At 37.9% G+C, this 115,968-nt stretch overlaps 16 protein-coding genes, 3 long non-coding RNA genes, 1 other non-coding gene and 3 pseudogenes across 27 annotated transcripts; 11 read left to right on the plus strand and 12 right to left on the minus strand.

The window, feature by feature from the left end:
- Positions 1-6,612: 6,612 nt before the first annotated feature.
- On the minus strand, positions 6,613-8,142 carry LOC147942191 (uncharacterized). Its single transcript, XR_015559581.1, has 4 exons — positions 8,009-8,142; positions 7,610-7,664; positions 7,253-7,297; positions 6,613-7,023 (listed from the first exon to the last, which is right to left on the minus strand). It is a non-coding gene; the product is annotated as an uncharacterized LOC147942191 (long non-coding RNA).
- A 9,575-nt stretch (positions 8,143-17,717) lies between these two features.
- On the minus strand, positions 17,718-18,257 carry LOC104793911 (glutathione S-transferase T3 pseudogene; annotated as a pseudogene).
- Positions 18,258-28,590: 10,333 nt separating this feature from the next.
- On the plus strand, positions 28,591-32,074 carry LOC147942192 (uncharacterized). Its single transcript, XR_015559076.1, has 3 exons — positions 28,591-29,983; positions 30,339-30,399; positions 31,566-32,074. It is a non-coding gene; the product is annotated as an uncharacterized LOC147942192 (long non-coding RNA).
- A 737-nt stretch (positions 32,075-32,811) lies between these two features.
- On the plus strand, positions 32,812-34,322 carry LOC104790262 (MLP-like protein 328). The gene is made up of 2 exons (XM_010515971.3): positions 32,812-33,199; positions 33,903-34,322. Exons 1-2 carry the CDS (start codon positions 33,013-33,015, stop codon positions 34,169-34,171), a joined length of 456 nt encoding a protein of 151 aa, XP_010514273.1. The 5' UTR covers positions 32,812-33,012; the 3' UTR covers positions 34,172-34,322.
- Positions 34,323-43,910: 9,588 nt separating this feature from the next.
- LOC104790263 (uncharacterized) lies at positions 43,911-47,373 on the minus strand. 3 transcript variants are annotated; one of them, XM_010515972.3, is made up of 14 exons: positions 47,101-47,373; positions 46,462-46,540; positions 46,257-46,368; positions 46,036-46,161; positions 45,828-45,932; positions 45,649-45,735; positions 45,430-45,545; positions 45,208-45,309; positions 45,006-45,119; positions 44,847-44,903; positions 44,636-44,756; positions 44,468-44,542; positions 44,334-44,369; positions 43,911-44,249 (listed from the first exon to the last, which is right to left on the minus strand). In XM_010515972.3, exons 2-14 carry the CDS (start codon positions 46,482-46,484, stop codon positions 44,136-44,138), a joined length of 1,188 nt encoding a protein of 395 aa, XP_010514274.1. In that variant the 5' UTR covers positions 46,485-46,540; positions 47,101-47,373; the 3' UTR covers positions 43,911-44,135. The 3 variants fall into 3 exon arrangements, with proteins under 3 accessions (XP_010514274.1, XP_010514276.1, XP_010514275.1); XM_010515974.3 differs by having other exon boundaries at positions 47,067-47,274; XM_010515973.3 differs by lacking the exon at positions 47,101-47,373 and adding an exon at positions 46,691-46,989.
- A 1,255-nt stretch (positions 47,374-48,628) lies between these two features.
- LOC104790266 (GDSL esterase/lipase At3g26430) lies at positions 48,629-51,052 on the minus strand. 2 transcript variants are annotated; one of them, XM_087455793.1, is made up of 6 exons: positions 50,896-51,052; positions 50,065-50,262; positions 49,746-49,955; positions 49,473-49,642; positions 49,106-49,376; positions 48,629-49,019 (listed from the first exon to the last, which is right to left on the minus strand). In XM_087455793.1, the coding sequence occupies exons 3-6, from the start codon at positions 49,909-49,911 to the stop codon at positions 48,760-48,762; spliced, it is 867 nt and encodes a 288-aa protein (XP_087311919.1). In that variant the 5' UTR covers positions 49,912-49,955; positions 50,065-50,262; positions 50,896-51,052; the 3' UTR covers positions 48,629-48,759. The 2 variants fall into 2 exon arrangements, with proteins under 2 accessions (XP_087311919.1, XP_010514280.1); XM_010515978.3 differs by lacking the exon at positions 50,896-51,052 and having other exon boundaries at positions 50,065-50,397.
- A 358-nt stretch (positions 51,053-51,410) lies between these two features.
- LOC147942193 (glycine-rich RNA-binding protein RZ1A-like) lies at positions 51,411-53,486 on the minus strand. Its single transcript, XM_087455794.1, has 4 exons — positions 53,225-53,486; positions 52,734-52,847; positions 51,792-52,410; positions 51,411-51,689 (listed from the first exon to the last, which is right to left on the minus strand). Exons 2-3 carry the CDS (start codon positions 52,842-52,844, stop codon positions 51,808-51,810), a joined length of 714 nt encoding a protein of 237 aa, XP_087311920.1. The 5' UTR covers positions 52,845-52,847; positions 53,225-53,486; the 3' UTR covers positions 51,411-51,689; positions 51,792-51,807.
- Positions 53,447-55,428, plus strand: LOC104710428 (uncharacterized). Its single transcript, XM_010427036.3, has 5 exons — positions 53,447-53,956; positions 54,048-54,365; positions 54,444-54,518; positions 54,607-54,681; positions 54,780-55,428. Exons 1-5 carry the CDS (start codon positions 53,543-53,545, stop codon positions 55,329-55,331), a joined length of 1,434 nt encoding a protein of 477 aa, XP_010425338.2. The 5' UTR covers positions 53,447-53,542; the 3' UTR covers positions 55,332-55,428.
- LOC147942194 (eukaryotic translation initiation factor 4B1-like) lies at positions 55,388-58,228 on the minus strand. Its single transcript, XM_087455791.1, has 3 exons — positions 56,786-58,228; positions 55,869-56,294; positions 55,388-55,775 (listed from the first exon to the last, which is right to left on the minus strand). The coding sequence occupies exons 1-3, from the start codon at positions 57,952-57,954 to the stop codon at positions 55,751-55,753; spliced, it is 1,620 nt and encodes a 539-aa protein (XP_087311917.1). The 5' UTR covers positions 57,955-58,228; the 3' UTR covers positions 55,388-55,750.
- A 277-nt stretch (positions 58,229-58,505) lies between these two features.
- On the plus strand, positions 58,506-59,396 carry LOC147942195 (uncharacterized). The gene is made up of 2 exons (XM_087455962.1): positions 58,506-58,612; positions 58,733-59,396. The coding sequence occupies exons 1-2, from the start codon at positions 58,506-58,508 to the stop codon at positions 59,394-59,396; spliced, it is 771 nt and encodes a 256-aa protein (XP_087312088.1).
- Positions 59,397-65,597: 6,201 nt separating this feature from the next.
- On the minus strand, positions 65,598-66,041 carry LOC147942196 (uncharacterized). Its single transcript, XM_087455963.1, has one exon. The coding sequence runs from the start codon at positions 66,039-66,041 to the stop codon at positions 65,598-65,600; it is 444 nt and encodes a 147-aa protein (XP_087312089.1).
- Positions 66,042-68,293: 2,252 nt separating this feature from the next.
- On the minus strand, positions 68,294-69,849 carry LOC104790269 (uncharacterized). 4 transcript variants are annotated; one of them, XR_015560341.1, is made up of 4 exons: positions 69,715-69,849; positions 68,727-68,935; positions 68,548-68,624; positions 68,294-68,462 (listed from the first exon to the last, which is right to left on the minus strand). It is a non-coding gene; the product is annotated as an uncharacterized LOC104790269 (long non-coding RNA). The 4 variants fall into 4 exon arrangements; XR_015560343.1 differs by having other exon boundaries at positions 68,548-68,613; positions 68,727-69,008; XR_015560344.1 differs by having other exon boundaries at positions 68,548-68,613; positions 69,715-69,844.
- Positions 69,850-71,385: 1,536 nt separating this feature from the next.
- On the minus strand, positions 71,386-72,612 carry LOC104793913 (F-box protein At2g16450 pseudogene; annotated as a pseudogene).
- A 2,899-nt stretch (positions 72,613-75,511) lies between these two features.
- On the plus strand, positions 75,512-76,003 carry LOC147942197 (uncharacterized). Its single transcript, XM_087455965.1, has one exon. It carries the CDS (start codon positions 75,512-75,514, stop codon positions 76,001-76,003), a length of 492 nt encoding a protein of 163 aa, XP_087312091.1.
- Positions 76,004-76,118: 115 nt separating this feature from the next.
- LOC104790270 (uncharacterized) lies at positions 76,119-79,768 on the minus strand. The gene is made up of 13 exons (XM_010515981.3): positions 79,439-79,768; positions 79,179-79,335; positions 78,621-78,878; positions 78,365-78,539; positions 78,210-78,271; positions 77,965-78,128; positions 77,785-77,882; positions 77,648-77,706; positions 77,424-77,558; positions 77,093-77,331; positions 76,844-77,003; positions 76,675-76,750; positions 76,119-76,580 (listed from the first exon to the last, which is right to left on the minus strand). The coding sequence occupies exons 1-13, from the start codon at positions 79,507-79,509 to the stop codon at positions 76,300-76,302; spliced, it is 1,935 nt and encodes a 644-aa protein (XP_010514283.2). The 5' UTR covers positions 79,510-79,768; the 3' UTR covers positions 76,119-76,299.
- A 31-nt stretch (positions 79,769-79,799) lies between these two features.
- Positions 79,800-83,094, minus strand: LOC104790271 (protein PECTIC ARABINOGALACTAN SYNTHESIS-RELATED). Its single transcript, XM_010515982.3, has 11 exons — positions 82,432-83,094; positions 82,238-82,288; positions 82,067-82,157; positions 81,881-81,957; positions 81,708-81,796; positions 81,495-81,614; positions 81,192-81,308; positions 80,953-81,096; positions 80,741-80,864; positions 80,459-80,650; positions 79,800-80,369 (listed from the first exon to the last, which is right to left on the minus strand). Exons 1-11 carry the CDS (start codon positions 82,744-82,746, stop codon positions 80,010-80,012), a joined length of 1,680 nt encoding a protein of 559 aa, XP_010514284.1. The 5' UTR covers positions 82,747-83,094; the 3' UTR covers positions 79,800-80,009.
- A 158-nt stretch (positions 83,095-83,252) lies between these two features.
- LOC104790272 (uncharacterized) lies at positions 83,253-83,892 on the plus strand. The gene is made up of 2 exons (XM_010515984.3): positions 83,253-83,542; positions 83,671-83,892. The coding sequence occupies exons 1-2, from the start codon at positions 83,253-83,255 to the stop codon at positions 83,678-83,680; spliced, it is 300 nt and encodes a 99-aa protein (XP_010514286.1). The 3' UTR covers positions 83,681-83,892.
- Positions 83,893-85,200: 1,308 nt separating this feature from the next.
- Positions 85,201-86,521, plus strand: LOC104790273 (uncharacterized). The gene has a single exon (XM_010515986.2). It carries the CDS (start codon positions 85,295-85,297, stop codon positions 86,393-86,395), a length of 1,101 nt encoding a protein of 366 aa, XP_010514288.1. The 5' UTR covers positions 85,201-85,294; the 3' UTR covers positions 86,396-86,521.
- Positions 86,522-88,559: 2,038 nt separating this feature from the next.
- On the plus strand, positions 88,560-91,073 carry LOC104790274 (proteasome subunit beta type-5-B). Of its 2 annotated transcripts, none has more exons than XM_087455796.1 (8): positions 88,560-88,857; positions 89,072-89,202; positions 89,316-89,430; positions 89,691-89,797; positions 90,085-90,219; positions 90,331-90,434; positions 90,536-90,636; positions 90,737-91,073. In XM_087455796.1, exons 1-8 carry the CDS (start codon positions 88,629-88,631, stop codon positions 90,856-90,858), a joined length of 1,044 nt encoding a protein of 347 aa, XP_087311922.1. In that variant the 5' UTR covers positions 88,560-88,628; the 3' UTR covers positions 90,859-91,073. The 2 variants fall into 2 exon arrangements, with proteins under 2 accessions (XP_087311922.1, XP_010514289.1); XM_010515987.3 differs by having other exon boundaries at positions 88,729-88,857; positions 89,301-89,430.
- Positions 91,074-92,008: 935 nt separating this feature from the next.
- Positions 92,009-93,897, plus strand: LOC104790275 (cytochrome P450 71B37). Its single transcript, XM_010515988.3, has 3 exons — positions 92,009-92,425; positions 92,503-93,083; positions 93,158-93,897. The coding sequence occupies exons 1-3, from the start codon at positions 92,116-92,118 to the stop codon at positions 93,770-93,772; spliced, it is 1,506 nt and encodes a 501-aa protein (XP_010514290.2). The 5' UTR covers positions 92,009-92,115; the 3' UTR covers positions 93,773-93,897.
- Positions 93,898-94,904: 1,007 nt separating this feature from the next.
- On the plus strand, positions 94,905-101,724 carry LOC104793914 (UDP-glycosyltransferase 91A1-like; annotated as a pseudogene).
- A 3,331-nt stretch (positions 101,725-105,055) lies between these two features.
- On the minus strand, positions 105,056-105,162 carry LOC147942198 (small nucleolar RNA R71). Its single transcript, XR_015560575.1, has one exon. It is a non-coding gene; the product is annotated as a small nucleolar RNA R71 (small nucleolar RNA).
- A 655-nt stretch (positions 105,163-105,817) lies between these two features.
- Positions 105,818-109,325, plus strand: LOC147942199 (uncharacterized). The gene is made up of 2 exons (XM_087455966.1): positions 105,818-108,433; positions 109,158-109,325. Exons 1-2 carry the CDS (start codon positions 105,818-105,820, stop codon positions 109,323-109,325), a joined length of 2,784 nt encoding a protein of 927 aa, XP_087312092.1.
- The last annotated feature ends 6,643 nt before the right edge of the window (positions 109,326-115,968 follow it).

Raw genomic sequence — 115,968 nt, forward strand, 5'->3', positions numbered from 1 at the left:
TTTGTTTTTGTTTTGTTGAATTATGTGCTTAGCCTTCTCTTCATGGTAGTGCAGATGGTTAGAGAGGTGATGTTCATATATTTTACCCTGTTTTCCCTTAGTATTTTCACCTCTTTTGCATCATTTGCTATCTAGTTTCACCATATTTGCATAGCTTTTAGGACTGTTCATGCATTAGAGTATAGTTGCATTGCATTTGCATATTTTCTTGCATAAACAGGTGATTTTGGAGCCTAAGGAGCATGGAAGCAATGCTGAAGAGGAGTGAAGCTATCAAGAGAAGAAAGCAAGGGAGTTAGAGGTGAAGAATCAAGGTCCGGAGTTCCACTCGACCGCCCACTCGACCAGACACTCGACCGTGTGCAGAGAAGGACTCGACCGAGTGGAAGGAGCACAAGAAGAGCCAACTCGACCGGTCACTCGACCGAGCACCAGGTCGAGTTGACCGAGCCGCCTAGCTATTTTGTCTTTTAGCATTTTTAGGGCTTCCACTACTTTTTCTATAAAAGGGCCTTGTACCCTTCAGCCACCAAGAGAGCCACCTTGGAGAAAATCTAAAAACTTAGTTTTTACCCTTTTGGGAATTTATGCTTTTTGTTTTTTACATTTCTTAGATTTTGTTCTACTTTTAAAGGAGAAAACAAGAGATTTCTTCATACTTGTTTGTTCAATAACTCTCAAAGTATAAAGAATTCGAGTTTGATTCCTTCTTCAATATTGTAGATCTCTGCTTTATCTTTCTAATGATGCAAGTTTCGTTATTTTCTAGGTTTATGAATTTGTTCATCATGTTTAGCATTTGTGAGTAGTTGCTTAGGATCTTGAGGATGGGTTAGGCTGGATTGTGGTTAAGGTTTGTTTAGCTAGTTCAAGCTTGATTGTTATAGATCTCTTCTAGGCTAGATGTACTCTATGCTGATCCTATAACTGAGAGGGTAGGATTTGATTTTAAGCTTCTTAGCATCACACCAATGTCTAGGTTGCAAGATAAGGCTAGATCTAGAGATTATCATTAGGCATGCTAAGAGATTAGATATCTTGTTTGATTTTTGACATAAATGATATATTGCTTAATGCTTGCTTGTATAAGTTCTTTGCTTTGTGAGAACAAGGCTAGAAATATATGAGCTTGATTGTTTTTGCCATGAGAGTGGATTAACATGTTCTAGGAGATCATTGTCTAGAGATTAGCTCAAGTTGATTGAGATTTGTTGACCAAGTTAGATGACCTTAATCATTAGTCCAGCCCATGAATCCCTCCTCAAGACCTTCCTTGTCTATTGATTTCTTAGTCTAAATCATGTTGTTTGGTAGTTGTTTGATTTACTTTTGTCTTGCTCTGTTTTGTTTGCATTGCTCTGTTTCTCGCATTTGTCTGACTCGACCCTGTACTCGATCGCACACTCGATTGAGTGCTTGCTCGAGCTCATCCCCAGAATTCTTGTTTATGCTTTGTGTTTGTCCTGTTTCAATTCCTATTTCATTTTAGTTGCTTTTCTGTTACATTCATTTAGTTCCCTGTTCATCACTTGCCTTGCATTAGTTTATTACTTGCATTACTATAGTTTCTATTTCTGTTTCATTGCATTGTTGTTTAGATCATCCTGTTCTCTTTACTTTTAGCATCTAGTTTTATAAGCTTTTACATTCTGGATTTTACATTCATCATAAGGTTGTTAGTGACAAACATCCTACATATTTGGCTTGACTTCGACAAATATTCATAACCTGATTGCTTGCATAACACTCATTTAGGATTGACATCTCGTATACTACAACAACATAAGGGAAATTGAAACTCCTTGCATTCCACCTGTTCATCATCACATCATATCATCTCATTCATCATCACCCACCATAAAATGTCAAGTTTCAAAAGGGTGCTGTTGCTGTTCATGGTCGAGGACACGGACGTGGTCGTGGACGCGGACGTGGTCGTGGTAGAGGCAGATCCCCAATGGTTAGTGATGTTGTGGAGCAGAGTATGGCAGCTGAGGGTGTTGGCGAGTTGCAGGGCCTTCAGGAGGGGTCCATGAGTCGCTGGTGATGCTTGGGTTCCAGGTGCGGGAGTCCCAGCAGATGGAGCCCCTGGAGGAGGCGTTGATCTTGCGGGCTTGTTGACACAACTATTACAGTAGATACCGGAAGTGGTACCGGCTCAGGCACAGGCAGTGCCGCCAGTGGTGGCGGAGGCGCATCAGCCAGTGGCTCTGGGTGTAGGAGGTCATTCCCAATATGTCAGTATGCTGAGGAAGATGAACTACATTGGTACCAAGCGTTTTTTGGGAGGTACTGATCCTACTGTTGCTGATGCGTGGAGGACGAGAGTGGAACGTAACTTCCAAGTCTCTCAGATGTCCTTAGGAGTTCTAGGTGGATATAGCAGTCCACAACCTTTCTGGTGATGCTCAGTTGTGGTGGAGATCTATGGCTGCTAGGAGAGTGCATAGGGAGATATCATGGGCTGACTTCGTCTTGGAGTTCAACCGCAAGTATTTTCCTCGGGAGGCACTAGATCTGTTGGAGGTGCAGTTCCTTTAGCTATCTCAGGGGACCCGTACAGTGTGCGAGTTAGACTTGGAGTTCAATCGACTTCTGATGTATGGGGGTCGGGCTATGGAGTCTAAGGATGCTCAGATTAAGAGGTTTATGAGGGCCATACGTGATGACTTGAGGATTCACTATAGAGGTCGGGGTTATGCTACGCGTGCAAAGCTGGTTGAGACTGCGGCTGAGATCAAGGGGGACATCCGGGCACAGTCAGTGGCGGTTAGTCCAGCAGTCCAGCTTGAGAAGGCTCAACATCATGGGGGTTCTAGCAAGGGCGGCAAGCCTGCACAGAGAACCAAGAGGAATTGGGAAGCTACGCAGAGACTGAGTGGTGTAGGGTGCTACAGTGTGGTAACTTGGAGCACAGGGTAGCTAGATGTCCCCAAAGGAGTGCAACACTGGCGGCTAAGGCAGCGGTTCGTGTATGTTATCATTGTAGGGAGCCAGGGCACATCAAGCCCCAATGCCCCAAGTTGCAGCCGATGGCAGTGGCAGCCTTGCAGCCGATGGCAGTGGCAGCCTTGCAGCAGATGGTGCAGCAGGGAGTGCAACAGGTGAAACGGATCGAACAGGCGCCACGTGTTTACACGACTGTAGAGACTGGTGGAACCAATGTTAAGGCGATCACATGTATAATTTCTGGTACTTTGTCTTTGTGAATTTTTAGTAGTTTTAGATTTTATGTTTGCATGTGATAAAGTGTTAGGTTCTCAACACATGAGGTTTGTGTAGGGACCTTGTTGGTGGGCGGGTTTAAGTCCAATGTCATGTTTGATTCTAGAGCTACTCATAGCTTCATTACCCCGGAGTGTGCAGAGAGTGCGGGTATTAAGGGAGATCCCGGAGAGAGTGCGGGAGTTGTCAAAGTTGTTGGAGGAAAGTTTCTAAGAGTCATTGGTCGAGCAAGGGGTATTGATATTCAGATCGCGGGAGAGTCGTGGCCTGCGGATTTTCTTATCAGCCCAGTGGAGTTGTATGACGTTATCTTGGGGATGGACTGGTTGCATTGGCATATGGTCCATCTTGATTGTCATCAGGGTAGAGTGGAGTTTGAACGTCCAGGAGGGTTGTTAGTTTTTCAGGGGATTAGACCGACTTCGGGGAGTCTCCTGATCTCGGCTATTCAGGCTGGGAAGATGATCGAAAGGGCCGTGAGGCTTATTTGGTTACTATATATATGCCAGAGTCGGTGGGGCAATCTACGGTTAGCGGTATCCAGGTTGTGGAGGAGTTTGAGGATGTGTTCCAGTCGTTGCAAGGGTTACCACCATCTTGGTCTGATCCTTTTACTATTGAACTGGTACCCGAGACGACACTGTTATCCAAGGCTCCTTACAGGATGGCTCAAGCAGAGATGACAGAGCTAAAGAAGCAATTGGAAGATCTGTTGAACAAGGGATTAATTCGTCCTAGTGTATCACCGTGGGGAGCGCCGGTGTTATTCGTCAAGAAAAAGGATGAAAGTTTCCGCTTGTGTATTGACTATAGGGGTCTGAACCAGGTCACTGTGAAGAACAAGTACCCTCTTCCCAGGATCAATGAGTTGTTGGATCAGTTGAGAGGTGCTACTTGGTTCTCCAAGATAGATCTGGCGTCGAGTTATCATCAGATTCCGATAGATGAGACAGATGTTGGAGGATTTGCTGAGGATGTGTGTGCTGGATTGGGGTGGCCACTGGGCAGATCAGCTGAGCTTGGTAGAGTTTGCTTATAACAACAGTTATCAGACGAGTATTGGCATGGCTCCTTATGAGGCTTTGTATGATAGCTTGTGTCGTACACCGTTATGCTGGACTCATGTGGGGGAGAGGAGCATGTACGGGGCAGATTTTGTTCAAGAGACCTCAGAGAAGATTTGAGTTCTCAAGCTGAACATGAAGGAAGCTCATGATAGGCAGAGGAGTTATGCCGATAGGAGGAGGAGAGATCTTGAGTTTCAGGTGGGAGATAGAGTGTACCTCAAGATGGCCATGTTGCGGGGTCCGGACAGGTCATTGACATAGACTAAGTTGAGTCCGAGGAATATGGGCCCGTTCAGAGTGATTAAGCGGGTGGGACCGGTAGCATGTGTCTATGTTGCGGAAGTGTCTCCGCGAGGATGATCAGTTGTTGGCTAAGATTCGTGAGGATCTACAGCCTAACATGACTTAGGAGGCAAGACCAGTGAGGGTTCTCGAGAAGAGGATCAAGGAACTTCGGAAGAAGAAGATTCCTTTGATGAGAGTCCTATGGGACTGTGATGGTGTTGAGGAGCAGACTTGGGAGCCAGAGGCGAGGATGAAGGCAAGTTTCAAGAAGTGGTTTGAGAAGCAGGTAGCGACTTGAACTTGTCTAGTTTGGTCCTAGTTGTAGTCTGTGGCTGGAGCGGGAATGGAGTATTCCAGCCCATCTCTCTTGTTTACTTGGTCGCTTAGGAGTGGTTGGTTCTGCCACACAAATAACATTATTCCAAACTTCTATGCGGTCCCGATTTGTGTGGAATACCTGGAATGTGAGTTTATTACCTAGAGGTGACCTTCTGTAGATCGGTCGGAGGAGTGCGGGCCATGGAGACGATTGCACAGGAGTCCTTCGCTGATCGTTATTCGAGATTCGAGGACGAATCTATGTTGGTGGGGGAGAATTGTAACATCCGCAAACCGGAATCCCGATTTAGGAGATACATCGGTCGATGCAAGGTCGGTTTGTGCGGACGAGTTTAAGTTAAACGCTGCGTTTTGGGTGAGGAAAACCCTTAGGTACTGTATAAAAGGGATTTGTCGTGTTGTGGCCGAGGTTTGGCCGTTTCTGCAGAGAAAGAAAGAGAGAAAGTGTTCTTGGGAGATTCTTGGAGTTTGAGGCCGTTCCTGTAGAGATCTGTACCTGGGATCGTTGTAGGAGCTTCCTAGGAGCGTTTTCTTGCTTATATAAGGTTCAGATTCGTCTTGGCAAAGGTAAGTGCATGACCATGGCTTATCTAAGCTAGAGATTCTCTGATCTGCGTGTTTATGTGTTGTGTTGCTTGTTAGAATATAATTTGAGGCTTTGTGAGGCTTTCTTGTGGCTTGGGATCGAGTTTGACGTTTGTAGGAACGAAGATCCGGCGAGAAGCTTTGGGAAAAACGATGCTCGGTATGTGCGTCGGTCGATGCACTTTGTGCGTCGGTCGATGCAATGCGAGGACCACGCAAATTGACCTAGGAGCATCGGTTGATGCCAGGTGGAGGTGTCGGTCGATGAAATTAGGGATTTTGTGTTATGTCGAGCATGCGTTGGTCGATGCAATGTGCGTGTCGGTCGATGCAAGTGAACTTTGTATCGGTCAATGCAAGCTTGTGTCGGTCGGTACAACCCTAGTTGGTGTCGGTTGATGCATGGTTGGTGTCGGTCGATGCAGAGTCCTTGTTTGTTATTGTTTGGTTATTGGTTGTTAGTTGACTGTTAGAGTTATCTCTATTGCTTGTGTGTATAGCCCAGTAGATGGGAGGATTGCCTTACTAAGGTTTTATAAAATACTCATGCATTGCAATTTGTGTTTGTGATGCAGGTAAAGGCAAAGTGTGATTGTGGAATCAAGGCAATGGAGGATGTTCTAGGGACTCGATTGGTTGTTGTCTGGCATTGTTAGGTTGCTAGAGTTGGGTCAACATTGCTAGGTTGCTGGTTCATTGTTCTATGTTGTTTGGTTTATTAGTTTATGGTTTGGAATTAACACTGGTTATTTATTATTGGTTATTTATTGGTATTGTTATTTCCGCTGTTTGGTTTGATTGTGGTTAGGCGGCTAGTGGGTATGAGACCACCAGTTAAGTGTATTTACTATTATTATTTATTATTTATTATTTAGTACTTATTAATAATAAACGGGTCGGTCGTTTCAAGAAATCTACTAATATTTGACAAATTGAAGCAAAAGACACAAAAATATAGAGTTAGAAACACATTTCTATGAATTTAGGGAGGTTCAATAAAATTGAGGAACAACTCTTTGAAATTCTGGATGATTTTCATAAACATAATGGTTTAAAGATTACATGAAGCTTCTTATTCCAATCATTATCTACAACAAGAGAATCAAGCTGATACATAAGGCAAAATATAAATAAAACATTCAAAAACTCATTTCTTCAAATTTATGAAGAATTTCATAATGTTTAGGAAGTGTTTCATCATATTTAGGAAGACGTTCTTCAATTTTAGGAAGCCTTTCCTAAATATTCAGAAATCCAAAAAAAAAGGTATGTCTTGTTTACATTTCATCCTCAGATCTGGCCAATCACCTTCGGTCATAGGTGTAAACTGAGACCCATCTTCTTGATTCCTTCCCCACAAACCACCTTCCTCGTTCTCGTCCTTTTCTCCTCCACCACCACCGCCTAACCAAACCTCACCACCCTTGTTTCCGTCAAGAACATCGCCAAAGTCTATCTTGTACCGTTTAGGAAGGTCTTCCTAATATTTACGGATCCCTTCCTAAATTTTCAACAATGCTTCCTGAATTTTAGACAAGGCTTAATTCAATTAATTTTCCTAGTACAATGTCATGTAATGTGAATATATATGTGTCATTGGTGAATCTCAACCACAACTAGTAAGGTAAAGCATTCTTCACTCAATCCAATCTATATACTAAGTAGCGATAGAGTGACACAGATCAAAACACAATCTACTTAAATCAGAAACCAAACTTTGTTAGATAGAGATTGGAACCTATTCAACATACCTCGTGTAGCAACAGCCATCTCTTTCTTACTGGTACAAAGAGTATCTGCTGAATCAGAAAATAAAAAATCATAACTTAAAGCAGGATTACAAACTTCACAAGCTAACATAAATTAAGACAACTTACTATTTTTCTACATCTAATAAAGAAATCAAGACAACCCTTTTATGGATAACAAAAACCCACACATCAAGATCCAATTTTGAACACAACAAACACTTGAAGCTCTCATTTTTATCCATATTGAGTTTGTCCTACCAACAAGATTTCATACCATTAATCGCAATTTCATAGATGAAGAAGATAAAACACACAAAAAACTAACAATGGTAAAAAAATTATCAACTTTTTGTTTACCTTTGGGAGTGGTCTTCTTCTTAAAGATGTTCATGGCGTCTCTTCTTCTCTCTTCCTAAATCGAAATAGTGTACAATCAAGAAAAAAAAACTTTGTTTCTTTGTGTTTATGAAGAATCCTAAATCAGAAGACAAAGTTATCTGAGTGAGGATGATGAGAAGAGGCAAAAGTTGTGTGCTTTTTTTTTTAGCTTCTCTCTCCCTCTATCTTTGTGAGAGTGTGAATGTGTGTGTATATGGAATTAAATTGATGGATCCTCCCGAGAACTTTAATTCATCAACAAATTGTGCCATGGATTCAAAAAAAGTCTAAACCAACACGATTCACCAACCATAAATGTTCGATTCAATCTCAAGCCAATTGTAAAATCATGGCTGGAATAATTAACTGTAAGGGTACCTGAAGAAGGTTTTGGCTGAGAATGGAGTAACAGAGTGAAATCATGGCTGCAATAATTTAACGGCGTAGCTCTTCCTTCTTCTTTTTCTATCTGAGATTGGAATTGATACGCGTCACTGGAGCTTTCCCGCAACCATCGCCAAAATATTCAGTGAAGCTATCAAAATCGCAAGTATTATAATTAATTTTATTATTTAAAATAAAAAGAATAATGCTAATTTTGGAACATTTGAGCTTATACGCTAACTTTGAAAGAAAAACTTAGATTAATGTTATTCTATGGTATTTCTCTAATTATAATATCCTAATTGTGAGCAAATAAAAATTTATTAATTTATCAACTACATTAATTTAGATTTACCAATACAGCAATGGGGAACATTAAAATAGACATTTCTTCTTCATAGATTGAGTAATATATCTTCGTTTTAAAAAATTCAAATCATAACATATGCAAGAAAAATTCTCTCTAATTAATTATGTATTAGATAATAATTCAAAAAAAATTGTAAATGAAATAAAAGAAATATGAGAGGAGAATCATAATGTAACATATAAATAAAATCTTCCAAATATAGTTAGTAAAATAATAATTTGGATACTTAGATATAAAATCTTACTTTTTAAAATTCTGATTGGTTTAAAATTTTTAAAAATTAATTAGTAATTTTCGTCCATAATTAATTAGAGAGAAACTTTTTTTTGGGGAAATTAAGAATTATTTAAAAGATTTTATTTGTAATATTAAAATTATATGTTTACCCTTACGGACAATTTAAATATTTGTCTTAAGTCTTAAGACCAATGACATGACAATGTAATTTCTTACATTTTTTTCTTGTAACATCTGATTTTATTTATAAATAATAGCTTGCAATTTATCTATAATAGTTTGCAGTACAATAATCCTCATGGAAGAAAGGTAATAATAAGCTACATAGTAATGATAGGCAAATAAATTATTAGGTTGGGGAGATTTTGCTAAGTAGTTGGCTGCTTTGTTTGAATCTTTGCTGATCCATGTGAACTTAACATCCTCAAACTTTTCTTTCTAGTGTAATACTTCCCTTATCCAATTATGCATCCTAAAGTTGGTGGGTTGTCTCTGTAGTAGGCTTGTTAACTCAAGGCAATCACCTTCAAAAATAATTATGCGTAATCCTTTTTTCCAGCAGTGTTGCATTGCTTTTATAAGGCTTTGACATTCGCTCTCTATAGGTTGCTGAACATTTACTCCTTTTGCTTCTGCGGCACCCATATATGATCTATTGTCGTCTCTGATGATCCATCCAGCCTGTGGGGCAATATTTGTGTTAGTAAAAGAGGCATTCTAATTGCATTTGATCCATGAACTCTCTGGTTTGGTCCATCTCTTCCTTCTGGATGGTGTGTGTGTTTCTTTTTTATTTCCCAGGGATATGAGATACGCCTCTGCATTAATCCTTTCTTCAGTGTCATTCCAAGCTGCTTTGATGGTTTGATTCCATGACTGATTACGTTGTTGGAAGACTAGCAGGTTTCAAATTTTCCACATCCGTCATAATAACCAAATTGGTTACTGATTCGTGAAAGCGGCATTGTCATTCAGACTGCATTGCAACACTTTGTCAATATTTACCTCAATGGTTGCTGTAGTTTCAATTAATCCTACAATGGGGTGTCTTGAGGCTCTCCATAATGATTGTGCATAAAAATACGTAATTTCTTACACTTTATAAGGTTAGTTTTATATTTGTACTTCCCAATTAATATAGTAGGATTTCTGTAACTGGGCTTATTTAAGTCAAACTCAAATCTAGGAATAAGCCCAAAAAGTTAGGATGCAACTCAAATAGTAACATATTCAAAAGGTTAACAAGAATCTTGGGATCAATGGGAATGGAGAAATAGGCAAGAAAAGTGTTTTTTACCACTTGTTTGATTAGGTACACTCACATGTATCGCCCGCTTATGTCATTCCAATTCATGATATTCCAAGGCTATTCCATTGTAATGAAACTGGAAAATATAGTAATGAAGTTATATGAGAGCTGTTGAAAGAATAAAACATGTCACTCGCCTTTCTCGGCTTTTTATCGTCCTTTGTATCTATGGACAATGCTGGTAAGTACGTGGTTTTTCCAAAGTAATTGCACAAGAGAAAGCTGATGGGTTGTCTTGTAACATTTTTGACCATCTCAACACATTCTTGTGAAGCAACTTAACACCGTTGATTTCTTTCCGATGAATATTTGATTGGCTAGAAACGTAGAAAAATCTTGGGATACATGAATTTCCTATAGCTTGTATGAAATCAATTTTGTTATGAATTTTGTAAAAAAAAAGTGGAAGAGAGTTTTTGACAAGTTTGTAAATTTCGTTCACTTTTCTACCCATGTTCTATAAAAAATATGAGAATTTTTTAGTACTATGCATGTTCTAGGCAATATAATAATTTTTTAATTTATTATAATAATTTTAATCTATAAATTATTGAAATAGTCATTCAAAATTATACATATTTTCATACTAACTTGTCGTGACTATTAATGTGTTTGGCCCTTTGGGGCATGCTTTGCATGTAGATCTTGTGAAATCTGAATAGATTGGATAAAAGTAGCCCATTTTGGATAAATATCATCATTAAGATAGTAAGCCAAATGATATGCGCGGCCGTTAACAATGTAATTGATTTTTGGAGCATGACCTTGTAATATATCATCAAAAACTATAGAGCGATCAAAAACATTGATATCATTTAATGTATCTAGAGGGCCAAAACAATGTGTGTCATATCAAGAGATCTTGTGATGCTACAGCCTCTAAAACGATGGTTGGCTTTCCAGATCCACGTGTATATTGACTTTTCCATGCGGTCGAGTAATTCTTCCACTCTCAATTTTTACAATCGATGCTTCCTATCTTCCGAGGAAATCCTCATAGCTCTCCAATATTGAGTAAATGTTGAAGAACCTCTGGTATGGGTCTCCATAGATACTCATCTCCAAATAAATTTATGATTCTTTCAACAAAATTTTTCAAGCTTGAAATCGCAGTGATTTCAGCAAGCAGAGGTATTTATCTACCGCATCAGCTCACAACCATATGCCATCATACAAATTACTGTTGTACACTTCTGTATTGCAAAGAGACCGAACTTTCTGGTAGCATCTCTTCTTTGTTGAAAGAATGGAATTTCATTGGAGAGTTGATCAATAATACGCATGAACAAAAACTTGTTCATTCTAAAACGACGACAAAATAATGGAGGAGGTTATATTGCATTTTCACAAAAAATAATTGTTCCACAAGCGGATGTGTCCATCTTCACGATTTCTTGTAATATAGACTCTTTTTTCCTTGGCTTTCTTGCTTGTTGGTGATCAGCACGGGTAGAAACAATATGATCGAACGCTTGAACGTACACTTGATCAAATTTCTCATCAAACATTTTGTCAAAATTCTTGAAATTATTACTAGAAGAAGATGCCATTTATTTCTTAAATATGGCGAAGATGAAAATAAAAAAGAAGACATGGAGTTATGGAGTGATAAAAGAAAAAGATATGGAGCTATTGAGTTGTACAAGAAGAAGTAATAAACATTTTTGAATCGTAGTAGGAGGAGAGGAGATGGATCACAAGCAACAATCACAAGCATCAAGTCCCTTTTTCTTGTTTCTTCTTGTCACGAGGACCAATTTTTCTTGTGTTTTCATGTCACGAGCAGTCTTGTTTCTTCCTGTCACAAACATGTGTTTACTTGTCTCTTCATGTCACAAGAATACTTATCTCTTCATGTCACGAGCCACAAAAACACAATCAATTTCAGTTTTACTTTGCAAGAACACATAAAGGTTGGTAATCGAAAGCACATAAACACAATCTAATACACACAAACTGAAAAATTAGATTAAACATCACGTCAAAACTTCAATAACATAAACATATGACATTAAAACACCAAGAACCGAAAAAGATTACAATAAAACATCAAGAACATAAATAGATTACATGAAACATCAAAAAAACAAACCGATTACAATGACTGACTTCAATAGAACAGAAACTAATTAGCTTGAAAAATTGTCAATAATTAGCTTGTCCTTTAAAGCTATATCAAGATCAGTTAGTTGCTCTGTTTTTGCAAGTATCATTTCAAGGAGGTTACGATTGCTAATATTCTCTTTCAAAGAAAAATCTTTTTCCTTTAGCTACCACATCGCCTCTAACTCCAACAAATACTTGCTATCTTCATCATCAGTGGTTGTCTTCTTCATATTCTTGTTTTTTCTCTTTGAAGCCTTAACACCAGGTGGACATGTGATAACCCGTCCCGTGGATCCCACTAGCCCCCCGCTAGCCGCCCCGACGGACCCCAAGCTGGCCCTGCAGGGCATCGATCCTAACCCCTCACTGTGGATATCCAAATCCACCAGTAGGTTATTGGTGCGCGAGGCGTTCCTCGAACCCTGGTCCCCACCCTTTAACTTAGTTTGAAAATGATTTGGTTTGTGTGGTTATTAGCAATCAATGTCAAAGAAAGAGAAACGTTTTGGTGGTTTTTGTTAATAGCAATCAATGTCAAAGTAAACATTTACCTAATATAACACAACCAAACATTGAACTCAAAGACCATAAACACTAAGCATAGAACAATAAGTATGATGTAGAAATTCATAATCAACACGTAACAAGAATTTCTTCTATACACCAAACACAATGCAATCAATAAAAATTATCTACCTATATCAAAGCTTACCCATAAAGCAGAAGGTAGGTATAGACAATTCAAAGTTTATAGAGCCACAATAACTATGCAATGTGAAATGGTAAAAGTGATTTCAAAAGGACGAGAGACACAATAACCAGAAATTGTATATTTGACTAATCTCCAGATAAAGCATATAAAAATGCTCACATTTAAGTGAAACAAGTTTAAATTACATGTGATGAGGACCAAAATAATCACTGCAAATGCAATACTTCTTCCATCATACCATCCTTCTTTGATACCGTGTCCAAAAATCGAATCAATCTACTCCACTTCCAACAGATCATTGAGAAAAATCTCAATCAATTTTGCAACCTCCGTTGCGAGAGAGAAGAAAAACAAATAAGTGAGTACAATTTTTTTTTTTATCAAAAATTATACCCAACATTTTTTGAGCACGTCGATGCTTTTTAGGGATTCTTGAACGTGTTAATTAGAAGCTCTTCTTAGTAATATTGTCATTTCTAATTTATTTTTAATCATATTAAAGCCAAGAAATAAAATTAAAAAGTCTCATTGGAGATGATCTTAGTTACGCAGAAGATGATGTTAGGGATAATGTGTTTGATATTTCCATTATCATTTGTTTCATTTATTATTATCCTTCTCACGTTTTTGTCTTTTCATTTTGTATGCACAATTTAGTTTTCTTGTTTCTTACAATTTTTAATTGGTAATCATTTACATCTGTTTTTTCCTTTTTTTTTTACTTATATAACAAAATGCATTTGTTTATTTCGTTATTTGATATTTTACATTAACTACATTCTAAAATATTAATGAATATATCTAGTAAATTCATTAGATTATTCAATTTATATTTCAAAAATAAAAATCAATGAAAATGATATTCTTCATAAAAAATTTTGAATTTGTAAACTTTCTTAGAAACTTGTATTTTACTATATTAGGGCAACCCCAATGGGGGATATATTTTAGGGCCTCTTAAGATTGTTTATTAATAGATTTTGTGTTTTGAGTAGATTAAGAACTTTGTGATTGTTAATTAACACTACAGGAAAATTGGGCATTGATAGCGTCCAATAAACGCTATCTATGTTTATAGTAGCGAAGTTAGAAACGCTATGTAATTGACCGCGACTATAGGTTCACGATATATTGTATCGTTTTTTTTGTTATGCTACTGTATAGTTCTTTACGATAGCGCTTTATAATATGCAATTGTAGATTTTATAATAGCTTTTTATAAGCGTTATCTTTTCTTTAATTATACGTTATAATTGATATGTATATTGTAGCAGTTTAGCTTTGCAATAAATTGGACTGCTATCTTTTGTTTGCAATGAGAACCTGATTAATAATTTCTTTTTGGCTATATTGCATTACCCATCATTTTGGATCAAACCAAATTTTCATAAATGATTATTGATTAAATCATCAAACGTACATGTGTGAAACAAACAACAAGTACCCTCACACAAAATAAAAGCACAAGATCGATCAGAGTTTTAAATGTAAACAAGTTTGTCATTTGGCCAAGCTATTATACTACCCAAAGCATCAACAATGATTTTAATTTCTGAATTTGCTCTCCAAACTGGAGCATCATCAATCGTAGGAACATCAACTCAAACCTTACTTGCATTGGGACACAAAGCGACAAAATGAACTCTATCTTCTAGATTTGTTGAGAAAACTCGACCTTCTGCAACATTTTCCCCATATCCATTGCAATCTAAAAGAATGCACCTTTTCTTCTCATTTGTGTTGGTGTTAGAGCTGTTACCTACACTCTACAAAGAAAATTCTAGACAATTAATCACCAGTCCAGTCAAACAACAAATCATTCAATTGAAGTAGAAAATTTCAGAAATGATTAAGAAGATTTAAAGTTTTACCCCATGTGATCTACTTTTTGAAATCATTTCATCTTTGCTTGCTTGTACACTCTACAAAGAAAATTGAAGACAATCTTATCACAAGTCCATCACAACATCAATACAACATATATTTTTAAGACTAAGAAAGTGTAGAGTTTTACCCCAGGTGATTTACTTTTTGACATCCTTTCATCCATGCTTGCTTGTACACTATAAGCCATTTGAATATTATGGATAGGCCATGGGATGTTCTCACCAAGTGCATCACCAATCACCAACATTTCAGCAGTTGGCCTCCACAGATATTCATCTTTTTTAAATACCCTATCAACTGTGACAATAGCAGCATTCGGACCCAATGGAATGTCGTTTACCAATTCTTTTGGGTCAGTTGACCGTAGACGACCCTCAGCAATTAATTCATCATCCTTATTCCAAGTATAGATGTGGATTTTATTATCTTCTGCATCTGTATCATGTGGAACGATGTTTTAAAAAAAGATAATCTACAAATATCAACATGATTTAGCTACATCTTAATAGTATTTATAACAATAGACTATTAAAAGTTTTACCGATGACCCAGTGGTCTTTTTGTATGTTGGATAGGCCATTTCATTGTCCAAAATGAGCTTATCAAGTTGCCATGCAATCTTCACTTCATCAAATTGCTTGTTTCCCTTTAACTTTACAACCAGCCAAGGTCCCCAAACCTGGATAATCGCTGATACTCCACAACAGTATTGCTCTTAGTTTGAAATTCTCCTGGGATAATGAGTCAAATACTTGGATACCTTCATTTCACAAATCATTCAGATCATCAATCAGAGGAGCCAGATAGACATCGATGTTGTTACTCGGTGCAGTTAGTCCAGGAATCAGAAGGGTTACCATTATGTTCTCTGACTTCATACACATAGTTGGAGGCATATTGTAATTGACCAAAAATACTGGTCATGTGCTATACTTGGTGTTCTGGATAGCAAAAGGATTCACCCCATCTGTACATATACTAAGTCGAAGGTTTCTCGGGTCAGCAGCGAATTGTGGCCATTTAGCATTGACTTGTGCCCAAGTCAATGAGTCCACTGGGTGTCTATTGTTCCATCTTCAGAACCATTTCCAAAATGCCATTGCAAATTCTTAGCCATTATCTTCGATCTGAACATCCTCTTGAATTTTTCTTTTATTGGGAAGTACCTAAGTACCTTTGCTGGAATCCCATTCTTTTGTCTCACTAGAATGCTTATCAATTTCCCATCTTGAAGCACCACATCTTGGGCAGCTACTCATCTCCTCATACTGCTTCCGGTATAGAATACAGTCATTCTTACAAGCATGAATAACATCATAACCAAAACCAAATATCTTCAAGAATTTCTTAATCTCATATGTGGATCTTGGAAGCACATTATCTTCAGGAAGCATGTCGTGAACCATAAGCAAAATCTGATCAAAGAAATTCTCTGAAATCCCACTCTTAACTTTGATGTGGTAGAGTCCCATAATTGCAGCAACTTTGGTGTAGTTTTGGCAGCCCGAGTATAAAGGAGTTTCTGCATCCTCCAACTTCTTCTTAAACTCGAATTCTTCTTCGCCTTTAACTACTACAGGTTGTTCTCCATTCGTATTTGAAGACTGTAAATTGTCTTCATTTTCAAAGAAGGCAGATCTAAACAACTCATAGGCTTCTAAGTCAGCACTTTGATCATCAACTGTATTCTCAACCCTTATGTCTCCATGAATGCTCCAACAAGTATTCATCTTGTACTTCTGATCCATACCTCTAATTACCAAATGATCCAGTACCGTGTTTATATCTTGATGACATAAATTCCGACAATCGATACATGGACACAACATTTGCAGAGGATTACCCAACCTCTTTACCGATTCAAACACAAAAGCATGTGTGAACCTTCCTCATACTCAACGCTTGCTCTGTAATTTACAAAAATATTAAAAGTTTGATTAGCATCAGATTAGCATTATAAACTGTGTTGAATTTTTTGACAATAGTAAAATACTTGTCAGTACCTCGGAAGCCAAACCCAAAACTTGTCCATATTGCAACACCGCAACAGCTCCCAGACCAAAGTTGTACGAATACAGATTTGTGAAATCAGACACAGTAATAGTGAAACAAAAACATTAAACTAAATTGAAATCCTTAATTGAAACGAACCCCTAATAAATTTGACCAAATTCAAACCTAAACCCTATAATATTAGCCCCAAATTGAAAGAATAATCCTAAAAATTTCAAAAACCCTTTTCTCAAAAATCAGTATGTAAACCCTAAACTGTATATTTCAATCTAAAACTTGAATAACCAAAACTAACCTTTAATCGAAAACTTTTACTCTATCTTTGGAAATCGATGTCGATGGGAGACTGAGAGACGGACAGCTTTGTAAATCGATTTGGATATAGAATCGAGATTAGAAAGCGAAACAAGAGGGAAGAGAGAATGAAAACGAGAGGGAGAGAGATTAAAATCGATGACGATGCGAAATTAGAAAGTGAAAACAGAGGGAGACAGAGAGACGAGCTGAAATTAAACGAGAGGGAGAGTGAAAACGAGAGTGGAGGGATAATGGAAACAAGAGTGGAGGGAGAGTGAAATTTCACTAAGTGTTAAGCAGGACAAAATAATCTTATAATTAAACTTTCTCCTTTCTATTTAGATAGCGTTTTTTAATTTAATTTATGCTATTTATACTAAGTGTCACCGTTTTTGATATATCTATAGCATTTACCTAAATTCAAACGCTATTAAAACCTTAACCATAGCAAAACATCAATAAACGCTATAACCCACTGCTATCAGTGCCCAATTTTCCGGTAGTGTAAAAGTTTTCCCCCCAATGGTGGGTTCTTATTTTGAGTCTCTTAATTTTTTTAATTTTTTTTTTGAAAAATAAAAATTTAAATTAGAATATGGATTTATTGCATTTGAGATATATGTTTATAAAATTATTTCATTTCATAAAATTTTAAACATAGGAAACATTAAAACATAATAAAAGAGAAGTAAAATTCATAAAAAGAGCAAATGCTTAAGGGTATTCTCCAAATTTTGCCCAAATATTCTCAACCAAATCATCTTGTAACTGTTTAGGAGATGTGGAAGCACACCACTTCTGATCGCCATGCATGCTCCAAGGTGAATTTGACATTGTGATCATTGAAGAAGATCTGGTGTGCTAGCTTCATAACGTCATCTTCATTCTGCCCACTAGATTTCTCCCTTGTCGCAGCTTCATAGCATCCAACGAACTTGCAAACATTGTCGTTGATCTTACCCCACCGCTGCTTACAATGACTTGAATCTTTAAATGGTCGACCTACAACATTCAGACATTTAGATACGTAGGTCGCAATCCTTCCCCAAAAGGCTCCAAGTCTCTGCTCGTTTGATGTTATCGGGTCCTTGCTTGTGTTTAGCCAAGCAGACACAAGCATCACATCATCTGCTGGTAACCAAGTATGCCTTGCTCGTCGGTTACCAACAGGTGATGGAGCTGCAGGTGGGACATCAGAACATTGACTCTCATTAGGAGAGTCAATGTGGTTGCAGGTATCATGTTGACTTTGCAGGAGATCGTAGAAGCTAGCAGAGAAACGATATGGATTCAACGAGTCCTCTGAATCCATAGCTGTTGCTTCGTGTGTGTATTAGAAGGAGAAGGAAAGCTTGTTGAGGTTTCGTTTTTTGTGTTTGGTGTTTATGTTTTGTGTTTTGTGTTTTACTTATCAATTATCCCTTTATTTACAATCTGAGTTAGTAGTTTACTTTTTAAACTAGTGTGTTAAAGTTTTCAATTTAAGTTTCTACCCGTTCCCACAACAACCAACAAACCCTGAACCATCACACAATAAGTTTGATGTCGACTTCCCTAGACCCTAATCAAGTACTAATGGTATTTATCACAACCAACAAACAACAAGCATCCATCATGACTGACTCGACACTTAACTACACTCAAACCAAATAAATGAATAACACCAATAAAAAAAAAAGAGAAAAGATCATATGAATACTAAAACAAATCTTAGATTAAGATCATTTGAAAACAGAACTAAAACAAAAACAAAATAAAAACAAATAAAACCGGTAATAAAAAAAGTTGAAAATTCTAACCTTGTGTTATGCTTGGTGATGATCTGTGTCGCTTGAGAACACTAAAGGATGATCAGTGAAAGCCATCACTGATTGTTAAAAGCATCATCGGAAACCTGAAATAACAAAAAAGACAAGTAAACATCAATGGTGTCATCAAGAATGAAGTGTTATAGGAATAGAGTTAAAAACTGCAAGAAACAAAGCATCAATAGACACAGCAAGCATCAATAGACACAGCAAGCGCCTCACCTTGTCGGATTAAGATAACACAACATGATAGTAAACCAAGACAGTTTTAAACTGCAAGAAACACATTCAAAAAAGCAACTTTTTATATACAACTACAAGAGTAACGTGATTACCCTGGCAATAGCCTAGCGGGAGCAAGATATGCAGCCATGGCTTGGCTTGAAACGTAGATGCTAGCTCACTAGGAAGATCAGGGACATTACTGTTAACCTGCAAAATTCAAAAACATAGCAAAAACTCAATAACATGGCAAAAAGGCACTATCACAAATACGATGGAACATGAGAAACCAACAGAGATATAGGGCAAGAGACCAGTTAGTAACCTAATGTTTCTCTCTTCAAACCCTCCCACACATTAATCCTTGTACCTTGACTGCCTACATCAAAGAGACAAAGGTATTTAATTACTCAGGGAACCAAAAAAAACATCAGAGACGCATTATTAAGAAGAAGAATAACAGACAGTGCGAGAGATGCGTTGAGAGCAAGTAACCTGTGGCCTGAAGACATATCAAGTAGAACAGGTTGTAGGTGTGAACAAACCTTAGTAACAGTTAGCATTCTGCAAATTTGGAACCGAGAGAGAGTAGTGATCTGCTGCCTTGTCCCCAATGCCATATTTTAACCTGAAATATATTAACATGTACTTAGAAGAAGGTAAAAAGAACACAGAACCAAAGTACAAATTCAGAAACAAAGAAATGAGAACAACCAGCCCTAATCCCAAATTTACGAACAAAATCGAATAAACCCTAATCCCTCCTAACTATTCGCGAATTCAACCTACTAAACAGAGAAACTTACCCTTGCTTCCAATTGCTTCAACCTCATCTGAATGACTCGACTCCAAACTCAAATCAATATCCTCCGATTCGCCTCCGAGATTAAATCCCTTCCGCTTCCCCTTTCTTCTCCACAATCGCCTCTGCTTCCATAGCTGTAACATATCCTTCTCCTCCTTTTATTAAGAATGGACTTCGATCGAGAGAGAAACAGCGAGAGATAGATCAAGAGAGAAAGAGATCGAGAGTGAAAAAAATTTAATCGTCGAAACAAATGTTTTTTTGGTTCTTCTATTTTTTTGTCCAGCCAACAAACAATCGACACGTACGAGCTCTTAAACCATAATCGAGTATGCAATATTAGAGCCTCTCTTACATTTTTTTGTTTAATCTGATTTTTTTTTTCCACTAAAACGTTTCTTAGAACCCTGCGTTGAGGATAACCTTAGTTGCAAAAAAAAATCATAATTATTATATTATAAAAAAAGTTATATGTGTCCCATGTTAATTTTAGTTCTGGATCCGCCACTACTATGTAATAATTATAATTTAAATTTATTCTAACAAGTTTTATCTATAAACGATTAAAATTGTCATTTAAAATAATGCATATTTGCATATATATAGTTATATATCTGATGAGCTAGTAAACAACCAGATCGATATATGAATGGCACAAAGCAGTCTGGTTCTCTTTCTCTACTGTACTCAACGGCACTTATTCCCAACTTGGCTAGTTTATCATGATTATTTAGCAACTGGAGACAGACTTTTTGAGGAAAAAAAATAAAATTTAGCAACTGGAGACAGACTAATTAGAAACTAAGACGTGGGAGTTCGAGTAAGCTGCGTTTTTTGTGGAGAAAGAGTGGAGACAAGAGAATAGATCATCTCTTTTTTGTGTTGTCCTTACTCTTCTCAGGTTTGGCTATCCCTAACTAGAAGCATTATTTAAACCCGTTAGTTATACAGCAAAATGGAGCTTAATCACTTCTCTATTACTTGATGCCACTCAGACATGAGCCAACAATACATTATAAATACATTCACGTTATATAAGGTATGTATAATGTACTCCAAGCAACTGTTCATAGTTTGTGAAGAGAGCGTAATGCAACTAATATATTAAAAATTATATAACACTCGGGCACGGTGAATGGAGAGGGCCAACGCTATTGGTTTACCCCTCATATCCGTTATATAGAGATTTATTACACTTTTTTCTAATAAACTAAGATTTCATTTTCAGTCCAAAAACTTCAACTCTCAAGATTCATATTTATTATAGTTGTCAAACAATCTTTAGTGAATAACTTTTACATTCCATGAAAAAAATAAAAGATTGTGTTTGGGCCTTGGGGCATGATTTATCTTGGAAAAATTTCATATAAATTCTCCAACTAAATAATTATAAGCTTTTTAATACCTCAATTAATTTTGTACCCAAAAAAATACTTTAATTATTTTTTATGCCCAATTTAAATCACCAACTATGATTCCTATACTTATTTAACATTGTATATGAGACGAAGGTTAACGAAATCATAATGGTGTTAGTACTCTGTCTTCTAATTAAATACAGTTAAATATTAACTATACATCGCTTAAGAACTTAAAACCCAAACCTTGTAATCTAGAAAAACACCCTAAATCGAAATCAGAGAGGAACCCTATGTGCAAGTGAGATCCAGAAAAATCAAGAAATATGAGGTACGATTCAAGGCAGATAATTTGTTTTTGTGGTTTTTTTGGTAGCTTATTAAGGTGTAATAGATCTAATGCTCCGATCTTCACATGGATTCATTTTCTTTTTCTTATCATCTCTGAATCATGTATTTTTTGGGTTTATCTCTGTTTTTATTTTTCTTATGGGTTCTGAAAGTTACTTTTTGTTTTATGTGTAGTTACGATAACGAGAAACTCACCCTGTACATTCACTACGGAGGTTTATTGTCGAAGAAAGGGAAGAATATATGTTATAAAGGTGGTTCGACTGCACCAAATATGCTGGTAGATCCAGATTCGCTTACATTCTCAATTTTTGAAGATTTCACAAATAATCCAGAAACTGTTAGCAATGTGGAGAAGGTATGGTATAGAACCTAATGAGGATATGTCAGCGTTAAGATTGATATGGCAGGATAAGGATAACGAGATTATGAAGATGGCTGTAGAGGCAAAAGATTGTGGAGAGGTTTACATCTACGTTGAACATAGTGTTTCTCCACCAAATGTAATTAATGATGCGAATTTGGTGACTGGAGCATGTTTGGATGATGGTGAAAAGGCTGATGATGAAGGCGATAGTGAGGAAGATGACATAGATGAAGAAGAAAGTGGTGGTGAAAACAGAGAGGAAGAAAATGATGAAGAAGAGAGAGATGAAGAATGTCAAAAAGAAGACCTAGAGGAAGAAGGAGCTGAGGATGAGAATCAGATATTACTTGAAGGAGCTGCTGATCCACGGTTTGCAGATTTGTTTGCAGAAGCTGAACAACAGACTACTACAGTTCATGGTGTGGCTACTCAGCCTAATGTAGATGATGAAAATGGATATGATAGTTAAATTGAGGCTGAGGTACACCTTCCTCCTGGTGAGTATCCAGATTCTGCAGAAGACACTGATGAAGAATGGACAAATTGGCATAAGAAGGATGACTATGGAAGGTCATTGATAGGAAAGAGTAAAGGAGATTATGGAAAACCTCCATACTTATGGTTGATGCAGACATTTAGCAATCGGGATGAGTTCAAGGATCAGCTATTAATGTATGTTTTGAAAACACAGTTTGATGTGAAGTTGAATAAGTGGCATCCTCAGAGGCTTGCAGCTATATGCACACACGAGAAATGTAAATGGAGGATCTATTGCTCCATAGAGAAACCGATACGGAAGTGGATGGTCAAAGTTTATGAAGAGAAACACAACCATTTGCCCACAGGAAGAGCTAGGATGCTGATACTAGGATTTTTGTTTGTCCTAGCAGGTTCAATTAACCTTATGTGTTGTAGTACTTAAGGTGTCAATCCAAATGGGATTTTGCTAGCAATCAATATGCAATCAAGAAATCACAATTCAAGTCAATTCAAAAGAGTGTTTGTCTAACAATCCTAGAATGATCAGAATGCAAAACAGAAATGAGTTACAAAACTAGAAACGAAAATGTATGAGAAGAAGTAAATATGAGTAAAAAGCAAATATGATTCTCATCATGAACTATATAGCAGGATCATAAACGGTCTCAGGAATGCAATATCAATTAGGAAGATAGAGTCCTAAGGATGGGAGTAATTGATGTCGGTGGAGTATCCTAGTCTACAAAGTATTTAACATGCCACAAGCAAACTATCCCTAAACAATGAACATCACGAATTAGCTAATCCAATCTCTTGACAGAAGCTACTCAGACTCAACCACTTCCAAACCTAGCTCTTGCTAGAGAAACATGGTGTAGCAGGCATGATGAACCAGTTCATTCACGTCAACAAACACCCTAAACAACTAATCTCTTAGGCTAGGAATATAAGTCTCTGGCACTAGTTGGTCGGACATTTCATCAAACATCTTTTGGGTGCGGAAATGTCTAAGACCTAGTTCCAATTGATCAGAGAGAAACTAGTATTTCTAACTCTAGTCCAAAAGGGAATCATACAAATCTAACTTAAACACCCAATACACTAAGATCCTCCACCTAATCTATCTCATCCTCAAGAACTATCACACTACTCGGATCTAGAAATCATCATCAACGATACGAACAAAGAAAATATTGAATCAAGCATCATTATATAGATAAAAATGGGATGAACAACTTTGTAGAAGAGATCCAATGTAAAAACTGAATAAACTCAAAGATATCAGATTACAGAGTCTGAGAACGTTTTAGGTGCCTAGGTAAAACCTTTAGGAAAAGAACAAAAACGAGATAAAAGATGTCCTGGGCAAAGACTTAACAAAATGTTTATATAGTCCAACATGGAAAGCCCTAAAACATAAACAACAAGGTAAAGAGTCGGTTTGGGAATCTCCTCAAGCGTGTGAGACGGAGCGTCTTCCTTCCTGACATGTGAGATCGAGTCAGTGCGCGTCGAGTGTAATGCAACATGAAACCAGTTAATGGAGAAAAGTTTTGGGAAAAAACTGGTAAACCACCAATTGGAGTTCCAGGTTTTAGAAAAATGCCAGGAAGACCTAATAAATACAGGATAAAGGCAGCACATGAGTGTCCTTCCAATCCAAAAAGAGTGACTCGAGATGGCAGGATAGTAACATGTGGTAATTGTAAGAAGGTAGGACATAATCGTACCACTTGCAAAAATGAAGCTTTTGTTAAACAAGGTCCATCACGCAAACGTGGAAGGCCTCGTAAGATACTTGTAAGTGTTCTTACTCTTTTATAACATGTTGAGAACTTTTCTTATGAGATTTTTTACATGTAAGTTTCTTTAATATGACAGGATGCTGGAGACAACAACCCATATCAACCAAGAAAGCGCATTACTAGTCAATCACAACCTTCCATTCCACCACCTATGCCTAATCAAGCCCAATCTTCCGTTGTTTTGGTTTCATGTACTGCTCCTCCACCTTTTGTTACAATGTCGTCATCTAGTGTATCTTCTGGACGTGGTTGTGGCCGTCGTGGACGCCCTCCTGGAAGAGGACAAGCTCGTAAGAAGGTGACAGTGTCAAGAGGTCAAGGCGTGTATATGTGTCCTTTTAGTGATCATGTATTTGAATGTTGGGGACCTAAGTCAAGAGAGATAGGAGGTGGCTCTCAACCCAAGTAGTGTTTTATTAATTTGTTCTTAAACGTAGTATCAGTGATGGTTTCTAAACTCCCCAAATATTGTTTTTGTTTGATTTTCAATTTCAAACTCATATTATTGCTTATTATAAATGATATTGACTGCTTTGAATGTTGTGTTTTCAATTCCTCTCTCTCAAATTATTTATAGATTTAGTGTTTTTGTCAAAAAAGAATATAAATTAAAAATTTAGACATAACTGTGGTTAGATACTAAACTGAAAGTTAACTTCTGTTACAGATCATTTAAGTGTCATTAACGTCGTTTAGAGAGGCATAGTAAAATTAGTATTTGGATCATAGTTAGTGATTTAAGTTGGGCATAAAAAATAGTTAGGTATTTTTTTGGATACAAAATTAATTGAGGTATTAAAAAGCTTATGGTAATTTAGTTGGGGAATTTATATGGAATTTTCCCATTTATCTTCAAAGAATAGAGGTCAACTACCCACTTTAATAACGTAGTCGTCCAGTCCGGGATTAGTTTACCAAATAAACAAAACTCCCTTCTACGACCCCTAATATTATGCAGCAGTGTGACAACGACGTCATGATTTTGTGGAAGAGAAAGAGAGAAAGAGAGAGGGGCATCTTATTGGTACCAAATACGAGTCGAAAACTTGGCCTCAAGCGTTAATCAAGGGCTAAACCAGTACCGTAACCAATCTTTTTGGTACCAAATACGATTTGGTATGACCACCAATATTAATGCTTCACTAAATGGTATAAGTTGAAAATTGAAGAAGAGAAGGCTTCTAGCATGTACTATCAAATGATTAAAAGAAAGGTAGAAGCCATGTTTTTTACCGTCAGGTTCTCTATATAAACAAAGGCGCCCAACAACAAGTATTATCAACCAAAACAAAACAAAGTACAAAACACAAGTGGAAGCTTTAAAACAAGAGAGAGGAAAATTGGTATAAAATTTAACCTTGACAGAAAAAAAATAAATTAATTAATAAACCAAGCGAGAGAGAGAAACCTTATGTTTTACTGTGAGGTTCTCTATATAAACCAAGGCGCCCGACAACAAGTATTATCAACCAAAACAAAACAAAGTACAAAAAATACAAGTTGAAGCTTTAAAACAAGAGAGAGAGAGATATGGCGACATCGGGAACATACGTGACAGAGGTACCATTGAAAGGAACGGCGGAGAAACACTACAAGAGGTATAAGAACGAACACGATCTCTTCCCTGACGCTATCAGCCACATCACGCAAAGTGTTACTGTTCACGATGGCGAATGGGACTCTCACGGAGGCATCAAGATTTGGAACTACACTTGGGGTATAACTTTTTATTTTGGGGATTACTAATAAAATGAATTTTCTAATCTTCTCATATGTGACGTGGGATTTGATATCCCAACATCACCTATGTAAACCGTATATTAATTTATAGAAAATGATATTGGACCGTAATAACATGCATGCATAAATATTCATCCATGTACGTGAGAAGTTTGACTAGTGGCATGTTGGAAATATATTGCATCATTACAAATGAATATAACCCAAAATTAATTTAATTGATGAGTGTAAAGATGGAAAGCAAGAGGTATTCAAGGAGAGGAGAGAGATAGATGATGAGAATAAGACACTGAAGGTTATTGGACTGGAAGGTCACGTAATGGAGCGGCTCAAGGTGTATGAATTCCACTTAGAATTTATACCCAAGTCTGAAAACGAGGAGGTGATTTGTAATACGAAATGCAACCTCTGCATTGCCGCACGAGGAGGTGATTTGTAATTTATTCTAATTAAATTTCTTTTTTTCTCTACTAAATTGATCATTTTCACTAATCCAACCAACTTTTATATGACCAATCAAAACCTAATTAGTTAGTTTAAAGTAACTCAAATTTTCAGTACCAAATTTTAGAGCATCATTAGTGGGAGATTTTCTGTGAGTTACTCTTGTAATTGGGCCCCAATTATTGAATTAAAAACCTATTAATGGGTCCAAAGAGGAGAGAATCGTTGCTGTGGGAAGCATTGAAGCAACCCTTTAAGAACGGTACGTGGCCTTTTATTATTGGATGGGTCATAAATATAAAAGAGAATTTTTTTTTCTTCGCCATTTTCTTCTTCTTTCTTCCCGTCTTTCTCTCTCTCTTCTCTGTCGACTGAAGCAGCGAGAGAACAAGCGATTGTTCGTTGTTTACCCGGAGGCGATTCGGAGAGACAAGGTTTCTATTGGCGGTTATGGACGGCGGCGGTTTCTGGTTGTGCCCTGAAGCTAACGGCGAGGTCCTAACCTAACGAATCGGAGGGAGAAGGTTTGTTTCTCATTTCTAATTAATTGCATGTTTGTGTAATTAGCCTCGGGTGGTCTTTAAATGGTTGGGAATTGGATTAATTGGATTAATTGGATTAATTGTTAGAATGGTTAAATGTTTGTGTCGATATGACTTATTAGGCGTAGATTCATGCTTGATTATGATTTGTAATACCAATTTTAAAGATTAAAACTTTGGGATTTTGGGTGTACTTGTACAGATTTGGAATAGAAACTGATCTATGTAGACTTCTCGAGAGTGTTATTGTAGGGCCTGTTAATGTTGGCAACTACCTTTGCAGGTAACATATGTGTTTGTGTTTACAAGTGTGGCCTTAGCATGTTTGAATGTTTTTTGTTTTTTTTTGGGGCAAAGCATTAATTCGAAGCAAAGCCAACATTCTCCAAACAAGCTAATGTTCCAAAGATCATAGAGTGTTTTTATTCCAATCCTAAGGCAGGGGACTTGAGTGGTAAATCATATATGCAAGAGCGCAATAATTTTTGATTGTTTGCAGGTTTTGATTTTGAGTGAGAAACCGCCGCCGTCCATAACCGCCAATAGAAACCTTGTCCCTCCGAATCGGAGGGAGAAGGTTTGTTTCTCATTTCTAATTAATTGCATGTTTGTGTAATTAGCCTCGGGTGGTCTTTAAATGGTTGGGAGTCGGATTAATTCGATTGATTGTTAGAATGGTTAAATGTTTGTGTCGATATGACTTATTAGGCGTAGATTCATGCTTGATTATGATTTGTGATACCAATTTTAAAGATTGAAACTTTGGGATTTTGGGTGTACTTGTACAGATTTTGAATGGAAACTGATCTATGTAGACTTCTCGAGAGTGTTATTGTAGGGCCTGTTAATGTTGGCAACTACCTTTGCAGGTAACATATGTGTTTGTGTTTACAAGTGTGGCCTTAGCATGTTTGAATGTTTTTTGTTTTTTTTTGGGGCAAAGCATTAATTCGAAGCAAAGCCAACATTCTCCAAACAAGCTAATGTTCCAAAGATCATAGAGTGTTTTTATTCCAATCCTAAGGCAGGGGACTTGAGTGGTAGATCATATATGCAAGAGCGCAATAATTTTTGATTGTTTGCAGGTTTTGATTTTGAGTGAGAAACCGCCGCCGTCCATAACCGCCAATAGAAACCTTGTCCCTCCGAATCGGAGGGAGAAGGTTTGTTTCTCATTTCTAATTAATTGCATGTTTGTGTAATTAGCCTCGGGTGGTCTTTAAATGGTTGGGAATCGGATTAATTCGATTGATTGTTAGAATGGTTAAATGTTTGTGTCGATATGACTTATTAGGCGTAGATTCATGCTTGATTATGATTTGTGATACCAATTTTAAAGATTGAAACTTTGGGATTTTGGGTGTACTTGTACAGATTTGGAATGGAAACTGATCTATGTAGACTTCTCGAGAGTGTTATTGTAGGGCCTGTTAATGTTGGCAACTACCTTTGCAGGTAACATATGTGTTTGTGTTTACAAGTGTGGCCTTAGCATGTTTGAATGTTTTTTGTTTTTTTTTTGGGCAAAGCATTAATTCGAAGCCAAGCCAACATTCTCCAAACAAGCTAATGTTCCAAAGATCATAGAGTGTTTTTATTCCAATCCTAAGGCAGGGGACTTGAGTGGTAAATCATATATGCAAGAGCGCAATAATTTTTGATTGTTTGCAGGTTTTGATTTTGAGTGAGAAACCGCCGTCGTCCATAACCGCCAATAGAAACCTTGTCCCTCCGAATCGGAGGGAGAAGGTTTGTTTCTCATTTCTAATTAATTGCATGTTTGTGTAATTAGCCTCGGGTGGTCTTTAAATGGTTGGGAATCGGATTAATTCGATTGATTGTTAGAATGGTTAAATGTTTGTGTCGATATGACTTATTAGGCGTAGATTCATGCTTGATTATGATTTGTGATACCAATTTTAAAGATTGAAACTTTGGGATTTTGGGTGTACTTGTACAGATTTGGAATGGAAACTGATCTATGTAGACTTCTCGAGAGTGTTATTGTAGGGCCTGTTAATGTTGGCAACTACCTTTGCAGGTAACATATGTGTTTGTGTTTACAAGTGTGGCCTTAGCATGTTTGAATGTTTTTTTTTTTTTTTTGGGGCAAAGCATTAATTCGAAGCAAAGCCAACATTCTCCAAACAAGCTAATGTTCCAAAGATCATAGAGTGTTTTTATTCCAATCCTAAGGCAGGGGACTTGAGTGGTAAATCATATATGCAAGAGCGCAATAATTTTTGATTTTTTGCAGGTTTTGATTTTGAGTGAGAAACCGCCGCCGTCCATAACCGCCAATAGAAATCTTGTCCCTCCGAATCGGAGGGAGAAGGTTTGTTTCTCATTTCTAATTAATTGCATGTTTGTGTAATTAGCCTCGGGTGGTCTTTAAATGGTTGGGAATCGAATTAATTCGATTGATTGTTAGAATGGTTAAATGTTTGTGTCGATATGACTTATTAGGCGTAGATTCATGCTTGATTATGATTTGTGATACCAATTTTAAAGATTGAAACTTTGGGATTTTGGGTGTACTTGTACAGATTTGGAATGGAAACTGATCTATGTAGACTTCTCGAGAGTGTTATTGTAGGGCCTGTTAATGTTGGCAACTACCTTTGCAGGTAACATATGTGTTTGTGTTTACAAGTGTGGCCTTAGCATGTTTGAATGTTTTTTGTTTTTTTTTTTGGGCAAAGCATTAATTCGAAGCAAAGCCAACATTCTCCAAACAAGCTAATGTTCCAAAGATCATAGAGTGTTTTTATTCCAATCCTAAGGCAGGGGACTTGAGTGGTAAATCATATATGCAAGAGCGCAATAATTTTTGATTGTTTGCAGGTTTTGATTTTGAGTGAGAAAGTTCATTCCGTCACTGCCCAGTTTGATCAACTTAGAGCTACTCGTTTCCAAGACATTATTAACGTAGCTACGCCGAGAAGAAAACCTAAGAGGATCGTGTAAACTTGATGGCAACTCATGTTCTGCAACAAGCCCAACAGATAAAGACTAAGATGGTGGAGACTAAGATGGTGGAGATGTCTGCGTTAAACCACTTGATGGCAACTCATGTTCTGCAACAAGTCCAACATATAGAGGTTCTTTATGACCAGGTTAGTACTTATAGACTTCTCTCAAGCTCTCTTATTAAACCACTGTACTCGTAGTGCCTCTCTTCAAGAAATGTCTGCGTATTAATGTGATGACTACTTTTACATTAAGGTCTGCAATTGTTTAACGCCATTCCAATTGTCTTTGTGAGATCTTAGCACTTTGTGAAACTAAAGACATTAGGTTTAGAGTTATGTATCAATCAATGTATGTGTAGGGATGTATGTTTAGGGATGTATGTTTAGGTATGTATGTTTAGGTATGTTTAGGTACCCTCTTTACCTATGGCGTCTGAAAACTCCTCTTTTGCTAATTCTGAAATGTGTGTTAAAAATGGCTCATTTTTGGTAACTGCAGCTTAACCGCAATGTCGTTATTAGCAATCAAGTCACCGCTTCCCGCAGTTGCAAGAATCAAGGTGAGTTTAGTTCCTACTCTATTAGAAACACATTTAGCAAATTAGTATTATTGTCTCTGTGTGTAACTTTGGAATCATCAAAAAGATTATCTTGTATCTACATAGTTGCCACTAAGACATATAACAATAAGTTTTATTTGGTCTAACCATTTCCAAGCTCGTGGATTCTTCTCTTTGATCTCCTCTCTACAAACGAACTAAGGTTTTGAATCTGTTACAATACTTTTGATTTCTTATGTTTCAAAGCAACTAAAAATTACATTTTTTTGGTAATTTGATTTTGAAAGTTTTGATTTTTATTGATGGGTTGGAAATGGAATTAGCTATGGAACAATGGAACAAGGGTTTTGGTTAATTTAGTCTAAATGCTTGAGAAACCATCAATGGGGTTCTCTAGTAATGGATGATTTTGGTTAAGTACTCTTAGAATTGCTTTAATTAATTTAGTATTAATTATATTATTATTTAAGATGAGAGTAACCATGTAAGGTTGCTCCACTAATGATGGTCTTAGAGATTTACATTTAGAAAATGCTTTTGACATTCAGAAAGGTTAAATAAAACACTCCAACTTTCAACGAATATGAATGAATCAATGTCACGGAAACAATTCATTGTCTTTTTTTTACCTTGAAACTTTAAAACAATATTTAGAAAAACCAAAACTCGAAACTTGTTTTCAAGGTTCATAAAAATTTAAATATATACAAACAAAGAGGTATAAAACAAAAATGTTTGAAAAATAAGATGTACAAACATTGAAAGATGGGGATATGACGATGAAGAAATACAATTGTCGGAAGAAAAAACCTTTACAATTTTTGAGATCATTAATAAATCTAAACTATTAGATAAGATAATAAAAAAAAAATTCTCTGTTATATTACAAAGTTTAGCTTTTTCAATTTTCTTTCTGCATGCAAAAAGCTGCATATAGTGTATCAAAGACGTTTTTTGGGTTACGTTGAATATAATTTTACATTCATAAAAAAAACTGACACCTAAAAATGGATTTGCTATTATATATAGATTTTTCATATATATAGTTAGGAATCTGATACGAGTAATCAATCTGATATTTGACTGGTACAAAGCAAAGCAGTATGGTTCTCTTTCTCCACTCGACGATATGTATTCCTAACTTGGCTATATTCATGATCATTTAGTAACTGAGACGTGGGAGTTCGAGTAAGCTGCATTTTTTGTGGAGAAAGAGTGGAGACAAGAGATCATCTTCAAAACCGTTAGTTATACAGCAAAATGGAGCTCAATCACTCCTCTATTACGTGACGCCACTCAGCCAACAATACATACATTCACGTTAAGGTATGTATTCCAAGCAACGGTTCATAGTTTGTGGAGAGAGCGTACTGCAAAGCGTCACAGAGAGACTCCCATTTTACATACCAAACTGGCTAGAACTATTGATACGAACGTATGGAACCGTTTCAGCTCCATTCAATACTCAGGCACGTGTATGGAGAGGGGTAACGCAATTGGTGTAGCCCTCATATCCGTTATATAGATCTATATATTACTATGTTCCAAAAAAAGAAAAAAAAATTGTATTTGGGGCATGATTTATCTTCTAAAGAATAAAGGGCCAACTACCCATTTTAAAAACGTGGTCAGCAAGTTTGGGATTAGTTCACCGAATAAAGAAAGTTCACTTCTATGACCCCCGATATTATGTAGCAATGTGACAACGACGTTATGGTTTTGTGGAGGAGAAAGAGAGAGAGAGAGGGGCACTTTTTGGTACCAAATACGAGTCGAACACTTGGCCTCAAGCATTAAAGGCTAAACCGGTAACAAAACCAATTGGACAAGGTTCGATTTGGTATGACCCCCAAAATTATTGCTTCACTAAATGGTGTAGGTCGGCAAAATGAAGAAGGGAAGGCTTCTGGAATGCACTATCAAATGATTGACAGAGATGTAGAAACCACGTTTTAATGCATAAACCATGTCTTCGCTGGCAAACAAAGAAGACTAATGCAATCTGGCCAACAATTACAACAAACCCACATCCCAATTATTTAAAGCATCACCCAGCCAGGAATTATATCACAGCAGATCTCACATCTATTTCTATTTTCTCTCTTTTTATAAAATTATTCAATCTCAATCTCACAAGCTCAATCTTTAAATTATTAAAAATAGTAATTTAAAATTATACAATTGTTTCATATAACTTGCACGCTATTAAATTTGAATTTGGATTACAACATGACAGTTGTGTTTAATATCCACACTCGTCTACTTAGTACTTTATATTATATTTTTGTCAAACATTATCTATTATGGCGATAAATGCTAAAATGAGGACTAGTGAATCAGTGATGACACAACATCACAGCTCAGTACTCGACTAAAAGTCATATATGCCAATGCTATTATTACCCATTAAACAATGATTGAACACAAAGGGATCAAATGAAGAAGAGAAGCTTCTAGTATTGACTATCAAAAGGGATTGAAATAAACGTATAACCATTTTCTTACAGTCACGTTCTCTATATAAACCAAGACACGCGACAACAAGTGTTATTTCAACAACCAAAATAAAACACACACACACACACACAAAAATACAAAGAGAGAGAGAGAGAAATGGCGACGTCGGGAACATACGTGACGGAGGTGCCGCTGAAAGGAACGGCGGAGAAACACTACAAGAGGTGGAGGAACGAGAACCATCTCTTTCCTGACGCTATTGGTCACCACATCCAAGGTGTTAATGTTCACGACGGCGAATGGGACTCTCATGGGAGCATCAAGATTTGGAACTACACCTTAGGTAGTACCTTCTTTTTTTCTTTTTCTTTTTTTGGGTTCCTTCCAAATCAAAAATTCATGCAAACTCGAGTTAAGTTTGACATATAAATATTTAGTTATCCTTATCCGGACATGATCTATCGTTGATTAGGGTTTTCCAAACAACTATTTTTCCGAATCTCGCTGCATCTGCCTCTGCCTCTGAACTTCATCGCCTTCTCCTCTAAACTCACCAACTCCCTCCCGAACCTCGCTGCTTCCTCCATTATCACCGTTTTGATTCTTAAAGTTTGACACATAGCACCATAGGGATACAATGATGAGTAAGATGATTAGTAATTAGGGCGACTGTGTGAAGGTGAGTTGGCTGGTGATGCTGGTGGCTGGTGAAGAAAAAAAGGAGGTGGCCAATCATTAGGATTTTAGAAACAGTTATTTAGTATTAAAAGAAAAAATAGCTTAAACAGGCATTAAGGGTTAAATTGTAGGTTTCACGGGTTTAAACGGGTTCAGGTTTAAACGAGTTCAGGTTTAAATGGGTAAGGGCTTAAACGAACCGGGTTTAAACGGGCCGAGTCTGCCCATATTAACATCACTATCTCTATGTATAAACAAACCTATACAAAACAATTTAAAACCGAACATTACTTCGCAGAAAATTATATGTGATCATAATTAATTACATGCATAAGAATATGACCCAAATGTGACATGTATGTTCAAAGATGGAAAGCAAGAGATATTTAAGGAGAGGAGAGAGATGGACGATGAGAATATGACAATGAAGATTATAGGACTGGAAGGTCACGTGATGGAGCAGTTTAAGGTGTATGACGCTTACTTCCAATTTATACCAAAGTCTGAAGATGATTGCACCTGCAAGATCACTATGATATGGGAGAAGCGCAACGATGCCTTCCCAGAACCAGGCAGCTACATGCAGTTCGTTAAGAGCATGGTTGCTGACATGGAAGACCACGTCCTCAAAGCTTAATCAACATCAACATCATCATCATCACAACCAACATTGTCCCTATATATTATATATTATATATGCTGTTTTAAATTATGTGTGATGTTTCATTTCCAAATACGATAATGTTTGGTTCTCAATTCCATATATAATAAAGGGTAATTTGGCGGAATGATAGTTTTTGAAACAAAATTAGAAAACTAATACAATTAGAGAAACAGCTTTTGACTACTTTTTGCCAATTTTCCACTTTTTTTTTTTGCCATTCAATAGCCTGCAGATTTAAATCTCATTCCATTACTCTTTTTTTTTTTCTTTTTCTTAATTTTTCAAATAATTGTTAATATAATTTTTTTAGAAAAATTTTTAGATACAAAAAAAAATCTATATATTTTTTTTTACAATTTGATATAAATTTTTTATTTTTAAAAAATATATTATATTATTTGTATACTATTTTAAATGTACAGATGTCTATACACCTTATTAATTGTATAAATGTCTGTACATATCTTTAAATGTACAGATTAAACAAATTACATTTGTACGTTTGATTATGTGTACAAACATCTGTATACTTAATAATGTGTACTGACATCTGTACATTTAATAAAGTGTACGGATACATAATTTGAAAAAAAAATGTTAACATTATCAAATAAAATCATCAAACAAGATGCATATCAAATTGTAAAGAAAAAACATAGATTTTTATATATCTAAATAGTTTTTAGAAAACAAAGTTTAATTAGCCAGTATTTTTATTTTAAAATTATATGAAATATAATAAAGAAGTAAAAAAAAAAAAAAAAAATGTTTAGGCATAATCACTTTTTTCCGTCCCACTCTCTCTCTCGTCTCCCTCTCATTAATCCTCTTCTTTCCCTCTCTCCTCTTCTTCCCTCTATCCTATTTCTTGTCCTAAACGCTCGTCCAAGATCTTTAAGTAAAATTCACCTAATCACTATTTCCCACATAAATTTTTATCTCTTATACACAAATTTTTATCCTAATCTCCTAATCACTTAATCTCTATCTCTAATCTCAATCTCTAATTTCTATCGCTATCTCACAAATTTCTATCTCCTAATCACCTAATCTCTATCTCACAAATTTCTATCTCCTAATCACCTAATCTCTATCTCTAATCTCTATCTCACAAATTTTTTTTTCAATTGTAAATAGTGTATGTACCTTTCTGCTAATTATGTTTCTAAAATGTATAAAAACACTAACACACCCTAAAATAAATGGGGTCTTGTGGAGTTTCATTTCTCTAGCATGCATCACCACAATTCCTTTATAAAGACAGATCTATGTAGATGCCAAAATCACTTCCAATCATGATACAGTTGAAGAACAGAAAAAAATAAAATCGGGCGCGTGTGGTATACGCGCATGCGATTTTTCTCCCAAAACCTCCGCCGCTTGGACCACAGATCTGTTGTGCGTCTTCCCTCTCCGTTCATCGGCGCTCCTCGCCATGATCGCAAGAGGGTCCTCGATTCCCCGCTACGCGGTTAGGCTCTTTCCGGTAGGCGAATTGACGAGTCTGACACCGGAGCTTTGTGGTTTGGTTCATCGGAGGCTCCATCTGTAGAAGAAAAGGCGTCGGCTTGCCTGAAATTTACACTACAAAAAAATAGTGTCATAGCTACACTAAATTTTTTGCAATAACTCCATATTTTATTGTAAATTTGAAAATGCAATAAATCTGTGACACATTTTCTATTGAGGGTTGCAAATTGGTATTTGTTGCACATATATTGCAAAATGTCTAATAAATAGACTTCTTGCTATGTTGTTATATTAATGCAACATTATTCTTGTAATAAATTTGTTGTATAATTGTGATGTATGTTTGTAACTTCCATTTGTTACAAATTATTGTCACAAAAAAATATAGCATATATTATTACAAATTTGCAACGAAGTAATATATTGCAATGTGTGTTGTATTAATGCAACAATATTTATACAGCAAATTAGTGGTATAATCACTACGGTCTAATGCAATTATATATTTTCGTAAATAAATGATATGTAAAATATGAAGCAAAAAATGTTACAAACTTGTAGTAAATTATTTTTAAATATATGCACATCGCATATATTTTATGAAGATGCTCACAACTAAAAATGTTGCAAATATTGCCACTGCAATTTTTATTATATTGCATTATTACAATAATATATAATCATAAATTTCATTGCCTAGTTCTACTTAATTTTGCAACATTAATAAGAATCACAGTATTTTCTATATTTTTGTTCGGCACATGATTTGTTAAATTATAATTTTTTATTTAAAACTTCCATCTATTAAATATAGGAAAAAAATAGTGAAAGAAATAACTAACTTTATTAAGTAATAAAATATTCCAAAATGAAAAAATAAAAATTAATAGAAAAAACCAACCATAAAAAAAACTAAATTCAGAATAGAAACCTAAAAAGCATAAGTAAAACAAGAATATGAAACTCAGTTATTCACACTATTAGAGGATTGACGGAAAAACAACATGTCAAACATTTTCTTTAATCCTTCAAGGTTTATTGAATCTCTCTCTGATTTCTGCATTCTCTTTATAAATCTCTTCCAAAAATCATCTGTCATTCTCTTTATAAATCTCTTCCAAAAATCATCTGTCAGATTCAAATTAATAAGGGATATCTTCAAAATAAAGAAAATATAACAATAATATGAGATTTCACTATATCGTTTATTTTTATTTTTTATTATTTCTAGCTAAAACTATATTAGAGTTTGATAAATAAAAACTCACCTCACAAGATAAGGGAGACGTGGCTACGTTCCTATACCAAACAGATAATGATCAAAATCTTTTGTTACATATATTTTAACATCATTAATATTTTAACCTACGCTCAAGCGGCGGTTTGGTTTCTTCTCTGGCGAGTGGTTTGGTGGGGGTGGGGTTTTCTATTAGCTCACCTCTCCTTCCTGTTGGCGTGCGGTGGCTCTTCTACAGTGGTGGTCCAAAGGTGCTATGTTTCTCTGTCAGGCGCAGGGATGCTTCGGTTCTCTTTGTGTGACAATCTATCCCGCGGACTTCATTAGCCTACCGCTAGCCACCCCAACGGACCCGAAGCTGGCCCTGCAGGGCATCGATCATAACCTCTCACTGTGGACATCCAAATCTATTTGTAGGTTATTGGTGCGCCAGGCGTTACTCGAATCCTGGTCCCCACCCTTTAACAACCTTTCCACAGGACAAACTGTCACCTACTGGTGGATTTGGATGTCCACAGTGAGGGGTTAGGATCGATGCCCTCCAGGACCAGCTTGGTGTCCGTTGGGGCGGCTAGCGGTGGTCTAGTGAGGTCCACGGGACGGGTTGTCACACTTTCCCTCCGGCTACCACTTGTCTTCACCCTCTGTGTCTTTTCTCCCGCCCTGTGTTAGTAGTCGTTGGTTTCCCTGGCTCTTTAGCTTACCGAAGTAAGCTTTGCCTCTGTCGAGTGTTTGATGCATTAGGCCAGGTTGTTAGTGCTTTGCAATCAACCTCTGGATGTTTCGATCTTCTGCTTCTATCTTCACTGGGGGTTTTGGGCTAGATATGTCTGTCATTTGTTGTGGCTTGTCTTATAGGGCTGGCTTCTCTAACTTCTTCAAGTCACATTCGACTTCATTCCTCAGCTCACCTCCCAAGCCAAAGGTGTTTTCCAAGACTTGTTTTGCTTCTGCAGGTAACATGTGAGTTTCGTTTTGGAGGGAGTTTTTGGCTCTGCTTGATCAAGGGTTTGAGGCCTCCTTGCATCGCGGTAGCTAGTTGTATCTACATGCATCTCCTTAACATGTCACACCTGTTTTTCGCCTTAGCGCTCAAGTTTAGGGTTTCCTTCGCCGCAAATGTCTTCGGCCTTTGTTCCAGCCTCTTCGAATTAGTGTGTCCCTAGTTTCAAGCTTCGAAAAATCTCAAAGTGTTTTTGGTGTTTGATCATGTGAGATGCTGGTGCTAGTATGGCTTTTTGCGGATGTGAAGTTGCTAGGCTCTGTGCTACTGACTCCAAAGGGGGCTTAGGATGGACTTAGTAGATTGAGTAAGCATTGCCTGCCTCATTAAGCTTGGTGGTTTCACAGTCACTTGCTAGTCTCGGGCTACCATTGAACGGACTGCTTCGTTGCTACTCCATCAATCGCTTTGCATCTTTGTCATGTTTTTCATTGTTGTTTGGATTTCCAGGCTCTCTTTAGGGATTCGTTTTTATCTTGCATCAAATTGTCTTCTACCATTATCATTATGCTAATGGTTTGAATTTTGATGATTTGGTACAAGAATGTGGTATGCTTCCATGGTTATGCTTAATTGTGTAGCCAAACTTTCATTGTGAAATAAATATTTACATTCTTATCACTTGAAGAACATATTTTAGGGTTCCAAGATGCTTCATAGTTAACATTTGAAGGAAGCTGAAATTTTGTGAACTAGAAATAAAACTCTGGCGTTCTTTTACGTTAGAAATCACTCTGATGTAAAACAAATTAGGATGAGAGACTCATTGATGTATCAGTCCATCATAATAGTATTATGTTTTACTTGTCTTGTGTGTATAGACAATCCTAATCCTAGTGAAAGGTATGAACTTTGGGAACATTTTGAAGATCTATCACTTACTCGCAATGACCCGTGGTTACTAATTGGAGATTTTAATGAAATCACTTCTAATCAAGAAAAGATTGGTGGACCACTACGTGATGAATGGACTTTCAGAGATTTTAGACATATGATTTCCATATGTGATCTTCAAAATGTTCGTTCAAGAGGAAACACTTTCTCATGGGTTGGAGAACGTTACTCCCATACGATCCAATGTTGTCTAGATAGGGCAATGTTTAACTCTCCAAGGGCTGCTATTTTCCCAAATGCAGAGGTTCATTTTTTGGAATTTGGAGGCTTAGATCACAAACCGATCTTACTTGATCTAAACGATCTTGTCAGGTATTAACGATGGATCTTCCAGTTTGACAAACCATTATTGGATATACCTAAATTCCAGGAGGTAGTTAAAGATGGCTGGTTAGCTAGCAATACTGGTGATGATATGTCCATCAATGAACGTATCAAAAACTGCAGGCAGAGTATGGCAAAACTCAAGTGTGACTTCCATTTAAACTCAGAACAACGAATCGTAACAATTCAAGCACGACTTAATTATACTATGGAGAGTTTAAATCCAACTTTGCGAAGAACAATTCCTCACCTGCAGGATGAATTGACAAAGGCTTATGGTGATGAAGAAAAACATTGGCAACAAAAAAGTCGAAACCAGTGGATGAGTGCAGGAGACCAAAACACAAGTTTCTTTCATGCTTGTGCTAAAACTAGATTTGCTAAAAACTGGATCACTTCTATATCTGACGATCAAGGGAACGTATATCAGGGGGATAAGGAAATTGGAGAGCATGCTCAAAACTTTTTCACAGATATTTTCTCAACCACGAAACATGATGTCTCCCCATCAGTTTTTGCCGACTTTAAACCTAGAGTATCGGAGGAAGAAAATGAAAGTTTGACAAAAGCTTATAGTAATGAAGAGATCTACAATGCAGTGTGCTCGATAGGTGATGACCGAGCTCCGGGTCCAGACGGTTTAACAGCAAAGTTCTATAAAGCTTGTTGGGATACAGTTGGTCCACAAGTAATTTAAGAAGTTGATCACTTCTTTGAGACTTAATTAATGAAACATAGTATTAACCACACCAACATTTGCATGATACCAAAGATTGATAACCCCCAAACTCTCTCAGATTATCGGCCAATATCTCTATGCAATGTCCTCTATAAAATTGTGTCAAAATGCTTGGTTCAACGACTAAAATCACATCTTAATGACATAGTCTCTGATGCACAGGCGGCCTTTATTCTAGGACGACTAATTCAAGACAATGTGATGATTGCGCATGAAGTCATGCATTCCTTAAAAATCAGAAAACGGATATCACAGACTTATATGGCAATGAAGACAGATGTAAGCAAAGCATATGACCGTGTTGATGAAACAACTTGAAACTATTTGGTTTTTGTGATAAATAGATAATCTGGATCATGGCGGTTGTGACTTCAGTGAACTACTTTGTATTGATTAATGGCGCTCCATATGGACATATTAAACCCACAAGAGGTATTAGACACCTCTTTCACCTTATATATTCATCCTCTGTTCTGATATCCTAAGCCACTTAATCTTAACAAGTGAACGCGAAGGTATCCTCCGAGGTATCCGAATTGGTAATGGTGCTCCAAGCATCACTCATCTTCAATTTGCGAACGACTGTTTATTTTTTTTGTCAAGCCAATAGGAAAAACTGCCAGGCCTTGAAAGATATCTTTAATATTTACGAATACTATTCTGGTCAGAAGATTAATACCACCAAATCGATGATCACTGTTGGAAGTAAAGTTTTTGGGAACACTCGGAGTCGACTGAAAACTATTCTTGACATCCCAAATCACGGAGGGGGAGGAAAGTATCTTGGACTCCCTGAACAGTTTGGTCGCAAGAAGAAAGAAATGTTTGAATATATTGTTGATAGAGTCAAAAAAACGTACATCCACTTGGATTGCTAAGACCTTATCTCCTGTAGGTAAAGATATCATGCTTAATTCAGTGGGTCTATCAATGCCGTTTTATGCTATGTCCAGTTTCAAATTACCACTGGGAATCACATCGGAAATAGAATCTCTATTAATGCAATATTGGTGGGAGAAGAGTTCAAATGAACGTGGCATACCATGGATCGCTTGGAAAAAATGCATTATCCAAAAAAAGAAGGTGGCTTGAGATTCAGGGACTTGGCAAAGTTTAATGATGCCCTCTTGGCCAAGCAGGCATGGAGGCTTATTCAATACCCTAACTCGCTTTTTGCTCGGATTATGAAAAACCGATATTACCAAGATGATAATATTTTGGATGCAAGAGCAAGAAAGAACCAGTCCTAGGGTTGGTATTCAATCTTAATTGGATTAGATCTTCTTAAGAAAGGAACTCGTTATATTGTGGGAGATGGTAACACTATCCGTTTAGGTGTTGAAAATTTTATAAATACTCATCCACCTAGAGTAGTTCAAACACTATCTCCACAATGTCCTGCATCACTAGAGTCTATAATTTCCAAAAATGGCAGTACTAGAACTTGGAACTACCAAAAAATTTCTTCCTTGGTCACTCAGGAACATGATTTAATCCAAAACATATACTTATCTCAAGTGGAGCAACCGGACAAACTCATCTGGAACTACACACGATCAGGTGACTACTCGGTTAAATCTGGGTACTGGTTTATCACACATTATCCTTTCGACCCAGGTGTAGTCCCAAATATACCACACGGATCAGTGGAACTCAAGAACAAGATCTGGAAACTACGGCTACTACCGAAGATTAAACACTTCCTCTGGCACATAGTATCAAGAGCTATACCAACCACAACTAGACTAAGGACAAGAGGCATGAATATTGATGCTTTATGTCCAAGATGCCACCAAACAGAGGAAACAATTCAACATGCATTATTTTCATGCCCTTTTGCTCAAATGACATGGAAACTAGCTGCCAATAATTCCTTAAATATAAACCAATTACCATCAACTGCAGAGGAATGTATCTCTCAAATAATCTCTTTCTCTTCCCAAACTAATCAACTTTTTGATTCTCTGATACCTTTTTCCTACTATGGCGTATTTGGAAGGCAAGAAACAATCAGGTTTTTGATAATTTCCGTGAGAGTGTAACCAAAATAGTTTTACAAGCAAAGTCGGATACAAAGGAATGGATCAGTAACTTGACAACCTATGTAGCAACACCCTCTGCATCAAGAGCGAACACTACCACTTGGTTACCTCCTGCATATCCGTCTCTTAAGTGCAATTTTGATGCGAGTTATGATTATACCATAAAACGGGCAACAAGCGGGTGGATATTTCGAAATAATCAAAGTGAAGCTGTAGTATGGGGTGCAACAAGACTAAGTCATGCAGGATCTCCTCTAGAGGCTGAAACAATGAGTCTTTTAATCGCGATACAACAAGCATGGATCAGAGGATATCAATCAATTGTTTTTGAAGGCGATTGTGAAGTTCTAATCAAAACAGTTAATGGTCAACTCCTAAATGCTTCACTAACAAACCTATTAAGTGATATAAGAGTTTGGTCTTCAAAATTGTCTCAAGTTTATTTTACTTTCACCAAAAGAGAATGTAATAGTGTAGCACATTCATTAGCTAAATTTGGTTCTATTGATAAATTATATTACACTGAAACTGTATTGAAGCATCCTTGGTTTAGTCACTCTCTTTGTAAAGATTTAGTTTAATCAATTTATATTCTATTTGTGGAAAAAAAAGTAAAACAAATTAGGAAGATTCCATATAGATGGACCTTACTTAAGCAAAGCCCATTTTTAGAAAATAGCCCACAATCGTCACGTGCTGTAAAACCACGTAATGGGACACACTTAAATTTCTTAGAAAAACCTGTTATTTTTTTTTTATCATCTTTCCCACTCAAAAATCAAAATTCATATTTTTGCACTCCTATCCATGAATTAGTGGTTTTGTAATTCTCCTTTTAATTTCTTGAATTGGTTGTTGTGTGATATTGATACTGTCGTTAAAGCTGACAATTTATACTGATATTTTTAAGTTAATACTCCGGTTTATGGGCTTTTCCCGACGATCGGCGTATGATACAAAGTTAACCTCTGGTTTACTACATAGCCGGAGATTTAAAAGTTTGTAATATACCGGTTGGTTAGGGAGCTAAAATGTGGTGGATGATGATGGGAGAAGACAACGGACACTAGGCCTGACATTATTATCCGATATCCGCGAATATTCGTATCCGTATCCGAATCCGCTCCAAAAAAACGGATATCCGGACAAACAGATACGAATACGAATAGTGAAATAACAAAGAAAACGGATACGAATACGAATACGGATAGTGCTAAATTTTTAAACGGATAACGGATATCCGCTTTTTACTAAATATCATTTATTATATACGGATACGGATTATGCTAAATTTTAAAACGGATATTTGTTTTTCACGGATATCCGGTATTTAGATATCCGGTATTTTTGTCCAAATATAAGGTATTTTATACAAAATATGCTGTATTTAAGTTCAAAATACATAATTTTTGTTTTATTTTTTATTTTACGGATATCCACGAATATTCGCGGATATTCGAATTTTTAACGGATATCCGAATAACGAATATCCAAAATTTTCGGATACGAATACGAATAATAAATTACGGATAAAACGGATATGGATACGGATACGGATGCGGATACCAAAAAAAGTGGATATCCGCTCCGGGCTAACGGACACTACTATATATAATAAGACTTCTGATTTTTTTGCGGCGGCGTTTTTTTTTTTTTTTCTGTGCTTCCCCTCCATTAAAGTTTTGATTTTTCACTCGAATTTGAAATGAAAAGCTCGATTTACTTCATAGTATCTGTACCAGTGATTTTGGTTTAGGGATTTTAGGGTCTCATGGAGTCATGGTGCTTATTCTTGATTGAAACGTTTCAATATTTGTTTACTCATCAACTATGATATAGAGTGAGTTTTGTTCATTTCTTGAATCCTAAGAGATTTGTAGGGATCTTTTCGATATGCTTCCTAAAGAGTATAACACTTTCAAGAATTGAGTTTCGCAGCTGTTCATCTTCCTTTGTATCTTTTGCCGGGTACTTGCATAAGAATTGTATATATAGAAATGAAGAGTTTGAAAAGAACTTTATTAACTGTTGTAAGACTTGCAAGTGTTTCTAGAACAGAGCTATCTAGTTCTTTTCAAAGAATGTGTATTGGTGTGTGTGTGTGTGTATGTGTATACATATTTGGATATGTGCTCAATCATCATATCAACATTCTATTTCTCTTTTTACTCGAAATGCTATCTGAAGACTAAAGTTTGTTATTTCAGTTCCTCCACTGCTCTTTTGGTTTATGTACGAGTAGCATTTGAAGATGCAGATGCAATTTCTTTCAGATACTTCTGCTCTGACCGCGTCATTCTTTTCTGAAACATTGTCCATTCCCGTTTACATCTCTCCCTTACCTGACCAAAAACATGTAATATATTTCAGAAATTAACAACAATAGACTCGGTCGATAACGCAAATAGTTGCAGTTGAGCTATTACCCCTTGGAACGCGGTTTTCCCCTCCTGTGCAGTTCCCTGATCAATGTATAAAGAGATCACCTTCATAGTCAAAATTTATGAACCAAGAAGGTAGTAACTAAACTAGTTTGAGTATAGAAGGATCAGTTTATAACCTGGCCAGTTAGAGAAGGAATCTTTTGATGAATGATCCATTGAGAATCCACAACACCAATCTTCTCATGTGCAGGCTGTTTTATTGTATCAAGAAATCAATGTTTTTTCTTATAGTGAAATTATATACAATATGTGCTTTTGTGAAGAGATTGTATTTGTATCTAAACCTCGACACATTTTCTTAGAGCGAAGTCAAGACCCCAACCGTGAACCAAGTCATTCTGTATCATATGCCACACGCAACGCCATGAATCTCTTGAGAAAACTGGAGCCATAATCTCTATAAACCTAATAACGAACAGTTTGAAACCTATCAGATCAAGAAAATTAAAATACTTAGGTATATGAATTGTTGGTTTTGACAAATGAGGTCCATACCCTGCACAAGGAGGTAGGTGAGGATTTTTGCAGCGGCCTGGTCGCTCTTCGACTTCTCTGATGAAAGCATTTGGAACAAAACACGTTTTTAGTTGAGTTAATTTATTTACTTTAAACCTTGGCTTTAACAGTTTAAAACTAAGAGTTCATTTTGTTTACTTGTGAACTTCAACTCCGGGTATTCGCTTTGTTATCTTCCATGTAATTGATTTCTTTGATTCTACAGCGGGTTGCGATATTTCTAGACCATGCTTCTTTACTACCTTGATGTACCTGCGATGATGTAGGAAACAGTTTTTAGGATTTTCTGATTGAGTTTCTTGGAGATAGATAACATAATCAAAAGAAGCAGAGTACTTACTCTTCTGCGTCAAAGTTTTCAACACCAAGATCTTCGTCCCAAATGAATATATATTCATACGGTGCTATGATATCAGGATGCAAAAACCTTTTAGCATACCACCTTCAAAATGAAAACATATTCAAAAGTTTTATTAAAAGCTTAAGATCAATGAAAAGTGGAGAAATAAGTAAGAGAAGTGTTTGTAACATGTAGTAAGTAAGAGAAGTGTTTGTTAATTACCACTTGGTTTGCTTAGGTACGCTCACATGTATCGCCCGCTTAGACCATTCAAATTCGTCATATTCGGAGGTTTTCCCATCGTAATGAAACAGAACAATAGTGAAGTTATCTGAGAACTATTGAGAGAGTAAAATATCTTTAGTTAGCTTTTATAGGTTTTGCTGAAAGATTAGAAGAAAGTGGAAACAGAACACTAGAGAGAGAGAAAGAGAGACATACTTTTTTGATGCAAGCATCGATGTTTTTTCTCTGTTTATAAGAAACAGTAAAAGCAACAAGATACTTAGGCTTCACAACTGGTAAATCCTAAAGAAACACAAAAAAAAAACAAGATTCAGAGACAAGTTAATCAAAGATTTGAGTTAAAGATTACTAAACAAAACCACATGATGTTATACATCTTTAGGCAATCCCCATAATCTTCGTAAGTAAAAATCTGATTCGGCTGCTACAATACTTGGAGCTAACATCTCTGCACCTCGAGGATTAGTTGGAACCCAAATCTGCACAATATCCAAACAATAAGTCTTGTAAACTTATCCCACAAGATGAGTCATATATATATATATATATGTTCACAAGGGAGAAACAAAAAAAAAAACATGCCTTATGATGTGCTGGACCACTTGAATTAAACTCAATTTTTGGACTTCTCCTAGGTGAATTCTCTGCTTTCTCATTTTCTATATAAACATTAGCAACAGAAGGAAGTATGCTTGCTGGAAAATTCATCTGACAAAAAAAAAATATATAAAATAAACATTTTTACAAAAATCACACCAAAAACATTAATGTTTGAAAGAAACTAACATCTAAAAAGCTTATACCTTAGTTAGTGACAATGTAGGGAAAGATATTCCTAATAGAAATCCGATAACTATTCCCGCGAAAATCGCTATTATGAGCATCATACCGTCATTCGGTTTTTTACTAATCGAACTGCAAAAAGAAATGGATAATTATAAATCACTAATCATCATCTCTTTCATAATGAAACTCAAAGAGTCAAAGAATCTGGTTAAAGCCACAAACCAACGTAATGAGTTGTTTGCCATGTTCTGAAACTGGTTAAGTTGACCAATATCACCTAAGTCTCCCAGACTTTAAATATCTGCATGATCAAGTAAAAATAGTATTAAAAAAAAGGAAGGTTTTGTAGATTCAGATCAAATTCTCATATTGACATCAAAGTAAAAGAGGAAAGAAAAAATACAAAATTGAGAGTGATTTTGCTTAAACAGTAAGAAAGATACAAACAAACCTAATTGAAACTCTGGTCAAGAAAGATTAAAAATAAAAAAAGATGTATATATCTCAAAATATATATGTATATAATTTGAGCTTTCTTTGTAATAAATAAATTACGTACGCCGGTAACGCGTAATCAAACAAAATAAGAACAAAGAAGAATTCACAAGTTATGAACTCTTCTTTACTTTTAAAACATCATCTCTAGTTACTTATATGAACTTAATCTGGGCAAAGAAACGAAACTTATAAAGAGATGAAAATTTCTAGAATCAGATATAAGAAAGGGTTAACAAGATAATACAGAAAGACACGTTAAAACGAGAATTTAAATAGACTTAAATAATTGGATCAAGCAACAAAGAATTAAAGATATGTGATATACGTACGTTTATTAATGCAAACTAAAGAATAAAAATTTACCACCAGGAGGGAGAATATAGAAAACAAAAATCTAAAAAACAAATTTCGTCGTCTTCTTCGAAAAATTCGATCAAGTCTGAGAATTTTTATTTTCCTAATAGGGTCTGAGTCTGAGATATGTTATATAGTTTTTCACGAGTTTTTGATAATCAAATAAAAACAATTAAAAACAAATACGAAGAAGAAGAAGAAGAAGAAGATGGGAACATAGTTGAGAAGCTGTAATCAGGTGTGACGCGATGCACGGTATTATTGTGGGAGTTGACTTATTGTAAAGAGGCCTCGTGGAAGCAGCCAGACTGGAAGAAGACGGTGTAGTCCACGCTCTTTTATATTTTCCACGTGGCGAATTATGTGTGGTTCATTATATAATTAACATCCCCAAGGTGATTCGTGGCTTTAGTTAAGGTGGAATAAATATAATTAATAATTTTCGTGAATGACATGATTAACCTTTCTGAATATAGATGGGTCTTAGGTGAAGTGGAGAGGACGAAAGCATATGTTGTTGATACAATAATAAGAAAAAAATGAGTGTCAATGTGGCGATTGGTAAGAAGTTAATATAAGTGTGTATTTAGTCTTTTTAGCATTATAATCACTTATTTTGGCAATTAGAGAAAAATGGGATCAAAACAAAAAATGAGTCAGAGATGTTTTCGAGTTGGGTTGGTTTTATTTCTAGTGTATATATCGTATGGGGAAGCGAAAGCAATAATCTCATTAGTAATCCATTCATCTCTTGACTCATAAAAACAGTAGATTTTTTTTTACAGCTGTTGACAAAAAAAAACGCTTATTTTCACTATGGCATATATGCCAAGAGTTTCTCAACAGTCATTGAGATCGTTGTTTCGAATTGGTGATGATGACTGTTGTTTCCTGTTAAATAGTCCATACTCACAACTTATATGGATCAGGTTTAAAAGATCAAAGATGAATTTTTTCTTTAAATTTGGATTGAGTTCCGATTTAGTATTAGGATATACTCATATTCCATATTAGAAGTTGACTTAAATAGTACGTATAGTATAATATGGTATCGGATTAACACTTTGTCCTGATCCAAATTTGGTCCATTGATCCATCCTTGCTCGAAAACACCAAGATTTATGGGTAGAAACACTATTATTTTAAACGAATCTATTAAGAATAACAATATCTCATATTGGAAGTTAGACAAGATCCTGACTAATATATAAAATATACAATATAAATTTTTTTAGTTATTGTCAATTGGTTTTGAATTAAAAGTTTCTACTCTAATATTTAGGACCCTTTGAATATTTTTCGGTTTATGTTCGAATTCAAATTTCTCTTTCCGAATCATGTTCGTTTATTGCTTTCGAGAGTATGTATGTTCTACCGACCTAAAACAGGGTTCAACTTCTGTTCCAAATGTTTATCAATATAAAATCAAGTTCTGCGATTAATCAAAACCTAATTAATATCTCTAACATTTTTAATGAATTTCATTGGATACGTGTCACTTCATTCTAAAAAAGAATAAGCAAATACAAATACAATATGACAGGTAGTTGCAATTTCATTTTCATGAGAATTTTCTTACAATTTGACCCAAAAACAAATATTCCAAATAGGCAATAGCTTTTATTAGTCCCCATCCACAAGGGACACTTTGGTCATATGATTTTTCTTTTATCTAGTAGTGCAGGCAAACTTAACGGGAAGAGAAGGATCCGAAAACGCCCCGCTGTTTATTTGCTGAAAGATCCATTTGTTTGCCGTTTCAGTGAAATGTATGCCGTCCCAGCTAACTCTAAACGACACGTCGTTACAAGACTTAGCAAGCACGACCTCTTTCCCTTTCACCATAACTTTAGCTCCACATCTTATATTATTGCTGAAATTGTACTTCCCACCATGTCCACAACAAGCTATCAACGGATATCTAAAACCTACATCACCACCAAATTCAAACATTAGAATCAATAAAACCATCATCAGTACAGATCTAAACATCAAAAAGGTTCATTCAAAATACCGAGTTTCTTGGCTTGAGTGATGAGAGTGAGCTTGATAGAGTAGACATCAACATAAGTAAATGCAGCTTTAGAAAGCTCTTTTCTTAATCCAATCACTCTTCTTTTGAGTTCAGAGTTATAAAACCGAGCAATCTCATTACGCGGAATCGCACAACCGTGAATGTCGATTTGAGAAGCAGGTACTGGAAACCTGTCTAAAACATAAGGTAAACAACCAAGAGGAGCTGTGTTGTGTATCCAGAATCTTCTTCCTCCTTTACTATACACTTTCTACAGAAATTTTAAAAAGAAAGTTGGTTGGTTAATTCAGTTAATCACAGTTATGTATCAATGTGAATAAAAAAGACTTTTAATTCTTTTGCTTACACGAATGGCGTTGGAGAATTGATCAAGAACTTCTGGAATATAAGCCTTGATTTGCTCTGTAGTCATGTTGAGTTTTAATCCAGCAGTGAGATCGTTCTGACCGATGTCAAATGTGTACAATGCTTCAGAGAAGTACTCTTTTCTCGGAAGTAGTTGCTTAAACACTCCACCTATTTGTAAAACCAAATCAGATCAAAAGGTTGAAACTTTTTTTTGCAAGCATTGTTCTTGTATATATGGTTAGGATGAAAAAGGTTGAAACTTTTAAAGTACCTTGGTTGCGAATGAGTTGTGAACGTGTGAGGAAATCAGAGAATTGAACCAACTGAACGTCGAGAGAGATGGGACTCGCACCGCCCTGAGAAATGGTGGTGTTCGGTGGCCGGACGGTGGATCCAGCGGTGGCGAAATTAGCACCATGGCTGAAATTTGAACCCATGGAGTCCAAGAAAGCATTTAGGTATGGTAACCCTAACTCCTCCGCTGAATTTTCAACAATAGAAGACAGAGGGAAATTTACTAAAGATTCAAACTTTAACAAAATTTGAGGAATTTATGAATGTCTGAACAGAGTAAGAACTAAGAAAAGAACCTATGAAGTCAATGATGAGTCGACCATCAGAGAAACGACCAGAAGGGGAGTGGAAGAAGGTTTGGCCATTTGGGAAAGGGGCTTGTCCAAATGCGGCGGAGAGTCCGCCTGTGTCGGAATTAGAGTCGCCGAAGTTGAATATCGCCGGGAAACTGTAAGAAGGAGAGCAAACTCCTGGATGCAAGAGAGATGATCCTACTACCAATACCAAATTTATTAACAAGACATTAGTTTCCATTTTCTCTTTGTAATCTTTCTACTGGTTAAAAAAAGCTTTAAATTTTGGGTGTGGCTGTGGTACGAGAGAGGAGGGAGAATTATATCCCCCTCTTCTCGAACGTTTACGCTAAATAACTACACAACTTTTGTCGCTCACTAAGTCTTTTTTAATGTGACCTACAAAGTCATTATGTAAAATTGCTTAGTTCTTTATGTGACTTTCTTCAGTTTTGTTAAATTGCTTAGTTAGTAGACTTAATTTATGTGACTTACTAATTAAAAGTCTTCTTCATTTAAGTTAAATTGCTTACTCCATTACTCATCATAAGTCGTATAACTCATAAGAACATCTAAGGGATGTATGCAAGACGAATTATGAAAGTAAGTGGCATTAAGCATCTATATTAATTAGTCAATCATATACTATTCATTTTCTATAAGATAATAAAGTCAATGTTTACCCGACACAACTCATGTGACCGACAAATTATTTAATTTATGATAGCATGCTTAAATCTTATGATAGTATGCAATACAAATTATGGAAGTAAGTCGAGGCACATAGATGAACTAATGAAAAACCCTATTTATTTAACTATATTAGCAACATACTGTATAATGTGCCAATTCCTCGAGGCTAGAGCATGAGGGAATCAAAGGCAGGCCACGAGCAAGAGACAGAAGAACGAAGAGGCACGAAGAAAGAACCCATAAAGACTAGACAAACCATGAGAGCATATTCTAGACGAGCCATCCATTGGGTTTCTTTAGTTGAAGAAATTATTGGATTTGACTTGGAACCATGACACTAAAATTTCATAAGAACCATTCTTTTTTTTTGTTTTTCCTGAAAAATGTACTCGTGAGGGGATGTTTGAGTTCCAGAAGCCAAGTATCAGTCATCAATGTATAAATTCCAATCCCATCACAAGTTATATAGACCAGCCGTTATATTTCACGGCTAAACCCAAGTATCAGATGATCCTGCATCATTGTTTACCAGAATCAATAAACGGCATATCCCCAAATATAACAACATTTGAATTTTACCAAATGTTGACCCTGGATATGATATTCCGTAAAGATCAATCAAATCACATACCTGAGGCTTTTTTGCAAATTTGGTGTTGGGGGATAACCCACGCATTTCATTACGATAAGCATAAAGTAGCACATCTCAAATTGTCTCAAACCAACCAAGCACAAGGTTTCCATAGGGATCAACATATCAAAAGGAGAGAGAGCACTTTAGGAACATAGTCGACTCTTGAGTTTAGGGCCAAAATAGACACACATCTTCTTTCTCGAGCTTAACCAAATACATTGAAGAAAACAGACCATCCAGTGTAACTTTGACTTCGCACTTGACAAGAGAGCCGAGAGCAGAAACCTTCAACTTCTTTTCACTGCAAAAGAAAATATGAAGTGACTTAAACTTAAGTCTTACAAGCACTTAACTTTGCAGAGATAATGATGGAAAAAAAGTTTAACCCAATGCATACACATACCTTTTGGCATAGAATTCTAGTAGCCACCACCTCTGGGGCGGTCATATGGAGCACGACTGTGCTTCTCACCTCCTGGACCTCCACGGCTGCCACCATCCCTGCTACGTCCTCCAGAACGCTCTCCACTGCGGTCAGGTCCATAGCGACTACCTCCACCATCCCTACTACCATACCTATCATCCTTTGAGCTGTACCTATCATCCTTTGAGCTGTACCTATCCTCCTTTCCACCGTACCTATCATCTTTCGCACCATACCTATCATCCTTTGCACTGTACCTATCGTCCTTTGAGCTATACCTTCCCCCACCATCTCTACTACTTTCAGAAGGACACTCCCTGGCAAAATGTCCAGGCTTGCCACATTTAAAGCAATCTCCACCACCTCGTCCACCAGAGGGACGGCTACGATCACGGTCATATCCACGATCACGACTGCGGTCTCCATCATGATCTCTGCCTGACCCACCCTGATGTGGCTGGGCTTTATCAACAGTTATAGTTCGCCCATCTAAATCCATTCCATTCATTGCTGTAATAGCTTCATCCATAGCTTTTTTCTCATCAAAAGTGATGAACCCAAAACCACGTGAGCGACCAGAGAACTTGTCCAGAACCACCTGTGTATCAATAGATAAGGTTAATCTCTCATACTATTTATGGCACTCAGAAATCAGGTAGACATGATGAAGTTTATATTACTTAAAGGGTAAGGAAACGAACAAATTACAAAACAATCAAAGCTTCAAAGTCTTGAGCAATCAAATTACAAAACAGAAACGCCAATAACAGATTTGCAATGAGCAGGAAAATGAAGATAACTAAACACATCAGCTTCAATGTTTTAATCACAAACCCCAAAAAACAAACAAACCAAAGCTTCAATGTAACAGCAAACAGAACAGTATAGAAAACCTTGTAAAAGAGAGATAAAAAGATTTACCTTGGCCTCAACGAGGTGACCGTACTTCTCAAAAGCATCTCTGAGGCCACGATCAGATGTTGACCAGGCAAGCCCACCAATGAAGCAACGGTACTCCGGATCTTCCGACATCCTCTACAACAACCAGACAAATGTTTTTGATGTAGTAAATAAGACTGAGTCCCATAAATATTACAATAAGCGTTCAACATAATTCCCTAAACAAGAGCTAAAGATGAAACATAACACTGCAGATCCAGAAAACATACACAGCTACAAGACAATAATTCTGAACTCGTTGCCTAAACATGGTTCGCACTTACGAGATGTAGTATCCAGGAAGCTAAAACTTAATTGATATCTACTAGCTAGCATCATAACAATAAATCGTAATTGCGCGATGGTAAACCCTAGAAATTTCGAATCAGGATCGACAATAAAAAAGAAGACATGACATACAAGCAAATCGATGCTTCATAGTAAAACAAGGAAGAAGAAACTAGTAATCATACCAGAGAGTTCGAGATCTGATCGCGATTTGCGACGGAACCCTAATTTTCTGAATAGAGGAGGAGAAGGAGCAGACGAACTTTGACAAAAACACACAAAGCGAAGAAGGAAGGAAACAACGCGATATATCGCATTCGACAGCTAACGGGGGTATCTCCGTCATTTTACTTTAATAATGGGCCTAATAAATGGGCTTAGTTAGGCCCATGTAAAAGGGTTTTTAAGAGAGGGGGTTTTAGACTTTTAATCGCCGTCGTCTTCGTTTTCTTCCCTCTCAGTTCTGTCGTCAAATTAGGGTTTTGGATTTGGGGAAAGAAGAGATGTGGTTTCTCTGTGTCTTCTATCACAGACTACTAGACTTCAGAAAGCCAGAAGTAGAAGCTTTAGCTGAACTCTTCGGAGAAGAGATTGCAGAGAATGAGTCACTCCAATGGCGATTACCTGAACATCACCATAACGATACTCCATTCCACTTTGTTCAGCTTTCATCTGAAGAAATCGCTCGTAACATCGCTAAGAGAAGCATATTGGTGAAAGGAATGTATGAGCTTTGGGGTGAAGGAACTTGCTATGAAGAGCTTAAAGAATCGATTCTTAGCTACCCTGATTCTCGAAAGCTTCAGTTTCTGACTTCTGATTCAACCTTTAGGATCTCTGTTGAAACTTTTGGAAAGGCTCTAACTTTTGAAGAGCAGAAGGATCGAATCCAGTCACTTACTTATATCCCATTTGAGGTCTGATTCCACTTTCTTGTTTCAGTCTCTTTTGGTTGTCTATCTTTTTATAGGTATATGATTTTTTTTGGTTATTTGATATTGTTGTTAGGGTCGAGTTAACTTGAAGAATCCAGATCACAACTTTTTTCTAATGGAGATGATTGAATCTGAAGAGAACAATGGACTTCAACCTATTCTACAGAGAAGGATCTTTTTTGGGAGGGAGGTTGGTTTTGCTGATAGGAAGCTTTTACCAACATTTCAGTTGAAATCTCGTACTTACCTTGGCCCAACTGCTATGGATGCTGAGATGGCTTTCTTAATGGCTAATCAAGCGAAAGCTACATCGGGGAAACTTGTGTATGATCCTTTCGTTGGTACTGGGAGCATTCTTGTCTCTGCTGCACAGTTTGGCGCAATGACTATGGTTTGCAACTAACTATTCACCTCAGTTTCTTGATCCCGTTTTTGTGGTTTCAAACTTACAAAAGAGTTGTTGTATTAGGGTGCAGATATTGATATCAGAGTAGTGCGTGATGGACGTGGTCCAGACTGTAATGTTTGGAGCAATTTCAAACAGGTTAGTTGTGTAACTTCTTCTTGTATGTTTCTTCTTCAAACAGGTCATTTTGATATCTCGGGTTCTTATACTGTTGTTGGTTATGTAGTATGGATTACCTATGCCAGTTGCTCTACTTAGAATGGATAACAATCTTCCTCCTTGGCGGTCCGGGCTAAAAGAGGTAATGCTATCTCTCTCTCTCTTGGTTCTTTTATTATTATCTCTCGCATATTGAGTTGAGATCACTGAGTTTATAGTTGTATGTATTCATCAATCTAGATCTTCGATGCAATTATCTGTGATCCACCTTACGGGGTTCGAGCTGGTGGACGTAAATCTGGTGGCCGGAAAATCCTAAGAGGAACAGTGGATCCTTACACTGTCCCTGATGATAAAAGGACAGATCACATTCCATCCACTGGTGCATATAGTCTAGTTGAGTGTGTTCATGATCTGCTTCACCTTGCTGCAAGAATGCTGGTAATGAAAGGCAGGCTTGTCTTTTTCTTCCCGGTTTTGAGAGATGAGACTGGTGGAGAGGTTAAGTTCCCTGAGCACCCATGTTTCAAGCTAGTTGCGGTCTCTGAACAGATCCTGAGCTCGCGGTACAGTCGGGTTCTATTAACTATGGTGAAAGTAGAGCCTTATAGTGAAGAGATCAAAGAAGCTGCTCGTTTAATGCATTTAGAGTTTAGAGAGAATCATCTTAAGTGGTTAGAGGATGGTAATATTCATTCCTCTGTGTTTAAACCCATTGATTCTTCTCAGATTCACACTGATCCCAAAGCCTTTAAAGATCCAAAACCTAAGTATAGAGGAAAGTATGTGTAAGCACTAAGTTATCTTATTTCTGTTGTACTCTGTTGGGTTTTATCCTGAACGTTGTCTTTCTTGTTGTTGTTCCAATACAAATAAAGTTATTGGCAAATGAATGTGTTAACAAATTACAAAGGAAGGAGATACGAAAGCAGGATTAACTACAAAAAATATAAAAATAAGATTCGAGAGAGTCTTAAAATATAACAGAAGAGACATATTCTCTTGACACACACGCCTTCGCTGAGCAGAAGACCAAAAAAAAAACAACGACGCTCCGATTCCGAAGATGAACCAACAAAAAAGAACAAAGATTAGGGTTTTTATAAATATTTATTAATGAAATTAACGCTTCTCTAAGTCTTCTTCAAAATCTGGGAACTGTGTAGTAGTAGTTAAACATATCCCACATTTGGTTGTTCTTCGTTTTCTTCTTACCAACCTTCCCTAGAGGACGACCTGTCGAAACCCGAGACTTCAGAAATTAATACGAGCCTAAATGCATCCAAATTAGAGAAAATGAGTTTTTTCAATTGTAATGGACTAACTAACCTGTTGCTGAAGAAACCGGGCTCTTTGCTTCCTTGGAAGTTTCTGCGCTGATCATCGACGGGTCTAACCCAGGCATCAACGGCACCACGTGATCTGGGTCTCTCAGTGGATTCAAAACTCTTAGTTTCATCAATTGATCCAGCCCGGGAATGTGATCTTTCTGAATATGTTCCTGTTCTACCTGCACCAGACCCGGGCCTCTCAATTGGTTTCTGTCTGAACCTGACTTTGTCGTCCAACTCACGGGTTAGTATTTCAAGATCTTTCTCTTTCCCGCGTAATATTTCCGGTAAATCATTTTGATTATTATTACTGCCGGGTTCTTTTTCAGAATCCTTGATCTCTGGAGCAATGGATTCCTTCTCGAGTTTTTTCCTTAGCTCTTCAATCTCTTCCTTCAACATCTTCTCTTCATCTGTTTCAGGCCTGGAAAAGTTGTTTTTTCACAACACAGGGATCAGTATCCGACTGTCATAAAGTTAAAAAAAGAAGCATCACAGGCAAGTTCAATCTCGAAGTCTAGATGGGGACTATATCATGCACAAACCATACCCAAGAGAAACAAGCAGAAGCTATATCTAACAGGCTCTGAAACTCAACCAATGCACTGATAGGCAGAATAAACATGAAGACTCTCTAACTAAATACAAATCCCATCAAAACACAGCCATTAGGGATGTGGAATCTATAAAGCATACATGCCAAACTATTTTAGGTTCTCAGTTCCAAACGTTTTCATCTCCGAAATTCATCCAACTACATAAATATATATCAAGCAGTTAAATATTACTTTAAATCAACATGCAGCAAAATGAGAATATTAACAGATTCAATACTCAGATAAGTACAGCAACATAGAATTGAAATAGATCCACAATCCTCAGTGAAAATAAAAAGAATCCAAATGAATAATGGACCTGCCAACTCTGCGATGCTCAAGTTCCATATCCATTTTACGCCAATCCTTCCCTTGTTCCTCCAACAACACTTCTCGAGGCTTAGCATCACCAAAAGGATTGACCTTTGGTCTCGGTTTCACCACATTATTCAACCCTGAACTCTCAGACCTGTTAGACTGAGCACTAGAAGGCCTGCTCGAATGGGCGCTCGTAGGCCTACTCGTTTGAGAACTTCCTTTCTTAGCCTCAATATCAGAGTCAATCTTCTTCCAGTCCAAACCTTTCTCGGCCAAAATCTCTTCCCTCGGTCTAGCAGCGCCAAACGGGTTAGGCTTACTCGTCTTCTCAACAACAGGTGGAGTCTCACTCGCTCCTGAGTCAACAACAACCTTTCGTGGTTCCAGAGCCAAACGACGACGTTCCTCCTGAACACCACCTCCGACTACTTCTCCTCTGGACCAACGGTCAGATTCACGGCCTGAATCACCAAAACTCGACCCAAATGTAGATGATCTAACCGGTGCTGCTTGCTTTTTCCCTGCACCCCAATTATCAACACCATCAGCTCTTCCAGATAACCCACCATCTCCTCCGCCGCCTCCGAAACCACCACCGTAACGACCTTGTCGTCCTTGATCAAAAGAAGGAAGCGGTTTCTTGGCTTTCCCCCAATCATCAACCTCATCAGCCCTAGAAGGTTGAGGAAAATCCGAAACCCTAGACTGATTCCCTCTCCTATCATCATCAAATCCACCACCGTAAGGTCTCCTTCCACCACCACCCCAAGAGCCATCAGAATCATCACGATCTCTCCCCATTCTCCCAGAACCTCCACCACTAGAACGACCACCACCATAAGAAGAGAACCCACCACCTAAACGACCAGGTTGCATTTCATCTTCAGAGCGTTGCCTCGGACCAGTGGGTAATTGAAGAATCTCTTGGTGAGTCAATCCAACAGAGTTCCTACCTCCAGGTGCTGTGTAACCACCAAACTCAGATAAACTCATTTTCTTCATCTTCCTAGACTTAGCATTAGTCGCAGTCGCCGCAGCAGCTTCTCTCAGGCTAGGAAAACTCTGTGTATCCGCCGTTGCAGAAGCAGCTTCCGCCGCTTGTTCTTCATCGGCGCGCTCTGCTTCATCAGCCCAAGCCCCAATTCCAATCCCACCCCAAGGTTTCGACATCAAATTATGAAATCAGAATCTGATAAAAATTCACACTCAGATCTGAATCGGAAAAACAGCGAAATTAAAATCGGAAAAAGTAACAGATCTAGGGTTCCGATGAGAGCTTGAAACCGTCAGAGAAAATTTTATTATTCCTTTTGCGTGAAGATTGAAAAAAAAAACAAATTTGGGATTTATTCTCTCTGTTTGAAGCTTTTATTTTTATTAATTTTAATGTGTTGCATGCTTCTCAACGAAGGAGAGATGGGTGGAGAATTAACTCGCCACGCGTAAGAGGAGCAAGTGAGTTACACGAACCAGTCAGTACAGAGAGCTGAGAGGACTTTTAATGTGTTAGTTAGCACACGCGATGTATAAGAAACTTACGGTTGACTTTAATGAAATGATCGGTCATAAATCTATCATTTAAATGGTTATCAACAAATGGCGAAAAACTAAACAAAAAAAAATTGTGGTCAACAAATAAAAAATTTGATATCAATAATTCCTTGAAAGCTAAGGTTTGGAGCCTGCAAACAGTGCCTAAAATTAAAACATTCCTTTGGCGCATGTTGTCAGGCGCTTTGGCTGTTGCACAGCGATTAGCATCTAGAGGCTTAGCTGTGGATACTAAGTGTGTGGTGTGTGGTCATACTGAGGAGACAATTTGCCATATGTTATTTACATGCTCAGTGGCACGTCAAGCTTTAGCCTATCCAATATTCCTATGCCCTTAGGTGGTTTCAGTGAAACGGATTTGATGCACAATTGGGAGATAGTTGTTGGTTTAATGCAGGATTTCAGAATTCCAGAGGAGACTCGTCGAACCATTCCATGGTTGTTGTGGGAAATCTGGAGATATGGTGAACGGAGCCTTCACCAATTCCTCGCACTGGTTTGCTGCTCAAGCTTTAGATGGTGAGTTAGCTCGTCAATGGGAAGTTAAGAAACCAATGATAGAGGAGAGGTGGAAAAGACCTGAAGTTGGACTTGTTAAGTGCAATGTGGTGTCATCTTGGCGCGGTAATTCCACACCTATTGGGGGAGCGTGGATTGCAAGAGATTATCAGGGACAGGTTCTCTTTCATGCACGAGCTGCATTGCCTGGGACTGAGACTGAGATTCTGGCTTGTTTACGTTGTCTATTTTGGGCATTGGAGGCTTTACAGACTTTGCGTTTTACTCGGGTTGAAGTGGTGATAGACAATGCCGCAGCGGTGGCTGCAATAAATAATCGGTATGATTGGCCTCGATATGATTCGGTGTTGGCTGATATCCGTGAGCTCTTATCAGGTCTTGAGTTTTGGGAGTGTCATCATGTAGCTAAATCGGCGAATAAGGTTGCAAGTGCAATCGCTAAAAGTGTAACGCGAGAGGGCAGGCTCCAATCATACTTATCGTTGCATGGTCCCTCATGGTTGCAGGATCACGTTCGAGTAGATGGTGCGGATGATCGTTGATGGTGGTTTCGGTCTAGATTTTGGTTTTATTACTACCTGTTTCACTTGGAGGGTCGATTGACCTCAGTATCAAGTGGGGGTAGTGTTTCTTTGCTTTTTGTTTCTGTTTCTTGTTCCCTTGTATGAACACTCTTCTTTTAATTATATCAGATGACAAAAAAAAAAAAAAAAACTAGAGTTATGTGTAATTTCTTATACACTAATATTTTAAATAACTTTTAGATATGTTGGTTTGTATATTAATGTATTGAATGTTTTATTTATTTTCTTTCTTTTTCTGTTTTGTTAATAAGCTAAGTCTGGAATTATTGATATCAAATTTTCAACGTATTATGTTTCTCATTCTACATATTTAAAATTATTATGAGATTTTTTTTTTAAATATATAGAAAAGTCAAACATCATGGGGTTTTTTAAATATTGTATTAACTGATGTGGTAGTTATACTTATACATATGAAAATAAACATCATTGTTATAATTATCAACGGATGACTTTTTTTTCTAATTCAAAATTTTTAGATATAATATAATGTACAAATATTTTGATAACTCAACTCAAGTAATCCTAAAAGTTTCTTATGTTGAAAGACTTATCTCTTGGGCCGGGGAAATCGGAAGGATGTTAAATTTTAATTATATATTATATTTTGATAACTCAACTCAATGTATATTATTTTTTGTATATTGATTTTCTTATTTGTTTTTGATTTACTTGAGATTGTGAGATAAATTAATTTGCTTCTCAATATCTATTAAAGATTAAGAGATTGTATAAGCAAATGAAATACTAGTAAATTGTTTGAAACATATCTTTTCGAGACTAGAGTCCCAAAACGAACAAAACAAACGAAATCGAAACAATAAGACACAAAAATGAAATATCAAATCATTAATACAACTCGAGGCCAAGCTTTAGAGAACACAGGTTTTCAAACACTCGAGAAGGAACTCTTCCAACATCTAAGAAAATTCTCTTAGAACAATTAAAAATATTAAAACTGACAAACGGTTTGTACACGATGTTTGATTCAAACGTTAGCAAGGAGATAAACGATAAAACGAATGAATCCTCACAAAATGGGAAACGAGTCAAACATTGAAATGAAAAGGTTACATATCAAAAGACCATAAACGGACAGACAGATAATTAAGGTTGACAAAAACAAAACGTGTAGATCATTGCTTTCACCCGACACCAATCATCATCCCTGTCTTCTCCTCCTTCCGAGGTTCTCAGTCTGAATCTGAATCTGGTGCTAATTATTCTTCTGCATAGTTTGGCTCCGTTAGTGGAGGATGGACTGACTTGAGCAGTTTTAAATCATTAACATCAAGATCCTCTACGTGGTTTACAAAGGTAAAAGCGGTACATCTATACTTAACCGCTTCACGAAAACCTTTGATTTCAACACGTTTGAGAGTGTTCCTTTCCAGATTAAAGTAGAAAACATAAAACAGTTGTTTAGGTTTATACTTATGAACTGAAATCACAATTTCACCCCAAGTGGTTGCTCCAGCGATGCGAACGTTGTGAGAACTGAAGTTTACTCTTCTATCTCCGGAGAGTTATTGGGCGGGGGTGATTACCACCGTTCTAGTTTCGAGCTAAATAACAAAATAAATATTGCAATTGCGAAATGAGAGTAATGTGTTATTGCCAAGTAAAAGTTTTTCGACCCCCTTTACAATCATCCCTCTATTCGTACATATACTCCCTACTAACATTTATTTTTCATCATTAAATCCCGCACATTTCGCGTTATTTAATACAATTGATTAGGGGAATCTTTGACTATCTACCGAGCTCCGAAGTGGCTTGTGTCTCTCTTCACCTCGCGCCATTCTTCTCGTTTGATGTTTAATGGGCCATTTCGCCTATAACCCCGGCCCACGTTCCTTCGAGGACTGGGCTGTACCCCAACTCCCGAAGTGAACGATCGCGGTACCAACAGTTGCCCCCTAAGTCTCTCGAGCTGATTAGTTCGGGGGACTTTTAATCTTCGACCGATTATTTCGAGAAACTGAATATCTCCCGTATCCCACGATTTGATTGAGGTAATGATGGGTTTTACTTCCCGAGTGAGCCTTGGAGGCCCACTTTTCTATCTCAACACGCTATAAGAGAGTGGGAATCGAGCCGTGCCCTTTCATATTCTCGGTTAATCATTGCTTTTCGGCTTATAAAGGTAGCCTTCTCCCTTCTCTTCTTCATTAATTCCTGGACTGTTTAGCATCTTTTATTTTTTGCTCTCGTTTTCTGCTTTCGTGATTACTGTTCACCAGAAACACTACTATCTCCTCCACCGATCTCCTACACCGATTTCCTTCGAGAACCATGTCCCCTCCAAAATCTACTCCGAAAAAGACCGTCAAACCTCTTATTCCGGGAGTTTTTGGCCCCCACCCACCGTCTATTCTTACCGAGAATGATGCAGCGGAAATCAGAGGGTCCTGTGGGATTCCCTCAGATATAGAGATTCGATTCCCGGAGGCTCATGAGTCCCCAGAAAACGGGTTACTGCTGCGCGTTCGAAAGCTTCTTTTTCGCTTGCGGACTATCCTTTCCTCTTCCCGAACTCATCGTTCGGATGATGTTTGAGCTCGGGATCGCCCTACCCCTGATGTGTCCGAATTTTGTTCGGACCGTCCTATGTCTCCAAACCTTGGCGGAGGAGCATATGTACAAACTATCTCTTACCGAATTCCTCCACATCTACACTGTGAAGACTGGTCGTACTAAGGGCACCCTTTACGTGAGCCCGCTTTCCGGTGTGAAGGTCTTTTACAACCTCCCTGAGAAGGATGAGAAATGGCGGAAATCATTTTTCTTCTTCTCGGTCAACGAGCTGACCTTTGGTCACCTCGTGGGTTTGCACATGTCGAAGTGGGCCTCGAAAATTGGTAGCCAGAACGCCTTACACGGCATTACACACCCTTACGCTCGTTATTGATTACATATATTTTTTTTAATCCTCCATTTTTTTTCTACAGCTCACTTCGAGCGTGGTCAGCTTGCTCCAGTCTTTGCGAAATACTTCACCAAATTCTGCAGCGGGCAGATTGCTTGGGACTCTTTTTCGTGCGAGCGAAACAGGGAGTTCAAAGTGCGGCTTAGAAAATTCTCTTACATCGCTTCTTCCCCACCCTGCATCGACACCTCTTCGATGGGTTACCGAGAAGAATGGGCCCTTAAGAAGGAGCTCGAGATCGCCGAAAAGGAGGCAAAGAGGCAAATGTACACTGCCCTAGCCGAGGGAAAGGCTCGAATCTCGGGTAAGAGTGTTGAATCCTCGATTTCAAAACCGACAGAGGTTCATGTTTCGACCTCGGGGCCTACTGATGTTTCCACTTCGAATCCTACTGCTGCTCCTGTTTCGGAACCATCAAGGACCCTGATGATTATCATCCCGCACTTCCCTAATGACCCTATGAGGGGTGAGGTTCCTGCTCCGGCTGCTGGTAGCGATTACCAGTGAACTGAAAGTGATATGCAGCGAACCGAGCCGTCAAGGAAGAGGAAGGAGTTAGAGTCTTCTTCTTCTCTTCGTGAGAAAACCCGGGTTCGAACTTCTTCCTCGGGAGATGGGCGGAGCCGGTCCGAGCCTCGGGACCGAGTCCCCATCTCCGAAAAGAAGTCCAGGGAGTCCAAGCATGCCAAAGAGTCGGGGGGTACTTCTGGTCGAATCCTCCTGAAGAAACATCGCCACTCTCCCCGCGGTAAGTAGTAATACTTACGCGATTATTCAATTTCTTTTTGACTGGGAGTAACCCATTTTACTTGGTTCAGCTCCTAACGCATCCCCAGCTGACTTGATGAGGAGCTACGTACGTTCCGAAATCCGCATCCCGGCGTTCTCCGACATGTCCGAGACCAACCGCTGTAATTTCTTCCGATTTGCGGACAAAGTCGGCGAGTTCGGTAAAAGGAGGCTTTTTTACCATTATGTTGATCTTTGTCTCCTTACTAATATTTCAGTTTTTTGCAGATGATGATCGAATTCAACTCCACTGTGGCGTCCTACGAGGAACAACTGTTTGCCTCCCTTTCGATATCCGAAGTGGCTAAGCTTCAGCGCAAGGTGGCCGATCTTGAAGGTCAACTAGCGGAATATGCTTGGTTAGAAGCTGAGAACGCGAGAGCTGTGGAGAAGGCCGAGCAGATTCGGGTTCTTCATCGGCGCGCTCTGCTTCATCAGCCCAAGCTCCAATTCCAATCCCACCCCAAGGTTTCGACATCAAATTATAAAATCAGAATCTGATAAAATTCACACTCAGATCTGAATTGGAAAAACAGCAAAATTAAAATCGGGAATGTTGGTACCGTGAGCCGTCACTTCGGATCATGGGCTTGGGCCCTGGACAGACGTTGAGAATGGGCCTAAGACGGACAAATAAGATGGGCCAGGACGAAATGAAACCAGCCGCTCGGCTGAGATGCGGAACACCGAAGTAAAAGAATAACGGTCGGGCAAAGCATCTCGGAGTTCGGAGATGGTTCAAAAATTAAGCAATAAATCGAATTAATGAGAGCACGGGATTTGCGGAGTAAATTGATTCGACTTTAATTGTAATTAGACTATAAATAAGAGAGGGTGGGGATGTAGAAGGCCCCGAAAAAACTTTCACTTGGCAATAATACCTCACTTTCACTTCGCAAATAACTATTTACTCTTTTACTCTGCTCGGAACTAGAACGGTGATAAACAGTGAAACAACCGGACTTAATTCACTTCGGAACTCAGGTGAAAACCTTAGTTCTCACAGGGAAAAAGTAACAGATCTAGGGTTCCGATGAGAGCTTGAAACTGTGAGAGAAATTTTATTATTCCTTTTGCGTGAAGATTAAAAAAAACAAATTTGGGATTGATTCTCTCTGTTTGAAGCTTTTATTTTTTAATTTTAATGTGTTGCATGCTTCTCAACGAAGGAGAGATGGGTGGAGAATTAATTCACCACAATGCGTAAGAGTAGCACGTGAGTTACACGAACCATTCAGTAGAGAAAGCTGAGGTCTGGGCATTCGGATACCAGTTCGGGTAATTTAGATTTTCGTATTTTTGGTTTAAAGGTATAGGACCCGTTTGGGTATTTCTAGACTTCGGGTTCGGATCGGGTTCTGTTCGGGTATTTTGGGTTTGGATTATCCGAAGTTCACAAAACTCAAAATTTTAGTATCTAATTTAGTCTAAATTATTCAATAATACACAATATATTTAAAATCTAAGACTTATATATACCATTATGATTATAATTTTCAAATTTTTTATTTTTATTACCTTATATTAAATTTCTTTCAATTTCTCAACTTTTATTGAGTTAGTCATAAAATCATTGTAATGGAGTAGATAATTTTCAGCAGTTGTTCATCCAATATCTTTGGAGTAAAAAAAAACTTCATGGTTAAAGAAACTATGTCACAAAACAAATTTAGTAATTATAAGAACTATAATTATGCCAAAATGAAAGTAAAAATAATATAAAATTTGTTTAATTTGTTTAGAAGACATTTTATAGATGGTGATAAAGAGCATACTTAAACAATAAAATATTTTTGGGTGTAAGAACATATTTTTAATGGTAAAACATAGAGTAAAATTGTATGTGGTTACTTATTAGATGTTGCTTTAATGAATTTGTTGCATGTAAAATATTTTGTGAATAAGTTGTGAAACGTTTTTGAAATTTGAAAATAATAATACTTGTAATGATAAGTATTTGGCAAAAGTTTTAGTGGGATATAATTTAGCTTTAAATTATTGTAATAATTGTTATAATATATTAAAAATATATAAATATAAATAAATGTATGAAGATAAATACAAATATTCACTAACTTAAATTATTTATATATTTACTTTAGGAAATAAAATTTCTTTATATATTTTTAAAAAGTTTTTTAAGGTTTAAGATTTATTTTTGTCAACAATTTTTAAACCCGCATATTGTGCGGTCCCTTATCTAATATATTTATAATTTATAGATTTAATTATAAACAAGGAGAGATACAGAGTCAGAGATGGGATACGTTTTTGTTTTTGAGATATACGAATTATGAACCGGGCGAGAGAAACATATATTTCCGAGACTAAAGTCTCAAAAAAAAAACAAACAAATCGAAACTATAATACACGAAAATGAAACACCAAAATATTAATACATCATTAAATCGTTTCCTTTTTTTTTTTAACATCTACTTTTATTATGATGAAGTAATGTGATCCTCATGGAGGATGTTTACAATGCAAGGAGGAACATAAAAATATGGTACATAAGATATTGTATCATGGAGATGTTGTTTCACTAATGTATCTGCAGCTTTGTTGTTGTTTCGACTCGTCCATATGCATTCGACATTGTCAAATTTGTTCTTCCAGTGTTTCGCCAGTCTTATCCAATTGTGTGCTGAAAAGTTGTTCGTATTACCTTGGAGTAATTTTGTTACTTCTTGGTTATCACCTTCAAAGATAACATTCCTGTATCCATTGATCCACATATGCCGCATTGCCATTGTTAATCCTTGAAGTTCAGCCTCTAGTACTGTGTTGCATGCTATTCCTCTCCCATGTCCTGCAGTTTTGAAAGTTCCTCGATGATCTCGTGTTATTATATACTTCCTCTCCGTTTTGTGCAAATCTGCAGTCATAGTTGCATTTGACAAATCCCTCTCTTGGCCTTCTCCAGTTTGAAACAGTTGTTGTTTGCGATCTTTGTATTAATGTGTTTCCTTCTGTGTTATCTGCTTGGCAAATATCTATCCACTCTTTTGCTTCATTTACTGCAATTGTCAAATCTTCTTGCCATCTATTATATTTTCTTCTGAATACCATATGATTGCGACTCTTCCAAAGTTGCCATAATATCCAGATAGGTGTTTGTCTTTCAAAGGTTGTGAGATGCTGATTGTTGTAGCAGTCAAGTATGCTCTGAAATTTCTGATCAAATGACATGGATGGGTTACTGATGACTTGGTATATTTGTTGATTTTATCTCCAAACATCTTGTGCATGATGGCAATCAAAAAACAAATGCTCCACTGATTCTTCATACTGATTGCATCGTTTGCATCTTGTAGAGACCATCATTCCTCTATCTTCTAATTCTTTTCCGGTAGCCAAAATCCTAGATATCATCCTCCATAGGAAGTGTCTTAATTTCGGAGCAGTGTGAATTTTCCAAATGGCTGCTTTTTGTGACTGTAATCCCAAAGGTGGTTGTATGTTGTCATGATCTTGTAGGTGTGTGGCGAGCCAGTATCCTGATTTAACTGTATAAAGACCTGATTCATTGTAATGCCATCCTAAAAGATCTCCGATGTTCGTAGGGCTTAGGACTATTTTCTCAATAATTCTGATGTCGTCATCTTCTATATAAGCTCGTAGAAGATCCCTGTTCCATCCCATTTGGCGTTCCATCATTAGTTCACTAACCATCTTTAGTTCTGTATTCACACCAATTAGTCTTCGCGGTGGTCTTGGAGGGTCAACTGGTAACCATGGGTCAACCCATATGTTGGTATTCTGTCCATTTCCTATCAAGAATCTCATTCCTTTTTTGAGTAGATCTCGCCCTTCTTGTAAGGATTTCCAAATAAATGAAGGTTTGTAGCCTGGGCCTGCTGTGAAAATATTTGAATCTGGATAGTATCTCCCTTTTAAAACTCTTGCAAGTAGACTGTTTGGTGATTGTAGTATTCTCCATATTTGTTTACCAAGAAGAGCTAAGTTGAAGTTCTCTGTCTCTGAATCCTAATTCCCCTTCATGCTTTAATCGACTAAGTATTTTCCAGGACATCCAGTGCATCGATCTTTCACCATTGCTTTTACTCCACCAAAATTTTGCCAATACGTTTGTAATCTCATCACATATTCCTTTTGGTAGCTTGAAACAGTTCATGGTATACACCAAAGAGCCATTACCACCGTTTTTAGAAGAATTTCTTTCCCAACTGTTGTTAAATGTCTGTAAGACCATCTTTGTGTTCCTTCTTTTACTTTGTCAACCACAAAACTGAATACGGCTTCCTTTTTTATTATTATTATTATCTTTACGACATGATAAACCGACGATTATTAACATAAGTTTTAAGGTTTACACATTTGTTTATACGAAACTTTTTATTTCTGCAAATAGAGTTCTTCTTCCTCCGCACTAGACAAAATCTATCAAAATCGAAATCGTAGAACTCAAATTAGTCATGGGGGATTTTGTTTTCTGCTAGCTGCTTCAATTGTTTTGAGAATCGTTCATCTCTTCAATTGATTCCAGTTTTTGCGATTTGATTTTTCCTTCTCCAGTCGTCTCCAATATCTCAGGAAGGTTTGTAAACCCTAAATTTATTCGTATTTGTTTTTTGTTTTTTTTTCTATGATTACTACTTGATTCTAAGTTTTCAAAATATATTCGTATTTGTTGTATTCGTTGAAGGATGTAGTAATGAAGAATGTGGATACGTGATGTATTTTGATGTGAATGTGGCCGAAACTCAAATTTCAGAGAGAAATTGAAGGTAATTCTTGTTTGACATCGAGTCTGGTTTCACTCATGTGTAGGTACACATATTTCATTCGATTCTTTAAAAACTCCATTTGGTATCTCTAGAGCTGTGTAATCCTTAGGTAGGCATGTTGTGGTGGGTAAAAAACCCAGCCCGGCCCGAACCCGAAAAAAGCCCACCCAGAAAAAGCCCAATCTCATAAAACCTGAATGGGTATTAGGTCTTGTGGGTAAACCCGAACGGGTTTTTAGTTTTGTGGGTAAACCCACAGGTACCCGATTTTTTTTTGTCTTATATGATGTATTTTGCATTTTGCATTATGAATTTTTGTGTCATTAGCTTTTTGGTACCAAATATGATTTATATTATGTATTTTGTTTATTTTATTATATCTATGACAATTTTCAAAAATTTATAATTTTATATCATATAGATAAAATATACCAAATATATTTAAGAGTTTTGTTAACCTAGATAAATATAAAAACCAAAATCAAAGTCACAAAACAATAACAACAAAAAAAATTTCTCATTCTTCCTCCTATGGTTCTTCCAAAACCTGATCAGAATCTAAACAACAACAAAACAATGAAATTTCAGTCAAAATTTCATAATTACATCTTTATTCTTAAGTAACAATCTTAATTTTTTTTACCTTGGTCTCATACTCCTGAGCTACTAGTCACATATGTGGTACCTTCAACCTCATCATCAAAGTTGTCTTTAATGTCACTTGTAATTAAAAAATATAAATTCTTACCTTCAACCTCATCATCAAAGTTGTCAACCAAGCAAGGGAAGTTACTTATGAATTGAAAAAATATGGATTCTTACCTTCTAACTCAGCATAACCATGTAACCAGTTTCTAGTACATAACAAGGCTTGAACATTTCTTGGAAGAAGACGGTTCCGGTAAGGAGTCAGTACCCGACCTCCAATGCTAAACGATGACTCTGCTGCTACTGTGGTGATTGGAATACTGAGCACATCACAAGCTAGAGAAGCCAAATCACCATAGCGTTGCCCAAATCAATGCAAGTATCTTGTGATGCAAATCAATCACAAGATAGTTCACTTGTTCGAATCCAGTTCAGTTAACAGTACAAAAGAAAAAGCTGAAAAATCTTAGCTTTGCAGCATCAACAACAACAACAACAATTAACCAATTTCGAAACTCTTAAACCTCAAAACATAACTGAGACTTCAGAGGAAACTCTTAGAATCAATGATGCCTCTTCACTAAACTTATAGGCAAACTAAGAAGCTTTAACAACTACACCAACTTTGGACAGTAACATTAACAGTCTACAACAGGAGTAATACAGACAAATCAAATGATTCAGCCAAAAAAAAACAAAACCAAAAAACTCAGAAATGATTAGAATGGTACCAAATTCAAAATTGTGTAAGCGTTAACAAACAAAATGTAGGCAGCACCGAGACGACAATGAAGGAAACAAAAAATCTGTGATACTTAAAGAAGATTCGAAAAAAAAAAAAGTCTTTTCACTTTTGTCTCTTTTGCTCACAATGAGTATGTATTGCTGTGTTTATCAAACCAACAAGAACAACGACGAGAGTAAACAAATCAGAGGAAAGAAGGAAAAAGTTGAGATTTTTAAGAAGTGGGTCAGGAGAACTTTCATCTCATCTTTCCAACCACACTCGACCAAACTTCATTGTATCAACGAATACAAAAGACGATCAAACCCAACAAAATACGAAATCGTAATTGAACCACTAGAAACCCTAATTTCGGAGTTGGAATAGCAAAATCAGGCCGGCGTTAGAGAAGAATCAAAGGGGGAAATGCGAGCTTACCTTAGTATGGATCGGATCCATTGGATCCCTTGATCAAAGTAACAAAGACGATCTCTTTTGAAGACCTTTTTTTACAAATCGCTCTCTGGGTTTTTATTTTATTTTTAGAGGAACGTTGCGTTAACGTAATCGGACAAACTTTTTTTTAACATTAACAAATCTAATTAACTTTTTTTTTTGAAGTCTCATGGGTACCCATAACCCAATAAAATAAACCCGAATAAGACTCTCTAAAATGGGTACCTGAACCATTTAAAACCCATGAAATTTTAACATAATAATCAAATCTTTGGGTTTCTTATTTTTCATGGATCCCGGGTACCCATCGGGTTAAAACCCATTCTTTAACATCCCTATCCTTAGGCTTTAGGATTAGACAGAATTAGTCTTTTCGGTAATTAGTAGAGGACTATTACCTATATAGAGCCAATAATGTGTAATGAATACAGCTTGGTCTTTTGTTGTTTCTTTAAAGGTAATATCTTTAATGACTCCAATTCCAAGAAAAAAAAAAAGAGAGTAGAAGACTCCGAAGATGAGAAAAGGGCAGAAAAGAGTAGAAGACTCGGACGAGGAAGACTCAGACTTTTGCTGCAGCTACCCTCACTTCAACCTCCTTCCTTATCTCTTCAAGACTCTTGGTAGCTTTTTTTAATCTTGTTAGGCCTCTGGTCTGAACCAAGTTGCTCTCAATACGATCCTCAGCCACTCTCCTAATGGGAATCAACCGAAACTTCTCTTCACCTTTTTCCCAAGTTACTCATCCAAGCGGACAATGAACTATACAAGTTACTCATCCAATGGGAATCAACCGAAACTTCTCTTCACCTCTTCATCTTTTCCCAGGTTAGTCATCCAAGTGGACAAGTGAACCAATTTTTACATTTTTTGTATCAATTTTATTGGTTTATCTTAGTTTGAAAACACATCAAAATGACTAGTGACTTGATCTTTATATATGTTGTGTTTAGATGATTGATGATTAATATGGTGTAATTATTATTTTGATTATTTAATTTAGTTTTGAGTTAATTATTGTTTTAAATCTTCCCAATTGAATTTAATAAAAAATAATAAGACGTGTTCATAGTTTCACACGTTAATTTTGAAATTGACTTCGGAAAGTGACGCAAATTATTCGACGTTAAACATAGCGTCGTGTCGTTCTTTGAAGTGAAGCAAATATATTTTGCGTCGGCCAGTTTATTAACGTCGGTTTAGTAACTGATGCGAAAAACAGACTTTAAAAGCCTTTTTTTAGAGAAGCCATGTTTTCAAAAAACTCGAGAATGAGCTCATCCAACATCTAAGAAAATTCACTTCGAACAATTAACATAAAAACTTTAAATAAAATAAAATAAATTGTAAACAAATGAGAGAATTGAAGAGGAACGATGCCCAAGATGCTAAGTTACGGAACTGATTCTTTTCTGTTCTTATTGATCCGTTTAATTTCTTGGTTGATTTTGTAACACTCCTGTTTCCTTTTCTTCAATTAATTCAAGAGTTAAAAAAAAAAAAAAAATGAATCCTCACCAAATGGGAAACGAATCAAATATTGAATCTCCAAAGCATCGATTTTAATAAAAACTGACTTTATCAAAAATGAAAAGGTTACATATCAAAAGACCATAAACGTATAAGATCATTGCTTTCACCTGACACGATTCATCAACCCCATTCTGATTCTTCTACATATTCTGGCCTCACCAATGGAGGATGAACTCACTTGAGTAGATTTAAATCATTAACATCAAGATCCTCTATGTGGTTTACGAAGGTAAGAACGGTACAATTATAGTTAACCGCTTCACCCAAACCTATAACTTCAACACGTCGTAGAGTGTTCCTTTCGGGATTGAAGTAGAAAACATAAAACGGTTGTTTAGGTGTGTACTTGTGCACTGCAAACACGATTTCACCACAAGTGGTTGCTCCAGCGATGCGAACGTGACGGCAAAATAATTTATTATCAGTCAAAGTGTAGGCATATTTGGACCATTCATGTTTATCACTATCATCTAGAACCCACATATGCAACTCATTAATGGCATAATCATCCCCCCCCCCCCCCCCCCCCCAATAAATCAAAGCTAATTTACCCCTGTAGTTTATCAATTGACCAAACCTTTTTACGTTAATAAAGGTGATTTTCTCTGACCTAAGATCAAAGCAAACTATCATCCTTGGAGACGTTATAACATGATCATCATTAGAACAATCAGTCGTGTCACCTAAGTAATACAAAACCCCATTGATGCATATTCCTTCACTCTGATCAATCTCATGTCGCAAGGAACATTTTGGCGCCTTTCTCCACTTCATATCTCCATCTCCAATTGTAAGAGTTTTATGACGATCATGACCAAATGGATAAGCCATCGACAATGCCTTGTATTGCCTATCAATCGGGTCAAACCCAAAAAAGCTATACGCATTTCTGAAAGTATAAAGACAAGGTAAAATCGCATACCGTCCTGTGATGGGGTTACAAACCAGACGTCTACCCTGACTTCGACGACCATGGATATAGAACAAGCCAGAAGCGTAGCCACATGAAAAACGTCTGTTGTCATCATCATAATAGATTTGTAGATCGTCTGGATCAGAGAACTTCACATGATACTCGGCAGCTGTTACAAGAGTCGATTGCTCATATGGATTCTCAAGCTGAGGCAATGAGAAGAAGCTCCACACACTGTTTTCTACTATGGCGAAAAAGAGACGCGGCTTAGCCGAGGATCTAGTCAGGAACAACTCCTTAAAATATGGACTAGTAAGCATTGATGCCCATAGCTTCGACACGCAACGAAACCTCGCGACTGACTTCGAAGGCAATCTCGATAAGATCTCCATGACGAGATCATTAATCGATGTGGGAGATGATGAAGAATTCATGCTTTACGATCAAACAAAGAAAGAGAGATGACAAAAAAAAAAAAAAAAAACTTATATATGAAGCGAATGATAAAAAGACCTAGCGAAACCTTGCTTCTAAAGATGAGACTAGCTGCGTTTTTATATATTCCGTTTTTAGTCGGTTAACAAAAATAATAATGGGCCGCCATTAATAGTCGAGACTATACACACTTCTCTACAGTATTTACAAAACTCGTAACACAACGTACAAGTTTTAGGAAGGAACATTTTCCAAGAGAATGACATTGTTTATCACCACAAGTCTGATCGCATCTGAACTGAAACGTCGTCATTATCCATAAATTCTCATAGATTTTGGCTGCATTCCAATGCAAACAATGGAATATTCACAATCTCATTCGTAGGTACGTAAAAGTATCGATCGAACTTGCTTGAAGTTTGAAGTTTTAATCCATAGTATTAACTAAAGAAAAATCGGATCAATATCGTTCGTCTAAACAACTTTAAATGATGTCACGGATCCTCATATTTTACTTTCAGTTTATACAATGTAGTCTTAATATATAACATATACTACAATACTTATTCTAAACATATAACAATATTGCTTGATATATACATCTCTTTAAATATTAGTTTGTTATGGATTGGGCCAATCTCGATAAGATCTCCAGGATGAGATCATCATTAATCGATATGGGAGATGATGAATTCATGCTTTGCGAATCAAACGAAGAAAGAGAGATGATAAAAAATAAAAGTTATATATGAAGCGAATGATAAGAAAGACATAGCTACCATTTTATATTCCCGAATTTAGTGGGTTAACAAAAATAATAATGGGCTTATTTAACGCCCAAATTGGCCGCCATTAATAGTACGAGATAGCAATACAAAAAGTATATCTTAACCTTTCTGATAATTTATCAATGATTCTAGTATGTACTTTTCGTTTAGATTGACATTGTGAATCAGAATCACGCATCATGAACTGAAAAGTCGTCATTACCATAAATTCTCATAGATTTTGCTGCATTTCAATGCAAACAATGGAATATTCACAATCTCTCATTTGTAGGTACGTAAAAGTATCCAATTTGTTTTTTTTTTTTTTTTTTTTTTCATTCATTATTCTGTCATCAACTCCGTAACATTCTTCAACCATAACTAGTCTCCCTTCACTTTCCTCATCATGCAAGTACAGAAATATGTGCTTGCTATCATAATATATATTAGTTCATTTGGATATAAATCAAATTGTATAGCTTAGTTTGAGTCTCTAGATCTATAGTTTGGTTAAGTTGGTTTAGAGGCTCTGGTTTAGGCCTTGTCAAGCAGAGAATGAGAATGAGAGTATTTTACTAATACGTGAAGCAAGATGTTAAGTCCATCATTACTTGGTCCGCAAGATACACATCTTGCTTCCCTAATATGCTTTCACTCCTCTGATCTCCTTTTGGTTCTGTGAAGAGTATTTAGCTTTAAGGGTTTACAAAAAAAACTCAACAGTTTCAACATCGATTTCAAAAATTTGAGTTACAGCCCGATTTTGACTCGAGGTTTATTCCAAACCAAAACCGAAATCACACACATCCTCTAATTAACTAAAATCAATTCTGTTGTGACAACGGAGATTGATATAAAGCAATCAAAAAAATTAGTAGTAAGAAATGGTACATATATTGATGGTAGTTATAGACTTATAGTGTAGATGGTAGCTTGAATCAATCTAATTAACATTGGAGATTGGTTTCATCTACACATGTCTATTAGGAATGTGGCCTAACTAATCCAAAAAGTTAGCTCAAGGGAAAATGATTACCACATCCTTTATATATTGCTCAAAGATCTTTTTATTCCATCCAATGTGAGACGTTGGACTCTAATAGCTACTCTCGAGATGTGGGTGGAGGAAAACTGTCTGAACCAACATCTAACATCTGGGAAATACCACATAGGTGGAAAACTAATTATTTGTAGGAAATTGTTTGTTGGACCTAACTAACCATGAGGTCTGATACCATATTATAGCTCTTGGAATTAGTAAGGCCATGTTGAATATGTTGATTAGTTTACTAGTTGCACACTAGAAGTTTTTAGAGATACATAGACCTTACAAAACTCTAACACTGTGAGCTAATGTAATTACACACTTCTCTACAATAAGTACAAAACTCTTTGACATTCTACAAGTTATAGAGAATAGAGACATTCTCGAGATAGTGACTCGATATATCTTGATCTTTCTGATATATAGCTATCGAGATTCTAGCACTTTAATTTTTGTTTAAATTGAGATTGTGAATCACAATTTTACAAGTCGCATCTGAACTGAAAAGTCGTCATTACCATAAATTCTGATAGATTGTGCTGCATTTCAATGCAAACAATGAACAGAATAGACTTCACAATCTCATTCTTAGGTACGTACAAGTATCGAACTTGGTTTTTTTCATTGTTCCATCAACTCCTTAACATTCTTCAACCATAAAAAGTGCTCTCGCTTCACTTTCCTATGCTTAGGTTCTAGGGTATTGAGTTATAAAGGGTTTAAAGGTTTTAGAATTTTAACAGATCTCAACAACTTTCAATGAGCTCCATATCAACCCGGTTCGGTTAGTGGTTAATTTAAAACCCGAACCAAATCCTAACAAAAATCAATTATATTTTCATTGTCATATATATTACTCCTTGCAAAAAAAAAAAAAAAAAAAAGATTGACAAAAAGTTCTTTACATTTTTTTTACCTAAAAGCCTCATCTTCGGAACGTCCCTATTGGGTCTTAAATAAAACTTCTTTATATTTATCCCTTTAAAGAAAAAAAAGTGAAATACTCTTATAAATTTCAAACCCTAGCTACGACACCAAATCTTTGAATTTTTTTTTTTTTGGTCGATGATAAAGAGAAGACACTTGATGGAGCAAGGAAAGAGAAAGAAACGGAGAATAGTAGTGGATTGTAATGGAAAAAGAAAAATCGATCATGACGTAAACACAGATTTGATCGTGAAGCTCGGAGCATTCGTCACCACAAGCGAAGACGAAGCTCTTTTGAAACCTTACGATGGCACTATGAACTTTAGAGTTGTGGTCCATAGCGACCACGGGGATCACTACACAACAAAAGTGGTAAGGGTTTTTCATGGCGAGGATTTGAAGTTTAATCAAGCACTAAAGGTTCCTTTAGATTGTCATGCACGTTATCTTTACATAGAATTGCTTAGATTATGGCCGCGGAGCGAACCTGGAACTTCCCGCGGAACTGTTGTGATGGGTCGGGCAAAGATTCGGTTGCCTCCCCCGACTTGCAAGATCACCTGTAAAGCCAGCCTCGTCGCTTTGAATAGTGATCGATGTGTTGTTGAAAAGGGAACCCTAAGGATTTCAATGCAACATGAAAATTCTTAATCTTAGGATAGGAGTTTTGGTTATTTCTTTTTTTTTTTTTTTTTTTTTTTAAATCTCTTGGAGATTATTTTTATAAGTTATGATATGATTGGGGCCTTTTTTAATCGTTACAACATTTTATTTTACTAATCTAAGTTGATCTTGCATTTTTTTTAATTCGATACAGTAGTTTGTTGTTTTGTATTTATTGATTTACACAAGACTGTTTTTATAGACTAGAGATGAAACATTACTACGACTGATGAAAAGGACGTTGTAAGCAGAAGGTAAAACAAATGCCTGTTGATTTGATATAGTCAGGCATGGCTACAATGAAGAACGAACAGAGCAGGACCATGAGGTTCGACTTGAACCGATACTGAATCTTTTGTTGGTCCGAAATCTTTGCCGCTCCATAGCTCGTGGCTCTTACACGAAGCTCCTTCAAGATTCTTCTTGTTTGGAAGAGCTTTGGCAATGTCTGATATCTTGGCTGATATCGTCGTTTTCACCTGATTTAAGTTGAAAAACGCGACATATACTTCTCCTCTTCTTCCCGTGGCAATCCAAGAACGAACGCCACTGGAGCTAGCTTCGGCTGCAGCAAGATGATGGTTGATCATGTCAAAACAATTAGAAAAGGGAATGTCGTAAAAAGAGAAGAGAATTTAGTTGATCTGAAGAAAACAAACCTTTTACTGGATTTAACACTGCGCAAAGACCAGAATAACTGTTTTCTAGTGTTCCATTACTGTGGAGCTCCCACATCTGAAGATATAGAGCGAGTTAAGTAGAAGTATGAAAATCAAGATAACTTAATTAAGGTTATAAGCGAGAGAGATGGGAAACCCCTCACTATACCTGGTTTGCATCTAGTTTGCAAGGTGATAAAGCTCCTTGACTATAATCTTTCGAAGTGAGCTTTTGCTGCGAGGAAGCTCCTAAACAAGACTCTGCTTTATCATTTGTTTGCAAATGAAGCTTACCTTGGTAAAACTTGTTGTGTTTTAACTCCTCATCGCTGCAACAAAATGAAGCAGATTTATCAGCTAAGAGAGGTTTGTGAAATGTAAAGTGAGTGGAGGAAACAGTTAAATAAAAAGATCATACAAAGATAGAAGAGCTTTTCTGTTGTATAAGCAAAAGGGCTTCTCTAGCTTTTCACTAGAGTATTGGTTCCAACAGATTTGTCCACGGTTCTTGTCTACAATAGACCAAGTGTTGGCTTTTGGTTCTTTGCAGCTAGTGAGACCAAAAGCATGCTTGGTTGAAATGTTCTTGCTCGTAGGATGATGAGGATGGCCTTTGTGTTTATTCTTAGATACCGTTGTCGCGGTGATGTAAGGAAACTGTAAAAATAATGAAACAGGCAGAGTTTAATGACAGAAGTTTGTAACTTGGAAACAGAGACTATGAGGTTGGAAGTTATGATTCAACAAACCTCTTTATTATTAGAGCTATAAGAATTTATCTCCAGCAGTGTAGGATTTGTGATCAGATTATAAGTAGCATCATCGAGCTTTCTCACATCACCTCCAAACATGAGAGGGGACTTGGCGATAGACCACAATGTCATCTGAATAAGTTAAATAGAACCTAAGAAATTTGAACTTGTGGGTTTAGATGGTTACTAATATACTATGAACTGTGAAGCTACAGCTACACCTGTGTCTTTTGCTCTTCAAGATTAAGATTACACGCTCGATGAGGTCCGAAGTTTGAACCTTTACCAAACATTAAGACAAGACAACATTAGTTGGAACAATCTACAGGGTTTTAGATTTTAAGATTTCGAGTCAAACCTGGATCGGTAAGCCATCCAAGAGGTAACATATCTAGGTCGGGCCATGATTTTCCTTGTAACCCTTGTGCACCGATCATACTAGAAGCAGATAAATCTCTGAAAAAGATAGAAAATTATATGACACCAAAGAAAGGTAGAAACTTGGCAAGATTATTATTCTTCAGCTTGAAAACTTTACCTTGAGATATCAAAATGTGCCGCCACATCTTTCCATGTGTCCCAATCATCACCTGTTATTCTGTACATGTTAACCAGTTGGCTAACTTCTTTAGCCATTCTAGGTGTCACACTCGTCCCTGGAGATATGGAGTACAAAACAGGCCGATCAAGCTCCTTTAGAACCTGCAAAAAATAAGAACAATATTTAATCTCTATGTACCTCTCTGACTATAAGCAGAAGATTGCTAGTTTACAAATATGTACCTCTGACACATAAGTTATCTCCTCTATATTGAAGTCAGTGCCAAATACGCAGTCATGTTTTACTAAAAACCAAGAAAACGAGACAAGATTGAGATACTCATACATTGAATTGAGATAAAGAAAGTTATAAATATAGCTCAAGCCGATTCTCTTACTGAAATCAACTCCCCATTCCGCATATTGACGATAAAGAGACCTCAAGAAAGCTTTCCCTGCACCAAGTTTGGTATTTACACTCATGAACCCATGTGACATCCACACACAAGCCTTCTCCTTGATCCCAATATCTTTCGCTCGCCACTGTCTACCTGATTCTTCATAAGCACCTCCCTTTAACGAAAAAAGAGGTCAATTAAACTGTTACTTCCATACAAACTTTATAAACCAGAAAAGATATCAAAAATCAAATACCTTAACACTATCCATAACGAGAGTATTAGCATTATATGCTTGTGTGCTTATTCCACCCATAACATGAATCCCAAACTTCAAACCCATTCTATGAACTTTCTCGGCGACTTCCTTGAAACCTTTACCGCCTTTAGAAGATGGCCATCTAACTGGATCAGGATGCATCCTTCCCCATTCATCAATCACATCAAACCCAAGAGAATCCACATAAGCTCCTTCCACTTTCTTTCTATACCAAAGGTAATCCACCACAACATACTGTATATCCAAAATAATCCACACATACAATTAAAGACCCAAACTTTCACATTCCAAATGAAGAAGAACCCAATTACATGTCCAGAAACGTGTAATAGGAAACTAAAAACTCAAACTTTCACATTCCAAATGAACAACAAAAGTCAATTACATGTCCAGAAACCTGTAACAGAAGATTAAAGACTCAAACTTTCACATTCCAAACAAAGAAGAAAACTCAATGACATGTCCAGAAACTAGTAATATCACAGACTCATCAAGTTATACCACAAAATCGACTGTGTACACTGTGCAATATACCTGATAACCATGAGGAAGAAGACGCTTAGAAATGATTTCAGCGGTCTGCAAGAACTCAGCTTCAGAGATAGTCCAACAAAAGGAATCGTACGAATTCCATCCTCTTGGAGGAAAGCTAGCATGTTGTTGTTCGCTCGACCTTGCCTCAATCCATAAACTGAAAAAAAAGACGAAATTTTTGCGATTAATCGATCACCCACTTCAAAAATCAAAAACCCATTTTCAAGTTACAGTGAAGGGAGAAGAAGGTGGAGTTGTACCAAAGATTGAGGACGATGAAGAAGACAATGAACCGGGTCGATCCGGTTTTCACTACTGATGGTCCGGTCATAGCGATGAGAAACCTGATTACGAAATTGATCTTTTTTTTCTTTCTCGACTTTGTTTCCTCTTATGTTCTTGAGAACCTGAGATTGAGAGAGAGAGAGAACACAACACGCAATTGTTGTTGTGCGTTAGTGGCGGGTACTAGTACTATCGAGAGTGCGTGACAAGAATTAAGGATTAGATTAGTAACCGTTGAGCTAAGTTTCTTTTAAATAGCATACTTGTCTTGTGATTAGTATTACACAGTTAGTACCTCAAAATCTTCTAAACCATATAGGTCGAACGAAGAGTATATATCTGCAACTTCTCTTTTTTCTTCACTAGGAACTCTTTACATAATATCAAAATGATTACAAAGATAGTAAGTGAAGAAGACTTCAAAGATTTGAAAGGTTGAAGTAAAAAAAAACAAGAAACTACCGATTTCTATAGTTTGTTGCTCCTCATCAAGACAAAATCCAGACCAAACTCATCTCATTTCAAATCAAAACAAAAGCATCATCATCAAGCTTTACACATGCATGGAGTGAGAGGATTTTCCCAAAGATCATAGTTAGGGAAAGTTTCTTCTGGCAAACCGGTTCGTGTTTGATGGGTTACAACTACATCGTCAACAAAAGTTGCCCATCCCATGTAAGGATCCCCAAATGATTTTGACATCAACCCTTTGTCCGGTTTGATTGATTTCTGTCGATGACCCATATATCTTCGTGCTCCAATGATCAGTTTTGCAAAGTTACCACCGTGTGTCATCACAAAAACATCTGATTTTAAGCAGACCAAGAAATCTAGAGCCGCGAGGCTTGTTACGTGCTTTCTAAAGGTTGTTAGTTCCTCTTTTCCTGCTAAATCCTCCTTTGTTACCTGGTTTTAGAAAAGAAAAGTTCTTGTGAGAGACAAGCATGCTGATTGATCATAGAATTTGATGAGATTGAGTCAACTGTTGTGCTTACCAAATTTGGGAACATGTTTCTTAGTGGAGCCATACGGTTTTGACCGCCATAGACTTGACCAGATGCTACATAAATTTGTGTTTCTTTTGGATAACCCATTGCACGTAGGATCACAGCAACTTCTCCTGGCTCAAGAGGGCATCGGCCTTCTTTGCGTTTCTGCAAGGCAAGCTGCCAGAGATGGGAACCATTCTGCAATACATGTTTTAGCAAATTCATTAAGGCAGCAGTGGAGGTTGTTTAGCCACCAAATAGAAGTTATCAACCACTTATAAATGTCACCTTGAAACGCCGAGGCCATTCCTTTTGTCTGTATTCTGCCATTCTAACTTTCTCTTCTCTTGTCCCAACGAAATCACAGAACGATAGACCAACCATTCCTTTTTCGAATCTAAGATGAAGGGCCCTATACAAGAGACACGATATAGTTTAATGCAGAACAATGCATAAGATCTCATGTTAAAACAAAGTTTCAATATCTGATATCTCCATACATATACGGATTTGGATTGCCAGTGCGATTTCTCATTCTAGAGACAAGTGAATCAGCCATCTGCTCTATCTCTGGGAGAAACTTGAGAGCATGATAATTTACACGGCATCGTAATCTGTTGATTTCTTGAGGTACATTGTCGTACCTGCATATTTTCAAGTACCACAAGGATATATCATCCATCATTCATAAGAATAATTATGAAGGCCTGAGCCCTTAACTATGGAATATAGAGTATACCCAAGTCGATCGACGAAAGGCTTTAAGGCCATTATCTTCTTCTCCTTTATCCGTGGCAAAACATTGTCTATATAAAATTGCGCTGCTGCATATTTAGGAATGTTTTTGACTGTTCTTCTGCAAAAGATAAATAAAATAACTCGGTCAACACCATATCTGATTAAAAAAAATTGTTGGTCAATTTTTAAATCAAATATATACACAAGCAGCACGCAGTGATGCCATTAACCACAAGCTCACTATTGAAATCTTCAAACAAGTACATCATCAACAAATAAATAAAGAAAGAGTTAACCAGCACACCTTATACTAGAGAATAGCTCTGCTTTGTCAGTGAACCAGTCAGGTATGTCTCGAACAATTCGGACATCATCCTTCAAGTAATCAATAAAATGATCTACATCAAAAATATCTTCAAATTTTCTGCACAAGAAAGTTATCAGAATCAGTAAACTATAAAAGAACATCTAGAATGTAACTCAAGAGAAAATAATCAATATTTGTAAAAGACATTACGTTGTGTCTTTCCAAATTTGGTCCTGCTTCAGTACTGGTAGAATCAGAGTTGCATTCATAATCTTAGCAACAGCTACTGCATTACAGATCTGAAAACAATAAACATAATAAGAGCATAGCTCATTTGGACATTGGCAAGAAGAAAAAGAGACAATAGCATGGAATATACATACAGCAATTCGCTGCTGATTCAAACCACCCTCAGCATGAATGAAAACATAGCCAGTTGTTTCGTTCTCAGGAGGAAGATCTGAAAAAAAAACGAAATCTAATAAGCTGACCAATCAAGGAGACTTGAACTTTCATCAAAAGATAGATCAAGATGCACATGACAATGCCAATACTCTTGCCCTTAGTACCTGAGACTCCACCAATCCGCCGCTCAGCACAAGGTTTCCAAGAAGTTGTTGCAGACAAAGGATTCTCCCATGGAGAAGGTGACTCTTTTACCTAGAAATCCAAATCAATTCAGAGAGGGATTCAAAGCTTATGCATTCAACAAACACAAACCAAAAGTCAAAAACACTTACATGTGGACAGTTGAGCACAATACCATCTTTTTTACATAAATATGGTGCGTTCTGCAGGACAACATAGGAAGCAATCTTAGTTTGAGAACAATGTCAATCCAATTTCGTATTCAAATTCAACAACTTGAACAAATTGAGCCAGAAAGATCTCAATTTTTTTCTCTTTTTTTCAGATCGAAAGAAAGAGACTTTACCAAGTGATTAATAATCCCATAAACAGAGATCAAGCTAGCAATAGCGAGAATCAAAATCAAAAGAAGCGAGATTTTATTCTTCTGAGGAGAAACCCTAATAGGATCGTCACCGAAAAAAGGAAACAAAGAGTGAAACCAGATCGGACGGTCTCGATCTCTAGAAGGATGACGTGGGCGACCATCTTCGTCGTCTCCGCCGTTGGGAGAGTGATCGTGTACGTGAGGCGATGACGAGTCCTCATCTCCGCCGCCGGCACGTAACGGAGAAGAAGAAGATCGGCTCCCGAGAGAGCTCGAGTGCCGTAACTCAGCCATTGCTCGCCTCGGACTAAAAGTCGCCAGCTTTATATAATCTCTTCTCTTTTTCTTCTTCTTCTACTATGTGGATTAGCAAAAAAAAAAAAAACAGTTCTTCAGCTGTATACTATGCGGACGCTGCTGCCATGTGAGAAGAGCTTGGAGATTCGAACACTCATAAACAGAGAGAGAGAGAAGAAATTAAAGAAGTGTTTTTTTTTTTTTTCTTTTTGAATCTTCAAAGTCAATACTCTCTAAATCAAACAGAAGATTTAGATTTACAAAAGAATCCCTATATCTTTTCAAAATTACACAATCACCCCTAAATTATCTGGTTTTATCTCATTTCCTCCATCGCCTTTTTTTAAAAAACCTAGACGTTCTCCTTCACCAGTCACATCGGCTCTTTGATACTCTTCCGGCGAGATTCCGACCGGTAAGTCGAACTCAGATCCGATCCCATTCTTTATCAGTTTCTCTCTTTGCTTTCTCATTTTTGTAACCTGAATTTTGCAGAAACGAAGATGAACACGATAGCGAAGCGAGTTACGGGATTCGTGACTAGTCATAGCCACCAGCTGCAGCAGGAGCGAGGGATAAGAGTGAAGGTTTTCTCCGGTGATTTGGACAAGGCGCTGACGATATTGCAGAAGAAGATGCAGTCAAGTGGTATGGAGAGGCTAATCAAAGCGACTCAGACTCATCACATTAAGAACTCGGAGAAGAAGGTTCTCGCTAGGAAGGATCTTGAACGCAGAATCAAATCCATTGACTTTGCTCGCAAACTCCAATCAATCCTTATCAAGAAAGTCAGGTATATGTTTCAGATTGCTTCCCCCCCCCCCCCCCCCCTCCACTCAAAAATCAAATCTTTTACATCTTTTGTGTTGTTTTGTGGTTAGTAAGATCTTTTTTTGTTTTTGTCATTGTTCTTCTTTGCAGAGGTTTATGAGAGCTGAAGCTGAGCCAACAGTGCTGCTATTACCATTCATCAGTATCTTATTTCAATGTTGATCAGTGTTAGATATAACATAACACAGTTGTGGTTCAGAGTTTTTTTTTTTTTTTGTTCATTTTGAACTTTTGATGAATGGAATCAAATGTGGAATTGGTATCTATTAGTTGTTGTTTACTCTATGAATAACAAAGGCTTCTCTTTTCCTACGTTTATCATAATTATTAGGGAAGAACATCAGATACAAGAAGTATATATGTACTCAAAGTTGTTTCTGGGATCTTAGATAGTTCGTGACAGGGTACAGTGCGCTGCTTCTCTGCTTGCACTGTCTTTCTTGTACCCTGAGATGATTCTGCTTTAAAGCTTAGGTTAACTCTTTCCAGAGATGAAGTAAGAGCAAATACTGTTTCCTGACCAATCTGTGATTGCACTGAAGATCCTTGGAAAGTACCTTTTGTATAGGTTTAATTGGTTGTTTGCTTCCTCCTCTTTACTAGTATCTGTTTGGTCAGGCTCGACATGTAGTTTTCTTTGTCAACTTTTGTAGTAATCGTCATTGCAGAGTCTTAGGTTTCATGTTTGATGCTGCAGAAATTGATCAGAGAACACAATACATATGCAGAAACAAAAGTGTTTAGCATCAGATTTGCAGTAACCAGATCATGGCCTTCTTGATCTATAGGAGACATATCTTTAATATGTGCGTAGTTTAATGATCTATCAGCTTGCATCAAGGAGTCATTTTTTTCTATCTTCTCTATCGGAAAGTTCTTGAAGAGGATCAATCAAAGTCACCATTTTGGATTCTAGATCATAATAGGTTTATCTTCCTTACCTACTAGAAGAATGATATTGCAAAAGGGTTTAGCGGAAGAAACTTTAGGAGTCCAATATGATGAGGTGGTACGTAACAACGACTCCTTCTCTTAAACATTTTACAAATTGAGGTGTCTGAGCTGCTGAATCTGAACACATTCACAGCATTTGAGTTTTACTTGTGTTGCATTTGACCTTTTTTACCAAAATGTTACCATTGTTTGTTAAAAGTTCATTTCATTTTCTCAGACATATTCGTTAGAGAAACCCAAGTGCTCTCAGACTCAACATCTTTCCCCCGGAATGAGCTGAATAAAGATTGATTTACATATATATACTCCAGTGATATGTTACTGTAAGTTCCTTAACCAGTCTAAACTAGAATCGAGATCTTTATTGGGGTTTTGGAGAATTTGGACTGAGTATTTTAGTAATTACATCTTTCTTGATACACTTTTGAATGAGAAAAGAAAGAGGTAATGTTTTTATAGTTTTTTTTTTTTTTTTTTTTTGTTTTGTCTTTAGAGAGATTAGAGTCTGATTTAAAATTAGTGCAAGGAATCTACAAAAAGATTACTTGCTTCGTTCTATCACTTTCATTCCTTGATTTTGTTTTCAACAACAAGAATCCTTACTTGAACTTGTCACCAAGTTATTCTCTCTCCCTCTCTCTCTATCTCATTTAGAAATTAGAAACAATTCAAATCTCTCTCTCCCTTCTCATTCTTTCATCTCAAGTCTTTACTTAACTCAATTTCCTTTGATGCTTTTTTAGCTTCGTACGTCCTCTAAATGTCTCATCATGATCACTATGAAACCAACCCTCATTTCGCGCGAATTCCAACTCAGAATCCACATCTCAAAGGCGGTGGTGCTTCTACCTCACAAACATCTCCACATCAACCTCTCATCCCACCCATTCCACACCACAAAACCCCTAAACACAAAACTCCACACCACAAAACCCCGCAACCTCACCCAGTCGCTCCACCCGGAATCCTAATCAAGTCTCGTGGTCGCCACCGTGACAATCCAATCCAAGAACCAACACATTCTATAATACCTTTACCATTAAACCCAGAAGACAAACTCCCACCAAGAAAAACTCCAAACTCTGCAAAAAGACCATTACTATTAAGCCCTGAAGATCATCATCATCAACAACAACAACAACAACAACGACCTCCACCACCACAACCACCCCCACGTGGAGGCGGGTATGGATCAACATTACCTCCAATACCTAAACCAAGTCCATGGAGAACCGCTCCAACACCATCACCGCATCGCCGCGGTGGTCCACGGTTACCACCTCCTTCAAGAGAGACAAGCACAATGACATGGTCAGCTGCATTTTGCTGTGCAATATTCTGGGTCCTTCTTATTCTCGGCGGTCTAATCGTCCTTATCGTCTACCTCGTGTACCGTCCTCGTTCTCCCTACGTCGATATCTCAGCCGCTAACCTAAACGCTGCTTACCTCGACATGGGGTTCTTGCTAAACGGTGATCTAACCATTTTAGCAAACGTCACAAACCCAAGCAAGAAAAGCAGTGTGGACTTTACCTATGCGACGTTCGAGCTTTACTATTACAACAACCTCATAGCGACTCAATACATTGAACCGTTCAAGGTTCCAAAAAAAATGTCGATCTTTGCAAATATTCATCTTGTGAGTAGTCAGGTTCAGCTTCAGCCAACACAGAGCAGGGAGCTGCAGCGTCAGATTGAAACCGGTCCGGTTTTGTTGAACCTAAGAGGAACGTTTCACGCACGTTCCTACTTTGGACCATTGTTTAGGTACTCTTATCGGTTGCATACTCATTGCAGCGTTTCGTTTAATAGTCCTCCTTCAGGAGCTATGCGAGCTAGAAGATGCAATACCAGACGCTAGCGTTTTGCGATTGCCTTTGCTCCTTTTCTTTTCATTTTTTTTTTTTGCCAGATTTAGAAATAATTAATATTCTGTATTTATAGGTCTGACAAGAATTGTTAAATGTTAATGGTAATCATTTTATTTTAATTGCGTCATTAGTTTTTGTAAAGTAGAATGTTCCAAACTTAAGAGGCTGTTTTAAGACTTTTAACTTTATAAATTTGACACGGAAGGAGAAGAATCTATATATAATAACAATCCGAATAAATGCGACCAACAGTTATGTTTTTTCAATCGTACCTTTTTAATATTTTCCAAAAAGTAGTGATGGTTCATTAAAACGGTTATTTATGAAAAGTTACAACGGTTCACTGTAGAGTTGTGTTTATTGGAACATTCGTATCGTTTGAAATCTATATATATATATATACATATATTTGTATGTTTGAACTGTTTTCATTTTTTTTGTCATGACAAAATAATATAAATTTTCAATATCACCAGTTTTTACAGCTTTCTAAATTATTCTCTAGCATTATTCTTTTAAAAGTAAAAGAAATTCCTCCAATTCTTGATTTAACAAAAGATTTTTAGAATGATGAATCTAATTTGCAACTTATAGTTAATTTTAAATATAAAAATTTAATAAAAATAAGTAGAGTTTTTTTTCAACAGTTAGATGGATTATATAGTTACTTTTTGAATTTGACATTTTCAATATGATAATAAAGATGCATTCTATTTAAAATCAGTTTATATGAATTATTAGGTATAATCAAGTGCAAACAGTTGCGATTTTTCGTAATACCTTTTCGTAAAATTTTGTTTTTGTTTTTTATTTTTTTTAAAAAATTCAAACGGTTATATCTGTTTATTGTAGAGTTGTTTCTTTTCACTATATTTTATTTATATTTTTCATCACAACTTTCGTTCTAATATGTGTATGACGTCATTGACGTGTGTCTATTTAAATAGTCATGTCTTCTGAACTCTCTTTATATTTGTCTCTTCATCAGTAACCAACAAGTTTGTTAAAACAAATTTCTCATTTTATTTTGAGTCTAAATAATTAAATATCAATATCTAATATTCAACGTTATTCTATAATCTAAATAAAAATTTAGAAATCCTTATAGCAATAGAGAAATTTAATACGACTTAATATAGAATTTACAGTTGCGTCTTTTTATCGTAACTTTTCGTTAAAACTATTTTAATATTTAAATTTTATTTTATCATGTTTTTGAAAGTTGTATGTTTTAATTTCAATTTTTCTTTGATATAGTTTCACTCATTATTAAATACATTTTTAATTATAATTATTTAATAAAAATTACATTTACTCATTACAACCATTAATTCAATATTCTCAGTTAAGATCACTTTGTCATTATGATTTTTTTAATTGTAGCTCTTTACCATAATTCTTCATAAAATATCTTATATATTTATAACATTTTTTTAAACCAAACATTAAATAAATTAAAAGATTACTTCAAGATTGGTTGCCCAAACAGGAGGATAAGAGTTTACAAAAGAAGTTTCAAAAATTAAAGATCTTGAAGATCGGACAAGACAATCTGCCCTAACGTTGGACTCACGAGGGATCTTGATCAAGGTAAAGGAAGGGAGATAATACTTGAAACAGTGTTTTTTGCAAAGTTACATCTATTCTACATAATCTTGTTTGTTTATAAGTTTTCATTTTGATGGTTGTGTTTTTTGTAACATTTTATGTTTAATGTTTATGTATTCAAAATATTCTATTACATTCAAATGATTTCATAATGTATAGTTTTAAATTTTAAATTTATTTATTTTTTTCTAAAATACTTCCCCCGCGACATCAGGAGGGAAGGGGGTGAGTCCTAGTAATAATAGTATTTAAGGAACATTTTAACATGATTTTTCATTTTACTTTTTGGTCTAAAAGCCATTGCATTATTTAACTATAAACATTTAATGGTCTGTTAAAATCAAATGTAAAATCAATGAGGATTCGATCAAAAAATAACACTGGCTTCCAAGTTCCAACTGTAATTAACAAAATTAATTAACGAATAACACCTGATATAAATGATCGAAATCTTTTGACTTGTCTTACTAATTATTTTTATATAATTAATAATCAAAGAAAGTTCATTTTTTGTGTTCAAATAATCAAAGAAAGATTAAAGTAACTAAGTAACTGTAGACGAAAAAAAAAGACTAACGGAGAGAAAAGTAGAAAAGTAAGTGTAATTCATAGAATATGGCACACATAACGAAGAGAAAAGTAGAAAAGGCCCACTTATGGCCCATTAAGCCCAACATAATAAAAACTATAACACGAAATGACCCGACCCGACCCGATCGCCCATATCTGGCCCCGTTCATCAGTTTGCCCGGAGCACAAGAAACATCCTTCCATAATTTGCTTTGCCATTCTCCAGTTTATCTCACACAGTTCCTTAATTTCGCTACTCAATTTCGTTCTTCAGGTATGTATCAGTCCCCTAACTGTGATTATTTTGACTTTACAATGAACTATTAGGGTCTATGATTTATCACACACACGAAAGTAATCTCGTGTTAGATCCGATTTGATCTGTGAAAGGAAGCTCCTTTTGTTAATACCCTGATTTGGGTTTATCTAAAGCTTCATGATTTTGCATAATTTATTGAATGGTTTGGTGATTCGACGATTCTGTATAGGAATTTTGACAATGAAGCTTGACACTAGTGGATTTGAGACAAGTATGCCTGTGATTGGCTTTGGATCAAACAGTGAGATGCTTGATGGGGTTTCGTCTGTACCTTCGTTTGATCTTCCTCGTACAACTGATGTGAGTTTGAGTTTCAAAATTCAGTTTTTGTTACAGATTCTAATACTTTTGAATTTGATTATTATTTAATTGTGGGATTTTGTTTTTTTTTTTTTGAGTTTGATGGGTTTCAGAAGAAATCTGTGGAGATGGTGAAGCCTGCAAAGGGTACAACTACACTTGCGTTTATCTTTAAAGAAGGAGTTATGGTAGCTGCTGATTCTCGAGCTAGCATGGGAGGATATATCTGTATGTTTCTCTCTTTGAATTTGCTTTTTTTTTCTTTTTTTTTTTTATGTTTATTTCATATCTCTATATGTGTTTGGTTGTGTCTTTTGACCTCTCTAAAGATTGAAGTAGATTCTTGCTGGCTTTATTTCTGTGTTGGATTGTTAAACGAAGTTCTTATCTTTATTATGTTTGCCATTGATATTGTACATAGAAGAAACTAGGCATTTGTGTGATTGCTGATGTTTTGTTTGTGTGTTTTACATTTTTGTCTAATCCAGCGTCGCAGTCTGTGAAGAAGATTATTGAAATTAATCCTTATATGCTTGGTACAATGGCTGGTGGTGCTGCTGATTGCCAATTCTGGCACAGAAATCTGGGAATTAAGGTACCTAACGATCATTTTTTGCTAGCTTTCTGAATTGTTGACTACGTCTATCAGTTATCTTCATTGCTGTGGCAATCTGGTTCCGTCTCACCTCTCCTTTTTTCATATAGCTAATCTCCTTTTTTGTTATGGAGTTGATGTAGACAAGGGCATACATATGGGTTCTTTGATTTCTTGTATCTAAAAGCTTGTCCCAGTTTATGCTATTGTAGTTTGTTTCCTAACTTGTATACCAAAACTGGACTCTATGTCTTTAATAGAGGGTGTGGTTTATTTGTTTATCTTAGTGCCGTCTACATGAGCTGGCAAACAAAAGAAGGATCTCTGTATCAGGAGCCTCAAAGCTTCTTGCTAACATGCTCTATTCATACCGTGGAATGGGACTTTCCGTTGGCACAATGATTGCTGGATGGGATGAAACAGTCAGTACCCCAATCTTTATATCCAAACCGTTATTTCCTTTCCGGTCTATAGTTTCACTCAGCAAAGCGAAATGTTGAGACGCTAAAATTGTATAATCTTTATTGAAATAGGGCCCTGGATTGTACTATGTTGACAACGAAGGAGGACGACTTAAGGGAGACAGATTCTCTGTTGGTTCCGGTTCACCATACGCCTACGGTGTTCTCGACAGCGGGTATTTCTCTATTTCAACCCTACTTCTCTTTTAGTCACAATCCCACACCAAAGTTTCAGTAGTATTATAACCACTCAATCTTATGATCGTTTTGTCAACAGATACAAATTCGATATGTCGATTGAAGAAGCCTCAGAGTTAGCAAGGAGATCCATCTACCACGCTACATTCCGTGATGGAGCTAGTGGTGGAGTTGCTAGCGGTAAAAGAACAATCATTTCTTCTGGCAATACATTATTCTTGTGATTGTAAGTTTGTAACTTTACAAGTGTATTTAACTTTCCCTAATCTCTATTGATCAGTGTACCACGTTGGGCCTCAAGGATGGACGAAACTCTCTGGAGATGACGTTGGCGAGCTACATTACCATTATTACCCAGTGGCTCCAGCCACCGCGGAACATGTTATGGAAGAGGCCGCCTAGTAAACACAGTGATTCTCTTATCTTTTAAAGAATTTTACAACATCACATGGCTAGTTTTCTTTGTTGATGCTAAGAACAGAATCATAGGTTCATGTTTCTCCTGTATCGTTAATGATGTAGACTTTTAGAGTGGCCACCATTTTCCGTGACCCTATTTATATGGGGATTGCATGCGGGCAAACATTTCTTCATCGGGATAAAATGTTTGAACAAAACCTTCTATGAGCTTTTCTTTTCTAGCCAGTTGAAGTTAATTATGCTACGATGATTATTGAAGTAATTAGTTAGACTTGATTGCTAATGGAAACCCAATTGCTCTCGATTAGCTTCAGTCTTGTATTAGGTCTTGTGTTGGATCAACCCCTATATATATATTACGTACAGTGTTATAATCCTGTCTTTGTGAATCCTGTGATCATCACTTTGACCTTGCGAAGCTTTTGAATCAGATCAAAATCATTACATGTTTGCTACACTAAAATCTTTGTAAAACAATATCATTAGTCATGACGTAAGTCAAAAGGTTTTAACATCCTGTAGAGATATTAAAAAATCTATGATAGTAGTTTGATTTTAGTTTAAAAAAAAAAAGAAAATAACTAAACTCTAAAACAATATCATGACGTAATTTCCAATTATAAATTTTTTAAGTAAATTTTTTTGTGTGTAAACTAAAATAAAATGTGGTGACAAATAATATTCTTGTGATTCATGTGATTCAAAATATCTTGGATTCTTTGGTCACCTAACCAAATTATTCGACTTTTTCCTTTTTTTTTCTTCTAAAATAATACGTTTAACGATTTGGAATATTTTTATTTTGAATAAAAAAATGTAAATTATTCTTGAGTGAGAAGAATTGTTTGTAGAAGAAATTGTTCAAGGACAGTAGTTTGAAGATCATAATTTGTTCTCCTTCGTATCAGAGCACATCTGCTTACTCAATTTAATTCACATCTCTTTTCACCTGAACTTTTTTTGTAACCAAAACTTTATCAAATTAAGCTGATGTGATGTGTAGGTACTAAAAGAAACTAATTTAATCATTTTATACAGTAAAAGAAAATATAAATAAATAGCCACAGGCCCATGACACATATACGGTTTTGAAAAAATGATTTATTATACATGCAAATTGAGTTAAATTATTATTTCTTTTAAAAGTTAATATTAGTGAGGATGTCAGAAAATAATTGAAGAGAGCAATATTGCTATACATATGTCTTTCTTTCCCTTCATCAGCCATCAAATCAACAAATGGCTACAGTTTGGTTTCTATCACTTCTCTTTCTCTCTTGTATTCTCCTTCTTGCCGCTTTGAGACTCAAGAAGCAGCGGCAACATCAAGGGAAACCACCGTCTCCTCCTGGATTTCCGATCATCGGCAACTTGCATCAGCTCGGAGAATTACCACATCAGTCTCTATGGAGACTCTCCAAAAAGTATGGTCCTGTGATGCTTTTGAAGTTTGGAAGTATCCCAACAGTCATAGTTTCTTCATCTGAAACAGCAAAGCAAGCTCTGAAAATACATGACCTCCATTGTTGTAGCCGTCCTAGCTTAGCAGGTATCACTCAACACATACTTAAATTTTGATTTTGGTTTCTTTGTTCATAGGATTAAACAAAACATATATTTATTTAGGACCAAGAGCGCTCTCATACAACTACCTAGACATAGTTTTCTCACCTTTCAATGATTACTGGAAAGAATTAAGGAGGATTTGTGTCCAAGAACTCTTCAGTGTCAACCGAGTTCACTTGATACAACCCATTAAGGACGAGGAAGTCAAGAAACTGATGGATTCCTTCTCGGAATCAGCTGCTCAGCAAACTCCGATTAACTTGAGCGAGAAGTTAGCTTCTTTAACAGTAGGCGTGATATGCAAGGCAGCATTTGGTGTGAGTTTCCAAGGAACTGTACTCAACAGTGACAATTTCGACAAGTTAATCCATGATGCATTTTTGTTTTTGGGGAGCTTCTCTGCCTCCGATTATTTTCCAACTGGTGGTTGGATCGTCGACTGGCTCACAGGTTTACAGGGGCAGAGAGAGAGAAGCGTGAGAGGTCTCGATGCGTTCTATGAACAAATGTTTGATATACATAAACAGGGGAACAAAGAAGGAGTTGAAGATTTTGTGCACTTGTTCTTGAGGTTAGAGAAAGAAGGAACTGTTCTTGGATATGGCAAGCTCACAAGAAACCATATCAAAGCAGTCTTAATGGTAAATATACGCAATTCAGTTGTAGGATTGTATTACCTGATTATTATATAATTCTTTTAATGGTCTTATTACAGAATGTTCTTCTTGGAGGCATCGGCACATCTGCAATAACAATGACATGGGCAATGACAGAACTTATGAGAAACCCGCGAGTAATGAAGAAAGTGCAATCCGAAATTAGAAATCAAATTGGTAACAAGTCAGTGATCAGCTTGAATGACATAGATCAGCTCCACTATCTGAAAATGGTGATCAATGAAACATGGAGGCTACATCCTCCAGCACCTCTTTTGGTTCCAAGAGAAGTTATGTCTGATTTTGAGATCAACGGCTACACGATTCCAGCCAAGACACGACTTTATGTGAATGTTTGGGCTATCGGACGTGATCCGGATACTTGGAAAGACCCAGAGGAGTTTCTTCCAGAGAGGTTTATTAATAGTAACATTGATGCAAAAGGACAAAACTTTGAGCTATTACCATTTGGAAGTGGTAGGAGAATGTGTCCTGCCATGTACATGGGGACAACAATGGTGGAGTTTGGTCTTGCAAATATGTTGTATCAATTTGACTGGAAATTACCGGAAGGCATGGTGGTGGAAGATATCGACATGGAAGAATCTCCTGGCCTCAATGCGAGCAAGAAAAACGAGCTTCCACTTCTTCCTGTAAAGTTTTTACATCACTGATCAAGTAAAATAATTAAGCTTTTCTTGATTTTAATAAATATTGTAGTATAGTATCGATTGTACTAAATAAAACTAAATGGTGTGTTTCCGGTTTAATCAAGTTTGTTATGTCAAGTTTGAGAAAACCCTAGAAGTATTCGTTTTATTGTTTTCTTTACATATGACAAGAAAAACTTTGAAAATGCAAAATCCTATATCGTATATATGTTTGTAAATCAAGTTATCGATTAATATTTATATAACAAAATTTTTTTGTTAGTTCCTTGGTAAACAAGATTCTTGAAGATGTGATGATTGTCTTATAGACCAAGCATATAATCTCATTTTTTTTAGTGATTTTCATTTCTATAGCCTACTTTAGCTACGTGGCTTGTCAGGCCTGACCCACAGGGGAAGCAAGTAAAACCAAAGATTCGGGGCCCAAAATTTTAAAAATGTCTTTCACTTAAAAATCTGTTAAACAAAAAACATTTTTTTAAGGATATGTATAAAGATTTTGTTATTTACACGTAAAAGGCCTTTTTCGTTTGTAGGATATGTAAAAGACCTTAAAAAATCAAGTTGTAGCCATTTGTAGAAAATCTATAACTTTTGTCATAGGTGAAAAACACACATTTTTTAAATTTTGCATAAGGCCCTCGTTGGGCCGGGGCACTGTAGAAGTTAGTAACTCAAGAGTCAAGATATTTTTTCTACCCGGCCGGGTTTATTAATTACTCTGTAACTCAAGAGTCGAGATTGTCGTCTCTATTGGGTTCTCTCTTCGCATAGTAGACAAGAAAAACAAAAAAAAAATTTAAACAACGTCAATAATGTCAAGAACGACGATGGGCCAATCTATTAAATATTTCCATTACAACCACACATAACTTAAAAAAAAAAAAATTGATGGTGCAAATGTATTTTTTCTTCTCATTATGTGCTAAGGAAATTTTTGAAATTTGGAGAGGTCAGCTGGTGACTCCCCATTCATTTACCACCGTTAACTAAGAGACAACATTTCTTATCACAATCAACTAAGTGAATAACCTTTCCTTTATTGGTAAGAGATCTCAAAATATCTTCATGCTATTTTCTTTTCCTCTATAAAAGAACAGTAGAGTCCATCATCTATAGTGCATAAATCATAGCAATGGCAAACATTAAAGAAAATAATGGAGAATATGGAACCAAGCTCCACATAGCAATGTTTCCATGGTTAGCCTTTGGCCATTTGGTTCCACACTTGCAGCTCTCTATGGTCATGGTTCAAAAGGGTCACACCGTGTCTTTCATCTCCACTCCTCGTAACATCGACGGCCTCCTCCCACGGTTACCGGAGAATCTCTCCTCCGCCCTTAATGTCGTTAAGCTCCCATTTTCCAGCCACAACAAACTCCTGGAGGACGCCAAATCCACTACAGACGTACCATTGGATCTCGTTCCTTATTTGAAAATCGCGTTCGACGGATTACGAGTTCCGTTGACGGAGTTTCTTGAATCTTCAAAACCTGATTGGCTTCTCCAAGATTTTGCACCTTATTGGCTTCCTCCGATAGCTAGCCGCCTTGTAATCAAAAATGGATATTTCAGTGCTTTTAACTGCTCGCTTCTCGGAATTCTCAAACCTCCAGGGTTCCAGGAGTACCGTACATCGTCGGAGGCTTTTCTAACTGAAACAACCCGACCCGTTTTTTTTAAAATATATATCACATAATTAAGCACCCATAATACTTAATTAAACCATCAAACCACAAACCAATAACAACCAATATGCACCCCGGAAACATACCAACAAAAGGAACATTCCTAACCATTCTAACCAACAACCTAGCATGCTACTAAACCAGGTTCCAACATTAATAAACATAACCAAGACTAACACACAACGAGACCCTAGATCATCCTCCTCATCATCGCCTTGATTCCACGAACAAACCTTGCCTTTAACTCTTTTGCAGGAAGATTCTGACTCAACAACGACGAATCCAACCCTTAGAAGCCTTCTCCTTTGTTCATAACACAAGGTATTCACTCCACAGCAACAAATCTCTCAATCCAAGCCAATAATCACACAAAAAAGCCTCCAAACTCTCAAGAACACTTTTCTCCCTCTAACTCTCTCTAAACGGCGATAAAACACGTAAACCCTCGACCTGGGTCGCTTCTCCACTTATATACCCGGTTTAGACAAACCAAATAAACCAAACCAACCCAAAATTGCGAAATAAAACAATCTGGTCGAACCAGGGGTGTGTCGATCGACACCCATCCCCAAATCACACTATTTGGTTCATGGATGTTACACTACCGCAGCCTAAATGGGTTCCATTCCAAACTCCGTGATCAACAGGTCAATTAATACCTAATATGCACTCAATCATGATCTAGTGGTATCGTCGTAACACTTTAGGATCGAATCCACAGGGACCTAACAATTGCACTATGAAACTATGAAGATCGAATATAGCTAAGACATAAAAAGGAAGTTTTGTGAAACAAGTAATTATCAAAACGGAATGTAAATAAACTGTTTTAAATCAAAAAATAAATATTGGGTGCAGAGAATCTATGGGGAATATTATCTCGGACTATGATGATTAGATGGGGATGCGTTACGCACCGTTCTAGAACTCAAATCACGGTTGTAAAGCTAACCTACTTCTGCAACATTAACTATCTATGCAATGTATTCACTAAACCCTAAACCGTCGTTTGGATCTAGCAAACCAAGCAAGCAATAAAAGTTTAGGTTTGATCTATTCACAAGGTGCCTCAACTTCAACTTCCATTGGCTAAGGTCTACCTTGCTCACCTATGATCTTTTCTAGCAACTCAACAACATTTTCGGTGCCCCGATGAATTTAACCTATGATCATAAACTAGGTAGCTAATCTAGTTTAGGCTTTAAGAACAACAATAGATGAAGAACAAAATAGATCAACCCCAAATCTAGATCACCATCGTTAGAGAATCATAAACCCCTTTGAAACCAAAAACCCAGTAGAGAAACTACTCAGACATGGAGAAACGGAAACAACAAATCAAAGATGAAGAAGACATAATTGAATTGCAAAAGAAATAAGGAAGGTTTAGAAATCTTCTCCAAGGTGTCAAGAAGGATTAGAGATCTTCTCCCAAAGTTTACAAAAATCAAAAGCTGAGTAGAAATAAAAGTTTATGTCTCTGGAGGCTGAGCCTCTAACTTAAATATCAAAATAAAACCCTAAAAGTTGGTTTAAAACAAAAAAGGAAATGTTGCTTCGGGTACGGGATCGGTCGATCCCGAATGTAGATCGGCCGATCCTGGATGCTTTTCTGTGTTTTCTCTATCTGCTTGCTAGTTCGATCAGTCTTCACTAAAATGACTCCAGATGCTTGTTTCCATCCCCAAAACACTCAGTTTCCTTCAAAAGCAAACTAGAAGCTGTACAAATTCATAAAAAACTAAAAAGACTCTAAAAGCACACTTTGACTCAATAAAAGACTCAAAACAAACCTAAAAACTATGGTTAAAACCTATAAAATACATACACAAAAATTCCCCCGGACTTGAATCTTTGCTTGTCCTCAAGCAAGAATAGACAAAAACTCAAGATCAGAGAAAATGTTTGAAAGTGGAAACTCACATATTCTTGGAAACCTCTTCTTTGCACTCTTCATCAAATCAAATTAAGAACTACTTTTTGTACTCTGCGCATGATTAAAATCAACACACCCTATTCTGAACTCCACAACCTTAAAGAACCTTCAACATCCCCATTGTTGCCTCTCTAAATCAGATTAGTGAAAAATGTGTGGTCTCACCGAGAATATATCGATCACTGAACTTATTGACTCCTTGAACCTTTAAGTGCCTAAGAATTCCTTCATATGCTATCTTTGCTCTCTCTTTTCTCACTTCCAAAGGATCGATTTTTCCCTAATTTTCTAGGGTATCATTGTATTTTTTTTATCGATCCTTTGCTCTTTTCTTTGGGACAGGTTTCCATAAATTCTGAAGGATGCACGGGTTTACGCACAACCCTCGGTTCACTTGTTTATTACCTATATCCTCTCTTTGTCTTCTTTTATTTTCTCTTATTTTCTGTTTTTTTATGAGTATTGAAGGGAAGAGAGAGGGGAATCATACTTTGCGAGGAGATTCATGTCTTGTATTGCATAAGGGAGGAGTCTTGTCCAATGTATCCCAAGTCCCAAGGCAAGAAGTTAAATCCGGTTAAGTCCTTTCAAAGCTAGAGCAACGCATGATCAACTTAATGTTCTCGTCAGTGAGGGACTTTTGGGGCGTGTTGATTCTACTCATGTTCATTCCAAGCTTCATTCAAAAATCAAAAGTACTAAAGCAATCATTAGAGTGTTAATTCAAAGCAAAGACTCCTAGAAATGATCAGAGTGTCCCAACATTTTTGACTCAATAAAAATAAGAAAATGACTCAAAGACTCGAAAAATCAAAAGGAAACAACCAAAGAAAACGACATTAGTAACTTGGAGACATCCCTCCCTCAGACTTACTTCACACCGTCTCGGTGTGAAAGCAAAACCAAGGAAAGAACGAATCTCTCAAAGAAAATAAGAAAAATGAAAAAGAAAAAGAAAGGAAAAGAAACAAAAACCGGTGATCTCGCATCTGGTGTTGGAGTGGTGTTGGCAAGGGTGCGGATCGATCGGTCTCGGGATGGGATCGACTGATCTGAAACATTATTGAAACTTGGAGATACCCGCAGAAAATCAGTAGGATCGATCGATCTTTAAGGAGGACTGATCGATCCTAAGCTCATGAAAAAAAAAATTCGCATCTTCTGCGTTTGGAACCTGTTCCTGAAAACACTTAACACCCGACGTGATTTCACCGTAATAAATCCTAAAAACAAAACCAAAATCCTAAGACAAATAGAAATAAAAAGGGTAAGCTAGCATAAACCCCATGGGTTGCCTCCCATAAGCGCTTGTTTAAGGTCTATAGTGTGACCGTGGTTTCAGGTGTCAAGTGATGGGAGGATGAGAACTTGTGTCAAAACAAGATCTCCCATTCGTCAGCTTAAGCTCTAGAATCTTTGCATCATATCATCCATTGCTTCTTGGCCTTTCTCTTTAAACTCCGGAGTGAAGATGGCTTTAACTTTAGAGAAAGCCCGAGATATTCCTTTACACTTCACCTTGTACTCAATGGTGTCTCTAACATATTTCTGCGGTACCAAGGTTATGTAAAGATCTCGTATCACTCTCTCTATCTTCGGCTTGTCTCTCTTCTTAACCTTCTTATACCTCTTCTCAGAAGAATGAGTGCCTCCATCCAGGACTTCATTGACCTCATTCTTATCATCATTCTCTCCCATTATTATGACATCCACCTTCTTCTCATGTTCTACAACTAGACAAGAGCCATGTCGTAAATCTTCATTTGTAGTGATTGCATTGTAGAAGATCTTATCATCAATGTTAGAGAAAGAGACCCTCTTATTAGGCAAGTCAACAACTGTTCCCACTGTTGCTAAGAAAGGTCTCCCAAGAATCAAAGGCATAACATAACCCTCGCTCATTTCCACAACATGAAAATCTATAGCAACCAAGCAACTCCCAACTTGAACATCTAAATTACTAATGAAGCCTTGTGGAGTTGTGGTGACAGCATTTGCAAACTTGAGAGAGACCTTAGAAGCCTTCATATCATTAATCCCCAATCTCTCTGTAATAGCCTTAGACATTACGTTCACACTGGATCCAATATCAAAAAGGGAGTCCTCAAAGTTCACCCCTAAGATGGAGCATGGAACTACAAATTTTCCTGGATCTTCTAACTTTGGTAATCTTTTCAAAGATGGAGCAGGAATGTTCTTCTTCTCTAGAGCCAAAAACGCCTTAATCTCCACCAAATCCTTTTCTCCAACCACAACATCATTGTAAACCTTCTCAAACAAAGATATATGCTTTACTGCCTCTATAAAGGGAATGTCAGCGATGAACTCACTTATAGCTTCTTTGTACCGATCATACTTCTTTTCATCCAAAGGTTTCTTCACATGTCTTCTTGGTCTATAGGGCTTTGGTTCCACATGAAGTGACTCCCTAACATCTACATAGAAGACAAACAAGCTGGATTTTCCCATACCTACAACAGGGACTGTCCGGTCTGGACGTAGATCGTTCGATCTGAGACTTTCCGAGATAGGTTCTGCGTTATTAATGGGATCGACTGATCTATAGGGGGGACTGGTCGATCCAACTTCGCTGGAAATCAAACTCAAATTATGAGAATGGATGGGACTAGCCGGTCTAGGCTCAGGACTGATCGATCCTGGCTCTGCGGAAGCCAAACATGAGTTGATCACAACACAACTCAGCCCATCTTCGACTCCACCATGGAGTGTTATAGCATTGCATGACTCTTTGTTCTTAGAGCTAGAAGAAATAGCAGATACTCTCTTATCAATGGAATCAACACGTGAACTCAACCTCTCAAATCTCCCATTCAAATCATTGTACATGCTATCAATCTTGACATTAATCTCAGCTGAACTTTTCATATGGCCGTCCAGCAGCGCTTGCATCATCAATTCGAGTTTGTTATCTTGTGGAGTTGCAGATGGAGCGTGGTATCCTTGGATATTTGAGCTATTAAATCCAGCACCCTTGTTCAAAAATCCTTGCGGGAAGTTACCTTGTTGATTATGTGGAGGATACACCTGATCCTGAGGATTCTCAACGTTGGTGCTTCTGTAAGAGAGATTAGGATGATATAGGGTGGGGACCAGGGTTCGAGGAACGCCTGGCGCACCAATAACATACTGGTGGATTGGGATATCCACAGTGATGGGTTAGGATCGATGCCCTGCAGGGCCAGCTTGGAGTCCGTCCGATCAGTCTTCACTAAAATGGCTCCAGATGCTTGTTTCCATCCCCAAAACACTCAGTTTCCTTCAAAAGCAACCTAGAACCTGTACAAACTCATAAAAGACTAAAAAGACTCTAAAAGCACACTTTAACTCAATAAAAGACTCAAAACAAACATAAAAACTATGGTTAAAACCTATAAAATACAGACACATCACTCCGGTACCTTTCCGGTTATACAAAATCCAGCCCATGTTCGAAGATATAATGCTGGAATCCACCAAAGAGAATATCCCCGACATGGACCGTCTTGCCGGCGTAATCGACGGTTGTGATATCATCGTCGTACGGAGCTGTACCGAGTACGAAGCAGAGTGGTTTAGACTTATAAAGGATCTTCATCGGAAACCGGTTATACTGGTGAGAGTTTTACCTCCAAAACCGGAAGAGAAGTTTAAAGATACCGACGCATGTTTGTCTACTAAAAAATGGTTAGACTCACGGAAAACTAAATCTGTGGTTTACATAAGTTTCGGTTCAGATCTTAAACCAAGTCAAACCGAGTTAAATGCGATCACTCTTGGTTTAGAGCTTTTCGGTTTACCTTTTTTTCGGTGTTAAGGACTCGCCGCGGTCCCTGGGATACCAAACCGCTTGAACTTCTTGAAGGATTCGAAGAGCGTACGGCTGAGAGAGGGATAGTGTGGAGAGGTTGGGTAGAACAGCTGAGAACGTTGAACCACGATTCGATCGGTTTGGTACTAACTCATTGTGGTTGGAGTACAATGATCGAAGCTGTAAGGTTTGCTAAACCGATGGTGATGCAGGGTTTTGTGCTTGACCAAGGGTTTAATGCTAGAGTAGCCGAGGAAAAGAAAGTTGGACATATGATCCCTCGGGATGAAGCAACATGTTTCTTTACTAAAGAAGATGTTTCGAAATCGCTGAGGTTGGTAATGGAGGGAGAAGAAGGAAAGGTTTATAGAGAGAATGTGAAGGACATGAAGGGAGTGTTTGGAGATATGGATACACAAGATCTTTATGTCGATTCTTTCTTGGATTATCTTGTTGCTCATCGTTAACTCCAATCATTGTTTTTGATCCAATGACGGATCGACTGAATGAACGTATGATAATTAAATTTAGTGAAGTGTTGTAAGATGATCAATGAGTAATATGATGTTTTGAAATGGTCAAGGTTTTTTTTTTTTTTTTTTTTTTTTGTTAAAGGGCATTCAAATTAAAACATGAAAACAAATGTTTTACAGAGCTAAATAACCCAATGTTGGAAGCCCAACAAACATAAATATAACTAGACATGAGCAAATTATGAAACCCATTAAGTTAGAAAGGAACCAAATAGTTAGAATTGAACCAATTTGTCGGTTGGTATCTTAATCCAAATCAAACCGCCTTATGTTGCCTTCAATGATTGGTACCAACAACTATCGGGGAAATCGCACGGAGTAGATCGTCAATTAGGGTTGCTTTTGCTCATTCATCTCATCCCTCAGATCCAGCAAACCAAAGGAGTAGTAAATTTGTTGAGAGCATCGAGTTGGAGTTACGTAAACTTAAAGCTTTGCCCTCACCAATGAATCAATCTGACGTAGAAGGTGATCTGGCTGTTTAAAACAGTTCTGATGTAGTCGGTGGTTTCTCTCAGTCCAGAGAGAGTAGAACGTGGCCTGCTAAGCGATGAGAAGGTGTTTCTTTGCTTCACGGGAACCTCTAAAATGGATGAGATTGTGTATCGTTTTAGAAAAAGAGGACGGCGAAGAGAGGGAACAGCGATAAGACATCTGGTTCCAGACCCACCAGCTGAAGGGACAAGCAAATAAGAGGTGATCGCGACTCTCCTCTGCTGTTGCTTACAATAAGCACAATGGATCAAATTACAATCCCCAGTGGTGAAGTCTATCACGCGTTGGGCACCTATTCAACATAAACAGCCAGGTAAGGAAATTGTGTTTGGGGATTCCTCCTGAGAACCACACTATTTTATGCCATGAAACCTTTGGTAAATTTTCACTTAAAGCCAAACAAATTTTCCCAATAGTGTGACTATCTTTAAGTATGAGTTTGGCTCCTCCGTAAGATGAAGAGCGGTTAGCTCAATTTAATAATTCACCTGAGCTTCTGATCTTGCAGGAGGCAATCTCCAACACCCTCGTCTCCTTAGGTCGGCAATAACTGTTCCTCGAGGAAATCCTAAAGGTTCCTCTCCTTGTAAGTAGGTCGACATTTTCCCCAGCTTGCACCAGCCATCGCTCCAAAACCAACAATTTCTACCATTCCCCACCTTCATCTTAATCTTGGGTAAGCTTCATCCCTAATTTTTAACAGCTCGTTTGCTGTCCAAGAGTGTTTATTGTTTGGATTTCTTCTCCAGAAGTTGCTGAGATTGCCGGAGAGGACAGATCATGTAAACCATGCGACCCAAACGGAACCGGAACGGAAGAAGAGCAGCCAAATGAGCTTGATCATGTAAACCTTATTCCACTTTCGCAGGTCTCTGATATGTTACGGTTTTGACTCACTTTGACCCTGTTTATTTGATAGTTTTGTAGTTGTTTGAGTCCTTTTCAGGTTATAATAAGAGGCTAGGAAGCTAAAAGCAAGGATTGGAACAGCAGGAGCAATCGGAGCAGAAAGGAGTTGAATTGGAGCAGAAAAGCTGATTTTAGACCCAGGAGCACATGCTCCCGATTTCCGAGCACATGCTCCCAACTCTACGGATTCATGACGACACGTGGCAAGCATCTAGGCGCCGATTCCCTGCCTAATTCCCCTTATTTTGGGCGATCCTTAGTGAGAGAAAGAGAGAGGATATCGATTTTTAATAGGAAGATTTGAATTTGGATTCTTTCCTTATTTTTCTCCACTTGTATGCTATTTAACCTAGGGTTTTTAGGGGACAGAATATACTTTTCTTTTTGGTTTTTTTTTGAGCGACGTTTTGTGAGGGAGAGGAAGAGCGGCCACCTTGTGAAGCATACTCTGAACCCTTTTTATTTTTATGTCATTGAATTTCTCATCTTTTGCTATGATTCATTTCTCTATGTCTGAGTAGTTTTCTTTGCTAGATTAGGGGGTTTCATGGGTTAGCAACAGAACACAAATAGGGCTTTATATAATCGATTGTCTTCACTATTGTTAGTCTTAATGCTTAGGTTGATTTGATCACCCAATCTATGATTTTAGGTTTATCTATTCATCAAAAGTGTAATAGGTTGCTAGAAAAGACATTAGTGGGCAAATTATCCTAGACCTGCGAAAGTTGATGTGTAGGTGATTTGTGAACTTATCATTCCTGTTCTTTAATGCTTGTCTGCGATTCTGGGCTCAAACGACAGTTTAGGGTTTATAGACCGCCGAGCATGTGCTCCGGATGTCTGAGCACGTGCTCCGCGTTTCCGCACAGAATCGATCAGATAGAGTTATTGATGCCATGACAGTGGATCAATTTATATTTATGTTTGAGTTCTAGACTGGTACTTCATCTATGCCCTGAATAGTTGTTTGGTTGCTATCTCTGAAATTCCCAAGAATTACCCCTGATCTAGTGTTTTGTTTATTGCCTTTTTATACCGTTTTAATCGCTTAATTGTTACCAAAAACCAACTTTGAATTTTCTTAGCTTGAAATTGAACCAATAGAACCATAGAGTAAAACTTGGTCTTCGTGGGATTCGACCCCTAAGTACTACTTCTTTGCTGTGCACTTGCAGTAGGAAAATAGGGTTTAAAACTCTGTGTATCAAGTTTTTGGCGCCGTTGCTGGGGACCAAATTTTTACCTTTGGTTTTCGGCGAAATTACTAGACTAAGACCTTACTGATTTGTCTTTCTGCTTCTTCTTTGCGTGTGTTTCAGGTGCATGTCAAGAAGATCTACAAGAAGAAACAACACCGAAGAACTAGTTGCCTTGTCAGCCGCAGAGCTCTCTTTGGCAGAAAGAACAAACCGCAAGAACAGAAAGTTTCAATCCGTCAACATGGGTGACAACAGAAACAATGAGGATATGGCTGCCGAGTTGCAGCAACTTCGACAACAATTGGGGCAGTTGCTCCGTGCTCAACACGAGAGAGACGCGCCGCCGCAACCGTCCATTGGGGACAAGGATAACCCGCATGTGTCCTACACCAACCGAGCGGCGATTGTTCCTCCTACCAATCCGAACCAAGATTTTGAGATCAAGCCACAGATGATCTCTCTAGTGAAGTAGCACCTATTTCACGGTCTCCCAGCTGAGATTCCGATGGACCATATCGAGAATTTTGAGGAGATATGTAGCACCACTGGTTCAAATGGGATACCGCCAGGCTTCCTGAAGTGCAAGCTCTTTCCTTTCTCTCTTGCGGATAGAGCTTCACGTTGGCTGAAGTCATTGCCACCTGGGTCTCTGACATCATGGGAACAGTGTAGGTCTGCGTTTCTGGACCATTTCTACACCAAGGCTAAGACCGCTGCCCTCAGGAACAAGATTTCATCGTTCCAATAGCACACTGGAGAAGCCTTCTGCGAGGCTTGGGAGAGGTACAAAGAGTACCGTAGAGAGTGTCCACACCATGGATTCAGTGATGAACAGATTCTGGGCATTTTCTATGATGGAGTTAACTGGGACTACAGAAACGTTCTCAACTCGGCCAGCAATGGGGACTTTATGACAAAGTCTAAGGAAGGAGCATATCAGTTGATTGAGAACCTAGCTGCAAGCTCCAGCAACAAGGCCCCTGAGTATGACAGGTCCGTGAAGGTCAACAGTGTCGATACGCAAAAGATTGATGAGTTGACGGCCAAGGTGAACCTTCTCCTGAAGGGGAGCCAGAAAACTGTCCATTTTGTCGATGAGACCGGAGACATGCCGCTAGCTCAGGAGATCTGTGATGGAGAGGATGAAACAATGGAGGTTAATTATGTGAGTGGGCAAGGTTTTGTGCAGAACAGGGGTTTCAACTCGAACTACAGAAGCCATCCGAATTTGTCCTACAGAAGCACCAACGTGGAGAATCCTCAGGATCAGGTGTATCCGCAGCAAGGAGCTCAGAATCAGATGAGTTATCAGAAAACCTTCTCAAACAACTTCCAAGGCAAACAGTTTGTGCCCACTCAAAACCGTTTCCAAGGGGGGAACCAGCAGGCATATACAAGCGCTCAGCAAGCACTGCCTTTCACCAACCAGCAGTTGGGACCTTCATCTGCTAGCAGCTCTCAGGATGAGCTGAAAAACATGATGCAACAACTCTTGGTGAATCAACAAAAAGCTTCAGTGGAAATCAACGCCAAGGTCGATACCATGTACAATGACCTTAATGGGAAGTATGAGGCAGTAATGTCACATGTGAAGAAGCTTGATGTTCAGGTTGCACAGACTGCTGAAGCCGTGAAAAGAACTCCTGGGACTCTGCCCGGAAAAGGGGAAGCAAACCCGCGGAACGAATATGTCAATGCGATTGAGCTAAGGGGAGGAAAGAAGTTACCCCCTAGAGAAGCACCATCCGCTAGGATTGACAAGGGCAAGGGTATTGCTGAAGAATACCTTCCTCAACATGCTGCTGAGACTCCACCGTCGAGTCAAAAAGAAGCCGAAGCATCCGGCGAGCATGTGCTCCCGACTCCCGATCAGACTGTTCCTACTGAGGTACCTCCTACACGCGTGTACACCCCTAGGGTTCTTTACCCTGTTCCTCCTAAGAAATCTCGCAAGGATTTGGAGGATGCAAAGTGCAAGGAGATGTTGAGAGAATTGACGGTAAAACTACCCCTAGCTGATGCTGTTCAGATGATACCTGCTTTGAAGAGATATGTGAAAGGTTTAGTTTCTGGGAGAGTGTCAGAAGAAGAGAACGTGATGATGGTTTCAAGAGAGTGCAGTGCTGTGCTGCAAAACAAGGTGCTAAAGAAGAGGGATGATCCAGGGCGATTTGTCTTATCCGTGAGAATCGGTAAAACGATTTTTGCAAACTCCCTCTGTGATCTAGGTTCCAGTGTGAACCTTATGCCATATTCAGTGGCTAAAAGGCTGGGAGACACGAAGTTAAAGTCTACACGGATTTCGTTAGTATTCGCGGACAGATCCACCAAGCGCCCCATAGGAGTGTTGGAGGATTTACATGTCCAGATAGGGGACACGCTTATACCAGCAGACTTTGTGGTTCTGGAACTTGAAGAAGAACCACGTGACCCCCTGATCTTAGGTAGATCATTCTTATGCACAGCTGGAGCGATTATAGATGTGCAAGGGGGAGCGATCGATCTCCAGCTGGGGGATATGATCGCAAGGTTTGAGATGAATAAGCTGCTCAAGAAACCTATGATAGATGGTCAGACTTTTGTGGTTGATGATGGTTCAGAGGTTGCACATGAGGTTACCGATGAAGTTCTCACTCTCGACCCGTTGGAGGTTGTCTTGACAAAGGCAGAGGGTAAATATGGATTCTTGAATGAGGAAGCTGATGGTTTTACACGCATTTTGGATGCAGGTACACGGTTCCAGCAACTGGTAGCTTACGCCAACCTAGACGATGAGAACCAATCAGGGGAGGAATCCGCCGAGGGAGCGCCTGCTCCGGATTCCGGAGCACATGCTCCGGTGAAGTCAGCGGACGGTCCTTGGAGCGAGTTAAGAGCTCCAAAGGTAGAGCTAAAAACACTTCCAGCCGGGCTAAGGTATGCGTTCCTAGGTCCTAACTCTACATACCCCGTGATAGTGAATTCTGAACTAAACAATGTAGAGACCGCTTTGCTCCTTTGTGAACTTAGGAAGTATAGAAATGCTCTAGGGTATTCACTAGATGACATCCCAGGAATCTCACCAGAACTTTGCATGCATAGGATACATCTAGAAAATGAATCAATGACTTCGGTAGAACATCAGAGGAGGTTGAACCCGAATCTAAAGGACGTTGTTAAGAAAGAGATAATGAAACTTCTAGATGCGGGTGTAATTTATGCTATTTCTGATAGTTCCTGGATTAGTCCAGTTCATGTACTCCCTAAGAAAGGTGGAATTACAGTGGTTAAGAATGATAAGGATGAGTTGATTCCTACTAGGACAGTTACGGGACATCGCATGTGCATAGACTATAGAAAACTTAATGCTGCGACCCGTAAGGATCATTTTCCTTTGCCTTTTATTGATCAAATGCTTGAGAGATTGGCTAACCATCCTTATTACTGCTTCTTAGATGGCTATTCAGGTTTCTTTCAGATCCCAATCCATCCCGACGATCAAGAGAAGACCACATTCACATGTCCTTACGGCACCTTTGCTTACCGCAGAATGCCGTTTGGCTTGTGCAATGCACCAGCGACCTTCCAACGATGCATGATGTCCATTTTCACTGACCTGATTGAGGATATAATGGAAGTTTTCATGGACGATTTCTCCGTCTATGGGAGCTCCTTTTCCGTTTGTTTGTCTAATTTGTGCAGGGTGTTGCAGCGGTGTGAAGACAAACATCTGGTGCTGAATTGGGAGAAATGCCACTTCATGGTCAGAGATGGGATAGTGCTGGGACACAAGATTTCTGAAAAGGGGATTGAGGTTGACAAAGCCAAGGTTGAGGTGATGATGAGTTTACAACCGCCTAATTCGGTAAAAGAGATCCGCAGTTTCCTTGGCCACGCCGGTTTCTACAGACGGTTCATTAAGGATTTCTCCAAGATAGCAAGACCACTTACCCAGCTGTTGTGTAAGGAAGTGAAGTTTGATTTCGATTCTGCTTGCTTGGAGGCCTTTCACACGATCAAAGGAGCTTTGGTTAGCACTCCGATTGTACAACCACCAGATTGGGACCTTCCCTTTGAGGTCATGACTGATGCGAGTGATTATGCCGTGGGAGCAGTTCTGGGACAGAGAAAAGACAAGAAGCTGCACGTGATATACTATGCCAGCCGCACCTTGGATGAGGCTCAGTGCAAGTACGCTACAACCGAGAAAGAAATTTTAGCGGTTGTGTTTGCTTTTGAGAAGTTCCGATCATACCTTGTTGGTTCCAAAGTGGTTGTTCACACTGATCATGCAGCATTGAGGTATCTACTGACCAAGAAGGATGCAAAACCAAGGCTACTCCGTTGGATTTTGTTGCTTCAAGAGTTTGACTTGGAGATTAAAGACAAGAAGGGTATTGAGAACGTAGTTGCAGATCACTTGTCAAGAATGAGGAATGAAGAAGAGCTACCCTTGGATGATAGCCTTCCTGAAGAACATGTTTACTCGAATAGTATCTTTGATCCCGCCGAGCACATGCTCCACTTGGGAGCACACGCTCCGAAAACCCCATGCAAGGCAATCGATACCAACAGACAGCCGAGTTTTCCTTGGTTTGGAGAGTATGCGAACTACCTAGCAGCAGAGAAAGAACCCACTGATTTTGTGGGGAACAAGAAGAAGAAGTTCCTAAAAGACATAAGGCGGTATTTTTGGGATGAGCCTTACCTCTATAGGCATTGCTCGGATGGTGTTTTAAGGAGGTGTGTGACTGAGGAGGAGGTTCCTGGAGTCTTGTTTCATTGCCATAGCTCACCCTATGCTGGACACTTCGCTACTTTCAAAACCGTGTCCAAAGCTCTTCAAGCGGGTTATTGGTGGCCTACAATGTTCAGAGATGCGCAGCGGTTTGTGTCTACTTGCGACACATGTCAAAGACAAGGGACCATCAGCAGGAGGAGTGAAATGCCTCAGAATTTCATCTTGGAGGTTGAGGTATTTGATGTTTGGGGAATTGACTTCATGAGACCTTTCCCGAACTCATTCGGCAATGAGTACATATTGGTGGCTGTCGATTACGTGTCCAAATGGGTAGAAGCTTTGGCTAGCCCCAATAATGATGCAAAGACCGTGCTCAAGATGTTCAAGTCGGTTATTTTCCCACGGTTTGGAGTCCCACGGGTAGTCATTAGCGATGGTGGATCGCATTTCATTAACAAGGTCTTTGAGAGTCTTCTCAAGAAGAATGGAGTGAGGCACAAGGTCGCCACCCCCTACCACCCACAAACAAGCGGCCAAGTTGAGATCTCTAACCGGGAGATCAAGAGCATTTTGCAAAAAACAGTGAACACAACAAGGAAGGATTGGTCCCTGAAGCTGGATGAGGCTCTATGGGCTTATAGAACCGCCTACAAAACACCCCTGGGGACTACACCGTTTCACTTGGTGTATGGTAAGGCGTGTCATCTTCCAATTGAGCTAGAGTACAAGGCTGCTTGGGCAGTGAAAATGCTGAACTTTGACACTAAGAGCGCCCATGAAAGGAGGAAGATGCAACTGCATGAGCTAGAGGAGATTAGGCACTTCGCCTATGAAAACTCAAAACTCTACAAGGAGCGTACCAAAGCCTACCATGACAAGCGGATCCTTACTAGGACCTTTGCTCCCGATGATCAAGTCTTGTTGTTCAACTCTAGGCTGAAACTGTTTCCCGGAAAGCTAAGATCACGATGGTCCGGACCCTTCACCATCAAGGAGATTAGACCATATGGGGCTGTTGTGTTGCTGGACACAAAAGGAGGAGAATTTGTGGTGAATGGACAGAGGCTGAAACCATATCTTGCCGCCTCTGAGCACGCAAGGGGTGAAACCTTTGCCCTAGGCGACCCTCCCATTGCCTAAGGAGCTTTCGAGTCAAGCTAATGACTTAAAACAAGCGCTGGGTGGGAGGCAACCCACCAGGTATATATTGCTGAGTTTTTCTTTTTCTTTTTCTTTTTAGGATTTGTTTCTTCTCTTTTTGATTTCAGGAATGTTGAAAAAAAAAAAAAAAAAAAAAATGCGGAGCACATGCTCGCAAGACGCGAGCAACCTGGTGAACATGCTCGGCGAACTCAGAAAAAAAAGGGAAGATGCGGAGCACATGCTCGCAGGACGCGAGCAACCAGATGCACATGCTCGGCAAACTGAAAACAAAAGAAGAAACAGAGAAGAGCGATTGGGCCAGGTAAGTTAATGAATTTCAGGCCCAGGCCCACCAGGCCCAGGTAACCCACCAAATCACAAACCCTTCTCTCTTTTCTTCTTTCTTCTTTCTTCTCTCCTTCTCCTCGTCGCCGTCGAAGCTCTCTTTCTCTCCCATTGCTAACTCTTTCAAAACTAGACCGATTTCAGTGATTTTTGAGACTAGGTTGCTTCATTATCCACCACAATCCTCAATCTCTAGTCCATTTAAGCACACACTCGAGGTACATATGGCCCCTAGACGCTCTACCTCAGGAAGAAAGAGCACAACAAAGAGACCGACCAACGATTCACAATCATTCCCGTGGCCACGATGTGAGGGAGAACCGTTCAACTTGAATGATGACTTGTTACCCATTGAGTCTGACACGGTTTGGGACCAGAGGGACGCCAACCAATACAACAAGCTGCTGTCCGTAAAGATCGAGCCCACCCGCACTCTTTGTGATGACACGCTCACGATGCTCGGCCTGCATGACCAAGTCTACCAGATATTGTGCCAAGCGCGTGTTGGGATCTTTACCACTTGGGAGGGAGACTTATACCCTGACTTGGTCCGCCAGTGCCTCGCCTCCGCCACACTCACACACGCTGACCCCAAGAAGAAATCCATCGCCGGCGCCACATTCTCTTTTAAGGCCGGCGGGCGCCGTTACGAATTGCCCCTGCATGATTTCGGCCTCCATTACGGGTTCTATCTCGAGGACGAGAACATGAGCTTCCCGAGGAAGTTCCCACAGGCAGCCACCTTTTGGAGCTTGATAGCTTCGGGGCCCTACCGCTCCAACAAGGCCAGCCAGACGAGCATCTCGCATCCTGCAGTGAGGATAGCCTCCCGCGTCTTCAGCAACCTCGTCTTCAACCGTGACATCGGGAACAAGGTCCACCACGACGATTTGCTGATGTTGTACTTGGGGTGCAGCTTTTTGACACCCGCGGAACCCGGAGCACATGCTCTGTTTCCTGGCGCACCTGCTCCATCTGACGTGCGGTGCAACATGGCTATGCACTTCGCTGAGACGATCTGTGCTGCTAAGCACAAGACCTCTGGCCGTACAGAGAGGATTGGTAGCCTTCTCACTCATCTCTTTGAGAACATGCGGATCGATCTGACGAGGTATTCTCGTGTAGAGCAGAGGGAGCGCATTGACATACAGCATCTGGTCCACTCCCGAGTCATCCAGTTAGCCAACCCCTTCTACACATACCGGTACGGTGGCCCTGATGGTAATCAGGGGAGCATTCGCCTCCCAGCTTCGGAGCTTACGCAGCTAGCCACGGTGGATGATCTGCGTTTCTCCCGCGCCCCACTACTTCTGGGAGATGTTCCTCCTCCACCTACCCAGACTGATCCACCATCAGCGGACTTTGCTAGCTCATCCCACCACCGCGAGGACAGCGTTCCACCATTCACATCATCCGATCATCAGGGTGAGTTTGATCTCCCACCGATATCTGATGAGCCCGATACCGCTGAATATAGGAGATGGATGGTCGAGTCGCAGCAGAAGAACAACAGCTTGATGCGGAGGATCCTGACGACACTATCTCGCGGTTGCTGCCACCACACCACCACCGCCGCAGACCCAAGCCCACCGGTGAGACCACCACGTCGAAGGCGCCACCTTGCCCGTTCGGAGAGCGAGAGCCCAGACAATTCCGACGCCTGATCACGGTTACACACACCATCATTGTCCTATCCGCCTTATTTTCTTTTCATTTTTGTTGTTATCTTTATTTTTCTTCTTGTCTAGGTCTCTCTTTGGCTTATTTTCACACCGGAGACGGTGTGAAGTAAGTCCGGGGGAGGGTCACCTATGACCTTTTTTTTCTTTATTTTTCTTTTTATTGAGTCAGTTTGTCATGTGAGTCGAACCAAAACTTGTGGGAATTAGGACCGAAATCTGTGATGTTTTTAACCATTTGTGAGTTTGACCGTTTCCTAGTGACCATTGTTGCAGAACTGAGAGTACAGAGACGAGCTAATACCTCTTCACATTCGGACCCTTCTCCTGGCCAGAAAAGCTTCATCCCATTAAGGTTTCACCGGAACGACTTAGACTCTACTTTATTGGAACCTAACCGGATTTAAATTCTTTTCGTTTTGGGCATTAGGATAGGGAACGTGTCACATATTCAGGACTTCTTATTCATTTTGCCAATCTTGCTGATCCTGAATAGCTAGCTCATTTTAAGTTAGTACCCACCCCGAGCCTAACCTCCTTTCAAACCACTTGCACTTGTATTTTTGTTTTCTCATTCTGTGCAGCTATGTGCAAAACGGTCGGGGAGAGCAGGACTGACACAATCTCTAACTCGCTCTTGCTGGAGAACCAAAGAGGAAAGAGCCGGACGGACAGAGCACGTGCTCCAACCCAGCGAGCACCTGCTCCGAAATTATATACATCCGAGTCCGCGAGTTGTTTTGAGCAGAGAGAGAGCCTAGGATACGGTCCGCATGCTCCAGGGGCAATATCAGAAGAAGATCCCCCATCATCCTTCATTCCAAAAAAAAAAAAAAAAAAAAAAAACGTTTAAGGATGATGGAAAGGGACCAGAGCTAGTGTTACACACCCCGAGCATGCGTTGTAACCTGAGGAGAAAAGAGAGGCTGAGTTTGAGAAGATAAGAAGAGGAGAGCGATTAGAGGTTGTGGACATCAATGAGTCCACTCTCCCTTACCATTTTGTGCGATATCCTGCATCTCTTTCGAAGTAATGGTAACCCCTAAACACTCTATAGCTCCACCATTAAAACAGCCTTTTATCTACCAAGCCTCGATTTCACTAGCTTAATGCCCGTAATGAGAAGCTCACGCCAATTTTAATTGAATGTAAAGAGTCTTTGTCTGGAAAGTGATCTTTTTCTGGGTTTGATTGCCAATTATGGTTCTGGTTTTGGAGATGTTTGCTGGAGAAGTTTTTGGTATAGCTTGTTTTAACACATGTGGTCTGCAGGTCATGGTCTACTCACGGTTTCTGAGATTTTTGCGAGTTCCCACCTTGGCTCTCTTGGCGCTTGGTTTGAGTTTGTTTGAGGACAAACAAAGATCTAAGTCCGGGGGAGTTGATATGTTACGGTTTTGACTCACTTTGACCCTGTTTATTTGATAGTTTTGTAGTTGTTTGAGTCCTTTTCAGGTTATAATAAGAGGCTAGAAAGCTAAAAGCAAGGATTGGAGTAGCAGGAGCAATCGGAGCAGAAAGGAGTTGAATTGGAGTAGAAAAGCTGATTTTAGACCCAGGAGCACATGCTCCCGATTTCCGAGCACATGCTCCCAACTCTACGGATTCATGACGACACGTGGCAAGCATCTAGGCGCCGATTCCCTGCCTAATTCCCCTTATTTTGGGCGATCCTTCGTGAGAGAAAGAGAGAGGATATCGATTTTTAATAGGAAGATTTGAATTTGGATTCTTTCCTTATTTTTCTCCACTTGTATGCTATTTAACCTAGGGTTTTTAGGGGACAGAATATACTTTTCTTTTTGGTTTTTTTTTGAGCGACGTTTTGTGAGGGAGAGGAAGAGCGGCCACCTTGTGAAGCATACTCTGAACCCTTTTTATTTTTATGTCATTGAATTTCTCATCTTTTGCTATGATTCATTTCTCTATGTCTGAGTAGTTTTCTTTGCTAGATTAGGGGGTTTCAAGGGGGTTTCATGGGTTAGCAACAGAACACAAATAGGGCTTTATATAATCGATTGTCTTCACTATTGTTAGTCTTAATGCTTAGGTTGATTTGATCACCCAATCTATGATTTTAGGTTTATCTATTCATCAAAAGTGTAATAGGTTGCTAGAAAAGACATTAGTGGGCAAATTATCCTAGACCTGCGAAAGTTGATGTGTAGGTGATTTGTGAACTTATCATTCCTGTTCTTTAATGCTTGTCTGCGATTCTGGGCTCAAACGACAGTTTTTGGTAACAATTAAGCGATCAGATAGAGTTATTGATGCCACGACAGTGGATCAATTTATATTTATGTTTGAGTTCTAGACTGGTACTTAATCTATGCCCTGAATAGTTGTTTGGTTGCTATCTCTGAAATTCCCAAGAATTACCCCTGATCTAGTGTTTTGTTTATTGCCTTTTTATACCGTTTTAATCGCTTAATTGTTACCAAAAACCAACTTTGAATTGTCTTAGCTTGAAATTGAACCAATAGAACCATAGAGTAAAACTTGGTCTTCGTGGGATTCGACCCCTAAGTACTACTTCTTTGCTGTGCACTTGCAGTAGGAAAATAGGGTTTAAAACTCTGTGTATCAGTCTCGGACACCTAACCCTCCTTCTGTGTTTGCTATGACTATAGTACTCCAAGATACTCGCGCTGAGTGATGCCCCTCTGTTGTTCCCTTCCATAAGAAAGCTCAACAAAGTGAATTCAGAATCTCAATGCACTTCTTTGGCAACACATGAGCAGAACACCAGAAGTTAGAAATTCTTGCAATGACTGTGTTTAGTAGATGGAGTCTACCTTCAAAAGAGAAGGTTTTTGTTGACCAAGCATTTAGTTTTCCTTTTACTGACTGAATTAGAGGAGCACAATCCAGGAGAAAAAGCTTCTTTGTGCACAGTGGCACCCCTAGGTACCTAATATGTAACTGGCCATGATAAATTCCTGTACCAACTCTAACATGATATTTGTGAAAGGCCTGAAGTAAAGAAACTTGTTTTAGGGAGACTGATCGCCAAACCAGAAGCTTCTTCAAACTTCTTCATAACAAGGAGAGCATTTTGCACAGAGGACATATATCCATCAACAAATATCAAAAGGTCATCAGCAAAACACAAGTGCGTAAGCTTTAGATTCTTGCATTTATGGTGATAATTTATTCTTCCTTCCTCTGCAGCTTTATCCAACATGATTGAAAGACAGTTCATAACCAGAACAAAGAGTTAAGGAGAAAGCGGGTCACCCTGCCGCAGACCTCTACAACCTATAAAGTAACCATGGACACTCCCCATTAAAGCCCACTGTGAAAGACGGAGTACAAATACAAGCTTTAAGCCACCGCAGGTAGAGTTCAGGGACCTCTATTCCTCTTAGACAACTAAAGATAAATTCCCATCTAACTGTTTCAAATGCTTTAGCGATATCTACCTTGATAGTTATACACTTAGGAACTGTCTCTTTATGATAACCATTAACCAACTCTGCAGCTAGAAGAGTATTTTCTACTAACAGGCGTCCTTTTATAAATGCAATTTGATTTCTTTGCACAAAGTCTGGAAGAGCAGACTTCACTCTAGATACAAGCAGCTTAGATATTACTTTACATAGGGTATTTAAGCAAGAGATAGGCCTAAAGTCAGAGACCTGGGAAGCACCAGAGGATTTAGGGACCAGGGCGAGTATAGTTGCATTAACTGCTGAAGGGAGGAAAGCAGTTTGGAAGAAAGTCAAGATGCTGGAGGTGACT

The sequence above is a fragment of the Camelina sativa genome, chromosome 6, assembly GCF_030686135.1.
Source record: "Camelina sativa cultivar CO46 ecotype springtype chromosome 6, ASM3068613v1".
NCBI classification, from domain to species: domain Eukaryota; kingdom Viridiplantae; phylum Streptophyta; class Magnoliopsida; order Brassicales; family Brassicaceae; genus Camelina; species Camelina sativa.

Bases quoted from the DNA above. Each gene is read 5' to 3' on its own strand.
- LOC104790266 (XM_010515978.3), bottom strand. From the start codon at position 50,302: ATGGAAACTAATGTCTTGTTAATAAATTTGGTATTGGTAGTAGGATCA. The intron at 49,377-49,472 runs GTAAGCAAAAGA...AAATTTCTGTAG, and splicing joins AATTCTCCAACGCCATTCGT to AAAGTGTATAGTAAAGGAGG. The intron at 49,020-49,105 runs GTATTTTGAATG...GTGGTGATGTAG, and splicing joins CACTCAAGCCAAGAAACTCG to GTTTTAGATATCCGTTGATA.
- LOC147942197 (XM_087455965.1), top strand. From the start codon at position 75,512: ATGGAGCAAGGAAAGAGAAAGAAACGGAGAATAGTAGTGGATTGTAAT.
- LOC104790271 (XM_010515982.3), bottom strand. From the start codon at position 82,746: ATGGCTGAGTTACGGCACTCGAGCTCTCTCGGGAGCCGATCTTCTTCT. The intron at 81,615-81,707 runs GTAATGTCTTTT...TTTCTTGTGCAG, and splicing joins CAAATTTGGAAAGACACAAC to AAAATTTGAAGATATTTTTG. The intron at 80,370-80,458 runs GTAAGCACAACA...TTCTAAAACCAG, and splicing joins GAAACATGTTCCCAAATTTG to GTAACAAAGGAGGATTTAGC.
- LOC147942199 (XM_087455966.1), top strand. From the start codon at position 105,818: ATGATGCAACAACTCTTGGTGAATCAACAAAAAGCTTCAGTGGAAATC. The intron at 108,434-109,157 runs GTTCTGGGACAG...CCGTGTCCAAAG, and splicing joins GTGATTATGCCGTGGGAGCA to CTCTTCAAGCGGGTTATTGG.
- LOC147942194 (XM_087455791.1), bottom strand. From the start codon at position 57,954: ATGTCGAAACCTTGGGGTGGGATTGGAATTGGGGCTTGGGCTGATGAA. The intron at 56,295-56,785 runs GTCCATTATTCA...CAACTTTTCCAG, and splicing joins GAGCATCGCAGAGTTGGCAG to GCCTGAAACAGATGAAGAGA. The intron at 55,776-55,868 runs GTTAGTTAGTCC...GGGTTTCGACAG, and splicing joins CCCGGTTTCTTCAGCAACAG to GTCGTCCTCTAGGGAAGGTT.
- LOC104790270 (XM_010515981.3), bottom strand. From the start codon at position 79,509: ATGACCGGACCATCAGTAGTGAAAACCGGATCGACCCGGTTCATTGTC. The intron at 78,540-78,620 runs GTATTTGATTTT...TTTTCGTTAAAG, and splicing joins TCGTTATGGATAGTGTTAAG to GGAGGTGCTTATGAAGAATC. The intron at 77,559-77,647 runs GTGTAGCTGTAG...TAACTTATTCAG, and splicing joins TTGAAGAGCAAAAGACACAG to ATGACATTGTGGTCTATCGC.
- LOC104790273 (XM_010515986.2), top strand. From the start codon at position 85,295: ATGTCTCATCATGATCACTATGAAACCAACCCTCATTTCGCGCGAATT.
- LOC147942195 (XM_087455962.1), top strand. From the start codon at position 58,506: ATGTTGTCAGGCGCTTTGGCTGTTGCACAGCGATTAGCATCTAGAGGC. The intron at 58,613-58,732 runs GTTATTTACATG...GGTTTAATGCAG, and splicing joins GAGGAGACAATTTGCCATAT to GATTTCAGAATTCCAGAGGA.
- LOC104790263 (XM_010515972.3), bottom strand. From the start codon at position 46,484: ATGGCAAACAACTCATTACGTTG. The intron at 45,933-46,035 runs GCATGTTTTTTT...GATATTGTGCAG, and splicing joins GTGGTCCAGCACATCATAAG to ATTTGGGTTCCAACTAATCC. The intron at 44,757-44,846 runs GTATGGACCTCA...GTTCGTTATTAG, and splicing joins CACCTACCTCCTTGTGCAGG to GTTTATAGAGATTATGGCTC.
- LOC147942196 (XM_087455963.1), bottom strand. From the start codon at position 66,041: ATGACTGCAGATTTGCACAAAACGGAGAGGAAGTATATAATAACACGA.
- LOC104710428 (XM_010427036.3), top strand. From the start codon at position 53,543: ATGTGGTTTCTCTGTGTCTTCTATCACAGACTACTAGACTTCAGAAAG. The intron at 54,366-54,443 runs GTTTGCAACTAA...TTGTTGTATTAG, and splicing joins AGTTTGGCGCAATGACTATG to GGTGCAGATATTGATATCAG. The intron at 54,519-54,606 runs GTTAGTTGTGTA...TTGGTTATGTAG, and splicing joins TTTGGAGCAATTTCAAACAG to TATGGATTACCTATGCCAGT.
- LOC104790274 (XM_087455796.1), top strand. From the start codon at position 88,629: ATGGCACACATAACGAAGAGAAAAGTAGAAAAGGCCCACTTATGGCCC. The intron at 88,858-89,071 runs GTATGTATCAGT...GATTCTGTATAG, and splicing joins TACTCAATTTCGTTCTTCAG to GAATTTTGACAATGAAGCTT. The intron at 90,435-90,535 runs GTATTTCTCTAT...TTTTGTCAACAG, and splicing joins TACGGTGTTCTCGACAGCGG to ATACAAATTCGATATGTCGA.
- LOC104790275 (XM_010515988.3), top strand. From the start codon at position 92,116: ATGGCTACAGTTTGGTTTCTATCACTTCTCTTTCTCTCTTGTATTCTC. The intron at 92,426-92,502 runs GTATCACTCAAC...ATATTTATTTAG, and splicing joins TAGCCGTCCTAGCTTAGCAG to GACCAAGAGCGCTCTCATAC. The intron at 93,084-93,157 runs GTAAATATACGC...GTCTTATTACAG, and splicing joins ATATCAAAGCAGTCTTAATG to AATGTTCTTCTTGGAGGCAT.
- LOC147942193 (XM_087455794.1), bottom strand. From the start codon at position 52,844: ATGTCGGAAGATCCGGAGTACCGTTGCTTCATTGGTGGGCTTGCCTGG. The intron at 52,411-52,733 runs GTAAATCTTTTT...ATTGATACACAG, and splicing joins GTCACCTCGTTGAGGCCAAG to GTGGTTCTGGACAAGTTCTC.
- LOC104790262 (XM_010515971.3), top strand. From the start codon at position 33,013: ATGGCGACGTCGGGAACATACGTGACGGAGGTGCCGCTGAAAGGAACG. The intron at 33,200-33,902 runs GTAGTACCTTCT...GTATGTTCAAAG, and splicing joins GATTTGGAACTACACCTTAG to ATGGAAAGCAAGAGATATTT.
- LOC104790272 (XM_010515984.3), top strand. From the start codon at position 83,253: ATGAACACGATAGCGAAGCGAGTTACGGGATTCGTGACTAGTCATAGC.